Source organism: Canis aureus, chromosome 9 (assembly GCF_053574225.1).
Source record: "Canis aureus isolate CA01 chromosome 9, VMU_Caureus_v.1.0, whole genome shotgun sequence".
NCBI lineage: Eukaryota > Metazoa > Chordata > Mammalia > Carnivora > Canidae > Canis > Canis aureus.
Window position 1 is genome coordinate 67,420,832 of NC_135619.1, and position 140,718 is coordinate 67,561,549.

The 140,718-nt window shown below is 51.6% G+C and overlaps 1 protein-coding gene across 8 annotated transcripts; it reads right to left on the reverse strand.

Annotated features, from left to right (window-relative positions):
- Positions 1-15,465: 15,465 nt before the first annotated feature.
- On the reverse strand, positions 15,466-121,654 carry CLMN (calmin). 8 transcript variants are annotated; one of them, XR_013386802.1, is made up of 14 exons: positions 121,520-121,651; positions 47,592-47,653; positions 42,511-42,606; positions 39,878-39,961; positions 34,859-34,951; positions 32,912-33,102; positions 30,536-30,729; positions 29,056-29,138; positions 26,173-27,837; positions 22,333-22,529; positions 18,471-18,531; positions 17,763-17,833; positions 16,989-17,098; positions 15,466-15,687 (listed from the first exon to the last, which is right to left on the reverse strand). XR_013386802.1 is itself a non-coding variant. In XM_077910468.1 (14 exons), the coding sequence occupies exons 1-14, from the start codon at positions 121,599-121,601 to the stop codon at positions 15,519-15,521; spliced, it is 3,141 nt and encodes a 1,046-aa protein (XP_077766594.1). In that variant the 5' UTR covers positions 121,602-121,652; the 3' UTR covers positions 15,466-15,518. The 8 variants fall into 8 exon arrangements, 6 of the variants coding, with proteins under 6 accessions (XP_077766594.1, XP_077766597.1, XP_077766596.1 ...); XR_013386803.1 differs by having other exon boundaries at positions 15,466-15,683; positions 16,888-17,098; XM_077910468.1 differs by lacking the exon at positions 16,989-17,098 and adding an exon at positions 17,305-17,401 and having other exon boundaries at positions 15,466-15,683; positions 121,520-121,652.
- Positions 121,655-140,718: the final 19,064 nt, after the last annotated feature.

Here is a 140,718-nt window from a genome sequence, read left to right on the forward strand (position 1 = left end):
TGTAGGCTGACTGAAGCCAGGTACTCACCTGTGCCCACATGATCACAGCTGGACAAGACCCACCCCTGGCAGCCATAGGCCCTGGGCAGTGTCTTGCCTTGGCAAGTATTCTTCTAGCGGCAGGTGGACCTACCTGCCAGGGCTGTGCTCAGTGAAGGAGGCTTGAAGCTAAACTGGTCAAGGCCACTTGCAAGAAAGTGCTTACAATTTTGTGGGGGGAGGAGAAATTTCTTTCTACCTTTCAAGGTTCTTGCATGAAACAGATTAAAAGGAGAAAAAAAAAAACAGTGTATAATTACTTGCACATAGAGGCCCAATAGTGAAATCGGGACCTAAAGAAATGACCCATTTCTAGTTTTTATACTTTTAGACAAAGAGAACATGTTTGCGAGGAATTGATGGGACAAAGAAAACTTAACTTTGGGAGGTTCCATTAGTATGCAATTCTAAACAGACTTTGGGCTGGTGTAGTAAATTAGTAAAAAGTGACTCAGGTTGTCTACACAGCCTTCCTGGCTCTAAATTTCCCACTTCTGGTGATAAAGCTGTCTCTTTACCTGCTGGTACAGGGAGGGTATCTTTCACATGCAACATTTATTTCTTGCTTTCAAGAGGAAAGAGGTAATTCTGAGTGTCCTCCTTGCGCTGGCTGTCTCTTAAGTGACTTTTATTGAAAATAACCGAAAGGCACATTTTTGTGCAGCCTGCAATTCTTTCACCAGCCACTTTCCAGGGCACTTGGGCAGCCCTGCATGGCGGGGATGGGCCTGATGGGTGCAACCCCTTCCGATGTGAGCTGTAGTGCGGCTGCTTCTTCCCCTTCTCCTCATCACCAAATCACCTTTGTCAATCCAGTTAGACCCTCAGTAACAAAAGGAGTAGCACGTGCCTTTAGGAAACATAGAAGAATAGCATGAAGATGAAACTAGACCACATACTGGCAAGTGCCTTGTACTCTCACAAGCAAACTGAAAATTTCTAGAAATAGACCAAGACACTGTGATGTGGCAGTTTAGGTAAGTGGTATTTATTTAGTTAATAATTGCTGTGGTTGCATAAGACAAAGACAAAGGTTATCATTTCCCTTTGGAAGGCGGAAGGTACAGTTGGTTTACGGCGATGCTACTCAAAGTGTGAGCCCTGGCTTCCTGCATGTCCTTGGGCCTCTGTGAGGGGAGTTCAGAAACTGAGAACATTGAGATACTTTTGGGGGATGTGATAGCATCACCGTATGTCCACTGAATCTAATAACAAAAAATCAGGGCTTCTTTTTTTTTTTTAATGTCCTTTTAAAATTTCAGTTTTTGCTTATTAATTTATACCATATGGTACAAAAGTTGTTGTATGACAGATTGGAAATACATTTTTTAAAAAATGTCCTTTTCCCAAGTAGTTTGGGAAGACCTTGCTGAGAGTTTCTCTCTGTGGACTTTGACTTTAGGGAACCCTGTCCCCAGGTGGGCAAGGCTCCAGTGCACGATCCTAGGCAAGCTCTGTCTTTGGATGCACATTCCTATAAAGAGTGCCAAGTGGGATCCTCTGAGGGTCTCTGGGGACTGAGCTAATGCTTCTTAGCAAGTAATTTTGCCTAAAATGGCACCTATGTGATTTGAAATCTAACTTTATCTAAACCCCAACTCCAAATAGACTATCATAAGGGGGAGATTTAAAACTATGTTCAGCCTCTAGTTCTTCCTGTGGTCACTACACACAGGCCGGTCTTTCCCCCAGTAAGGCTGGATGACTTCCCCCAGGGATTCTCCGTCTGTTGGCAGAGGTGGAGCACCCTCTGTGAATTACTTCTGCCCTTTTACACCAATTTCAGTAGCTGGGGCATTGCTGCCCAGGCCAGACAGACTCATAGTGTGGAAATGCTGCCGTCTGTCTAGAACATTCACAGCTGTCTAGACATCCCAAGGGTTATTGCGATGATAACCAAAGTCTGCAAGTGATAAATATTGGCTGGGTGGGGGTTGAGTTCTAAGAAAATATCATTGGAGCTTTGACTCTTTTTTTAAGAGGGACAGACATAAGGACGCTATTCTCATAACACGACCATCTGTCCTTGGGTCATTTCTTGGGGCTTTTCACAGACAGTAACTCATTTCAATCCTCACAGTGGGACTGTTACGATTTCCATTTCACATCTGAAAGATCTGAGACCCCGGGGATGTTAGAGACCTCCCTGAGGTCTCTAGGAGAACTGACCCCCGGCACAGGGTAGCAGGAGAAGCTCTCCTATCCAGTTTTCTTGCCTGTGGCAGGATGTGGGCCTCAGACCAGAATCTGGGTGGCTGTTGTTTCCCTGTGAGCCTTGTCGGGGAGCAGCCATGGATCCCAGGCCCCAGGCCCGCTCTTGTTGGGGGCCTACAGTTAGGGGCACTAATACAGTGGATGAAGTCTGGTGGCCTAACTTCTTATTCGAACTCCACTGGGCAGCATGTGAGTGAATTTATTTTATCCAACCTCAACCTTCACATGGGCAGGACAGGGCCCCCCGCCTCCTGGGATATTGTGTTTGATGATGGTGTAGAGAGTCTCTACGGCCCTGGATGAGCTCAAGGAATGGTAGCTAATGGTAGCTGTATACACCGCTTTGCTCCTCAGCTATTCGCTGGCTCCTTCAGGGGCTGGACTTGACACTATTCCTGTCCTTATCACCAACACTGCACCCGTGTACCCAGGACGCCTTCCACGCAAGAGCATTTAATAGAGAAGCTGTACACACGCGGCCCAACTGGACAGCCAGGCCTCAGGCAAGCGTCACCAAGGCTACTAGCTGCCTGTCCCCTCCTACATGCCCCCTCCTGTTAGAAGTCTCTTTAGTTGAGTGTTCAGCCAAAGGACACCCCTCCGGACTCCCTAGCAGCCGTGCTCGTGACTGAGCGTGGTGATGGGAGGCGAGGGGGTGTGTTGTGTGGCTGTCCCGTGGAGTCTTAGCAGCAGGGGTGTCTGGCCTCTGCTCCTTCTGACCTCCTACGGCACAGAACATGCATGGGCTGTGTGGAGGCTGCTGGGGGCACGGACAGCATTCTGGCTCCTGAGGACAACGATGGCAGTCTAGGGACGATGCCACTAGAACGCTGGGGGCGGCGAGGACGGGGAAGCCACCCAGCCAACCCTGGATTGATGGTCTCTCTCCTAAAAGAGACATTAGAACTTGGATCGTGTCCGAGCCAGCACTTGTGTGCCTCTTCCGTCAGAGGCAACTCAAATTAATCCTAAATGTTATAACAATTCATGGGAAGGAAAATGTCACCCCATCTTTACATTTGACCTTTTTTTTTTTTTTTAAAGATTTTATTTATTCATGAGAGAGAAAGAGAGAGAGAGGCAGAGGGAGAAGCAGGCTCCATGCAAGGAGCCTGATGTGGGACTCGATCCCAGGGCCCCAGGATCAGGCCCTGGGCTGAAGGCAGCACTAAACCGCTGAGCCACCCAGGCTGCCCACATTTGATCTTTTTTATGGCTGAGTCACACTGTTCAAAATAAGGTAGGACGGTCAAGTTGAAACATGACTATGCGCAGCTGGTTATAGGCCTCGGCAAGCCAAGTGCAGGATGTGCCTTCCTGGCACGTCCCCCACCCCACACACCGAGCTTCTCAATGGGGCCAGTCTGATGTGAGTCGAGTCTGCATTTTCTCCTTGCCTCCGTTCAAGCAGGGAGCAGGCTCCTCTTGATGCCAAGGAGTTCAGAGATTAAAAATGCAAAGACAGCAAGGTGAGAGGAGGGAGGGCCCACGTGGGGGGCAGGGGGCGCAGAGGTGGGGGCTCCCCGGGATGCTGCTGGCAGTGGCTGGATGGTGCCCTGGGGACCTGGGATCCAAACCCCACTGGAGATTCCCCAGCCTCAAGGAGGGACAGCAGCAGAGCAGCCAAGGGGCGGTCGGGGCTGGGCCACATCCAGAGTTGACATGAGGGACGAGGGACGCACACACCGAGGGACGAGGACCTTTGGGCAGAGAGAGAGAGAAGGGGCACATCTAACAGGCATCCTAACTCAGCATGCTCCAAATTCAGACTTAAGCCTGCCCCTTCCATATCCCCCTACCTGGGTGCACAGCACCCCTGCTGTTCCAGCCACTCAGGCCGAACCTTGGAGTCTTTCTTGAGCCTCTTCTTCTCTCACACGCCGCACCCAATGTGTTAGCAACTCCAGAGGGTCTGCTTCCAAAATGCAATTGAATTTGGGCACAGAGCAGCCTGGGTGGCACAGCGGTTTAGCGCCGCCTTCCGCCCAGGGCCTCATCCTGGAGACCCGGGATCGAGTCCCACGTCGGGCTCCCTGCATGGAGCCTGCTTCTGCCTCTGCCTGTGTCTCTGCCTCTCTCTCTCTCTCTCTGTCTCTCATGAATAAATAAAATTAAAAGGAAAAAAAAAAAGAATTTGGGCACAGCTCATCACCTCGGTCCATAGCAGTTTCCTCTCTTCCCTCCCCTGTCACGAAGGCCTCCCAGCAGACTCTGTGTGCTCTCCGTGTCCCCCCAGTTTATTCTCATGGTGGTACATGTAAGTCACATGTGCTCCAACCTTCCAGTGGGGCCCTAGCTCACTTGGAGCAAAAGCCAAAGTCCTTACGACATCCTACAAGGCCCTGCGTGACCTGATCCAGTGAGCTGCTACCTCTCCGCCTACCCTCAACCCACTGCTTTAACCGCACAGGACTCTCGGGTCCTGTGAACATGGACATGACCCTTAAGAACACGGGCCAAGGCCCCATCTCAGTTCCTTTGTAACTACTGCTCCCTCTGCTTGGGGAGCTCTCCCCAGACATTCAAGGGACTGTGCCTGTATCACCTTTGGGTCTTTAGTCAAATGTCCCTCAAAGAGGACTTCCTGACTATTCATACCGCCCACCTCCCCACCTTCTCCCCCCCTTCCTGACCTTTCTTCTAGACCTCCTCGATACATATGTGACATGCTGTAGATTTTACTTATTTTGTTCAGGTCTCTCTCCCCTGACTTAGAATGTAAGCTCCAGGGGCATCTGCGTGGCTCAGTCGGTTAAGCGGCTGACTCTTGATTTCGGCTCAGGTCCCTATCTCAGGGTCCTGGGATCAAGCCCGATGTCTGGTTTTGCACTCAGCAGGGAGTCTGCTTCCGGAGTCTCTCTCTCTCTCTTTCCTTCGGGCCCTCCCCCTGCTTGCTCACTTGCTCTAAATACATCTTAAAAAAAAAAAATCATGTAAGCTCCATGAGTACAAGGACTTTGTTTCACTTACAACTGGATTCTCAGCAACCAGAATAGCACCCGATACCTAGTTGGTGTGCAATAAATATGTTGCACTACCTTAATTTGGTCTCTTTTTGCCTCACTCTTGCGGCCCTGGGATGCACTTACCCCAAAATGATGTATTAGCATATAAGCTTTACTCCGGCTCTGCTTTCTGGGGAGCCTGTGCTACTAGAGTCTCTTGCCATGGCCCAGGTGGTTGGTAAGAGATAGATCCAGGTTCAGACAGTGTAATGACACAGCCACGTGGCTATGCCACATGCTACTGATCTCCTAGGAGGTTCATGTGCAAAGACTCAAGGCGAGTGAAGAGTCATAAAGGGCACATTCCCAACAATCCCTACAACTCAAAAGCCAACTGGCTTCATTTTCACCCTGGCCACAGAGTCCTCTTGGTTGGGACACGGGAAACATGGTGCAATTTTTGACCAGCAAAGACAGCGAAACACAGGGAAATAAAAGTCATCAAGGAAACAGACAGTTCATGAAATTTATACTTAAAAATTTTAAGAATACATGTGATTTTCCAAGACCATTCATCATAGCACCGAGCCTACTATTCCTTAATAGAAAACGGTCAAATAGCAAATACTCCAGTTAATTTCCCACAGGTATAAATTATGCAAATAGTCATTTATGTCTTCATTTACAATAATCAATAAATAAGAGTGCACATTCGTACAATTTTTTTTACAAAGATCCCTTTTTACAAAGCTACGGCTATATATATATACTAAATAGACAAAATAATCCTTGTTCTACAAAATAACATTTTACTTTTTTTTTCCCAGTAGTTCTCTTAGAGCTCTCAGTATCAATAAAAATGTTCTGACATTGTCCGTGAAGCTTAAAAGAAACTATAGCACTGAATCTGTTAAACATATCACAGAGCTTGGAACAAACTCGTATCACCATCCAACAGAACAGGCTCTGAAGAAACCGTTTCCAGGCTTAGTCATCTGTCCGGATGACATTCGGCAGGGAACAACCATTTCTCCTATTTGTCTTTGGCTGCGATGCAAGTGATGTGGGCACTAGGTTATGGTGCAATTTCAGGCACAAAAGGCAGGCCTCCTCCTCGGGGCACCTGCCCAGCAGGTGCTGTGCCCACTCAGGGCCACTCTCCGCAAACGTGCCAGCCTTTGGCTAACAGGATCCAATGTTAGCAAATAGCCCAACTTGAGTGGGATTTCTGTACCTGTTAACTGGGGGAGTCTAGAGGAAAGGGGGAAAAGATGGGAAGGGTGGGAAGATCCAGTCCACAGCTCTTTGTTTCTACGGCTGAACTTTGGCACATGGGATGGGCTTCCTTGGCAAACTGCCTCCGACACAGACTTAATTTAAGGGGATCAGTTTAGGTCCAGGAGCCCTGGGAAGCAGATCTCCCCCATCCCACTCTTTCGTTTCCCACCCCTAACGGACTATACTTTTACCAAACCCTTTCCGAAGGCACCTTTATCAAACAATAAAGCCGAAAGCAACGTTCTGAGCTTGGGGTTTCACTTCCAAATACAGAGAGATGCACTTATTTTAAGCAAAGAGGTCAATTACTGAGATTAAAAAAAAAAAAAAAACTACTTTGCTAACCCTTGGGTTTTTAAAGCTAGGAAGGACTTTTACAAAGATTTTCCGACTTCTGACCCAGAGAGGTAAATGAATTATTCAAGGTGTCCCAGCAGGTGAACCAGAGCCGGGATGTGGGCCAGTGTTGTCCTACTTTGGAACAATGTCAATTCTCTAGGTTACAGAAACTCCTAGAGTTTCCTTTAAAGGAATGGTTCAATCCTTGCAGGACGTTTAGGAACAGAGGCCTTTGTGGCTGTTCTTCCTCATAGCACAGCCCTGCAGAGGATCCGCTCTTACCGACTCTGCATGGGGCTAAACGAAGTGGTAGCGGCTACAAATGGAATAAACCAATCAAAATATATTTCCGTTTTTGGAACAATGCAAAATCACAACTTTTAAAATTAACACAAAGGAAAAATAAACATTCCTATCTCACAGCCCAACCAATTATGGCTTCATCCAAGAATCCAAATCCCCCATCCCTATTTTATTTATTTATTTATTTATTTATTTATTTATTTATTTATTTATTTATTTATTTATTTATTTAAAGATTTTATTTCTTTACATAGAGAGAGAGAGAGAGAGAACACAAGCAGAGGAAGCAGCAGGTAGAGGGAGAGGGAGCAGCAGACTCTGCAGGGAGCCTGACTCAGGACTCAGTCCCAGGGCTTTGGATCATGACCCGAGCCGAGCCGAAGGATGATGCTTAACCAAATGAGCCACCCAGGCACCCTCTCCATTCCTATTTTAATTATGCTCGGCCCGGCCCAATGAAATGCGTTTGTGTTTTGAAGGACAGTGAGCCTAATTTCCTGCTCTGAAAAAAAAAGTATGTTGGAGGGCACCTGGGTCAGTGGGTTGAGCATCTGCTTCTGGTTTTTGGTTGAGGTCAGGATCTCAAGGTCATGAGATGGGAGCTCCACCTCAGGCTCTAAGCCCAGTGGAGAATTTGCTTGAGATTCTCTCTCCGGCTCCCTCTGCCCCTCCCACCACCTGCACCTGCTCTCTCTCTCAAATAAATGAATATACATATTTTTTAAAAGTGTGTGTTGGGAGTGGAGAGGTGATTAGCGGGGACGGGGGGAAGGATGGGTAGTTAATCGGTGGCTGAAATTTTTGAGGTTAGATGCTGAGATCTTACTGCTACAGTTTCTTTAGAGGCATTCATTGTAGTTGTGAATCTGCAACCATAGGCTAAAACAGGAATCGGGGGCATCTTCAGTCATTTTTACACGAACACGAAGGAGACATTTAAGCAGTTTTGATAAAGAGTTGGGAGTGGTGTGCAGAAATTTAGGAGTGGGGAGGATGCATGATGGGGCCACCAGACCAACCAAGTCCACCACCTTCCCAGCTCTGGGAATCTCCACCCTCAGTTGCAAACTTGGCCAAAGTCTCAAGAATCAGAAACTTATTTTAGGGCATAACTTTATCTTCTAAGCAGTGACGTCCAGGGTGAAACTGAGCATTTGAAAACTAGCGTCCTCTATGTTCTGGGCTCTGGCACTCTCCGGCTCTGTTGTGATCTCATTTTTCCTCCCTGGGCTTTAGCTTTGTCTCTGCAATAACCTCCCAAGGTGGTCCTGAGGGTCCAATGAATAATGGGTACAAAGTGGCTTCAGCTTCCTAATTATTTACTTATTTTTAAGGAGGCTCCACACTCAGGGTGGAGCCCAATGCAGGGTCTGAACTCACGACCCTGAGATCAAGACCTAAGTTCAGACCAAGAGCCAGATGTTCAACTTCCTCTTTAAAAGCCTAGGATTAGATTTGAGACAGAGAAGCTGGTGGGGATGAAAGGGGGCTGGAGAGGCTGCAAGAAGCTCTGGTCAATGGAACATAAGGAGAGGAGGCGACTGCAAAGCTTGGAGAGGAGGGGAATTCAGAGCAAGGAGCCACTTACTGGACACTTACAGCTTTGTGGCCAACTTGCAAGGAAGCCTGATTCATTCCACAAGTATGTACGGAAGGTCTGCTCTGTACAGAAGACACTTAAGAGACCTACGTGATCATCCGGATACCAGGTGACAGAGCAGGGCCTCAAACCTAGGTCTAACGATTCCCAAACTTGCACTTTTTGGATCCCACAACACCTCCGGGAGGAGGAGGAAAGGAATCCTGATGGGTTCAGTGAGGCAGGCCCCTGCAGGATGAAAGATAGACCTGGCTGCTGGGTGCCAGGAATTTCAAAAGCCAGCAGTGGGACCAGCCCCCGGATGGTCGAGTAGTGTTGTGTTTAAAGAACAACGTGGTCAAACAGGACAAAATCCTGGTTGTCTCTTCCCCATACACGAGAACGTCTTCTGGCTTGTTGATAAGACAGCCCTGGGCCGACGAGAACTCTTGCCTGATGCATTTTCATCAAGCTTCTCAGAACCAAGTATAAACACACATCAGTCGTCTCCCCGGCTCTGTGGGGCCTGCTGATTCCAGGCCAGGCCAGGGCGCCCAGGAACTCAGATGGTCCTCCGGCGACTCTCGGAGAAGCAGGAGCTCCAGGTCTCTAAGCCTTGGCCCGATTACTCCCTCACCCAAGCTCACCCCAAGCCCAAGTGGGAGAAATGACAAGGCCTGCCGGCCAGTGGGAGACTCTGAAAAATTAGAGCAGGGAGGGCTGAGCCTCACACGGAGCCTGAAGCCACAGTGCCTGCACTCGACAGAAATGGAAGATCTGGGGGCAAAATGCACCCCAAGCCCATGTTCCCAGGCACCTGACTCCTTTCCCCCAAGCTGTTGTCCTTCTGCAATGAAATGCCTGACAAAAGTAGAGTCGAAAGATGCGTAGACTCAATGTCCAGCAAAGCAGCCAGGTCTCCTTTCTTGGCTCCCTCCCTTGGCTAAGGGTGAAGGCAACCTCAGCACCAATTTTCAGCAAATAAGCATGATGTCACCCCTGCCGGCTCCCAGCCTTCAGCGTTGCGCCCTGGCACCTGGACTGTGTCACCGGAGCCACCCTGCTCACCAGCTGGGAGGGCCAGACCAAGAACCTACTATTGGGTGGCAGCTTCCCACGGCGGCTGCAGGCCCAGGATGTTCAATCTTCCCCTGGTGGTTTCAGCAGTGATTAGGCAATGTCAGGGAAAGAGAAAGAGCCCAGCTGGACCTTGGAGAGCTTTATGTGCTGGCTTCCTGGCAAGAGCATTGCTGAGAAGGTTCTGGCTTGAAACTCCAACGCAACTCACTTTGGGGACTCCAGGATGTGAAGCTGAGTACAGGTGGGTAATTCGGCAGAGATCCCTGAGGAGGATCTCTAAGTGGGATGGTGGGGGCACATCTCCAAACTCCAGCAGGCGTTCCAAAGATTGAAAAACTGAGCTTGCCGGGAAAAGCATCATGTCACGTGACTGCATTCTAGTGCCCTAACCATGGAAAGGGACTAGTTCTCACCAAAGCAGCTCCGGTGGTTTCTGATACTCAGTAAGATACATTCTTCACGTGTTTACTCTGATTCGTGTTTGAGAGGTTAGCTTCCTGACATTGGGAGTCCTGGGAAAAGAGGGAGGAGCAGGGTAGCTTCAGGATGCAGTTGTGTAGAGAATGTGATTGGGAATCAAGAGGACCATATTGGGGTCACTAACTAGCAGTGTGACTAGTCACATCCCCTTCCTGCCCTTCAGTTGTTCTTGCTGCTTGGATGATGTGCTAGACCCTCTCACGAGATCCCTGAAGCTATAGAAAACTCTAGGACTTATAAAGACAGACCAAAGAAGGGGCCTCTAAATGCTTCTGCCTCCTAAAATGCTCACCCCTTCCAAGGAGCAGGCATGCACTGTGTGGGGGAGAGGGCTGGTGGCACTTCGCTGCATCCCAGAAAGGGAGAAGTGGCATCCAGGTGGCTGTCCTGGGCCGTGAAGGTGTACTGCCTGGCTCCAAGTCCTGGTGGGAACCCGTCTTCCCACGGAGGCCACGTCTGGCCAGGACAGGACGCTGTGCTCACCAGGTTCCGCACAGCTGACCAACAGAGAGGGAAGACCCTGTTTGCTGGCAAACATGAGTGGGGACTGCTTGTTTCCTAAATGTTTCCACAGGACACCTCAGACTAGAGCTCGTGGAGAGTGGGAGATCTGTCTGGGGGCAGGGGATGAATGAAGAAGGAGGGAGGGAAGGAAGGAAGGAAGGAAGGAAGGAAGGAAGGAAGGAAGGATCACTTCTTACTTGGGGGGCTCAAGTAGAGCTTTCAAGGGCCATTCCTCCCTCTCTGCCAGCTGGTATGCAATTATGCGGAGGCACCTGGCTGGCCACAGCTCAGCAGGATGGCCACTGCCACTGCCACAGCCCCAGCCGGGCTCAGGGTGGGCTCACAGACACATGCACCGAACAGCGAGCCACCCAGCAAAGCGGCAAGAAGGCTCAAGTGGGATCTGTGGTTCAAGATGGTGTGCTCTCATGCCTCATGAAAGCCCATGAAAATAATAGCAAAGGAATGAAGATAATGGGATGGAGAGGGGCTGACAGTAGGCGAGAGATGCCAACCAATGAGTAGCGGGGCACAGGACTTGACCACCACACACCGGCAGAGGCATGCCATGGAGCAGCCTCAGCTGCAGTCCTACTCCACAGCGGAATCAGGGGGACTCCAACTCGGGAACATCAGGCATAGCAAGGCAGGAGCAAATTAACGAGTCCAAGTACTGACTGTGAGGAGACCGCCTGCTTGGGTCAGGACACAAGCACTCAGGTGTATGCTAGATCTCCAGGTACAGCTCTACAGTCTGTGCACTGCACAAAGGTGCTTGGCTAAGGGAACAGCTGGGAGTTAAAATCTAGTCCCTGATCTGCTCCTCAAGCCTTGTCCTAGCTCAGGTCTACATCTTGCTGGAGAAAGAGGCAAAAAATGCCATCTGCCAGTAAGCCAAGTGCCTATGGGTGGCATCTGCTCAAAGGGGCATCTTTCTCTAAGTCATCCACCCAGAGGGAATGCCTTTTATTGAAACTGCATGAGGACACTACATAGGCCAGTAGAAGCTCTATGTATGTCCCTCTTTCTCAGGCAGGAGAGAAGTGAAAATATCTTGAAAGAAACACAATAAGCCCTAGAGAAAAGACCTGAAATTGATATGTAGGGTACTCCCATGAAGGGTCCAGGTGCTAACTTGGTGACCATACCGAAAAGCCCACCGGTTGATACACAGAGCTTCCAATTTGTTTTCTGATGTGTCACTCTTTAATATGAACAGATCCAAAGAACCATCAGGTATTTGAAAAAGCCTGTAATATGAGCAACAGAGCCTGAGACTAACCAGGAGAAAGGGAACTTAGAGTAAACATAGATAGCACAGAGGAGCAGAAAAGAATTTCCCCAAACCCCCTGTCAGGAACATCCACAGAGAGAGAAGAGCTGCATCCATGAAACAAGAACATGACACGATAAAACAGGAACAAGAGAATAGCAACAAAACATTCTGGAAATAAAGCATTAAATATTCAACCAGTACACGAGAAGATAAAGCTGAATGCCTCTCCCTGAAATCAGATCCTGACAAGAAGACTATAACTAGAAAAGATAAAAAATATTAAAGGATTATAGCCTGGAAGGTCCAACATTGGAATAACAGGTGCTTCAGAAAGAAAGGATGTGAACCATCGTAAAAAAAAAAAAAAATCCACGAAGTTTCCCACGAGAACCCAGCATGACATCACACCACCTCTGGTGAGGACATGCCACCACCAGAACAGCTCAGAGCACTAAGAAAGGGATCTTGAATGCTTCTTTGGAGGTAGGGAGAAACCCAAGTCACATCTAGAGGCTTGGGGATGTGGATGGTGCCAGAAGTCCTAACAACTATGCTGGGTGGGGGGCAGTAGGAGGGAGTTATTCTTACGAGCAATCCTATACCCAGCTACCCTTGGGTATGGGCAGAATCAAGACATTTTAAGGTATGCAAGATCTTAAAATATTTACGATATTTACTTCCCATGTTACTTTCCTCAGGAAGTCACTAAAAAATGTGCCATGCCAAAAAAAAAAATAAATAAATAAATAACCCAAAAAACAAAACAAAAGATTATCAAACCAAGGGGGAAAATTTTGGCAAGAAAGGGCGTGTTACCACAGTGCACTGCTTGGCTCAGGCATGAAGGGTCCTTATGCACGCACGCTGAACAGACATGCATGGAATGATGTGACGTAACCACATCAGGAAAACAAAGTGGGGGATGGAGAGGGGCGAGACCCCCATCCACTGTAAGAGTAAGTTGGAGAAAAAAAAAAAAAGAGTAAGTTGGAGACATTTCTAATTTAAAAAAGCAAAACAAGTATAAGCATGTTATGTAGAAAAGCAAAAGCAAATAATAAGAAACAGCTAAAAGGGTTGAAAGTGTTGCTTCCAGGGAACCAGACTTAGGGGACTGCTAGTTTTCATTAAAGGTCATATAGTATTTGTTTCTTTATATACTGTGAATAAATATTACTTGGATAAGAATTAAAAATCAATTCTTAAGAAAAAATTAAAAACCATGGGTTGGTCTTCCCTGTAGGCTTCTCTATCCACCTTTTATATCCAACTTCTTCTTCCATATAAGCCTATACTCAAATGAGAATTTTTTTTTTTTTTTTTTGCCTTTAAAGAAGAAATTTGTTTACAGCCAACTGGAACCAAATGATTTTTAGGCATCTTGCCACTGGGTGGTTTTAAATAATATTACATGTTGTAATGGGTGAGAGAAGCAGCCTAAAGAGATTTTTCTGAGCAAGGTCTAGACTTGCAAAATGAAACGATTTGTGTTTGGGTCGGCTCCTCCCTGGTCTTCTAGAGTCTGGTTTAGGCAAGGGCTGCGTGGTGGCAAGGGTTCTGAAACATCACGCACGTGCTCTCTACTACCTGTACCTTTGGGTTTTCAGGGATGCCAGGGAGCTCATTAATTAGCCCATTCTCCATGGGATGCTTGGCCTTCAAGATGGAACTGCTCCAAGCTCCCGGCGGCTTTCGGCTTGGAAGGCTCAGATTTGTTCTAAGAACTAAGAAGGAGAGAGGCAGGCTAAACCCAGAATGGGATTTTGGCTGTCATCGATTAAAACGTGCTACGTAACTTCCGTGGGCCATGCTGGGACTCGGTTAAACTTGAAACGCGCTGCCTGAAATAAGCAAGCATCTTGGCTTGCTAAGAGAGAGCTGGGATTTCTGGAGGAGGAACAACTGGCGGCATGGCAGCCGACAAGCTGTCCCTACCATCAAGGGCACTCCAAAAGTCACGGGGGACGAGCGTGAAAGCGCATGCAGCTTCCTCATGGGGAAAATAGGAGTACAAAGCAAAGGTTGTCGCTGGCCCCAGTTTTTGGTTTTGTTTAAATGAGGACATTTTAATCTCATCATTTAGTTTTTTGTTTTTTTTTTTTTTCTGGGACCTTCATGGGCCCAACACGAGTTTCCTCAAAGAGGTGACAGCTCATGGTGGCACGGGTGCCCTTGCAAGTCTGTTCCTGGTTGGCTGCGTGGCCTTGGTCAACCTGCTTTGCCTCTCTGGGTTTGGCAGACAAGAGGCTGTCTGAGGGCCTCTCCTGACCTAATGGTTTGTGATCATTTGAGTACCACTTGCAGGGGCAGGAAAGATGGGAGGAGGGTCACCATGGCCCTGCATCTTGGAGGGAAGTGGGAGCTGGGGGGTGCAGGGCAGAAGGAAGATGGGAGGGTGGGGAGACCTCACAAACTGCCTGTTCTGGTCTACTTCTCGGGGTACCTTCCAGAAAGTCTTTTCAAGAATCCCATCATGACCGACCACAAAGGATGCCCACGCTGTCGCAGGTGTACGTAAAAGGCAGGTGGCGGCTGGGCCACTCCCAGCTTGAACAGCAGCCCGGACTTATTCTGAGCCCAGCCACTCCTGCGCTCCTCCTCTGGGCTTTTAAGGAGCTTTTGGCAGACCCTGTGGGGCCTTGGAGACTGGCGCAGAGGTCTCGGGAGCCATCAGTAGAAGCTGGGGGTGCTGGTGAGGCAAAGTGGGAGGGATCCCAGGCCCTGGCCTGTGTCTGCTGAGCTGAGAATCTAAATTCTCCCCTACTAAGAAGTCATTTGAAAGGAGGGTTCCGTTGGTGGCAAATATTTGAAAATCACAGCTTTAACCTCAATTCAGCCGATGCAAAAAATTTACATCCTACCCTTCCCAGCTTCCCCCCAAAAGTAGGCTGAGAGAGAGTGCACCACAGCTCACTACACAGCCCCCACGCTTCCCTCGGGCCTCCCGTTCCTGGACACGTGTTCCTGGAGCTTGCAGCTTTGTGCTGCTCGGATACAACCAACAGCCAGATGAGAGCAGGTGCACAGACCCCCAGTGCCTTCACTCAAACCCCGCTCTGGGAGGAGCTCGGGGCAGTTTCCTTCCCAGGGGATGTCTCCCCGTCTTCCCCATCAGGAGGACCCTCCTCCAACCTGCCCTTAGAAACCTGCGTGGGGGGACGAGCCACGACCCAGATTATGGCTAAATATGCAAAGATGCTTCATACCTGACAAAGCAAGGGACTCAAAAGCAAACCCCATCTAACGATCCAGCCAAACACACACCTGAGTTTCGAGGACGAAGCCGAAGAGGAGAGCATGCTTGGGACTTACAGGACACAAAGGACACCGTGGAGAAGCGGGGGGGGCGGGGGCTGCTTCCCTGAGGCCCTCAGCTGTCTGCAGAAGTGCCCCTTCCGAACACCCGAATAAAGTGAAGTAAAAAGAGCTCCCTCCTGCCCCTGGTCAGGGGCCTGTGGTTTTTATTATGCAGACGCGCGCATCAGAGTCTGTTGACGTCCAGCTGTGGGAACAGCAGCAGGCAGTACACCAGAAGCCAGAGGAAGAGAATAAAATACATCAAATCCGGCTGCTGGACAAACTGCGTCAGAGAGTCGCTCTGTGGGCTCTGGCTCTCCGGCAACGTGGCTTCACCCGAGTTATTGGCCTTCCTGCAGGAGGAAGACACAGGCAGGGCAGTTATGAGCAGGTCCTTACAGCTGGATGGCCGCCCCCCTGCCTCCCCAGAGGGCTGAGGGCTTCCCAGGGGGCCACCCAGCGCTCTGCGCTCTGGTACAAGCTCAGTCCAACTGCACCACCCTAGCAGGGAAAAGCCGTCAGCCCCATGCCGCAGATGGGCATACTGAGGATTGTGGGGTGCAGTGGCTTTGCTTGCTCAAGGCCACACGATGACTAAGCCCCCCATCCAGGACACCTTCCTTTATGCCACAGTGTCCTGAAGGCAGAGCTGCATACTGACAGCACTCTGCTATCCTTAGTGACAGAGGGGGACGCGGTAAGTCATCTAAAGAAATAGAGTTCCCTGATTACAGATCATTTAAAAACAGCCATTGGAGACAGAGGCATGCTCTACCCCCCACCACCAAGTTTTTTTTTTTTTTTTTTTTTTTTTGGCTTTGGGATAGAACCTTGAAGATAATGATCAGTTTGACTTTAGCTTGGTTGGATAAGGCCCAGAAGGATGCGGTGGTGACCGACCACAGCTCCCAATTCCCACAACGGAGAGGGATGGGGCCATAATCTGATTGGAAAGGGGTTGGGGGGGGTGCGCCTGGGTGGCTCAGTTGGCTATAGGCATCTGCCTTCAGCTCAAGTCAAGATCTCAGGGTCCTGGGATCGAGCCCCATGTCGGGCTCCCTGCTCAGCAGTGAGTCTGCTTCTCCCTTTGCCTCTGTGATCTCTCTCTCTTTCTCTCAATTAAATAAATAAAACCTTAATAAAGAAAAAAAAAAAAGGAAAGGGTTTGGGAACCTCTGCTTAGAGCTGCATTTATAGAAGCCAAGAATGTAAGCTTCTTAGGGTCATTTGGGACGTGCGGTGGAGATTATGACAGAGAGAACCACCTCATCCCTGAACTATCTCCTGATGCAGACAGAGGTAAGGCCAACGGGGGATTAAACGTTTGCCTTTTGGTCTGGAAACGGATTCACAATGGACAATGGAAAGACTTTTTCTTTCTTCAAACCTTTTTAAAAAAATGTAAACTATATTTTTTATTACCAAGCTAGTCAACGCTCAAAAACATGGAAAGCAGGACTGCATTTCTCAACCTTCTAGTTTCTTTTTTTTTTTTTTTAACTTTCTAGTTTCAATTTTCAAAATCTCTATCTCCTAAAAGTGAAAAGCACTACTTTCCTAGGGAGGATGTCATGTCGGGTGGACAATGTGAATTAATATTTCCATTTTATGGTAGGTGAGGGAAATAGGTCTTGCCGAGGGAAATAGGTCTTGCCTCTTTCTTAAAAGCCAGATGGGTAGGCTTCTAGGGATTTTACACTCAGAGATGCTGGGCGATATTCAGAGAGGCTTTCCATTCCAATAATCTAAGTCCTTCCAAGCCAACTGAAATCCGGGGCAAATAGTTAAAAAAAAAAAAAAAAAAAGTCAGTAAAATTAAGTGATTCGGTCACTTTAACGGGGTTGGGGGCATCTCAGGATTGTCAAGAGTTAGTGAGATTTCTCTGGTCTCCTGTGTTCTAAATGGGCAGTTTTACAGCATTTCAGCAATATCAGACTGGGCCATCTAGTTCTCCAACAGCAAGAAATACTTTCATAGACATCCTGGCATGTTTGCACTCCCTCTTCATGTCTGCTCTGATGCCATAAAACTGTAAAATCAGCTCAGTGAGCTTCTGAGTATTGTACCTGCAGTGGCGACACAGAATGAACACGTTGTCAGGTGCTGCAACACGGGAGAGCACGCACCGCAGCACGTCACTACTGCCCGGCTCCACCCCGCATGGAGTAAATGCACCTGCAGCCTCGGGCCCAAGAGCACTTTCTGCACCGTGTCCTGCCCACCGGGGTCCAGCAATTTCCACTCTCCCTCCTGCTTTTATAGCTCATGCATTTGCCCTGGAGCGGGGCTCTTCTGCATTACCTCGGACTATTACTATTGCCATCAACAAAGGAGAGCTGGAGGGGAGCCACCCCCACCAGGTAGGCTGCATAGTTAAAAAAGAAAAAAAAAATTAAACCCCACAAAGCTGGCAGTGGAGCCACCAACCTGGTTAACATTCGGTTTCTTCGGTCATCCAGATCTGCTGCGTTCCTCAATTGAACATAGCTAAAATGATCCTACAGTGAAATTTATAAACAAAACCCCGCAACCCAATTAGTAAAGATGAAATCTCTGAAACAGAAAATAAAATGATTTTAAACACACAAAGCCGAGCACGCCTTGCTTCTCTCAACATTGCAAACATTTTAGTTCCAAAATCAAACTGCTAACTGATGATCTACAGAGTTCTACTCTCTCCCCCCACCCCTGCCTAAGTGAACCAGAGGGGTCCCGCCACCCACCACCCGAACCGGGGTGCAGACCACGGTGCTTTGGGACCCAACACACCCAGCACTAAGGAGCTGCTACTGTAAAGTGGATCCTCCACCTCTGTTCCGCTTCTGTCTTTGAGGGCGATCTTCCTGGGTGTGTGCGCGGGGGTTGGGTTGGGGGTCTTGGATGCATTTTTTTTTACGACAAAGAGGCCTTCGGGCTTTATGATCATCACTTTATTTATTTACATCCCCTATTTGCCCAAATTGGACATCCAACTGGACTACGCTTAACGACAAGGTTTGAATTTGCTTGTCTTCTATCCAAAAGTATATTTGTTGCACATCAGTAATTTCAAAGCTCTGGGCTGAGGAGGAGGAAGGATGGAAATGAATTGATTAGCAGGGGCCACGCAGAAGAAGAAGAAATTCACATACTAACCGATTCCAAAGACCTGTTAGTATGTCGTCGAACGTAAATGCTGGAGTCACTGTGACTAGTCCTGAAAAACAAACACACATGTTGAATTGGTTGCCACCAGGAGCTCCTCACGGCTCAGTCGTACGGTCACCCCCATCCTAAGTCTCCCACAGGTGGATTTAGGCAAGCTAGGAATTCAGACCCAGCAACGGAAAGGAGAAATTTTATCCAGTATGCCCAGTTGGGGTGGGGTGCGCTCACAAATAATGGGATGGATATTAAAGATACACTGTGGCCTCATCTACAAGAGAAAAAAAAAAAAACAGTGAGAAAGAATTTTAAATAGAAAACAGACCACGATTTTTTTTTTTTAAGTGCCAGGGCTTCAGGGAGGGAAGGGAGGTCTTTCTCCAAGCATCCTGAGATCTGGGAATTGCTGAGGGTCCTCTGCATGCTAATGGCAGATCGGGGCTGAGACCCGCTACCTGGACTCCTTCTCTAGGTGCTCCTTCCATGCAGGATGCTGCTCTCTGCTTGTCTAGCTCTTGGGTGCGCCATCTCTTTTCCTTTCCTGCGCAAGGAGACTACTTTTCTGACTGTATCGTTGAGGCTGATGGGCAACGTGTCCCTGATGATCTACTAAAGCTGGTTCACCCAGGGCTGAGGCAAAAGACACCCAGCCAGTGGCCTGGGCTCCTGATTCACTGGCAACCTTAGCCACACATTTTACATCTGTGATCAGTTTTCCTTATCTGCAAAATGGGTCATTGTTCCCACCTCCACCACGTCATGGAGCTGCAGTGCTGGTGCTGAGAACAGAATACTCCAGGTACCAGCGGCCCTGTCTGGTGCTCAACAGGAGAACTGGGTGTTGGGTGTCAGACATAGTCATCTCAGCTTCCTTAAGGTAAAGCTACCATGTGGCATCCGGGGATCCAAGAAAAAGGCATGTGACCCAAGAGTTTATTTCCAGGGAATCATCATTGGCAGCCTTGCTATTCCTGCCCACTGCACTGCCCTCCTGAAACTTCACCGACCTCTTCCCCTGCCTTGGGCATGTTTCCAGCTAACAGGTACTGAGTACCTATTATGTGCCAGGCGCTGGGTGAGGTCCAGGGAAATTTTAGTCCTGTCCTCAAACCAAAGCCTGTGCTAGTTTTCCCCAGCAGGTACCATAGCATAGAAACAAAACAAAATGCACTGCAAAGGAAAAAGAACCTCGAGTGCCTGGGACCCAGCACTGTCCCATGAGCATCGATCAGTTCATGGAAGTACCTGGAGATGCAGGTGAGCCCCACCTGCTTAATACCCACTAGTATTTTCTAGTAAAAAAGCACATCTGCATCAGGAAGGGCTCCTGCTCTTCCCCCGCCCTCTCTCGGCACACTTTCCCATAGGTGGTTTCTGAGTTCTAGTACCATCCAGAGGAGGCTCATCCAGGTATGCCTCCTCAACTTCATCCTCTCAGCAAGCATCATCAAGAGCCCTACTGTGTGCCGGCACGGGGCTCGGCACTGAGGGCCCGGCTCCTTGGGAGCCCAGCCACTGCAGGCTGAGAGGGCAATTCATCCATTTATTCATCCACCTGAAGAAGAGTTTTTACTAAAGGGCAGCTGCAAGCCAGGGGTGGTGCTAAATGCCAGGGCTGTGCTGCAGGCCCTCCCTGCCCCCAGAGAGCTGCCTCGCCGTCTAGGGTGAGAGCAGATGATAAATACGGCCTTACACAAATGATCAGAGAAATGACTATTTTGATAAATGTCATGAAGATAAAGAGTAGGAATCTTTATATGTTCTGAGAACACATAAAGGGGGATTAAAAATAGCCCAGAGGAATCTAAGAAGGCTGCCTGGAGGAAGTAGTAGTCGAGCCGAAACACAGCGAAGTAAGACAGGGAACAGGCAGGGGACAGAGGGTCCTCAAAGGCAAAGGAGCTTGGGAGGCATTCAAAGATTTCAATGAGGGACACCTGGGTGGCTCAGTGGTTGAGCATCTGCCTTCGGCTCAAGTCATGATCCTGGGGTCCTGGGTTCGGGCTCCCTGCATGGAGCCTGCTTCTCCTTCTGCTTGTGTCTCTGCCTCTCTCTGTGTCTCTCATGAATAAATAAATAACATTAAAAAAAAAAATCTCCACGAAGGCCAAGGTGCTTGGCAGGTAAGGCAGGTGACCAAGAGTAGATCCAGATGCGTCTGGAGAGACAGGTGTGGGAGGTCCTGCACGCTCTGAACAAGACCAGCGGGAAGCCCCAGGGGTGACCGGGTCAGGGTACGGCCAGGAAAACATGCTCTGTCCGGCGGGGAGGTGCCCAGGGCTCAGCCTTGTTCAACAGCATTGGGCCAGGCAACGACTTCTCTGAACTCACTTTCTCGGCCATCAAAGGGGTGGTGGCACCTGCTATGGCACAGGAGAGGGGCTCCAGGGGTCCTCGCTCCTTCCCTCCAAGGAGCACACCTCTGCGCCACCTGCTTGCAGAGGGCATGTGGCTTTTCCCGCAGCGAAGACGCTCTGTCCTCTGTAGAGCTGTGCCCGGGGTGGCCGGGAGGCCGCGGGAGGGGGCCCGCTGCTTGCTCTGGGCACATCTGCCTGCAGAGCCGTCAGGCCGCTGCCGGGAAAAGCCAACCGGGCCTCCGTCCCACACCCACCCAGAGGACCTATCCTTTTCCACATTTACCCGCTTGTCTCATCTTCACTGGGACTGGTTTCGCGGGCGCATCTGCTGCAGCCAGTACGCACGATGCTCCAGCCAGTGCTCCCCCTGCTGCCCCCAGACCCCCCCACATCTGCCCAACACGTCCAGAGGTGCCTGCTGTTTGCTCAGGCTGTTTCTTCCACCCGGAATGCCTTCTCTCCTGCTCCCAAATCCCAGTCCCGCGCTATCCCTCGTGCTGAGCTCCAAGGCCATCGCAGCCCCCAGGCGGCCCGACCCTCTCCACCCGCCTCTGAGGGCCTCTGAGGGCCTCTGAGGTCCGAAACCTGCGCTTGCCTCTTGAACCCAAGGAGCAGCCCTCACGCCCAGCACAGCAGAGGGGGCACGCCTGCATGTCATCTCTTCCCCAGGGGACCGCCCCAGGAGCACTGCCAACGACCTGCTCGGGGAGGAGACGGGAGCCTGGACCACCTGCCTGCTAAGCCACGGATGTCTGCCGGACGGTCCCCTCCAGGTCTCTGCAGGGACAGGGACTCGGGGAGTCCCGGGCGAAGCGGGCGGTGGTGTTTCACTGTGCCTCGCCCCTCACCTGGGCCCCCATCGAGGCTCCTTTTGTCCCCTGCAGCGCAGGTGCAGAAGCAGAGCGCAGGGCAGGTGGAAAGCAGGGCCTCCGTGCCCACCGTGGTGATGTGCAGTCCCTCCCACCTGCCTAAGGCCCCGCTGTGAGAATTCATGGGGGGACTAAGGGAAATGCTGGAAGCATTCAGGCATTAAATTCAAGGTTCAATAATGACCTTGGTGGCCCTGAATGATAAGGGGGAGAAAGCAGGATCTGCCCTTCGGCAGCTCAGTGATCTCCCCGGGGCGACTCCAGCTCCCCCGGCGCCCTCAGGAGCGACAGAGCAGATGTGCACTAGAAGCTTCCTGCACGTAGTTAAAGCCCATGATTCTCTTGCTTCCTCCTCCTCTGAGGCCAGTCAACCCTCCTCACTTCCCTGGACCCCCATTAATGTCCAGCTTCTGTGTGACATTCGTGAGGATGAATCTGCTTCTGGTCCCGGCACAGGACCCCTCGGCCAGATGAATTCTGTACGAACTATGAAGCCGTGTTTCCCTTGCTGTCTGCTCCCACCCCTGGGCCCCCCCTCACCCCCCGAATCAGAAACCAAGAATGGAACGAGTTCAGGGACTAACTCTCTAGCTGGGTCCCCAGGGTAAGAAGATAGCAACACAATACCTGGAGAGGACTTTGTGATCACCAGTGTCTTCTTCTAGGTCATCTGAGGATCGGACGGTGCCGGGTGCTATAAATACTGAACTTTCTACGTGGTCCACATGCTTCCTTTTTTCCTTTTTTTTACTGCTGATTGATTCTCCCATTACCTTCTCTTCTAAAGAGTTTGCTAAGGTTCCAGAGTTTCCGAATTCCTGGGCCTTAAGGACAAGACAACCGGAATACAAGTCAGCCTTTCTCGCAGTGAGGTCGCGTGCCTGACGCCCCACCGCAGCGCTCCGCTCCACCTGGAGTCCAGGAAACTAGGGTGTCCCCTCCAGTCCTGCCCGACCTGGGGTGTCCTTGCAGCACAGCTTGCCGTGGCAGAGAAGCCCACCCGCACTCGGGCTCCCTGGGCAGAGGGCAAAGGCCACAGATTATAAAAACAGCATGGATTTCAGAGTCACTACGATCTGGTTTCAAATCCTGAGTTAGTCACCTTATGCAACCGACTTTATTTCTCTCACCCTCAGTCTCATCTGTCAAATGGGTATAATAATTATCGACCTTCTGGGGCACTTGGGTGGCTCAGTTGGTGAAGCATCTGCCTTTGGCTCAGGTCATGAGGTCCTGGGATCAAGTCCTGCGTCGGGCTCCCTGCTTCTCCTGCTGCCCCCTGCTTGTGCTCTCTCTCTCAAATAAGTAAAATCTTTAAAAAATAATCATCAACCTTTTTCTCACTATACCACGGGGTTTCCCATAATGGATGTCCTGTACAGTGGGCAATGCAACCATCACCCACTTAAACAGAGGAGCGGATCCTGGAAGCCCGGTGGGCCAACAGGTGCAAAGGTGGCCCCTGAGCTGGGAGAGGTACACACACAGGCAGACCTGTAGCTTGTGGGGTGACAGCTTCACTGTGCCTTTGGTGGCACAGAGCAACATCTCTAGCATTTATTTGACAAGGAAGATTCTTTGACCAATGTCCACACCCAGCATTCGGAAGCCCATTGGCAATGCTCCCGAGTGAAATTAAGAAGCCGAGGAGCACGGGAGTTGTTGGAGCCACCTCCCAAGAGTCCGTTAAGGGGCTGGAAGAGTCTGCTCAACAGGTGTCAGAATACGAGTAGAGTGGCCAGCTGGTCACACCCCAGGAGAACAAGGCTCCGAGCAGGAATTAAAAATGCTCCTGAAATGCTGGTCCTTCCCCTGTCACCCACGGGCCAATGCTACCTTTTCTGCAAGGTGAAATGAGAAGAGGACCTTTTTTAAAAAAAAAAAAAAAAAAAAAAAAAAAAGAAAACGAAGACTAGGGATCCCTGGGTGGCGCAGCGGTTTGGCGCCTGCCTTTGGCCCAGGGCGCGATCCTGGAGACCTGGGATCGAATCCCACATCAGGCTCCCGGTGCATGGAGCCTGCTTCTCCCTCTGCCTGTGTCTCTGCCTCTCTCTCTCTCTCTGTGACTATCATAAATAAATAAAAAAAAAAAAAAAAAAAGAAAACGAAGACTAAGAGAACAAACTTTCCATTTTCTGGTGCTGTTGGAAGATTTCTTTTTCTTTTTCCTTTTGTTATGTTTCAAAGAAGAGCCAAGTATCAGAGAAATGCTCCCATGTCATCTTATCTGCCTGGAGGCAAGACTCACAGGCCCCGCCTGTCATCCTGGGCCACAGGCCATCCCTCTGCTCACCCATAAGACTTCTAGGGGTGCTTGGGAGCAGTGGGTGCCTGCCCATTGGATGGGCGAGAGCCAGAGGGGGCAGGCCAGAGCCCAGAGACGCAAACGGTGGCTCGCTGGTCCTGAGATCCAGGAATGAAGTTCTCCCCAAAAGCTCATGCTCAGCTCAGGGAAAGATAGATTCAAACCTACATCTCCCAATCTCATTCCCAGCCCAAGACTCGTTCAGCCACACCCCAAATCACCTGCCCACAGGCACACATACCCACACCACCTGCTTTTGGCAAATGACTTCTCTCTTTGCAAAGCAGAAGAGAATAAAGTGACGTCTGCATTTCTGAGGCCGCATTCCGTCTGCCCAGGGAGAGGAAGTGAGCGGCTAATAAGCCACATTAAATAGCAGAGATGCAACTAAGGCTTCCTTCCTGCCACCCACCCAGTTCCCTTTCTTTTGTCCTAAGAGATCTTCTGTCCCTTAACAGTCCGGCGAATTGCTGTAGCTATTGTCATGATCCGCCAACCTGGGGATCCCAAGACCTGATCTCACTGCAGGACATTTCTACCCCACTGGATCATGGGGTCTCCTGCTGGAAAAGCCTGCTCGGCTGGGCTGGCTTCCAACGTCACAGACAGTGGGTGGGTGGTGGTGGGCGCCCGGGACCGGGTTCCTCTCCCTGGCGGCAGGAGGAGCAGATGGCAGGTGGGTCCTGGCACCTGCAGGACTACCCTCACTTCTCTTCTCTGTCCGAAGACGGACATAATAGGGGTGATCCCAAAGGGCCAATGGCTCCTGCGATGCTTGCTTCTAGGCTGTCACTGTCCGAGAATTCTGCTCCACCCAGTGCATTTTCTGGGGTTGGCAAACTGGTAAGAGCAAACTTCCACTTCTAGCCTATCTAAATCCTAAACGTTGGGGTGCCTGGGTGGCTCAGTGGTTGAGCATCTGCCTTCAGCTCAGGGCATGATCCCTGGGTTCTGGGATCGAGTCCCGTATCGGGCTCCCCGCAGGCACCTGCTTCTCCCTCAACCTATGTCTCTGCCTCTATGTCTTTCATGGATAAATAAAAATAAAATCTTAAAAAATAATCCTAAATGTTTTAAGGCTACTGATAATGCCCCTTTCTCTTGCAGCCCTCCAGATGCAAGGATTTCTCATTCCCCTGAGCACCTTTCAGCCCCTCACTCAGCCTTGACTCTCCCCTGCCATGAGCCAGAGCATTGTCTTTATCTTGGGGTTCACTTTACCCTACATCCACCTTACACCCCCACACCACCATGCAATCCACCTTTGTCTCCCGCACTGCAAGCCCTGCCAGGCTGCTCTCCAGAATTTGAAGCCAATACACAGATGCTCATTCTCTCCTGGGAGAGAAAAATCACAACCACCAAACCAGGGTAGCAGAAGAGTAGAGCGCTGTCACGTGTCCCTGACTATGGAGGAGAAAGCAACTGTTCTGCCTGAGGAGAAGCTGGGCAGGCTCCTGGGAGGAGGTATTGTTGGCATTGGGATTTGAAGGGGCACAAGTGCTGGCCAAGTGGTGCCGGAGTGGGGCAGAGCAGAGTGTGGAGTGCCTGAGAGTTGGGCAGCGGGGTGGGGGAGGGAAGCCAGTTTGGCTGGAGGGGAGGGGAGGGAGAAGACGGCAGGGGCCCCTGCACCCTCTCGCTGCCCACTCCCGTGGCCCCTCGAGCTGCTGAGCTCAGTGAACTGGGAGCACCAAGCGGTGGCAAAGCATGTGCCCAGCTGCGAGAACTCAGAAGTGCCTGTCCCCCACTTCCAAGCACAGGAGCTAGATAATTATACCAATGGGCCACCTTCAAAAATCAAGGCTGGGGTCAAAGGTGAGCTCACGTGGTTTTCTCAGGCCATCGCAGGAGGCGGGGGCTAGGGTTCACGGAGCACACGCTAGGTGTGGCTGCCAGTACCCCCGACAATGACCACGGCTGCTACCTCTCCCGGCCGTCAAACATGACCCCCTTCCATCCTCTTGGCTGCCCGGGAGGCCCCGAGGTACTAAATCTCAGGAGTGCTCCTCTGGGGTGCTAGCCCTGGCCTTCCCGAGCCGGAGTGAGGGCCTCCTTAAAGTCTGGCCCGGGCCACCGGGCTGCTTCTGCTTCCCTGTTCCATGGAGGGGGACGAGTAGAGTCCTGGGGCAGGACTTAGGGTTCCCGAACCCGCCATCGAGTACCTGATGGCTCTCCACTGGGGCACAGTCGTCGGCCTCCCCTCGCTGGCGGTCGTCTGGCGGGGACAGGGTGGCGGGTTCTGCGGCCAGTGTGGCGTCCTCCACACCCCCGTCGGGACAAGGCGCTGCGGGGATGCTGGCCTCGGGGACATCCTCCTCCGGCCCTGAGAAGCTGCAGCTACTCCGAGAGGCCTCAGCCTCCGCGGCCTCCTGGGCCTCGTCCCTGGCCCCCACGGCACACGGATAGCCCTCCGGCTCCTCGAGCTCCAGGTCTTCATTTTTCAAGTCCTCCACGCCCTCCGCATAGGCCTCTAAAACCGCAGCCAGGGGCACCTCGTAGTGCGGGTAGTAGAACAGGTCGTGGGGGATGACGGAGATCTTGGACAGGGGTGGAGAGGGCTTGAAGTCCAGGCCCTCCTCGCTGCGGCTGCACAGGGTCTCCAGGCTGTCGCTGCCTCTCAGGGGGTCAGGGGACAGCTCCCCCTCTGGCTCCTGCAGCCCCGGGGCCTCCCCGTTGTCCTCGCCCCGACGGCGCCGTGGGGACTTGCGCTTGGGCTTCTCGTACACCTCTGGCTTTTTATCCACCGGCGCCTCCCCTGGGGCTGGAGAGGAGCCCTGGTCTTCCTGCCCTGTGTCCCTGTGAGGTTCAAGGCCATCGGGCCTCTCTGGGGACTCGTCCGAATCTTTCCTCTGGTGCACAGACTTACTCCTCCTCTTCTCCGGTTTCTCAGCGTGATCCTCCAAAACCTCGTCCTCTGCTGGTTTTTTCTCATGAGGAGAAGGGACCTCATTGAAAGCCTGGCTGGTCGAGGCGACATCTATGAGGTCGCTGCTAAATTTAGAGGTTTTGAAGGGTATGCCCTCAAAATAGTCTTCCCCACCCATAGCTTCTACGGTCAGCAGCTTGACCTTGAACTCCAAGGAATTGGCCATGATGGTGTTGTCCTCAAGGGGTGAGAGGGGACAGCTCTCCTCCCCTGGGCTGCCCGCACCCTCTGGCTCCCCGTTCCAGGATGGAGAACTCTGGGAAGTCTGCGAATGATTGCTCTTGCCGTCCGCCAAAGAGACGTCACCCGGGGACTCATCAGAGGCTGCTTCCGCAATCTTGGGGGCCTCCTGTTGCGACTTTTCCTCAGCAATCTCAACTGCCAGGAGGTACCCATCCTGCTTCAATGAGTCCTTTGTCCCTCTCGGGCTCCCTTCAAAGCGAAAGTCATGACTGTAGAAAGGATCCTTACTGCAGGAAGCGTCCTTGAAGGTGTCGGCCTCAAAGTGCACGGTTTTCTTGATCGGCAATGAGTTGGACCTCCGGCTGTCCTTTCTCGATGATAAAATGGAAGATTCTGGAGATGGGTCGTTGGTGCTGCTGGCCTTACCTGGGTCCCCTTGCAGGGCCTGGTCGATGATCTGGTGCATGAACTCGGGGGCGCTGTCTGACAGCGCACAGCTGGACACGCCATCCTGGAAGCTTTCTTTCATGCTCTCGGGCTTGTCACAGACGAAGACTTTGGAGGGTGGTGGTTGGCTGGCTTCGTGGTTAATGGTGTAGGCCCGGTCCCCATTTTCGGTCAGAAGGAAGACCGTGCTCTCCTGTTCAGAAGGAGTCTCTTTGATGCGGACAAAAGTGGATTCAATTGGAGCTTCTTTATCCAAATCCGAGAAATCCTCCTGCAAAAACACACGGGGCATATCGAAATCAGGGGAGTATTGACAAACAGTGTGCATCCCCCTCTCCTAAAACAAAAACCGACGTGGAAAAGCCACTTCAGAACTCAGGCGAAGTGTTCTAATTAAGAGACGCAGATGGCTGCTCTTGCTGAGATGTGGAGACACCAGATAAGTTAAAAAGAATATGTTTTTAAAAGCTATGGATACGAAGAAATGCTTACTTTGCTTCTGTCTAGTACCTACCACTACCTGAACTTAGAGAATGTATTTGCTCACTTGATAACTGTCTTGTCTCTCAGAACGAGGCTGTGCGAGGTCAGGGACCTCATGCATTCAGCTTACTGCTGAGCCCCCCTCTCCCACCCCCGAGGAAGCAGCGGGTGTTCAGTAAACTTTCTTTTTAATTATTATTTTTTATTTTTTTTTGGTGTTCAGTAAATCACTAGTGAATTCAATAAAGATCTACTGTTACATTGTTGCTGTCACTAATATCATCTCAAGGTTGGGGACAGCATGGGTTGCAGGCTCAGTGGAGCTGTGGCAACTTCTGAAAGGTCTGATTCCCCTCCAAGTGTAGTCTGGGATTCTGAAAATAAGAGGGCGTGCTTCTGCACGATCACTGTCTTGTATCCTTTTTCACATTCTGATAAAACGCAGTAAACTGCTAACATGTTCCGGCCGACATCTAGAAGATCGTGTAGCCAATCCGTGTGCCAAGCAGGCATCTTTAACCATCTCAGTGAAGTTTGGTTTCGGGGAAGATGTTTGCAAGAGGTATGGCTGTCCAACTTGCTATCTGCTTATAAATGGAAAGCGCCTTATCTAGGATCCTGAAATTAAAATGTGCCAAGGGGGGGATCCCTGGGTGGCTCAAGGGATCCCGGGGTGGCTCAGTGGTTTAGCACCTGCCTTTGGCCCAGGGTGTGATCCTGGAGTCCTGGGATCGGGTCCCACATCAGGCTCCCTGCATGGAGCCTGCTTCTCCCTCTGCCTGTGTCTCTGCCTCTCTCTCTCTCTCTGTGTCTCCATGAATAAATAAAATCTTTTTTAAAAAAATAAATAAAACGTGCCAAGGCAACGCTCAAGGGAACTTGAGATCCAGTTTTGATCACTACTGCTCACTGCACAGAACCACACAGCCCGAACCCCAGCTTTGTGTGATGGCCAACAGATGGACACGTACGCTTTCCGCATCGAAGTAAAGGGAAACAAACCTACCGCTTCCAACTCCGGGAAATGTTCCAGAAACTGTGCCACGTAAGTCACAATAGACTGCTCGTCTGGCGTGTCAACCATGATGTCTGTCAAGAGAGACACAAGAGTTGGAAGGACGGTGAATATGCGATTTTTTAAACAGAATCAAGGGATGCTTGATGGAGAAGAGTCCCACAGATCTTTGAGGTTTTCTCTTTATTTTTTACTTGAGGAGATTTAAACCCAGGGGGGATGAATCACTTGACTACAGTCTCACATCTGTCTGATGAAGAGCGGAGCTGGGATGCAGAATCCAGAGTTCCTCGTTCCCAAGACCGTCCGTTACTCCCTGCTGTCCGAATCCCCCCACGGGGAGCAGTCAGCTCCCTGCCGACCCCATCAGCGAGTCTGCTGAGCCAGGCCCTCCGTCACTGCTGGAGGGAGTCCCAAACCAGCTCAAGCCACGCAGAAAGCGATCTGACAGAGCCAAGCGCCTTAAAAAGGTGCGTACTTCCCGACTCTGGTGTTCCACCCGTGGCGTCCGGTCCCGAGGGGCATGATGTGGGATGCACACTGGGCTCTACGCAGCAAGATGTTCGCTGCATGTTGTATGTAAACGTGACTACACCCAAAACAACCTCATGTCCACCAGGGGTAGGAGACCTAAGTCAATTTTGGTATGCCCACCGGATGGGCCATTGTGCAGCCATTAAAAATACATAACAATGACATGACAGCAACAGGTAAGGTGCTGCTGCCATAATTACAACAGTAAGTAAAAAAAAGCAAAATATAGACACAGGTGATGGGGATGAAGAGCACTGAGCAATGGTCAGAATTGTGGAATCACTGGATTGTACACCTGAAACGAATACAATGCTCTATGCTAAGTATATTGGAACCAAAATGAAAAACTTAATAAAAAAAAAAGTAAAATACAGAACCACAATTGATCCTTGAGCGACACGGTTTGAATTGTACAGGTCCCCTCATAGGCAGAATTTTTTTTTTTTCAGTAAATACTATATAGTCCTGTAAATGTATTTTCTCTTCCTTAGGTTTTTCTGGATAACGTTTTCTTTTCTCTAGATTACTTTATTGTAAAGAACACAGTGTCTGATACCTATAACATACAGAGTTAAGTGTCCATGTTGTGGGGAAGGCTTCCAGTCACCAGCAGGCTATTGATGGTTAAGTCTCTAGGGGGTCAGAAGTTATACGTGGATTTCCAGCTGTGCGGGGGGGGGGGGGGAGTCAGCAACCCCAACCTCTGCACTGCTCAAGGGTCAACTATGTAGACAGTTGATCTCAATTATGTAAAAAAAAAAAAATTGGCATGAGACGCATTGAAAAATACTAAGGGGTAGGAATATAGGAAATAGCAACATGACTTCATTAGATTTTTCTGTATTTTCCAAATTTTCCTACATGCGCATGCATGTATTACACACGTCACAAAAATAATTAACAGGGAAGAAAGAGAAAGAGAGAGAACCAGCACTACCTTCTGGCTCCAGGAGCCTGGGAATGTGAAGAGCCTCGTGTGCGATGCTAAAAGCCTTCTCTAGGTTTTCCCGCATGGAATCTTCCAGAGCCTGCTTCATGTCAACCAGGCTGGGGTCGATGGCCTTGATCACGGCCAGGAAAGCCATCCCGCTCCTCCAGCTGCCTGCAAAGTCCTGCACCGCCACGCCATACCTGCAGCAAAGCAGCCACGGTGCTTTGAGTGATGCAGGTCAGCCAACGGCCTGGACTCCCCTCCACAGTGAGCGAGTGGTGCGGGGCAGCCTGCTGGCCTCTGAGCGGGGCCCGGAGCTGCCGACTCGAGAGGCACTGAGTCCTGGGAGGGCTGGACCAGACCACCATGTCTCCATTTCCAGAGAAACAGAATAACATTAGAATAATCTAGAATAATAGAATAGAGGGACACCTAGGTGGCTCAGTGGTTGAGCGTCTGCCTTTGGCTCAGGGCGTGATCCCAGGGTTCTGGGATCGAGTCCCACATCGGGTTCCCACGGGGAGCCTGCTTCTCTCTCTGCCTGTGTCTCTGCCTCTCTCTCTGTGTGTCTCATGAATAAATAAATAAAATCTTTAAAAAGATAGAATAATAGAATAGAAAGGTGAATGCTGCACCCAAAGGCAGATGAGGAGCTTATGTTCCCAGATTCCCAGGCATGTAAAGGAGCAACTCTCCAAACTGGGCACTTTTCAGTGATGGTCAAAATAGCAAATCAGGGGATGGAGCCAGAAAGATCCAAGCTCACATCCCGGCCTCCCTCTGTGCTTCCCCAGTGCTGTGGCCTTGGGCAGGTCCCGTATCCTCTCGGGCCCTCAAGCTCCGCAGGTGTAAAATGAGGACCACCTCACTACCACCTCTCTGCGGCTGTTGTGGGGAAGCGTTAGGTTCTGCCCACAAGAACGGCCACGGTGTGAGATCAGCCTAACGTGTGGCACACGTCGCCCACAGAAGCCACCAACTAAGCGGCAACTAATGTTACTATTCACATAAATAGCATTAAATTTTTTATTTTTATTTTTTAATTTATTTTTATTTTATTTTTTTTAGCATTAAAATTTTTAAAGCGAAGGACAAAGATAACCCTGCCTGGCACCCTGTGCTTTAGAATCCATCCCCTGCGATGCTGCCGATCTTCCAACTGTGGTCACTGACCTCTCTTAAAAAATAGTTTTATTTAGAAATCACTTGAGATTCCCAAGAAGCTATAAAAGTACGGAGAGCGTCTCTCAGTGTATCTTATGTCACGCAAGTGGATCGCCAGAAGCAGGGCTCCTGAACCCAGTCCACTGGGATCTCTCCAGTGGCATTCCCGTGGGGTGGGGGGCACATCCCACCAAGCTGCTCCGTCAAGTGCAGACGCCGCAGCCACCGCCACGACGGGATGGAGATCCCGAATCGTCTCACCATCTCAGGAACGCACGTTCTCCTTGACCGTCACCCTCCCTCCTGACTGTGCTCTCTCTTTCGGTTGATTTCTTTTTAAACCACATCTAAGGGTTGTCTACACTGATCAACTCTGTCATGATCAAAACCCCAAAGATCCAACTCTCTCCTATCTTCTTTTTTTCTTTTATCTTTTATTTCCATATACCGGGGAGAAGGGATCCGATGAGTAAGTGTTTTAAGGGCTGGTACCTCGCAAGGCGCTTTCACGAGCTTGCTTCACTTAATCTTAACTGTCCTGGAAGGCTGCCATTGGTTAAGTTTACCGTCTTGCAGATGCGGCCGTGACACACCAGGAAGGCCCCCAGTGTGTGCGTGGCAGGGCTGGGTGGCCTCACAGCGGAATGGCTCTCATTACACGTGGCCTAGCTTTCCAGACATCCCTGCCCACGGCCCAGGCCCCAGGGGCTGTCAGCTGGCTGCCAGTACAAGACCTGATATAAAATTGCAGAGACCCCAATTGCTGGCACGGGGTCACAGAGCAGCCCAGGACCTTTGCTCCAGCTCACCTGTCTGGGTTTTGGAAAGGCCAGCCCTAACCAAGCACGACACCGCCTTTATCATTACTGGTGATTATTTAAGTAGGTACAGACTCTGAAAGATGCCCTGATGTGCATGTGTTGAGGATCCAAGAGCCTTTCTCACTCTGGCATTTAATGGGGTGAAGCCCCTTTGATTTGTACTCAGATCTTCCTATCCGTTTCCTGCAAACCAAACGGTGTGCAGATATAGCTTTGTGTGTCCAGAAAATAAACCGTATGGTGCTCTCTGCTCTCGGAGCCCATATGAAGCGACAGGCACATAATATATGCTGGTGACCCCTTCCCCTGCCACCGCCTCCCACCCAGGGAAGCCCCCCACCCTCTGCCCGACAACAGCATGTAGTTGAGGGGAGGGGGAGCGGACGGGATGGCTTACTTCCTCGTTTTCCTCTGCACCCACGCCAGCAGAGTCCTGATGGCCTTCCTCTGATCTTTCACTGATACCGCCATGCTCCTCTCTGCGGTGGGCGTGGGTGGGAAGGAAGAGTCTGAGTCTGTACCCCCTGAGCCAGGTGACAGGCTGGAAGATGGAGAGTTTCTGCTGAGATTGCCCGTGAGCTCCTTAATCTGGAAGGAAAATGGTATTTCAGGCCCTGGAGACAATCCCAGTGCCAACCCTTCTCTGACCCATGGCCACAGGGAGTCTGGCTGGAGGGACCAGCTCACACCCAGCTGCTTCTCCACACAAGGACAAGGAAGCACCTGTGATGGTCGGGCTGTTTTATGTGGCTTGTGGTCCATGCAGACATTCACAGGAAGCTCCTCTCTTCCTGGAGTCTCTCACTTTTGGCGCTTTGGCCACGCACACACAGTCTTCCTTCCACAGACCCGCTTCTGCATACCCCTTTCCTCTCATGGCCTATGGGCTCCAGAATGCATGATGCTGTTTCAAGCCCCATGCCTGTGTTCATCCTGGTCCTGCTGCCCAGATGTTCCTTTGCTCCATCACCCAATTCCTGGCAACTCGAAATGTGGCTCCTATCGTGTGGCTCTTGCAAGAAATGCAGAAGCCCAGGCCCTGCCCCAGACTTACAGAATCAGAACCTGCATTTCAACACCACCCACGGACAACCTATATGGCACAGGGTAGTTTGAGAATTGGCCTAACGCACTCCTGCTCATCCTTCAAAACCCAGCTCTGGTGTCACTTCCTCCGGGAAGTTTCCTCACTCACATAGTTGCTCCTCCTCAGTATTCTAGCAACACTCCGCTCATACCTTGATCAGAACCTGCACCACACAGTCCTATAACTCGGGCCTGCCTTGTCCGTGGTCCCAGAGAGTCACAAGAGGAAGAGTGTGTGTGTGCAGAGCCTGGCACATAGGAGAAACTCAACAGACATTTACTGAATGAATGAATGAATGAATGAATGAGTGAAGAGCTGGGGGGGGGACTTAAGGCCTTCACTTTTTACACATTTTCAGAGTGTTTCCAGCATCCATCGGAGAGTTTAATAAGACACATTAGTACCTGAAGCCTGTATATAACAAGGGGCTTTCCTACATAGCTGACCACTGCTCCCATTTCGCAGATGTGGAAACAGAGGCTCAGGGAGCCAGCCTTTGGTTTTTTTAAGTCCAAGGCTCACACAGAACTGGATCTGTTGTCTCTAAACCTTGCTTGTACACGCTCCTCTCAGCAACACAAGCACTGGGACAAAAGCCACAGCAAGTCACCTCTCTGCAGGTCACTGTTCCTCTCGGCAGGGCCGTTAAATAATAAGCCATGACTTTCTGTTTCAGAAAAGGAGACTTTAGAAGACGAAATGTCAGCTTACTCCCTCCTACTCAGGGGCAAGAACTCGAGCTGGTTTTAAATGCCACCCTCAGACTCCAGCCACAGATCCTGTCCTTCCCTATAAAACCCACGTTTCCAAACCCAGGCTGACGTTGCCAAGGCTGGAGAGCACGGTCTCAACCTATCACGTATGCCTCTTCCCGCAACCCTCTTTCATTCCGTCTGTGCTGTGCATGAGTCACTTTAGGATAAGTAACTCCAAGCTCAGTGTTTGGGCAGAAGTGTTTCCCTGGTTCTTGTGATACTTTATAACAAAATTATTTTCTGCAACAAATATTTAACTCTCTAAGTCCCAAGGGGATGGCTCGACTCCTCTGGAGAACCGAGCTCGTGTCACTATATTAAAATCACAGGGACCCAGATCAGTGGCAACCAGATGGCCTCTGGTGTTTTTGCAAGCAACAGAAAAGTCAAAATCTGTCGGAAACAAGATCTCACGGGGTCCCTGGACGCGGCCCCACGCTGTTCCGCGGGCACTAACCAGGCTCAAGGAGATCGTTACTGTGTGTCATGGAAATCACTTTACCTGGAAGAAGAGGATTATGTTCCATATCAGCCCAAGAACCAAAGAGGGGTTGCCATCTGCTATTTCTGCTGCGTCGATGCTAACCAGTTTTACCTGGAGAGAAGCAATTTATGAGCTTAACACGGGGAGGTCAAGTAGGTGCTGGTTTTCCGATGCCCTCGCAGGCCTCTTGCTCTTTCTCATCTGTATCGTTTGGGGCTGCCCAGGGCCCCTCAGGGACCCCAGCATGCAAAACGTATGCAGATGAGTTTCATAAACAGGTACATAGTACTTACCAGGGGCAGACACTACCCTAGGCTCCTTGTACGGATTGACTCAGTTCAACCTCACAACAACCCCACAACGTAGGTACTTCTATCATCTCTGTTTCAGGTGAGGAAATTTCACCGAGGCCAAATGTCACGCACCCGGGACACACAGCCAGGAAAGGGCTCAGTCATTCTTTTCAAGGGGAGATGGTAAGTGCCCACTGGGTCTGTCTGTATGCTACACTAATGCCACCAAACCTCCAGATTTTTTTTTAAAGATTCTGTTTATTTATTCATGAGAGACACAGAGAGAGGCAGAGACACAGGCAGAGGGACAAGCAGGCTCCCTGCTAGGAGCCCGGTGCAGGACTCGATCCCAGGACCCCGGGGTCATGACCTGACCCAAAGACAGATGCTCCACCACTGAGCCACCCACGTGCCCCCAAACCTCGAGATTTAACACATTTTTGGACAAACACAGAGCACTAACACAGGCAGTCAGGAAGCACAGATGGATAAGACCGTTACCATTGCTGGTTAGAAACAGCATGTTGGGGAGGCGCCCAGGTGGCTCAGCTGGTTGAACACACAACTCTTCATTTTGGCTCAGGTCAGGAGATTGAGCCCTGTGTGGGGCTCTGCTCTGGGCATGGAGTCTGCTCAAGATTTCCTTTCTCTCTCTGCCCCTTGCTGCCTCCCTCCCTCATCTCCCTCTGTCTCTTTCTGGGCGGGGGGGGGGGGAGAAGAAATAGTGTGTGGGGATAAGGCTTACACCCTGAGTTTCTGCATCATTACAAAATATCCTGCTTAAATTGCATCTATTATAGAAACCTTTAGGGGATTAACGTATTTATTGAACTATGTTCTGACCACAGGATGATGCTTTCAGTGAATCCCTAAGGCACTGGTTTTCTTTTCTTTTTTTCAGTTGTTTTTATTTTTAACTGTTTTAAAAATATTTCATTTAAATTCAATTTACCAACATGTAGCATAACACCCAGTGTTCATCCCATCAAGAGGCACTGGTTTTCAAAGTGTGCTCTCTGGGCCAAGGGCAACAGCATGGCCCGTGATTTGGTTAGAATGCAAATTCTCTCCTAGTCCCCCTGAATCAGGAAGGCCGAGAGTAGGGCCCGGCCACCTGCATTTGAACCAGCGCTCCAGGTGGTTGTCTGATGTGCACTCAGGTTTGAGGCCCACAGGCCCACTGGCTCAAACAGAGTCTGAGCACACAGATCGGGCACCTGCGTACTTCTGTCAAGGGTTGGAGATAAACTCAAGAGTTTGGGAGCCACACTGGCCTCTGGCACATTTGCTTCTTCCTTTATAATTCCTTTACAAAAGTAAAAACCATACTTCGGGGGCAGAGGAGAAATAAAGGCGGTCAAGGTCTCCTCTCAAATCCACCCTGCAAAGTCCTGCCAGGAGACTGGCAAGCAAGCACGAGGAGGGCATCTCGCACAAATGCCCCTTTCTCCCTTTCCCTCGGGTCTTCTGCAACTGTTCCACCCTCATCTCAGATCCTATCAGTTTGTCAGGGGTTTCTGACAACCCCACCCGTAGGGCCCGGCTCTCCTAACCGGGGGAGAGGCTCCCGAGCTCCCTGGCTCAGGTCGCCCTTGCAGAGGGTATGACTCGCTCCTCGCCGGCAGGCTGGAGCCAGGAAGGAAGCTGTCGATGTTGTGAATAACACGGCAGATCAAATTCAGGCCCAGGGTTCCCTCCACACCTGTCCCCCGGGATGGATCACCTGCCATCGGCGGCCTGCTGTCTCCCGAGCCCCTGCACTGACAGCCCCCTCCGTCCTGGAGGCTCATGCACTCGTCCGGGTGTGGGGAGATTAAAGCGGTCAAGGTGACCATCTCTGCCTTCACTCCCACCTGGAGGAAGCCGAGCGTGGCTCTTGGAGCTGAGCTTTACGGGAAACCTTCCAAAGCCAGAAAATGATAGGGCTGCCTTGTCGGGAGACACTGGTCCACACTGGTGACCGGCCCCGGAGGGTGACCGAGGCCAGGCCTTCCTGCCTTAGCTGTGGCTTCCCCAGTGCCACACCTGTGCGGGGCTGGTCCTACCTGCACGGCCCACCAGCCTGGCTGCCCACTCCTGGCCACTGCTGTTCGCCCCTAAGGGATCGTGACCACCCAATCCCGCCTCCCGTTTGCCCCTGGCATGACATGCACCTTGCTGTCCACCTGAGGCCTCTTCCATCAGACCCTAAGCTCCTTGAAGGCGCCGACATGCTTCTAATGCAGCTGTGTGTCCCCAACGATGAGCACAACCCCAGGCCCATGGAAGACACTTGGTCAAGATGCCCCCAAGGGCTGCTGGAAGCAAACCCACTATCTACGGTGCCTATATTCCAGGCCCATCAACGCGGGGCAGCTGACGCAGCAGGAAAGTGGTTAGGGGTCAACCAGCAGGGAGGAAGAGCGATGAATATTCCAGGTATCTGTTCTAAGGTTCTATGTTATCAGAGGAACAATGGCCCCTTTGAGATGAGAGGGGACACTGCTCGGTGCTCCCTTCCAGGAGCAGAGATGCAGGGGGCAGGGAAGTGGTCAGAGCAGGTGTTCACAGAGCCCTCGCCCAGGGCCGGGGCACTTGGTTAAACTCCACCGGGCTGGGCACACTTGATCCTCAAGACTCTGAGCTATGGCGTGGTGCTTTTATTATTTCCATTTTATAGATGAGGGAACTGAGGCCCCGAGAGTCGGCCTAATTTTCCCAGGTTGGAAGCCTGACACGTGTGCGCCAGGACCTGTGCTCTGAACCGCACAGAGGCACAGAGGCCAAGGTGAGGCCAACGCTGGGGACAGGCCAGCCATTTTCATGAGTATGTGATGTACTTTTTGAAAAAACAGCCTGGGGAGCCTAGGTGGTTAGGCTGGTTGAGTGTCCGACTAGGGATTTCAGCTCAGGTCATGATCTCAGGGTCGTGGGATCAAGCCCCATGTTGGGCTCCGTGCTCAGTGGGGAGCCTGCTTGAGATTCTCACCCTCACCCTCTGCCCTTCCCCGCCCCAAGCGTGTGTGCCCTTGCTCTCTCTCTAAAACAAATAAATCTTTAAAAAAAATCCCGGCTTTATTGAAACATAACTCACATTGCATTCCATTCACTCGCGTATGGTATATCAGTCAACGGTTCTGGCTTACTCTTGGATGCATGCACCACCCGTCACCACAATTTGAGAATATATTCATCACCTCAAAAAGAGAACCCATGCTCTTTAACTATCACCATGTCCCCCACAAACTTAAGCAGCTATGAATCTATTTTCTGACTTGAAGTTCCCCAGTGTTGGACTTTTCATAGTAACGGAATCAAAGAATAAGTGCTCCTCTGTATCTGACTTCCTTCACGTGGCATCATGTTGCACCCCATTCTTTTTTTCATGGCTGAATAATATTCCATTGTGTGGATAGACCCTATTTTGTTCATCCATTCACTGGCTGATGGATACTTGAGTTGCCTTCACTTAAAAAAAAAAAAAAAGATTTATTTATTTGAGAGAGAGAGAAAGAGAGAGAGAGAGAGAAGGGGGCGGGGCGGAGGGAGAGAAAGAATCCTAAGCACATTCCACACTGAATGTGGATCCCAACACGGGGCTCGATTCTAGGACCCCAAGCTCATGACCTGAGCTGAAATCAAGAGTCAGCCGCTTAACCCACTGAGCCACCCAAGGCGCCCAAGTTGCCTCCACCTTTTGGCTGTTGTGAATGATGCTGCTGTAAACTGCCCTATGCCTTTTGGCTGCCACCATCTGAACTTCCTCCTGTGTCTGGAGCTTTCCCCACAGTATGGCAGGCGGAGCCTACCTCTTTCAGAAGCCAAACGTGCTTTCCCTCCTTCGTGGCAGTGGAGACATGGGTGGGATCCAGGCATGGGAGCCCAGGCCTTCGACTCTCAATGTGTAACACTGAGAGTTCAGGCGAGGGGCTGTGACGGGGGCAGGAATGTCCTTCTCCCAGGGGCAGTGGCAGCCCTGTGCACACGGGTCCCTGTCTTCTGGGGAGGCGGGCTCTGCAGTGGTCCTGGCACCTCGCATCCCTGGATTCCCTCCCCGACTCCTCAGTCTAGCGAGACATTCTGTGCGCTACTCGGCATCCCTTCAACACTTTCCTTTCCTGCGTACGGCAGCCCAGGTCAGCCTCTGTTGCTTACCATTAAGAAGCCCGGGTGAGTCACACTTGATGAAGTTCTACCGCACGCGCCAACACACCGGGCAAGCCGAGGGCTTTTTACCTCTGGTGAAACTTAATGGAAGAGGAGCTCTGGAAATTTCATCCCTCCAAGACCATCTCATCCCACTTTTGTTTTTTTTTTTTTTTTTTTTTTGTTTGTTTGTTTTCATCCCACTTTTGAAGGACATGAAGCAGAGCTCAAAACACAGAGCTAACAAATCTAGAACGTTACTTGCTAAGAGAAAGCCCCCCAGTGCAGCACGCTCTCTGCACTACGATTCAAAGGGATAAAGAAGAAAACGTGAACTGCTGATGGCCGGGGGTCTGGCCTGCTGGTCTGCCCTTCCCATAGCTGGGTGCCCCCCAGAGTTGGCGGCCAGATGGGACAGGGAGCGGCGGGCAGGGAGTCAGGGACCATCCCTCCAGCCCAAGGATCACCGGAGTGAGTCCCACTACATTTAAATTTAAATTTGACCAATTTAGCAGGGTCCCCCTTGGCACGCTTCTCCTGTGACTGGCACTCAACTTCAAACGCTGCCCCCCTCCTCGCAAGGAAAGCGGTGTTACCACGATGTGTTCCAAATACTTACGTTGCTATCTTCCAAAAACTTAAGTGCTTTCGCTATGTTGTTCAACCGGAAAATACGATGGGATGAGGATTTGTATTCGTGCAGCTGGAACACAGAACAGAGCAAACCCGAAGTGAATCCGACGGAGGCGCTCAATGCCCGGCAGTGCGGTGGGGTGTGCCTCTGTCTTTACCTTTTTCTCATTAGTCTCAGGAGAAAGTTAGGGGCTTGCAGCTGAACCCCACCCCTTCCTTCTGGTCCTTAGGACTTAATTCACTGGAGTTGGTGAGTGGGGGAAGGGCGCCCTGGCAGGTTAAACAGGGGACAGATTTGTCCGATTTTTCTCTCTGACCCGGCTCCTGGCCTAGGTGTTCTTCATCCTCCAGAGATCTCCAGGGACGTGTTCTCCTGGCCACGCTGACAGTTTTGTCAGGCAGGGAGCATCAGCTGGGGTGTCCCCACAGCTGCTAAATCATCCGACAAGTCCCTCCTGCCAACAGCAGATGTTTCTGTTTTCTGCCAGGAGCCTCGTGGACAGTTGTCCCAGGTTGGAGAGAGAGGCAGACAGACAGACAGGCAGAGGGAGAGAGAGAGACAGACTGAGACAGAGAGAGGGAGACACAGAGACAGAGATGGAGAGAGAGAGAAAGAGAGAGAGAGAGATGCTTGCAGGAGCTAGAACTCTGCCAACGGTAGCGGAGTATCCCGAGGAAGCTCCTCCTGACCCGGAGCTACTCCAGATGACGGTTTACATTACAAGGCAAACCAGTGGTGTCAGCTCCGCCAGCTGGGAACTCCAGCCAAGCCAGTGGGTAAGCAGAGGCCTGCTCTTGTCTGGGCTCCAAAATCAAAGACCACCCCCAACAGAGGCCCAGCACGGCCATGGTATCTATCAACCAGGGGCCTGGACGCCAAGTAGGAGCTGGTGTTGCTGGGAGCACAGAACAAGGAACCAGGATATACTTTTTCAGGACGCCTGTTGGGGACTGTGCTGCTGGCTCGTTGTCAGATCCACTAAGGAGCCAAATGCTATTTTTGCTGCCACAGGTCCACCCTTTGTGAGAGTTCATTATGTGACTTGGTTCAGTCCACTCAACACCCCCCCCCCCGCCCCCCACAAAAGTAGCTAACGGAAATTCCCATTTTGCTTTTGGGAAGGGTCAAGGGGCATGACAAGGTTCCAGCTACATTAGATCTGAAAGTAGGACGGGCTCTTGACTTTAAACCTACAATCAAAAATCGATCTGGAGAGGTCCACACTGGCTGAGCTCTGGGCCAGTAGACCTGTGATCCGCGGCTGCACCTTTGCCTTCGCCACAATGGGGCATGGAGGCCACATCAAACACTAGACTGTAGTGTGTGGTTTTGAGACATCACCACCACTGGCATTTTGGCCAGGTCACTGTGCCCCCTCAGTGGACATCTGGCCACGTCAAGTGACATTTTTGGCTATCACACCTAGGGGTGCTACTGGCATCCAGTGCATAGAGACCAAGGATGCTGTTACCTATTCTGCAATGCCTAGGACAGCCCCCATGACAGAGCTGTTAGACCCAAAATGTCAACAGCGTTGAGAACCCCTGCTCTGGGAAGGAGAGAGAGAGAAGGACAGACCTGTGCACAGCAGACCCACACAACATGGACAGGTATGGTGGAGATCCAAAGTGGAATGAACCTCGAGCTCAGCTGGTTCAGTTCAATGTGTCCTATCGTGGTCGCCCCTTAGATGAGGTCTCACTTTCCAAGACCACAGTCAACTGTGGTCTAAAGCAGATGATCCTCCTTCTGACGTGCGGTCAGAGGGTTAGTGGTGGCCTCACACTAGGTCACATGCCTACGTCATTCCCCTCGCTTCCTCTCATCACGTGGACATGATATCGTCTCACATCGTCCCAAGAAGAAGGGTGAGGAGAGGACAATAAGGTATTTGGAGAGAGGGAGAGTCCATATTCACATAATTTATTCTTAATTTAATATATTTTTTGACATCCACATAATTTTTATAATAGTATGTGGTTATATAATTGTTCCATTTTATTATTAGATACCCTTGTGAATCTCTTACTGTGAATCTTTAATTTCTGAATTAAACTTCATCATAGGGATGTGTGTATGGGAAAGCACATAGCATAGATGGGGTTCGGTACTGTCTGCAGTTTCAGGCAACTGCTGGGGGTCTTGGCATGTATCCTCTGCAGGTAAGGGGGAATGACTATACTTATGAGAAAGTTCTAGAAGCCAGCAGTTGTTTTAGCCTCAGGTGGATAATAGAATTTAGTTAGTAAGATGCCTTTCTCCTCCATCTTCCTGATTCTTGGCTATTGTTCTAGTTCATGTAACAGCTGGAGAGCTAAAGTTTAATGATCTAGTTTCAATCTTTACCCTTTACAGACTCCCAGAAGACACCGAGCATTTATTTATTTACATACTAAAGTATATTTACTTATTTTAAAAAAGAGGACACTGCTTAGTTATACCTGATTCTATCAGTCTTGGGTCACTGAGAAAGGAATGTCACCCCTCCACGTTTCTGGTCACAGGATCACGCATGGCCAGGTACGTGTACCTATATCCAAGGGTGTACTGAGTGCAAACCTCCAGCAGTGTTTTCCTTTGCATTTTATGCCTGCCTGACCTTTCCGTGACATACGTACCAGATTTCGCCCAGACAGGACTTCTAACAAAGCCATTAGGATTTTGCCATCTTGTATATCAACGAATAAATCTTTCACTTCTAGAGGAGGGTTGCACTGTGGAAGAAGGAGAGGAAAGAAGCCCATGAGTGGTCTGTGTAATCCACCAAACTGTGCCCGAGCTGCAGGTCTCCCCCAAGAGACGACTTGCACGCACCTAGATCTGTCTACAGGCAGCCCCTGGGGCAGCCCCTGGGATGGAGGGTGGGCTGGCAAGCCATGGAGGAGACTCGGCACCAGACGGCCCATCACTCAAGTGGCCCTGAAGACCCTTGGGACCCTGAGATCTGAGGACCCTTCCCCCAATCACATTACATCCACACTTCCCCCTAAGGGGAGGAAGAAAGGGCATGTCTTGATTATAGCCCTCCATAGAAGAAAATAATTCCAGCAGGACTCCCATGAAATTACCCTAGTATAAGCCCTTCACTTCAAGTCCTCAAAGAGGCTAGGTGACATGCCCCGCATTTGGTCAGATCAGCTCTTTAGTACAGTCAGTCCTGGTTTTTTTTTTTTTTTCTTTCTTTTTTTTTCTTTCTTTTTTAAGATGTTATTTATTCATTCATGAGAGACACACAGAGAGAGGCAGAGACACAGGCAGAGGGAGAAGCAGGCTCCCTCTGGGGAGCCCAACATGGGATTCTGGGACCCCGGGATCTCGCCCTCAGCCCGAATGCAGATGCTCAACTGCCGAGCCACCCGGATGCCCCAGTCCTGTTTCTTCATCAGGACTCACTGGCTGCCCACAGGGGTTATGCAGACCTGTGCCACGATGGCAGGACCCTGGGCTGATTACCCTCTGGGCCTCAGTGCTGGGAGTTAGCAGGACTCCCTCGCCTCCAACACGGCTCCATCTCTCTATGCGACCTTCCTGAGGTGCCAGTTGACACTTCGTCAATATTCAGTCCAATTGTGGAGACTTGGGCAGATGTGGGACCTTTGGTAGAGGAAGCTGGGAAGGTGGCTAGCGTGTGTGACTCAGCTGTGGGGCACAGGAGCCAGCCAGACAGGCCGCTGGCCCATAGAGTGGCTGGATGGCTGGGTGAGGAGGAGAATCTATTCCTCCCCACCGGGTTTGTAGGCCTGGTAGGGACTCACAGGTTGGGAGGCTGAGTTACCTGTGTATGTTCATGTTTGTTTATATGTTTAGCCACAAAAGTCACACGTGCCCATTATTACAAATCAAACTCATGACAATTTGATAAAAAAGCCAATGAGCATTCTGAGTATCACTCCCGCTGTTCCTGCACAAAATCCAGGCTACTTGAGGTGAACCAACGTTTTCTCAAGACGCGCTTTTTACCTGTTCTGCTAAGAATCAAGGGAGTTAGATGTACCTGAGTTCAAATCCAGGCTCTACCCTCAACAGGGACGGGGCCTTGGGTATTTTCTTTAATCTTCCAGGGCCTGAGTGTCCTGGTCGGCAAGGTCTCAGAGTACAGGGGCTAAAATGAAGTCATATTGTGCAGGGAAGGTACCCGGCACTGCACCTGCCTTCCCAGATCAGTGCTTCCGTAAAACCAACTCATTAAGTGGCTTCTTTCCTACAGCGTCTTGGGGTTCCCCCTGTAGGTAGGCATTTCAGCCTGGGGGGTGTACGTTTCCCGGCCATAAGTGGTACAAAGGACATGCCCTTAGCACAGGTAATGGCCCTGAACTATTCTCTCTGCCCTATTTGCTTCTCTTTCTGGGTTTCCGGGGTCGGCTCCAGTTCACTTAAGCTCCTGCCTCTCCCTGAGGGGAAGAGGCAAGTCTGCTCACATGACCAGGGTGTGAAGGAGGCCTGCAGGGGAAGAGCTGGAGGCTGCCCTGGCTTTCCTCTCTGGGCCTAGACCCGGAGAGATCCAGTGTCTAGGTGAACTGGCACCACGCTGTGTCCACCAAGAGTCTGGCTGGACGTGTGGCCTGGCACTCCCAGGGCTGCCTGGAACTTGTCAGTTGGATGCTCCTGCAGGGGTTTTCCAAACTGTGTTTCCTGGAACCCTAGACTGGAATGGGAGCAGCTTCACGGTACCCTGTGGGGACCCAGGGGTGTTGAGGAGTCAGATCCACTGCACCCCTCCCCCCCTGCTTGGATCAGAGAGGCTCAGCTCTCCCTGGCCTTACTTTAGGCCAGCTTGATAATAGCTCTTTCAACACACTATGATTAGAATTTATACTGTACAGAATCTCGGGGAAAGGGCTCCAGAAACGTGCATTTTAAATTAGCCCTCCCCCCAGCATGAATTCTTGGTTGACCTTTGGTAGTGGGGCTTTCGGCAACATTAGAACAGGTGGGCAGGGTGCTCTCTGTGCTCCTGGGTACGATGAATGAGGTGTTCACATAGGAGACAGGACTTGGGGCGCAGGTGGCAGCTGTAAACCAGCCAGAGGCCCGGGGACGTGGAAAGTCTGAGAAACACAGAGGAGTTGTGGTCTGGGCACCTTTTCCCTCTGGGAAGGCCTCCTTCCCACGATAGCTCTGGAGGGTCCGCGTGTTCTTTTTTATTTTTTATTTTTATTAAGGAAGGTGGCATTTCCTTACCCCTTATACGAGCCCCCTGACCCCCAGTTAGTCCGAACGCAGACCAATTCCTCCCACAGGTGCACAGACAAGAGATCTGCTTCAGGGGCTGCAGACTTTGAACTGAAAGGCCAATTATTTTCTTTGCAAACTCCCACAGCTCCTTGGGCACATTCCGCTCGGAACAGGATGGCATCGGGTTACCGAGGCTCTCGCGGAACTGTTATTCCTGCTAAAGCGAGGCAGAAAAACGTGACGCCCCAACAGAACACCCCCTGATCGATGGACTAACAGGTTTCCAGTCACCAGCCCTGGCCGCCAAGCCTCGCTCGCGAGCCGAGCCCCGAGAGTAATTTCCACCGACGGTGTCTGCAGGAGCCTCGGCGGCAGCAGCGCAAACGGGGCCTTGGCCCGCGTCCACGCGGCCCGATGGCAGCAGGAGACATTGAACCCGCTCCAGCGAAAACACGGCGCGGGCCCCAAACGTTCCGCGGGCTTCATGGGATCGGTATGGCCGGGTAAACAGCACCCCCAGGGCTTTCTTCATGATCTAACTCCTTCGGTAAATGAAGGAATTATTCCAGAAGCCCGAGACTCCGTAAATATCTCTGACAGCCTTCAAATTGTAGTTAAGCCCAAGTCCCCGAGGGGTTCCTGGGTTTCCTTGACATGAAAGGTTGGTCTTGAAAGTCTCAAGGTTGGAAACAGGGCTGTTAATTTTGCCCTGTTTATTAGGCATCGGTTTCAGGTGCTATCTGATTTATCCCCCGAGCGGGGCTCCCCACCTGCCCCGAAGACGGGACGGGAGCACGGCCAAGGGGACCATCCCTGATCCAACAGGCGCGGACCCAGGCCCGGAGGAGGCCGGCGAGCCAGGACGCGGGCATCTGCTGCGTTACCCTCTGTCCTTGCCTCTATTTATTTTTCAATTAAAAAGCAAGCAAGCAAGCTGCCATGGCGACAGGAGGAATTTCCAGCTACCCTGACACACATCAGGCATTAATTTAGGAGTTCCGCGAACTCAGATTGGGGGAACGGGTTTTCCTTTTTTTCCCCCCCCCCAAAAAATAACACTTGGCTTTATGAGCCTTGTCGAAAATGCACCAACAGTCAAAACAACTGGCAAGTGATTTATAACGCTTTATCCCGGGCAGCTCGGGAGCCCTCCTGGGTCCGGGGGACCCCACTGCGCAGGTGTGGAACCGAGGTGTGGGTGGTCAGGGCCTGCTCGGGGGAAATCGTGCAGGCCCAAAGGTAAACTGCACGAATTGGAATTTTGGTCAAGAGCTGCACTTCCGAAAACCACAATTATTTTCTTGGCCATATCATGATTTCCTCCATGAACCTTTCTTCTGGGTTAACCCTACAGGCAGGCAGTAGTTGCTCTTGTACCTTCTAGGAGTACAGGAGAGAAGAAACCCCACAAACCCGGCCTCCCCGAAGTGGAGGGCTTGAACACTACCAGCTTTACCCGGAAATGTGGCCGGCCACATCTAGCGGGGGATCCACATAGCGGAATTTAAGAAGAAATGATGGGAGGGAAAGGAATCCTGATGAATCAGCTGGAGAGATTCATCTCATTCAAGAAAGAGATTTTCTTGGAGAGAAAACTCATCTCTCCTCCCCCAGTCCAGGGCAATGTTCCCTATTTTGGGGGCTAACTGGTGTGAGTGGAGGGCTCGGAGGGCTCAGATTTCCGCACCGGGCTATTCATCCACTCTACGACCCCCCCTCTCCTCTGGTGCTCATCCTTGTCTGTTTTTCTGGAGCGCGTTCAGCCTTCACGGTGAGTGTGCACGAAAAGCTGGCAGACAAAAATGCAATTCCAAACTGCCTGGCCCCAGAATGTCAGAAAGAAAGAAAACGGGGAAAAGAAGTTGAATGCCAAGTTGAATATTCCGGAAGAGCTTCCCTCGTGGTTGCAGGAAAACCATTTCGGCCTCAAAGCTTCTCTCCTCGTTGGTAATGGGAGGGGTAACGAGGGTTGTCCCGGGGACGGAAGCGGACGTGTGACGTGCTAAAGCAGGGTGCCTGATGTGCCCAAAGGGGGCAGGTCATATCTTGGTAGGTAGCACCATTATGCGATTAACAAGGGAATCTGGCTTTGCTAAAAGGTGTTGAGTTCTTGCATAAATCAATCCCAAATACCTACAGATGATGGCTCTCATGCCGAGAGTCCCCTACTATCCCCCCAGGACTGGAAGCCCAGCTCTATCCCCACCCCAGTCCCTGCGTCCAGGGAAGCCTTTGGGGTGCTCGACGACGAATGTCTCCTCATGTTTGCTCATTGATTCCTATTTAAAGATAGATCCTCTCCTTCCCCACTGGACTGATCGCCCCATGAAGGCAGAGCCATGTCGTACTTATGTCTGGGTTCCTGACACAGAGCCGGACACTTGGCAGTGAAATATGCCAAGTGCAAGTGCAAGTGAATGCACGACTAAACACAGAGCCATCACTTCCCCCTCGCCGCACTCCCGAATTGCACCCCGAGACAGACCAATCTCTCACTTAACAAGAACCCAAGCGCCCTGCTTACCTTCTCTAGATGTAGATTTACCCATCGCGTAAAGGTCCTCTTCTGCACATTTTCTCTCTCAACTGAAAACAAAGAAATGCTGTTAGCTGGATGAACTGAAATCCGTGCAAAATGCTGCCCTACTCTTCCCCAAGGGGGATCCAGGTGGGCGGCAGGCGGACCCGGGGGATCCCCCGTGGAAGTGAAGCCCATCCCAGAAGGGGGTCCACAATGACTTGCATGGTGCCTAGAATCCATTTCTTTCCAGCCCAACTCCATAACCTCTTAGCGAGAATAAATAACCATGAATTCAGACACACACGTGTTCTTTCAGATAGGAAAACAGGGAGCACCTGCCCAACGTCATATGACCAGCAAGGTCATTCCCATTTCACAGATGAAGAAACAGAGGGACAAGCAGCTAATACGCAGCCAAGCTGGGACTTGGAGCTGGATCCCGTGTGTTTCCCACTTGCTGCTGAGCTCTGTGGCCTTAGCGGGCTTGGTGCCCTAGGACCTGGACCACGGGTGGAGATGCCAGCGCCTAGGTCTGGGTGCTCGCTGGCCTGTGGCAGCAGTGTCCCCCCCCCCCCCCCGCCACACCGCAAAGCTCAGGCTGCTACACCCCGCAGGAAGCTTCCTTGAAATGTCTGAGCCAGATGACTCCTGAATTACTAAGTCCTGGATTTCAACATATTGGAAGAACGTATCACATATGCTTAAAATCACTCCACGTTTCTTTAGCCATAAGTAAATGGGAGGCAATTTATCTCTTGGGGGAGCAGAGGGGCTACGGTTTTCTGTAACGACTGTGGTTCTTTTTCCCTCTCAGTCTCATTATTAGGTAGATAGTGGTGCCCATAAATCAAATTTTAATATTGTGGCTTTCAATCTTTTTAATTGAAGAGCCAGCAGACAGTAATTATGCACATAACTGCTTTTTTTTTTTTTTTTTTTTACTCATTTTCCTCCTCTTCTGAAAGGAAAGGTCACTTAGCAAGCAGGCGTAGGAATTAAAGATCTAATTCCAGTAAACTGTGTTTTGTGGGCAGAAGAGAAGGAAAGGAAAAGAACTTGAAAGAAATGAGGGAGGGAGGGGGCATCTGCTGAGGGCCATGAGCTAGAGTCTCGGAGCTTTCCAGAAGACTGGAGAGCACGCTGCCCCCAGGCCCCACTTGGGACCTTTCTGCCAGAATATAGGTGTTGCAATAGCTCAGCGGCCGTCCCTCTGTGGACGGCATTTGGCAGTTGACGGTTTTTCACTGTGACAAGCAGTGTGGCAGCGAACATCCTTGCACAAGTGCCCTGCTGAGTGGTTCTTTGTGCACAAGCGTATGAATATACGTCTCATGCCTGACAACTAAAAGTGGAACTGCAGGGTCTTAGTGGTAGGCACATTTAAAATTTTAATAGCTACTTCCAAATTGCCCTCCCAAAAGGCCGCCCCGGTTTATACTTTCACCCCCACCTGTCTTTAAACAAGTTTATGGGATTGTAAAGTATTTACACACACATTCAAACACTCAGGCTGGTTTCTCCATATGGCTTCAGAGAGAGAGCAAAGTACGTCCCCTGAAACAGAAGTGCATTCAGTGAAAGCCTGAGAGAACCTGGTTTGGACTGTTGGCTTAACGATGCGGAAGGGTATAAAAGAGGAAGTGGGTGTCTGTGAGTCTATATATGCCTCATGTATCCATCCCCGCATCCATCTGTCCATCCATCTATCCTTCCATTCATCCAACCAACCAGCCAACCAACCATCCATCCATCCATCCATCCTCCCCCCATGCATCCATCCTTCCATTCATCCATCCAAACAACCATGTATCCATCCATCCTTCCACCCATGCATGCATTCATCCTTCCATCCTTCTGTCCATCCATACAACCATGCATCTATCCATCCATGCATCCATCCTTCCATCCAACCATGTATCCATCCATCCATCCATCCATCCATCCATCCATCCATCCATCCTTCCATCTTCCCAGCTGATATTGTCAGTGCTCATCATAGAATAGGAACTATGCCAGACCCTGTGGGTAAAATCAAAGATAAAGAACACATTCATGGAATCTGCACTCCATGAATTCACAGCCAAGAAGGAGAGAAGGCGTGGATGCTACAGAGCACATCGGCAAGGAGAAATAAATCAGAAATTTCCAGGGCTGGGATCCCTGGGTGGCGCAGCGGTTTAGTGCCTGCCTTTGGCCCAGGGCGCGATCCTGGAGACCCGGGATCGAATCCCACGTCGGGCTCCCGGTGCGTGGAGCCTGCTTCTCCCTCTGCCTGTGTCTCTGCCTCTCTCTCTCTCTCTCTCATAAATAAATAAAAAATTTTAAAAAAACTTAGAAATTTCCAGGGCTGATGGGGATGAGCGGAGGTAATTTAAGACCCCAGGGGATACCCCTCCAGGGGCCCTGAGAAGATCCCATAGTAGAAGTGGGACATGGAGGGGCTCCTGCAGGCAAGGGCAGTCAGTGTCCCAGCCCTGCCCTGATCCACAGCCGACCTCTGGGAGGCTTCATTTCCATTCCAGCCACAGTCTGTGGGAGAATCTGAGCACAGATTAGCTTTGACAGCAAAGCTGACCCACGGGAGGGCAACGCGATGACTGAAGACAGCAGGGGACCGTGAGACTAAATCACAAATAACAGATGAGTCCCAAACTGAAATAGGGTATGGAGACCATAATTTCTGGACCTGAAACTGGGACACATTGCTCAATACACAGGAGAGAAAGAGAGAGGCTGTGAGAATTTAGCCTGCCCCAGAACATCCACCCGAGAGCCACACACCACTAGCTGTGCGACCTTGGGCAAGTTCACGGCTGTCACTGTGCCTTCGCCTCAGTCTCCCCTCTCGAGGAGGAGGATAACTGTGCCTTCCTCACAGGCATGCAGGGAAGATTCGAAGGCATCACCCCCGAAGGCTTCCCCGACAGCTGATCCATGAGGGCCACTTACCTGGCCTCACAGCGCACCCTGGACCTGCAGTATTTTGTCTGGTGTCTCGACACAAGGGTCTGATGTTCTTTCATGACCTTCTCCATTTCCAAATACCCACCCCCATCCTGCAGGCTCTTTCTACTTCTGGCCTGCCAAGACTCCATAAACTTTATATAGTTTCCATAAATCCAGTGCCCCCTTTTTTCCTCGGCATCTATCACGTTGTAAAGGTGTAGGGAACTATTTCTCTGGAAGGGTCTGGCCTTTTCACGGAGTGTTTGTGGGGCCCGGTATGGGTTTGCTGGGCAACAGTAGAGCAATAACAGTGCTGTAAAAGCACCATCCCCGGGTCTGCCTGGCTGGCCGGGGTGCCCAAGCGCTGGGGCAGGGTGGAGGACGAGGAGGGGGAGGAGCAGATCACCAGGCCTGGGACCGAAGGGACAGAGAGAGAGAGAGGACGGCTCAAACTTCGGGCACAATGCCACCATCCTGAATCCCCACCTCCCCACCCCCGACCTGACTCTGGCCCCTGCCTTGCCAAGAACTGAGAATTTCAGGGGCACCTGGGTGGCTCAGTGGGTTAAGTGTCTGACTCTTGATTTTGGCTCAGGTCATGATCTCAGGGTCATGAGACTGAGCCCCACATCAGGCTCTGAGCTGACGCAGAGGCTGCTTGAGAGTGTCTCTCTCCCTCTGCAACCACCCCACCCACCCCTGGCTCATGCGTGCTCTGTCTCAGAAAAAAAAAAAAAAAGATAATTTCAAAATGCGACCTTCCTCCCTTCTCAGGAGTCAGGAGCCACAGAGAGACGGATGCTGGCTCGGGATGAAAAAAAAAAAAAGAAAAAAAAAAAAGCAGGTTGATGTACACTAAGGCCTCCCTTCCCTATATCCACACTTCCCTTAAACCTACTTCCTATATAACATTTCCTCTTCCACACTTCCGCTCTTCCCCACCCATGAGAAAGGCTTGATGGCTTATCTATTTATAAGCATATGCTCGTTATTAAAAAAAAAAAAAACCATAAACTACAGGAAAGCATAGTGAGATCTCAGTACACCCGGAGATCACCACTACTGATAATTTACGGATTGTCCTTCTAGAACCACACGAGCACACGCGCGTGTGCATGCACACACACACAGCTAAAGCACAAAGATACTCACGTAAACAATTTAAATAGGGCCAGCGAATGCCTTGATGTTTCTCAAAGTATGGCCCACAGGTCACTTGCTCTAGGAGCTTCTGGGGTGAGCGTTAACACGCAAATTCCTGGACCCCATCCTACGCCTACGGACTCACTCTTTTTGGGGTCGAGGCCTGGGAACCTGCATTTAAACAGCTTGGTGCGCGCCAGTGCTGCACACTTTGAGGGCCCGGGTCTCACTGGGAAGAGACAGCTCCTGGCTATCTCCAGGCGGAGTGTAGAGGGCAATGGGCACGTCGGCTGGTGGAGAAGGAGCAGGCCACGTCCACAGGCTTCACCACAGACCGAAGACGGGGACACATGGACGGTTCCCGGGCTTGCCTACTGGCCACGGGCAAGGAAAACGTCCTTTCTTTTTCCTTCATCGTCCAAAGGGCTCTTCCTGCCACTGCTCTTCCAGTGGCTTTAGTCCCTGAATTCATACCTATCTCTGACTCCCCAGAGAGATGAGCTGGAATTTACTAGAAGGACCGCAGACCAGAATTCCCACAGGGGGCCTGCATTCAGAGGCAGCGTTTCCTCCCAGCTTCGGAGGCAGTGCCTGGTGAGAGGAGGGAGGCAGCCGGGTGGGCTGTTCCACCTCCACCTCCGGGAAGTCCTCCAGCTTTCTGGCTGCCCTTGCCTCAGACCCCTTGCACAGGCTGGAGTCCCCCAAGGCCGAGCTCTCAGCCTGTGGTGCTCAAGCAGGGGCGCCTCTGCCCCCGCGGGACACCTGGTAGCACCTGGGGAAGTTTGGGTTTTCATCCTGGAGCAGAGGGTTCGACTGGCATCTAGTGGCTCGAGGCCAGGCATGCGGCTCCGCATCCTAGTGTGCATGGGGTGAGCAGCCCTTGTGTGCGTGTCGGGGGCTCTGGGCCACCCAGGCGGCTCCCCCCACTGCTACCAACTACACAGAAAAGCTACAGCAAGTGAGAGACCTGCCGATACCCTCCCTGAGGGCCTCTGTCTACCCATCCGTACAATGGGGATCACAGTACCCACGTCACGGGGTTGGGAGGGTCAGACGCATTCAAACTGGCCTCACCCATCACAGAAGGGCTTCCGCGCGCGAGGGGAGTGGGTGATGCACTGTGGGTACCCCCCGGGTCACCAGGCAGCTGGGGAGAGCGTGTAGGCAGGTGACAGATCGGGGGCAGGGGCGGTGACGAAGGGCCTTCCAGGGGCTCAGCACAGGGCAGGGCCCACGGGGCTGCGGAAACGCAGCTGTCACCATTCCCCGTACCCACCACCGGCGGCCGAACGTTTCTGAGGCTGGCAGGGAACCCTTCCTGTGAAATAGGAGAGGAGCCGGTGGTGCCCGTCCATGCAGGTGTGTGACGGAGCGTAGTGACCGGACCTACCCGTCCTCGCTGTGCACGGCCCCTCGTGGGCACACGCGTGGCCCTACGTCCTTTAGTCCTTTAGCAAACCCTCCCGAAGACAAGCTCCTTTCTACCAGTCGACCTGGCCGTCGTGGAGGCTGGCTCCTTGCGGCCGGGCCAGTGCGCAGGAGGGGACACCAAGTGGCCGCAGGGAAGCGGGGAGTGTCACATACCCAGGCCTGGGAAGGCAAGATCACCCGGGGCAGAGTCCTGGCTATGGCTGTCCCCAGTGGGAGAGTCACCCTCCCCTCTCTGTCCGGGAGGGAGGGGAGGGCAGGGGGTGAGAGGGGGCCACACTGTTCCACCTTCACTTCTGCTTTCTGCAGGGGCAGGATCCCATGTGCCCCGCGCTGTTTCCCGGCCACAGCCACAGCCCCCACTGGTGACAATCGCTAGGGGCTCCTCTGATAATAACCCGGTCCAGAAAGCCTCTGCCCACCCTTCCAGCGGCAGCAGCCTGAGATGCTTACACATACCCCCCCATTCTTGCCAAATAGTTTTTCTTTTTCTCCGCAGCCCAGACTGGCTCTCCTCCGAAGTGGCCTCCTGGGCTCACTTTGGCTGTGCCACCCTCCTCCGTCGCTCGGGCGGCCACGGGGACCTTTCAACAGAGATGGACACACAGCTCCCCCTCTCTGGTCACCAGGTGGCCTGCCGCCAGCCCGTGCTAGGGCCCCTCGTGCCCACCCCACCCCGTACAGCACCCAGAAAAGCCAGCACTCGGCAGCCCCCGCCCGCCCCTCTAGTCCTGGGGCCGCTGGACCCCCGGCAACCCTCGGCCACCCCGTCTGGACGTGGTTTTGCTCCTTTCCCGTCTTTCAACACCTCCCAGCACCGCAAGCTCATTACTTGGCCCCATGCTGGTTCACTTGAGAAATAAAACTCAGAAACAAATTAAACGGCAATTTCTTTTTAAACAGGAGAGGGGCCAGGCTTCGGGAATACCAGGCCAACGTTCCCTGGTTCCGACTCCTGGGGGCCACTTCCCCCCGCCGGCTCTGGTGGTATTAAAGCCAAGGCCTCCGTGTGGTTTGTCCCAGCAGTGATTTCGCATTTAATTTCCTTTGTTTTTCCTCCCCGAATGTTTGCTCTGACCTGCATCCCTTTTATCAAGACTTTGGTAATAAAATGCAAAACCCTCCTTGGGACCACAGGCCAAGCAGCTCGCCCACTCGCTGCAAATAAGGGTGCAGAGAAGAGCTGGTCACCCTCTCTCCGGGTCCCCTGCCCCCTGCTCTCCTGTGTCCCTCCTGCAGCCTGGGGACGCACTGGGGACATCGGGGACGGAGACTGGGTAACCTGGCCCAGCCGGTGCAAACTGGTGGTCTCCCCAATATGTACCCGTAGAGACTCCAATAAAACTGCCAAGCTCACTCTAACTGGGGACTCCAATCCAATTCTCTCACAGGTCCCAGAGGCCACCAATTAACATACCACGTCCTGCCCTGCCGTGGCCCCGCTCCTCCGCCGCTCCAAAGAGCTAGTCCCAATTACACACCAAATTAAGTTTTAAGCTATATATATATATTTAGGCTGGTGCCTGTAACAGAAATAAAAAATAAACCCGCTCTAGTTTTTTCTGTTGAGTGATTCTGTATAACCTCAGCGCTAAACCTCAGTCCACTTTTATGATGACGGGTGACGCCAGCCAGCCATAAAAACCCAAGCCTAGGAAAAGGGATTTTTAACGTCCACCCCGATGGGCAGGCCAGGGTGACTCGATCAGTGCAGGCGGACTGCCCTGCCGCGTCCGGCCGAAGCGAGATGGGGCCGTACGCGGCCCCGCACAGATCATGCACGTCCCCATGCAGGTGGCAGAGGGCGAGGACTGCACTCAGCCACGGACGATAAGACGTCGACCGCGTCCAAACAGGTTCTGGAAGGACGGGTGGAGAGAGGGAGAGGAGGGGGGGAGGAAGAGAAAACAAGAAAAAAAGGAGGAAAGGCAGAAAAATGATCTCTTCACACAGCACCGCGAGGCTCAGCTCTTCTCCATAAATTTTGATTTTTTTTACACAAGTGTTTTCGTGAAAGTATTCTGTTTTCTGAATACCGAGCAACTCCTAAAGCAGTGTTTTCTGAACCACATTCTGTAGATTATTAGTTCTCACGGGCCTCTCAAAAGAGGAGCCCAAGAAGTCTGGGAAATAGCAGTATAATAAAGACTCTGATAAGTCCTGCAATAAAAAAAATTTTTTTTTTCCTTTAACTTGGTGTGAACCAAGCTCATTTGAAGGCAGACCCCTCTTCTGGGTAAAACTGATCACAATTTCCTTGTAGGAGCCTGCTCTGGAGACACAGATGTTCGTTAATGGGGACGCCTCCACTGGGTCTTCACAGCCAATGAATTGGGCAGCCTCACATCCTGTGACAGAGACTACCATGGGTTTGCCAAACTCTGTTTCCTTTTCCTCGTGGGCGCTCAGCCAAACTACACTTCTCAGCAGTCCCCCTCCCCTTGCAGGTGGTGGGGGCCTCACGACTGAGTTCCAGCCAACAGCACGTCGGTAGGTCCAAGGTACGCCACTTTCGGACAAGACCCATACAATTATACGGGGGCGATCCCAAGGACACAGAGGATGCCACAGCCACAAGGGGGAAGGAGTCTGGACTCCCGAGCCTCCCATGGACAAGGGTCACCCGGCAGCGCCCCTGGATGAGGACTATCACTCTTGGGCCCCTGATTGAGTCAGAAACACGTCGTCGCAGGCATTGTGGGGTTGTGGCTGAGAGCTGCCCACCCTAGCTAACACCTGTCGTGAGCAAGACGCGGGCTCCCCGGGAGGAAGGGAGGAGGCCAACATTACCATGTCTCCCCCGGCATAGTGAGAATCACCCGACACCTGCCATTTACTGTCCCAGCTACCCACCCCCCAGGGGAGCGACATCGTTTCCTGCGTGGATCGGGACACCGTGTCTCAGACAGGGGATGGGACTTGCCCCAGCCTTGGCGGTAGAGCCAGGAGAAGACTCTGGTGTGGTCACCGCAAGCCCACATTCTCCCTGAGGCTGGCGCCGGGCTGCTCAAAGCCCCTTCAAAACTAACATTTTACCGAAGATCCTTCATGAAGAACCTGCTTCGGGATCCCTGGGTGGCTCAGCGGTTTAGCACCTGCCTTTGGCCCAGGGCGTGACCCTGGGGTCCTGGGATCAAGTCCCGCATCGGGCTCCCTGGATGGAGCCTGCTTCTCCCTCTGCCTGTGTCTCTGCCTCTCTCTCTCTCTCATGAATAAATAAATAAAATCTTAAAAAAAAAAAAAAAAGAACCTGTTTCGTGCCCATGTTAGCTCAACTGCGGAATAACGGCTGACCTGGTGTTTTATCCCCAAACAGATCTTAACAGGCCTACTAAGAATTAGCTCGACTGCTTGGGTTCAGCTATATACATATATACATATATACATATATACATATTTTTTTTTTAAAGGAGATTGATTAAAAACATTCCACTTCATACAAATGACCCTGATTTGCATTTTGGAGCACATCTGTCTTTAATAAACCCCACACCTGCCCTCACATACCGATATTTTCAGCCAACGAGAATCTCGGTTGAGTATTAGGGTCACCCATTGTCCCGGCTCGCCCAGGACTGACGGGACCCCAGGACTCGGGAGGTGTTAGTGCTAGAACTGGGAAGGTCCCCGGCAGGCCGGGATGAGCTGGTCGGTCTGGCCGGTAGACACGGTGGGAGCAGGTTCCCCGGGGGACAGTGGAAGGCACGGGGACACCCCCCGCGGGAGACACAGACAGCGAGAGGCAAGGTGGTTAATATTTGCTTTAAATGCCAGGACTAAAGCAAACTGTGAAACCTCCATTTACAGCTTTCGCCTGCCAACAAAAAGTGACACCAGCGTGACTTTGAATTCCTACTCGGAGCAGGAGAGGCAGGGCTGGAACCTGCGGTGGGGGGAAGGCCAGAGGTGTGGGATCCTCCCCCAGATGGAAGCATTACCAATGCTTCGCGTTAACTGGCAGGAGAGAGGACAGGCTGCCTGCGCTGGGGGCCAGGGACTGAGCCGTGCCAACGCGACACAGGCACTTCCCACAGCACCGGGTCCTTTTAGACACACATTTGCTTGAAAGCAGACGAAAGTCATCTACTGATGTGAGCCACCCCAATGGACACACTTGCGCACATCCGTGTGCGCGTGCAGGCATGGCCCTCCCCGTGACGAGGTCCACCTCCAACCCTCTTTGGGCACCTGCAGTCCCCAGGGTCACCGTGGGGATTTCATCAGGACGAGGTCTCCCGTGTGGCACGGACACGCAGTTCAGACCTACGGGCTGCACTCTGACACTGAGGTCAAGGCTGCATCACTGTCACTGGGTACAAATCCTACAGAATGGCAAATTCCAGTTCTATAATCTTAAAAAAAAAAAAAAGAAAGAAAAAAAGAAAGAAACCCACTGAGATGAGACACGTGATTCTCAACCTTGGCCGCACACGACAGTCACTTGGGGAAACTCTAAAATAAAGGGATGCCTGGGCTCCACTCCAGGCTAATTGAATCCAAATCCCTGGGGGTGGGGCCCAGGCATCTGCATTTTTAAAGCTCCCCAGGTGATTCTGACACTGAGCCTGGGCTGAGAGCCACTGCTCTAGGCCAGGAGTTGGCAATTTTTCCTGTCAAGGGCCAGACAGTAAATGTTTCAGACTTCGCAGGCCATATGGTCTCCAGCGACTAGTCAACTCTGCGGTCCTGGTGGGAAAGCCGCCAGGGCGGCACATAAACGGGCACGGCCGTGTTCCAATAAAACTTTATTTATATGAACAGGCAGCGGGCTGCAGCGTGCCAAGCCCTGCGCTGGACTCCGCAGGCCCCACCGCCGGACGTAAGCAGCCATCCCAGGTCTCACTGGGGAACCGACCTCACAGCCCAACTTTTAAAATTCACTTTGGGGCTTCAAAAGCAGGGGTTTGTTTGCATTCTATTTACTGTCATAGGAAAACAAAACAGCAGGGGCAGGGTGGCTCGGGTGGGTGGAGTGGCAGGCACGTGGGAAATGAAAGTCGAAAAGCTGGGGCGCCTGGGTGGCTCAGTCCGCTGAGCCATCCAACTCTTGGGTTTCAGCTCAGGTCATGATCTTGGGGGAGGTCGTGGGATCGAGCCCCTGTGTGGGGTTCCATGCTCGGGGGCGGGGGGGAGCCTGCTTCGGATTCCCTTCTCCCTCTGCCCCTCCTCTCTCTCTGTTTCTCAAATAAGTAAAATCTTGGAAAAAAAGAAGAAGAAGAAGAAGAAGAAGAAGAAGAAGAAGAAGAAGAAGCAGCAGCAGAAAGGCTGAGTGTTTGGTGCCTGCAGATCAGAAAATGCCTTCTCTCGGGCAGCCCGGGTGGCTCAGCGGTTTAGCGCCGCCTTCAGCCCAGGGCACGATCCTGGAGACCCAGGATCGAGTCCCACGTCGGGCTCCCTGCATGGAGCCTGCTTCTCTCTCTACGTCTCTTTCTCTCTGTGTCTCTCATGAAAAAATAAGTAAAAAATTAAAAAAAAAAAAAAAGAAAATGCCTTCTCTCCTCCCATCACCAAAAACAGTAAAAAAATAACATCTGGGCAACCAGACTTTGACGTGATTCTTCCCTTTGCTTTCCTTCCTCAGCAACCGGCCTTTCTCAAGACAAGTTGATCATACTCCTCTTCCCTCACCTCACCCCTACTAAATGTCCCCTTTGTCTGAGGAACCCAAAAGAGCAAGAGGAAAAACCACCCCAGACCATCATCATTGATTTTTTTTCTTTTTTTCTATAAAGTTTAAATGGAAACAAGCTAAAAATAAATCAAATAGGCTACCTCCTCCTTGTAGGCAAAAATTCTGAGTAGATTAAATTTTGTTCAAGGGCAGTAATCTCCATTTTCTTCTGCTTCACGAGGAATCCAGAATCACTCTGCTCATCAGCCATTCAGGAATCTGGTACTCAGGCTGGAGATTCTTTTTTTTTTTTTTAAGATTTTTTTTTTAAGATTTTATTTATTTATTCATGAGAGACACACACAGAGAGAGAGAGAGGCAGAGACACAGGCAGAGGGAGAAGACTCCACACAGGGAGTCCGATGTGGGACCCAATCCCAGGTCTCCAGGATCACGCCCTGGGCCAAAGGCAGGTGCTAAACCACTGCGCCACCCAGGGATCCCCTCTTTTAAGATTTTATTTATTTATTCATGAGAGTCACAGACAGAGGCAGAAACACAGGCAGAGGGGAAAGTTGGCTCCCTGTGCAGAGCCCGATGCGGAACTCGATCCTGGGACTCCGGGATCACGACCTGAGCCAAAGGCGGATGCTCAACCACTGAGCCACCCAGGTGCCCCTCTAGCTGGAGATTCTTAAATAGGATTATTGAAGGAAGCTTCCCAGCCAGCATCAGCATGAAGGCAGTCATCCGGAGTCCACCTGAATGCTTCTCAGGATGAGAGGCTCAGCACTTCTGCAAAATCAGTCTTCCATGATCTTACCGCTGTTTTTTGGGGGAGAAAGGGCAAAGCCAGTAGGGGTACAACAGTTAGGAAAGTGACAGGAAATAATCAGGCTTCAGTGTGACAACAGGAAGGCAGGCCATCAGTGTCCCAAAGACACAGCACGCTACCTGGAGAGGCCAAATGTTTCCAGTCTTTCAGATCTCAGCATTTAGAAAGAAACTAAAAGCACACAGGTATGCTATAGCAGCTGATTCTCATAGAAAGCCGGGTAAATGGTTTTCAGGCTGCTGGAAAACCTGGTGAACTGGAAGGTTCTGTTACTGCTCTTAAAAACCATTATAAGTCCTCCATCCGGATAGGCTCTGACATCCCTCCTGGTCACAGATTTCTTCGGGGTGGAATCTGTATTTGAAAATGAATCTGCGTGTTTATGCGGGAGGTGAAAACACAGGAGTCCACCAAGAGAAGGGACAGATCCTATCCCTAGCAGATTCCTGAACAGCTTCTTACATGAAGGGCAGGGGCCGCTGCAAATCCTCAGGTTTTCCTCGTTGGGGACAACCAAAATCTCATAGCCAGCGGAATTTCCTTTGTTGCTCTGCTGTCAGGAAGTTCTTTATTAAACCCCAATGCCAAGTTTCGCAGAGGAACGGAACCACGGCCCAGGTAATCTGGATACTAACTTCCACCCAATTTTTACAAAGATATCATGTGATACAGACCCTTTTGTTGATTTTCTTTTTTTAGCTGTTTCATGAATCAGGTGAGCCACCTTAAATGTTTTTGTTCAACGAGGCAGGGTATATACTCAGGGAATGAATGAACAGGTGAATGGGGATCTCCGTTGGTAGAAAGGGTCTTGTACGTCACTGTTGCCGCTGCTGTGCACTGCACCACCCCCAAGTGCCTTGCACATGAGTACAGATGCTCGTTGAATGAGTGGGAAACCCCCCTACCATCTGCTCCTTGCACCTGGCCCCCACTACGCCCATTCTGATGCAGCCTGGATCACTCACCTTCCAACTGCCACCTGCACCACTAACCTGTCTGTCTAACCTCCCCAAGTGTGGCTCTAGGAAAAAAAAAATCTAGGATATCTCCCTTTGTGTGTACCTGCCCTCTGAGACTCCCGCAGTCCCTGCTCACAGGTTTGCTGGGGCTGCTCCTGTGAGCCACAACCTCAGGTAGATCCAACAGGACAGGAACCCAGAAAGCCCAGGCGAGGATTCCCAGGAACTGGCGTGGGGACCAGCTCCGCGGAGCGCTGGGTTCTATCGGAGGGAGTCTGACCTGGAGTCCGAGTCCACGGGGTTGTTCGGGGGCACTGAGCTGCCACAAGGGGATCTCTCCCAGGATGGCATTTTTCAGGCCCATGTTCAGGAACGAGGAGGGCAAGCCTGACCGCGTGACGCCCACCACCTGTGCACAGCGGCCGAGGGCCACGTCTGGCCTGTGTTACCATGTGGCACTTGGCTTAAACGAACGGTCTAAGCTCTAGTTAAGGAGCTAGGGGGGGCAGTACAGGCTCCATCTGGTTGGTCCCTGAATGGAGGGGGTGGCGTGGTGGCCACCTGCTGCGGGGGAGGCTCAGGGGCGGACGAGTATAATCAGGAGAAGGATGGAGCGGGGCAAAGTGTGCAAAGGACAGTTCTGTTCTGGCCTTTTCCAGAGGCCCTGCTGTACCCAGGCCTTTGGATTCAGTGGGACTGATGTATTTCTCTCAAAGTAAATACAAGTTTTTAGCTTCATCATGCTCTCGTGGGTTTCTGAGGGTTACAGTTAAGAGCATCCTCACTAATTTCTTCAACAAAGTACAAAGAAAGAGATGAAGGAAAACCTATGGATGAAGGAAGGTTTAAAGGCTTAGGAGACCCCAGGTGATTGCAATGGAGGGCCCTTGGCGGGATCCCAATCCAAACTTTTATTTTTATTTTTTTTAAGATTTATTTATTTATTCATGAGAGACAGAGAGGGAGAGGCAGAGACCCAGGCAGAGGGAGAAGCAGGCTCTTTGCAGGAGCCTGATGCGAGACGCGACCCCAGGGTCCCGGGATCACGACCCAAGCCAAAGGCAGCCGCCCAACCACTGAGCCACCCAGGCATCCCTCCAAACAAACTTTTAAAGACCACATCATTGTGTTCTGAAAGTTTAAAACCACAGCTAAACGAAATTCTCGGAAAACCGTAGAATGCCGAAACGAGAGCAGGAAGAAATAGAGAATTTAAATAAATCAACAGATGTTAAAAACCAACAACAAAGAGTCCTTAACGCGAACATCCCTGATTCCTATTTTAGAGACGCACTGACCAAGCCAGGGACAGGTCAGGTCACCCTGTCTGGTAAGATCCGGAGCTGGGGTTCACACCCAGGCCTGACTCCAATGCCAGTGACCTAACCATGACCTCGCCCCTGACCGACTCAGACTCCCCAGTAAACCAGGACGGAAATCATTAGTTAGATATTCTAAGTCGCTCCAATTTAGGTCACCGCCTCCTGCCACGCTGCCTGCCACCTTGGCGGGTCCCTCTGCAGATGGACGCATATTTCATAAATTTTACTGAGCTCTTCCGCCACCGAACCACAACTCGGGCGAGGGAAGAGCCCTAGGTTAATAAGTCTAAGAGCTGTCAAAGGACTTCCCTGTGGGGACAGGCCAGCAGGTGGAGAAACCTGCAGGAGAAGGCTACAGCAGCTTTCCCTAGAAGCTTGTCTGTGTATTTTATCTTCCTAACCATGTGCATATATTTGGGAGAAGTGTTAAGTTTTACTTAAAAAAAAAAATTGCTATGTACGCAACCCCGTGCACAGTGCAACGTTTCTGATCTTCTGTCTTTCGGACCATTGGGGGAAATATTTCCAAATGTAATATTCGACAAAAGGATTTTCTGTTCATAAAATAGATAACCTGTAACGGAAAAAGTTGGAAAAGTCAATAGGAAAAAATGCTTCCAAGACAGCTTCTTTCCTTTCATCTTTCCTTCTGCATGGGTTTGAATTTTGCTCGCTGGTTTTAACAGGCTTTTGACCATATTATGTGTGCAGGACAGTATTCTGTGTGGCGGGCACTGCCGGGTGCCGAGCCGGGATCCTTCCTCACTTTTCCTAAATGGTGGTTATTGCTGCCATTCTTTTTTTTTTTTTTAAGATTTATTTATTTATTTATGATAGACAGAGAGAGAGAGAGAGAGAGAGGCAGAGACACAGGAGGAGGGAGAAGCAGGCTCCATGCCGGGAGCGTGACGCAGGACTCGATCCTGGGACTCCAGGATCAGGCCCTGGGCCAAAGGCAGGCGCCAAACCGTTGAGCCACCCAGGGATCCCTTATTGTTGCCATTCTTATTATCTTGCTCCTCTTCTCCATCCCTGCACACTGGCTGGGCGGGGGGAGGTGGGCAGACAACCTGTCTTTTCACGTACAGGGACAAGGAACCAGACACATTCAAACCGGCGGGGAACCTGGCACAGGCCTTCACAATCCCGGATTCCGAGCCCTGGCTGCACCAACAGGATGAAACCTTGTAGCTCTCTCCTTGGAAGAAGGTGCGTATGGATGCTGGGCAGCTTTGGGTAGGCTGCAGCAGACAGTTCGATGCCTCCCCTATAACCGTTTTGCTCTTCTCAACTATTAGGACCCTTAATCTTGAGTGAGCAATCTGCCTAGTTTAAAAATGGTCATTTCCCAGCCTCCTGGGCTGTTAGGAGTAGTCCTGGGACAAAGCCTGGCCAATGAAGTTGGGGGTTTGGGGGTGGACGATAGGGTTGGGGCTTCCAGGAATGTTCTGCAGAGGCGTGCAGAGAACGCTGGGATGTGCCCCCTTTGCCTCCTTCCTAACCCTCTGTCTTCCTGTAATGGAGCCATGAGGCTAGAAACACAAGAGCCAGTGCTAAAGATGGTTGGACCATGGAAGGAAATAGATGGTTCCATGGTGGCCCTGCCGGGTCCCTAACCGGCCATAGGCTGCCTATCTCTGGGCTTCCTGTTGCAGGAGATAGATGAATCCTCTTGGATGAAGTCCTATAAGTTGGGTTTTTGTTACTTGCAGCTAAACACAATCCTAAGTGGTACCGTACATGTCCTCTTGTTTTTATGAACCCATCAGAACCCCGGCGGTGCTGCCTCAACCACATCCCCACTGTTGGCAGTCAGGCTAGCTGCAATGTTTCTGGCTGCTAAAAACACTTTAGTAATGAAAATCCTTTTGTTTATTATGCATAAACACCCACGGGTTCTTACATCTCTACAGCACTTTACAACCTGCAAACCTGTTTTGCACACACCCCGTCCCCAGCGCAGCCAGAGGAAAACGATTCGAGACAGAACAGCTCAGCAGCCACACAATAGGTAATGGGGCTCTCCATCCATGATGTCTTTGCTCTGTGTCTGTCCCCCCTACTCCTACATCTGAGTTATGCTCAAAAAGCCATCCAACTCCAGTGAATCGTGGCTGCTGAGTCTACACAAGAAATGAGAAACAATTACAAAAGGCGAAGAGCTAAGGGATGTGTTGTCCAGGTTCAAAACCCCGCAGCTGAGCCCTATGGGAGGGCACGATACCAAGTCAGGAAGCCTTCCTCTCACCGCAGGGTGCAAAGAATGAATGAATGCAAGAGTCTGAGGCATGGGGAAGGATGTGTCAAGACTGTATATCGCCCGGGAGCCTCTGAACAACATGGATGGGGGTAGTGGACTAGAGTCTCAGAGATGATGAGCCAAATGTTTTTGTGTTGGGGGATAAGTTGGTGGAGTGTGGGGGGGAATTGGGAAGGACGGGTATTAGGAAAGGGGGCAAAGACTGTGAGATCTTGAAAAGGCATTAGGCTTTTAACGACAATACAGGAAATCTGCTCGGGGGACCACCTGGAACCAAACATCACCCCCTCTAACCTCTGGGTTTCCTGCGCACACTTTTTATTTCCCATGTGGTAAGTGCACTCGGCATCTGCAAGAAGTGATCCCATGTGTGTGTGTTGGGGGGGGGAAGGGGTGTGGAAGAGCCAAAGGCAATGTCCGTCTTCCTGGTTCTTAGATAGTGGTGATAGGACCACCACCTGGCACCTTGCATGCTGTAAAAGCTTTGCGCCTCCGCACCCGATGGTCATTCTGCGAATGGGATCCAATCATCCTGGCTGCAAAAGGAGTCTCAGTCCTCACTGACTGACCCTATAAACTAAGAGGCTCATCTCCCAGTCAAGTGGTCTTTGCTATCTTCCGTAACACACTGGATCCCCACCTGTGCCATGCTGAACGTCTTCAAGTTTATAAATTGATCCTGTGCTCAGGATCGCACAGGAAGAAAGAGAAATGCTAAATGTAGGGAGCAGGATGCCTGGGTGGCTCAGTGGTAGAGCGTCTGCCTTTGGCTCAGGGCCTGATCCCGGGTCCCAGGATCGAGTCCTGCATCGGGCTCCTGCATGGGGCCTACTTCTCCCTCTGCCTGTGTCTCTGCCTCTCTGTGTGTCTCTCATGAATTAATAAATGAAATCTTTAAATGTAGGGAGCAAATTCACTCTGACCCCAGAATAGGAGAATGGCAGAGAAATCGCTGGGTCTTTGGTGGGAGCCCCTCCTCCCACATTCAATCTTCTCCTTCAGAAGGAGCAGCTGGAACCCTTCAGGACGTGTGGGTTTCTGAGCCACATTCCTTGACGTTTGCTGTTCTCAGAGCTGCAGGCCCCGGTTCTCCACCCGGGTCCGAGGGCCAGAGCCAGGCCTGGGGGCCCTTCACGCAGAGAAGCGTTTTCTGCCCTTGGCCCCTGCAGAAGGGAAGGATTAGCGAGGCAAAGCCCAACTTGATTGAAAAATAACTTCCCTACAGGCTGCTTTATGGCTTTGCACCTCTTCCAGCTCTCGCTGAGTCTGGCCCCGAGACCGGCGGACTCGGGGTGGTCTTTCCTCCTCCAAGGAGCCGGAAATTAGCAAAGGAACGCCAGGGGGTGCTGGACAGGCCATCTGAAGTAGGGCAGCAACTTATTAATGTTTTTTAAAAGTTTAAAAACGAGTAGCCAACTATAAGGGGGCAAGGCAGTCTGGCTCCACTGCTTACTAGCTCTGTGACGGGGCAAGGGGCCGCCCCTCGCCGTCCCCATCTATAATGTGCGTGTGTACGTGTGTGTGTGTGTGTGGGGGGGAGTTGTCTACACCACCATGTGGTTGGCATGGGGATGAAATGAGAGCTGGTGTTTATAAAGTGCTTACAACTGACACATGGTCGTGCCTGCACATGGGACGGCCCCAGGCCTGCGCCAGAATGAGCACGTTTATATCCACCAGACCAGCCAAAGCCATGAGTTCCAAGCAGGGTAGACTCTGGCCTTGACCAAAGAGAGGCCTGGCCTTCATGCTGGGCTTCTGGGAGGTGATCTTCATATGCAGTAGGAGTGTGCCTGGAGAGGGCAGGGCTGAGCACAGCGGATCTCAGTGCAGGGCTGGCCATGGTCCGGGAAGGCCAACCGTGTGATTGATTTATTTACTTATTATTTTTAAAAAGATTTTATTTATTTATTCACGAGAGACACGGAGAGAGAGGCAGAGACACAGGCAGAGGGAGAAGCAGGCTCTCCGTGGGGAGCCCGATACAGGACTCGATCCCAGGATCCCGGGATCACGATCTGAGCCCAAGGCAGATGCTCAACCACTGAGCCACACAGGTGCCCCCCAACCGTGTAATTTAGGGTGGTCACGCGGTATCAGCTGGGCTGGAGACTGAGTTCAACAATGAGAGTAATCAGTCAATCAATTTTGCCTCAATTGTGCATCAGCTTCTCTGATGGTGATGCTCTGTGTGTACCTCACACATCGGTGCCAGGAGAGTAACGTGAGTGTAAGAGCTCTCAGTGGGGATTGGGTCTTTCTAAGGAGTTATCAAACCAGAGGGTGAACGTGCAATTGGTGTCGGAAATGTGGCCTGTTCCCCTCAACCTCTGCAGTCTGGTGACCCCGGGCAATTTCTACAACAGGAACCCTCCTGAGCTTCATGCCCACTGTCGCCCCCAACCACCCAAACTGGAAAGGGTGAGGGGACAACGGGAGCTTGTGTGGGGCACTAAGTGAAGCGCTTTCCAGAGGCCAGCTCATGGGTGCCTCAGTCTACATGTCTGTCGTCATAGCCAGTTCTGGCTGGACTATTCTAAGCACTTCACCTAAATTAACACTTTTAATCTTAATCCTTCTACCCCTGGTGACCAGCACAGAGAGGTCAGGTAATTTGGCTACAGTCGCACTCCCTGGACGTGGGGATGCTGTGGTCTGAGCCCAGGTGGTCAGGCTCTGGCGCCCAGGGTGCTGAGCCCCCACCACCAACTCCTCTGTGGTCAGGGAAGGACTGCACGATGCTCCCTATGTCATTTTACACTCGTGCTGTATTGTAAGACCATGACTCTCGCCCAAGGAAATTGTAACCAGTCGCTTTGTGATCTACGAGATAATTGCAGTGCTTGCTGCTGAGAACGTGCTGTCTTTATGAACACGGTTTTGCTCCCTGAGAAGATGCTGGCTTGGAGGCATAGTCCACCTGCTGTGCCCAGGGGAGGGCGTTTGCTCTGTGCTGGCCGAGCACTCCCTGTGCCCCCAACACCTCTCTTCTCGCCCATCTCTCAATCATTCAAGACACTTAAATGGCCAGAGCACACCATGTAGCTCGGGGCTCAATGTCCCTTATTCAGTACAGATGAAAATGAACAATGCACTGGACACAACATGTGTCTTTGCTGGTCTGCGAGAAAAACTGCCAAATACAGAGTCCCGGTCCACAGCCTGCTGGATGGCAGGACAAGGACTCTGCTGGGGGACCGGGTCACCAGCCTCAGCAATGTCCCCCGGTGGGAAATGAAGCTGTAGCAGGGACTTGCAGGTCCTGGGAGACCCCACCAGGCAGGGAAGTGGGATAACAGTAATGATCATAATAACGAATGGTGGGTTCTGAGACAGGCTAAGCCCAGCTCCACGGCGGGGGGGGGGGGAGGGGGGGGGAGCGGCGCTCGGTGAGAGCCCTGAATGCCACCCAAGGGCTTCCTTTGGACCAAATATACAATGAGGCCGTTCTTCACATGGGCTCCTTAAATTAGAACGTGCGATCTTTCATTCTGGGGTGCAGTCTACACTGGTTAGAATTTGAGAAGTACACCAAAGGCAAAGGCAAGAGTAAAAGAGATGATTTATACTTTGTTCATCCAATTAAACAATTGTCCAGAACCCGCTGCCAGTTGCGTCTAGACAAGGAACCATTCGCTACTGTTTTTATTCATTTTCTGTCTTCGTTCTCTATAAGGAATGGATTTTAAGTCATTCTCTTGGATGTGAAGGACGCCAACCCTAAATGAAGGTGTCTATTCATCGACAAAGACCCAGCACCGGCCATTTAAAATATTTGGTTAATAGAATAACTATGTGCTTAAATGTTAAGACATACTTTAACCTGCACCCCATTAATTCAAATTAATCTCCTTTAATTCACTTGAATTACATAAGGGGTGGATAGGGAGAAGGGAACTCACATTTCCAGAGGCAAGCAGTCAGCTCAGAAGGCTCATGAGCACCATCTTGTTTAATTGTCAGGGTGGGGAGCTCCCTATTTTCGACGCTGCCTCCTTGCTCCCCTGACACTGCCAGTGGCTCTGAGGGGTATGGAGCTACCCTGTCCTATGGGACCTCAGATCCTAGGCCATGACCCTACCACACATCAGAACCCAGCCCCTCTCAGTCACAGATTGCCTTGGAGGACGCGGGACCCCAGCTGAGCCAATGAGCGTCTTCCCTGGGAGCTTAGGACTTGGGTCTACAGAGACCACCAGGGAGATCTCTCTCTCAGGACTGGAGCTGTGATTTGAACATAAGGGTTCATGGTGGTCATATTTCCCACTCAGTGGTGGAAGTTGATCCAGAGAATAAGGAGGGAATTTTTTTTTTAAGATTTAATTAATTTATTTATTAGAGAGAGAGCAAGTGAGCAGGGGGAGGGGCCAAGGGAGGGGGACAAGCAGATTCTGCACAGAGCCCGGCACAGGGCTCAGCCCCATGACTCCAAGATCATGATCTGAGTGGAAATAAAGAATCAGACACTTAACCAATGGAGTCACCCAGGCTTATTCCCAAGAATGCAGAGAGTGAAATCATGGTTGATGCCTGAGTCCTGGTTTCCTTTACTCCTGGGCCCCGGCTACATCCCTGCCTGGTCAGTGGTCTGACCAGTATCTCCTCCTTGAAATTCATAAGCAAATTTACTCCCGTTATCACTTAGGTGAGTTCCAGTTAGGTTTCTGTCACCTGTCACCAAGAGTCCCAATAGGCAGGCAGCATCTCACCAATGTCTTCATTGCTTGGGATGCATGCCCAAGGCCATGCTGCTAAAAAGTTTCCCAACTAGAATCTGACCCACAAATTTCTTCATATTTTCAACATAACCTTGGATACGTGCAACAGAAAGAACAGTCTCCGTGACTAACGTTACGGGTCATTCTGGTTGGAGAGTGGGGTGTCCTCAGAGTCAAGCACATAAAGGCATCTGCAGGGATGGGCGGGCTCAGCTCTCCATCCTTTCCCATCAAGTCCCCACAACCCCAACCACCCCTCAAAGCCCTCTCCAAGATGGCTGCTGTTGGGTGGTCTTTGGAGTCTGGCAAAAGTCGGTTCTTCTCCTAGCACCACCTCCCAGCTATATGGTCAAGGGTAAATGCTCTACGATGGGCTGAATTAAGTTCCCTCAAAAATTCATATGTTGAAGTCCTAACCGCCAGTACCTCAGAACTGACCCTACTGGAGATGGGGTCTTGACAGAGGTAGTCAGTCATGTTAAAATGAGGTCATGGTAGGGGGCAGTAATCCAATATGACTGGTATCCTTGAACACACACAGGGAAGACTCAGTGAAGACACAGGAGAACACAGCTGTCTACAATCCAAGGAGAGAGGCCTGGAACAGATTCAGACCTCATGACCTCAGAAGGAACCAACCCTGACGGCACGCTGACCCTGGATTCTGGCCTCCAGACCTGTGAGAAAATGAATGTCTATTGTTAAAGCACCGGTCTGTGGCACTTTGTTACAGCAGCTCTAGAGAACTATTAGACTCTTGGAGATTCATCCTTTCCATCTGTGGAATCATTAAAACAATACCTGTGGCCCCGCAGTGTCTGGGGGCGGGGGTGATGAGAATTAAAAAGTAGACATCACGGCAACAGCAGTATCACATGCCTTCAGGGGTGGCTACCTATGTTCTAATAATGCTCCCCCAAGAACTCCAGGAGGTTCTCTTTCCTTTGCCAGTTCTTCAAGGAATCCCATTGTTTCCTTGACAACCATGTTCTAAGGAGCTGACACATGTCCATCTTTCCTGAAAAGACTGCTCGAATCTGAAGGGCCTGCAGTAAAGCCAACTGGGTCTCTTTGCACCAGGGACAAAAACTTCCAGGTATTGGCTCATCCCAAGAGAAGAGGGAACGAGGGGTGCATGGTTCACTGGATACGCCCAAAGAGCCCAAGGTGGAGGGAAGGATGACCTCAAGCACCAGTGGGTGTCCATGTGGCTGACATTAACAGGTACTGGCCAGAACCCTTAGGCCGCCCCATAAACACAGTGAGCCTCGGAAAAGAAAGTCCTGATAGGAAATATCTCTGAGGAGAAGGGAGCATGTGGGGGCTGGTACTCACAGGGAATAGAATGCATCTCGTGTGTGTGTGTGTGTGTGTGTGTAGTATATGGAGGGTATGTGGGGTGTGTGGGGAGGTGTGTAGTACTTGTGGGGTGTAGGGGGTGTGTGTGGGCTGTGATGTGTGTGTTCAGGGGCTGTGGGGGGGGCCAGAGGCCGGAGGAGCCAGGAGGGCGAGCTGTAAAGGAGAGGGAGCCACACTCAGGGAGCACCTCCTGCAGGCAGCAGGGGGAGAGATGAGGAGGGTGTGTGTGTGTGTGTGTCTGGCTGGGAGCCGGAGAGCTCAAGTGCAGGCTGGACCCTGGCCATCCACCGGCTCCCCTGCCCAGGCCTGACCTCAGGCCCGGGGCAGGGAGGAAACGCTGCATGGAAAAGCCTGGCAGGTGCCAGAAACGAACTCCACAAGGACAGGGAAGGACACCCCGCCCCCACCTCGGCCCCGGCCCCCCTGGGGTTTCAAGAAACATTTCAGAGGAAGCGAGATGGCTGTGGTTCCCACGGAGCCGCTGGGAGCGGGCCAGAAAACCAAGATCTTGATCTGTTTGGGGATCCTGTTTGTAATGCCTCACTGGAGGGGCTGGGAAAGAGGTGTGCGTCTCGCCCCCCTCCTGGGTGAGAGCCCCCCCAGGTGAGAGCCCCCCAGGCTGCCTTATGCCTCTGAGCCCTCCCACCTGTCTGCACAGCACAGGTAACCCGGCTCGGTACCCACATGTGCTGTCAAGCTAATTAAGGACAAAGGAATCATGTCTGACTGCAAACCACTGAGGACCTAAACCCCTCAAAGGCTTCTTGTCACTCAGGGCCACCCCTGTGCAAATACATGGCCCCCGGCCCTGGCCCCGCTGCTTGTTCAGCTGCACCCATCCTTTTGGCTCCCCACTCCCACCCTGGACCGTGTCCCCTTCGCTGCTGCACATCCTTGCAGCTCCTAACACATCTGCTTGCCATGGCTCTGGACCCTTGCAGGTGCTTGTTCCTGCTGCCTGGAACACCCTCCCTGCACTCCTCCACTCAGCTGTCCAATCTCCCTGGATGCCCACCCTGCAGGCGCCTCCTTTCTGCTCCCCACTACTGCAGCACCCAAAATTCTGTCACTAACGGTTTCCTCATCCCATGGGTACCTGGCACTTGGCCTCCCTCCCTCTTTCCTTCCTTCCTTCCTTCCTTCCTTCCTTCCTTCCTTCCTTCCTTCCTTCCTTCCTTCCTTCCCTCAGTCCTGCATGTAGTCATTCATTAAAAGAAGGAATCGAACAGAGAAATCAAATGAATGACTCAAATATTTGTGGAAAGAATCAAACACTCATCATATTGCCTCCTACGAGTCCGGTCCAAAGATTTATAAAGAACACATTCCCAGCCTTCAGGGAGCTCATGCTATTGTCACACAGTAAGATAAACGTGTGGGGATAATGACTAGTATCTTGCAGTCGGTCATGTGCTAAATCAATGATACGCATATTGGGGGCGAAAGAAGCTAGGGGAAAGATCTTGAGGCTAGAGGCTAGAGAGACCATGGGAGGCTTCCTGGAGGAGGTGGCTTTGCATCGGTCTTGAGTGATTGATTACATGATCCAGTTTATCCCTACTGACCAAAGAAAATACAGTTGGTTCTCATTATTCAGGGCCGTTATGCTCTAGAAAGTCACCACGAACACTGACTTAGCAACTATTAACTATTATTAATAGTTATATATGAACTATTATTGCTGCAGGAGAAATGCAGGATTAGTTTCCTGCAAACACCGGGCCGCGACATTTTTGTTGAGCAATCAATCCATACCTGGTTTCAGGTGTATTTCTGTCTGAAGACACCTTAGTTAGCATAGAGTGGACTCTTGAACAACACGGGTTTGAACTGTAGGAATCTATTTATGCGCAGATTTTTTTTTCCCAGTAAATCCAGTACAGTACTGAAAGGGTATTTTCTCTTCCTTATAATTTGCTGAACGACATTTTTCTTCTCTCCAGCTTATTTTATTATAAGATAATAGCATCGGATACATATAACATACAATATACGTGTTAATCAACTGTTTAGGTTGCTGATAAGGCTTCCCATTAGCGGCAGGCTATTAGTAATTAAGTTGCAGGGGCAGGGAGGAGGAGCCCAAAGTTACACTGGGATTTTGACTGCAGGAGGCATGAGCCCCCCAACTCCTGTGTTGCTCAAGGGTCAACTGGATATTGGTGACTCATTAACACTGAACTCCTGACCAACAGCACCATAACTCTGGCCGAGACAAAGCTTATGTAATGCAAGCATTTTTTTCCGTAAGGTAGGTCACAGCCTTCTTGCGCTTTAGCAAGGGGGGGGGGGGCGCATTTTAAACAGCCAGATCACCAACAGAAAGCACAAAAATGCTGAAAATGTGGCATTGACTGGACCCCGAAAAGGACACTTGTTTACGGGATGAGAGCTGAAACAAGAAGACACACTGTCACTTTGCTCTGACTCAACTGGGGCCACGTGCCACTGGTTGCGTATCTGCAAGGGACCAGGAAAGCGCCACAACTATTGATTTTAGGGTTACAAATAATTGTAGTGAGTGTGTGAACTGCAAAGATGAGACAAGTGGCTAAGGAGTGTCGACTAGAATTAACAGCATCCCATTTTTACGTTCTCAAAAGTTTGAGTCACCAAGGTCCCCAAGCCCCGTGTCTCTGCAGAGGGACCAGGCAAAGCACACGGTGGCTGTTGGGCAGGGTGGCTCTTCCAACTCTGGGCATCCGTGGCTGCCTACAGGTGTGCTCCCCCATGAAGGTCTGTGAGGATCCCCACTGCCCCCCCCCCACCTGCAGCAAGGACCCGGAAGCCATCACTGCCCTGGCCTCAGAGGGCACCCATCAACATCATTCAAAGAAGGAATGAATCCTGACAACCTGCTTCCTCTCCCAGATGACTTTTCTGGGAGTTTCTCCTCTGAGTATTATGTTCAGCTTATGGCTCAGGAGAACCAGCATCAAAAGCCTAGATGGGGACACCTGGGTAGCTCACTGGTTGAGCATCTGCCTTCAGCTCAGGTCGTGATTTTCGGGTCCTGGGATTGAGTCCTGCATCAGGCTCCCCACAGGGAGCCTGCTTCTCCCTCTGCCTGTGTCTCTGCCTCTCTCTGTGTGTCTCTCATGAATAAATAAATAACATCTTAAAAAAAAAATAGATACTGGCTGGGCCAGTCTGTGTCCCCAGACACCCCAGGAAGTCAATATGCACTCTGCACGTGTCTCCCTGAGTCGCGTGGGGTGCCTGCAATCAAGAGTCATCACCTGTTCAAAGGCATGAAAGCCATTCTCAGTCAGGTTCTGGGGGCCTCTCTGGAAGATGACTTTTCTCAGGGCCCTGAACGTGCCCCGTGCTTAACCCAGTTTTTGGCCTGGCTACTGAACACGGAGCTCTTCTCTAGCTGTTCTGCTCAACGGAAAGCCAACCCCACCTCCCTCCATAAAAGACAAATACATTTCAGTGACCAGAGGACAGCTCAGCAAGCTATGGTCTGAAAAATAATCTAGAACGAGCAGCGTGTCAGCCAAGAGATATCCACTTGGTATTTATTAAATGCCTAATAAAAATAGATACCAGGGACGCCTGGGTGCCTCAGTGATTGAACGTCTGCCTTTGGCTCAGGTTGTGATCCCGGGTCTTGGGATCAAGTCCCGCATTGGGCTCCCTGCATGGAGCCTGCTTCTCCCTCTGCCTGCGTCTCGGCCTCTCTCTGTGTGTGTCTCATGGATAAGTAAATAAAATCTTTTAAAAAGATAGATACCATTTCTTGAGCTATTGCTGTGCGCCAGGCAGGCACTGTGATAGTACTTTATCCAATCTTGCTAAGTTCGAGGTGGGTGCTACTCTTTAGCCTCTTTATCCAGATGAGATCGGGCCTAGGAAGTCTGGGAATAGGCCCTGGGACACACAGTTGGCCCTTCTGGGAGGTGGAAAGCAAACCCGGCCCTTAATCACCATGCAGTGGGTGCCATCCCGGGCTCCGCTGCTGGCAGTGGACATGTGGCTCCTTGGGACTAGGTACCTGGCAGGACTGCATGACCCAGATACGGATGGGAGGATGGTGCTGCCACACATATCCAGAGAAAGGGCTGTGGTGCGACCCAGAAAGAGGAGGCCGGGAGATCTGCTCTCTTCACCCCAAAGTCAGAATTCAGCATCGAAGCCACAGCATGTATTTGCAATGGGATCACAGATCCCATAGAGTAACTGCATATCCTCGTTGGGTGGCTGGGTGGGGGGTGGTACCAGTGTTAGGAACCAATGTTTGTATCTCCCCAGAATTCATATATTGAAACCTAACCCCTAAAGTGATGGTTTTAGGAGGTGAGGCCTTGGGGGATGATTAGGTCATAAGTGTGGACTCCTCATGAATGGGATCAATGCCCTTAGAGAAAGGGGCCCCAGAGGGGCACCTGGGTGGCTCTGCAGCTGAGTGTCTGCGTTTGGCTCAAGTTGTGATTCCAACTTGGTTCCAGGATCGAGTCCTGCACCAGGCTCCTCGCAGGAAGCCTGCTTCTCCCTCGCCTGGGTCTCTGCCTCTCTCTCTGTGTCTCTCGTGAGTAAATAAATAAAATCTTAAAAATGGGGCGCCCAGAGAGCTTCCTCATGAAGACACAGCGAGAAGGCACCGTCTATGAACCAGGAGCGAGCCCTCACCAGACACTGTGATCATAGCCTTCCGGCATCCGGCACCAGGGGAAATGGATTTCTGTTGTTCACCAGCCAGTCCGTAGGAGTGCGTCGGAGCAGCCCGAGTTGATGGAGCCCGATGGGCGGTGAGGTGGCTGTGCGGGTGAAGGAGGAGACTCGAAGCAGACACCTAAGCTGAGCCTTGATCTCCTGGAAAATGGGGGGAATCGCTGTGCCCACCTCATGGGGCTGCTGTGACAACTAAGTGAGCTCATGTCATGAAGGGCTCAGGCAAATGCCTGGCGAAGGTGGGTTGTCACTGTCCTTGTCACCATCATCACCTGGCCCTAGATGGCAAGTCCACCATTCCTAATGGGGCCCTTTGGCAAAGAAACCTGTTAATGACTGAGCTGGGCAGATGCCAGTCTTGTGTTTGGTGGTCTACGCATGCGCCTGCATCATACTTAACCAATCCTCACCCAGGTTGATGCGTGGTGGTGGGAGGTCTGGGACCCCTGGGCCAGAGCTGGCCTCCACACCCCACTCTTCCACTCCAAGCAGTCTGGCATTAGGACAGTTCCCTTCAAATGCCCTGTCTTTATTTTTTTTTTAAAGACTTCGTTTATTTATTCATGAGACATACACAGACAAAGAGACAGAGAGAGAGGCAGAGACACAGGCAGAGGGGGAAGCAGGCTCCATGCAGGGAGCCCCATGTGGGACTCGATCCTGGAACCCTGGGATCACACCCTGAGCCACCCAGGCATCCCCAAATGCCCTGTCTTTAAACTTGGGAAGAATCACGAATCCACCACGCTCAGGCCCCATAAATGGCCGGTACTTTTACAGAGGCTTAGAGAGGTTCAAGTCACATCCCTAGAAAATTCGGCTGGAAAGATTCACACCCTGGCTTCCCAGCACCCATGCATTCTGCAGGTCAACCTGCCGCTTCTGTGTGCATGTCTGGATTAAACACAGCGTGATGGGTAATTTTATTGCTGAGTTGATTAGGCCATGCACCCTAGTCACAGGTTATTCTGGATTGTTTTCTGTGAAAGTAGTTTTCTGGATGAGATTAATATTTAAATTAATAGACTGAGGGAAGCAGATTACTTTTCATGGTGTGTTTGGGCCTCACTCGATCAGTTGAAGGCCTTACTAGAATAAGAAGTGAGCTCCTCTGAGCAGGAAGGGATTGGGCCAGCAGACGGCCTCAGGACTTGACCTGCAGCTCTTTCCTGGTGTCTGGCCTGCCAGGCTATGCTGCAAATTTGGACTGACCTGTCTCCATAATCGTGTTAGTCAATTCTTTAAAATAAATCTGTCTCTCTATACATGCCCTGTTGGTTCTTTTTGCTCTGGAAAACCCTGACTAAGACACACAGGTATGAATAGGGGAGGAGATACACTACCTGTGTATCAGACCTCCAATCTGCAATAATTTGCAATCACCGCATCTCATTTTCACCTCTCAGTGAATCATACTTCAAGCTGCTGGCTGGGATCACAAAAGAACAAGGCATTCTTTTCCTGCTCAGACACACACTATTGAACATACACCTTCCAATAGCCTGGGGTAGGCAGAAGGAGGAAGGGCCTCCCTGTGACATCCTCTAGCCTAGAGGAAAAAGAACATTCTGGTTTAATGACTTTGATTTTGAATATAATCAGATTTTCTCTATAGCAACCACCTCACAACACGAGCCTCTTGGCAGCTCCAAGGGGCGAGCAGCCAACTCCCTGTGGAACGCATCTCACACGCAGGCCATGGGCGAAGCTGCCGCTGGCACATGAAACACCAGAGTCCTGCATGGGACAGTCACATCTAGGCCTCAGCTGTAGACCAGAGTGAAGGGGGAGCCCGTCAGCTGCTCCAGGCCTGTGGTTCGGCACTCTATAGGTGTTCTTGTAAAAACATGCTTCCCCTCTGATTGGTAGATCTGAAAGGGGGTCAGATGGTCTGACCCTCAGGACCCAGAAGGCTTTATCCCAGCTCATGACACATGATTAAGGCTAGAGTGCTTTGTGTTCATTTCTTGATTTCCAATTCACCAAAGGGCTTCTTCTCATGGTCCAACTGAATAATAATATGGCCTCTTGACTGGTCAAAAGGTCCCATCAACCTGAGCCTCTGCCAGGCTCCCCTCCTGGATCCATGAGCCCAGCCGCCTGCCCAAGAAGGTTCATGCTTCCCTCCAAAGTGTGGAGACATTCCCAGGGGGCAACTGTATCTCCAGGCCCCTATATCAAGATAGGGTCAATGTCATAGAGTTCCGGTCAATGGGATGGGGTGGAAGGATGTGTGTCGCTTCCAGCTTGGCCATAACACCCTCCCCTGTTCTCTCTCATCCCATGCACGGTTATAAGGTGGACTGTGCATGAGTAAGAAATTAACTTCTGCAATGGCAGCCCAGTGAACAAGAGGAGATATCTGCAAGTGATATACCTGACAAGGGATTAGTAGCCAAAATATATAAAGAACTTCTACAACTGCACACCAGACAAAATAAACTATCTGATTAAAAATGGGCAGAAGATCTGAACATTTTCCCAAAGACATGCAGACAGCAAACAGACTCATGAAAAGATGTTCCACATCACTAATCAGAGAAATGCAAATCAAAACCACAATGATACATCGCACCTGTCAGAATGGCTAGCATCAAAAAGACAAGGAATAATAAGCACTGGCGGGGATGTGGGAAAAAAGGAACTCTCTTGCACTGTTGGCGGGAATGCAAATTGGTACAGCTACTGTGGAAAACAGTATGGAGGCTTCTCAAAAAAATTAAAAATAGGAATACCATACGATCTAGTAATTCCACTACTGAGTATTGGAAAGAAAACAAAAACACTAATTTAAAAAGATATATGCAGGACACCTGTGTGGCTCAGTGGTTGAGCGTCTGCCTTCAGCTCAGGGCGTGGTCCCAGGGTCCTGGGATCGAGTCCCACATCAGATTCCCTGTGAGGAGCCTGTTTCTCCCTCTGCCTGTGTCTCTGCCTCTCTCTGTGTCTCTCATGAATAAATAAATAAAATCTTTAAAAAAAAAACCCAAAAGATCTATGCACCCTCATGTTTACTGAGCATTATTTATGATAGCCAAGATATGGAAGCAGCCCAATTGTCCACAAAGAGGAATGGATAAAGAAGATGTGGGCTATTCATACGATGGAATATTATACCATAAAAAAGAATGCAATCTTACCGTTTGTGACATGAGTGAACCTAGAGGGTATTACACTAAGTGAAATCAGACAAAGACAAATACCTTATGATTTCACCTATTTATGGGATCTAAAAAACAAAATGAATAAAACCAAACAGACTCTTAATTACAGCAAATAAAACGGTGGTTGCCAGAGGGGAGGTGGTTGGGGGGATGGGAGAAATAGATAAAAGGGATTTAGAAGGACAAGTTTCCAGTTATAAAATAAGTAAGTCACGGGGATGTACAGCATAGGGAATATGGTCAATAACGTAATAAGGTTGCATGGTGACAGATGGCAGCTACATTTATAGTGCTGAGCCCTACAGAATGCACAGGACTGTCAAATCAGTAGGTTGTACACCTGAAACTAATTTCACACTGAACGTTGATTATACTTCAGAAATAAAAATAATCAACTTTTAGCTTTTGCTATGTTAAACCACTGCAGTGTGTAGGTTTAACTGTTACAGCAGTTAACACAGCTTTCCATTTAATGTAAGTAAACAAAACCCAAAAATGTAGGATGACTTGGACAGGGTCACACATCCAGCACAGGGAGGGCTGAGCCCAGGAGGCAGGTCATCCCTGGGACCCTCCCCAATGTGACATGCCACATCTCTTTGCCAAGCCACAGTCCAGACGTCACTATCTTTACTGACCATCTTCCCACCATCATCATCTAATTCAATGTTTTTAATAAAAAAATTAATTCCTCATATCTGCTAAGTGCCTTACTCATTTTTTAAAAATATAATTCCTATGCCATTATCTATTTAAAGTAGAGGTCAGTGGTTTTTAGTGTGCACATGGAGTCCTGCAAACATCACAATCTAATTTTAGAATATGCAACAAAAGAAATTCTACACTCATTAGCAATCACCCCTCAACCCCCACCTCCCCAGCCAGCCCCAGGCAGACACTAATATACTCTCTCTCTTGATTTAGGACATCTCCTATCAATGGAGTCTTAACAGGTGGCCTTTTGTGATTTGCTTCTTTCATTCAACATAGTGTTTTCAAGGCTCATCCATGCTGTACCTTGAACCATGCTTCATTCCCTTTCGGCACTGAGTAATATCCCATGGACACCATGTTGTTTACCCACCGGTCAGCTGATGGACATCTGGGTTGTTTTTATGTCTTGAGTAATTCTGCTAAGCTGCTGTGAACATGCATGTGCAAGTTTCGTGCAGATGTATGCTTTCACGTCTTTTGGGTAGATGCCGAGGAGTGGAACTGCTGGATTTTTATGGTAACTGAAATTTTGAGGAGCTGCCAGATTGTTTTCTAAAGCAGCTGCACCATTCTACATTCCCACCGGCAGTGTATGAGGGCTCCAATCTCTCCACATTCTTGCCGACACTTGCTACTGTCTTTTTTTTTTTTTTTAATTTTAGCCATCTAGTGGGTGTGATGTGGTATTTCACTGTGGTTTCTCAACCGTTTCCCTAATAACTAATGATACTGAGCATCTTTCCATGTGCTTATTGACCATTTGTACATCTTCTTTGGAGAACTGGCTATTTAAATCCTTTGCCCATTTTTAAAACCGGGTTGTTTGTGTTTTTATTGTTGAGTTAGAGGAGTTCTTTATAAATTCTGGATACACGTCCTTTATCAGATATATGATTTGCAAATATCTTCTCTATTCCCTGGGTTGTCTTTTTGCTCTCCTGATGGTGTCCTTTGGAGCACAAAATTTTTTCATTTTGATGACACCTGTTGCATTTTTATGTGATTCCTGATGAGCTAAATTACTCTGAACATTGAATCCCAGCACAATAGCCGTGTTCTCCTGTCCTGTCTGCAGAGACCACATCCCTGAGAAGCACAAGGACAATACCACAGATATCGGGCACCCCCTCCCTTCTCTTACATCATTTCAAAAGGATATTCTACTTGGGAACAAAGCTGGTCTGAAGATACAAATGACACCCACGCAACGGAATGCTATGCAGCCACTAAAATCATGCTGCAGATCTACAGCACAGCGGACTGTTTCAAAAGCTGAGAGCAAGTATCAGGGAACAGAACAGGAACAGGACACAAACCTCTTCTTAATTTCTGCCAACTGAGGCATAATTTGGCATAATAAAACATGCAAAAGCTAAGTGTATAGAGAGCCTCACGAATTTTAACACATGTATATATCTGTATAACCACCACCCAGACCAAGAATACAGAATATTTCTATGACCCAGAGAGCTCTCCTGTGTCCCTTCTCCGTCCATATCCACCTAGCCCTGGCCACAAAGGTAGGTATGATTGTGACATTCATCACCATAGATTAAATTTGCTTGTTCTGGAACTTCATATACATGAAATCACATAATACATCATCTCTGTGTCTTTTTTTTTATTGCTCCATTAATGTTTTTTATATTCATCCATGTTATTGTGTGTATCAATACTGTGGTCTTTCTTTTTTTTTTAAGATTTTATTTATTCATGAGAGACACACAGAGAAGCAAGGACACAGGCAGAGGGAGAAGCAGGCTCCATGTAGGGAGCCCGATGCGGGACTCGATCCCAGGACCCTGGGGTCACGACCTGAGCTGAAGGCAGACACTTAACCACTGAGCCACCCAGGAGTCCCAATACTGTGGTCTTTTAAAAAATTATTACCGTGTATTATTTCAACTAAAGCATGATTTTTTTTATCTCTTCTCTTGCTGATAAGCACTAACCCTGTCTTCTTTTAAAGAAAAACATAAATATTTGAATGGAAAAAGGCATGGGAAGGAAAATGCCACAATGTCAAACAGGGATCATCCTTGGGTAGAGTGAGGTACTCAGCCCACTGGTAGTGAAGCGGCAGGAGGGAGGAGGAGGCCACTCTAGGGAAATGGGGAGGTGTTAACGTAACGCCAGCTGCTGGAACACATAACCCCCAACCTCAGTGGGGGTCTAGGAACAACAATCAGCCATCCATGCATCATTCAACAGAGCTGTCCTGCCCACCTACTATGTGCCAGGCCCTGTGCTAGGGGGCCAGGAAACTCAGGCATTTCAGCACTAAACTCATCAGATGTCTGTGTGACCTTGATGCTCCTTGATGTCTGGGGCAGCATTCAAAGAGTCTGGTGGATACAGATTCAAGTTCACTGCTACAATCACCAGCCATACGTCCTGCATCAGTTCATTCTTCCTCAATTTACCAAACGGCTCCATCAGGCTGCGTGCCCAGCCCTGACCCCGATTCTGAAGAACCAGGCAGACACAGCCCTGCCCGTGCGGGGTTCATATTCTAGAGGGAGAGATGAAAACCCAAACTCAAACTAACTAATCAATAAAATAACTGTACATTGTTCATAGGGCTCCAGGGATAAAACCCTAGGGCCAAAGTATTGAAAACCTTCCATTATTTTAATGTAAATTTGAATACACATTCACTTGGCTCAAAATTCAAAATGTATAACAAAAGTGAATAATAAAATAATAAATAATAATAAGATCATAAAAGGTGAGCTCCCAAAAAATATAAATAAATAAATAAATAAATAAATAAATAAATAAATAAATAAATAAAAGGTGAGCTCCCTCTCTCCAGCCAGTCAATTGCCTTTCCCCAAAGCAAATAATTTAGTCGTGCCATGTGTGATTTCTTCCGGAAATATTTTAGACTTTTATAAACAAATGCATATATACCCATGCCACCTGCCCCCAATTTAGCATACTCCAATGGACTGGACCCTGAAGGGTGGGGAGAAGTCAGCCTTGCAGAGGGTAGTGAGAAGAACATTCCAGAGAGAGGGACCAGCCTGTGGAAAGCCCCAGAGGACGTTCAGACCCTGTGGACATCTGGGCGGGCTCATCCATTACTCACCCCTACGTGGGAGGATCCCTCATCTGGTGTCAGGCCATGTGCTTATCAGCGAGGGGGAGGCGGCGGCATTTATGAGACTACAGTTCACCTGTAACTAGGAGCTGCCCGTGGCCGGCTTTGTCATCTGATGGGGGCCTGACACCCCGATCTGAGGTTGGCTCACCCCTAAATAAGGGTGAGTTGCATTGGGTTGAGGTTGGCTCACCCCAATGCAATGAGGGGTGGTCAGAGGGAACAGCCCCAAGAGGCTCAGGGGTCTCTATGACAGGTCGGTGACAATCACCCTTGTCCTGTGCGCCCTACGCCCATGGGAGCATCTGGGGAGGGTCATGGCCTTGAATGTCTCAGCCTGCCACAGGGGGGTGGGGAAGCAGGGCAGGGAAAGTGCCCGTGTATTTGACCTGTGGTCCTACACATCCTGCCTCCGCCCTCACCTACCCCATCTCCCCCTCCGACTACACACCTTAGGTCAATAGCAATAAAACAGCTAACAATCTCTCAAATCCTCACTGTTTGCCAGAGCCGGTCCTACAATCGGCCACTATAGGATCCTCCCGAAACCTCATAGATGACGCTGGCTCCCTCGGATCTGAGCTGTCCAACCAGGAACCCTCCACCCGCTGTAGCTGTGTTACCCCTTCTCTGTGTGTTTGTGGCAGACCAAGGCGAGGAAGAGCCTTGCCCCCTGTCTCTGGGTGTCATCATTTGGGCTCTGGCTTGCCCACCATTTATCCTTCATTACGATTCTTCTATTTCCAAACTACTATCATTTTTCGTTCCCTGCACACCCAGAGCTCTCCCTCCCTCCTCTGGCCTTTCTTGCCTCTGATCTGCTTGGCAATGTCTGTTTTCTTTCTTTTGCCCCATCAGGCCCCATGCTGCACCAACTGTACCTCACAAACTTCCCAGAACTACGTGGCATGCCCAGAACCATGAAGTCAGCTGGTATTTTAATTGCCACCTCCACCCACACCTTGCACTCATGGCCTCGTGATTAGCGGTCACTGTGTCATCACGTGGTGGCAGCACACTCACCCCTGCCCAGCACTTCCAGGGCTCCTCAGGCACATAGTCCTGGCCACTGCCTGGGAGGGAAGCGTGTCCTGAGCCGCCAAGGAGCTGGGCACACTCAGCATGCTGCCTCAGAAGGAAGGCTCCAGCCTCGTGTGGCTCCTCGGAGGGGACACTCTGACTGCCTGCTTCCTTCTGTGTGTGTCCTGCAGGATCACTGAACAGTCCCTTGTTGGTTCAACATTTACGATCCCTCTTACGGGCCAGACAGTGGTCCAGGAGACCATAAAGATGGGTAACTAACTTACAGACGAGATAGACAAAAATCCCAGACGCATGACACGTCAAGCCTGGTATGGAGAAGCCAACAATCCATAGCATAAATATGTAAAATGTCTACTCTGTTAGGAGGGAATAAGGTTGCTAAAGAGAAAATATTTTTTAAATCGGGAAGGGGGATGGAGATTATGGGTGGAGGAAGGGCAAGGGGTGCCAATGGGTGATTTTTATTTTCCCCAATTTATATTTAAATGAGTTCTTGTGAGTGGGTGATGGGCACTGAGGGGGGCACTTGATGGGATGAGCACTGGGTGTTATGCCATATGTTGGCAAATTGAACTCCAATTAAAAAAAAATATGTAAAAAATAAATAAATAAATTAGTTCTCAATCTGAGCCGATATTGCTCCCAGGGGATATTTGGGAATTCCTAGACGTGTTTTTGATGGTCACAATTGAGGGGAGGGTGCTACTGGCATCCAGAGGGCACAAGCCAGGAAGGCTGCTCAGCATCCTACAGATGCATGGGGCAGCCCCCACAATGACACGGAATCCCCCAGCCATCACGTCCACAGCACTGAAGTCGAGAAACCCTGGTTTTTAAAAAAGATTTTACTTATTTATTCATGAGAGATACAGAGACACAGGCAGAGACACAGGCAGAGGGAGAAGCAGGCTCTCTGCAGGGAGCCCCACATCGGGCTCCCCATGGGGAACCTGCTTCTCTGTCTCTCGTGAATAAATGGGTAAAATCTTTAAAAATACATACAAACGTACACTGTCTAGGGAGGGCCTTACTAAGAAGGTAACATTCGGGTAAAGACCCGAGGGAAACAAGGAACACCAGATTTGTGTGATCACACACACCCCTGAACAGACTCTGACAGATACCAGGCTCCTCATATAGGTTTTTTTGGTGAGACTCACCTCTACATCCTTGTGATTAGCTCAGACCACAAGCACTGAGGGGACGTTTAGGACACAATAAAATAAATAGAGGAATAAGGAACTGTTTGTCAAGAAAGGTGGAAGTACAGACAGAAAGGAGAAGCTCCAGGAGTTTGGGCGAGACAGGGAAGTGACCCCATCCCCAGAGACCCTTCGAGAATTTCCAAGCCCTCCTCCCCCCACCACAAAGCACCTCTAACTTAAAAAGATCTTGAAGACAGAGCAACCAAATACAACGTGCAGCCCTTGTCTGAAGCCCCATGTGAACAAGTGGCAAAAAGCATAGGAGCTCTAAGAAAAGTTCTGGGGGGTCAATTTTACCATCCCGTCCTGGCAGGTGGAAGTTGGTGGGGGAACCTACACCAGGGTCCTGAACAGGTTCTTCTGGTGCCAGGAATATGGGAACACAGGAGGGAGCGGCTTGTCACAGCGCCAAGGCCCCTGCTACTGGGACCCTTTGTTCCCTTCCTGGCAGAGCAAGCCCCTATAACCACGGGCTGGCTATCTGGGCAGGCATCCAAGGTGGCCTCAGAATAAAATGGACTGTGCCAAGAAGCCTTTGCCAAATGCCCAGAAGCCTCTCCCCGTCCCATGCCACCGTGAACATCTTACAGACAGGGACCGAGGCCAGGCCAAAGAAGAATAACCAAGTGGAGCTATCAGGCTCCTGATTAATTTACATTCTGGCAACGCAAACACATCAGGAGGAAAGATTTAGATGCAAGCTCACGGCCCATCTGCGACCCCCTTTGAATCATCTCAAGGAATGGCACTTCATTGAAGCGGTCACTGGGACAGAGAAGGTTCTAGATAACGAAAGCTTATCTCTTAATGATTCAAACAAACTCCTCTTGATGGAAACCTTCGTAGACACGCTTATTTCCCTTCTGATGTTTCAAATACAAAGCAGCAGACCCTGTGGAACAGCTGTTCAGGCCGGGCCTAGAGAAGGTCAGGCTAATCAAGAGAAGAGAAACAAAGGAAAGACCGAAATACGGAAATGAGGGCAAAATCCAGAGAAGCAGGTTGGCAGAGGAGAGTCAGATGGGGTGGGGGACTCAGATGGCAGAGGACCCAGATGGGTCTCCCCCAAATCCAGAAGGATCAGTGAGTGACCATTCACTCATTCATTCAACAAACCCTGAGTACTACCTCTGTGCCCAGCACTGTGTTACACACAGGAAATAATAGGATGAAAACGCACCATCCTTGCCCTCTAGGAGCTCGTGGTCTAGAGGCGAAGAAGCCCAGCTACAAGCTCTGGTGGTGGTAAGCTCCTAACCCCCTTGACTGGGGGAATCAAGGAAGGCTCCCTGAGGAGATGATGCCTGGTGGCACTATGGATATGTAGGTACTTCCCTGGACAAAGTTCTGGGGCAGCGTGGCACTGCCAGCATCAGTAGGACACCTCTGTATGCAGGGATCCCTTGGGCTTGCAAAAGCAAAGTGGTCTCTGCTCAGAGGTGCTCCATCAGGCCTGGAGGGAAATAAGGTGCCAGGTGCTTCATGCTTCCACAGGTGTGATCTACTAGTCCACAGAGCCAGAATCAAGTCGATCACTGGGAAGCAGTTCTGACATTTCTTGTAATCTGCTACGACAACACTCCTTGGCTTGAGATTCAGATGGTCCCATTCAATGCCATCTACGTAGGGAAAGTTGGAAGCAAGTTTTAGAAAACCTGCCTTGCAATCTCCCATGATCCTTTGTGACAACGTGCTATTCTGGCACAGAGACGGGCCACCCAACACTGGCAGATGAAGGGAGACAGAGAAGCGGTAGGCACCTGCTCCACCATCCCCAATTTGCCAAAGAATGGCTCCATTCTCACCTGCTGTGGGCCACGCCTTTTGGACTTGGCTGTGTGTCCCTCCCCGATCATGCATGGTTAGGAACTTTCCTCAGAGCACCAGCTGTATGGGAGGTGACAATATGTGAACTGGGTTCTGAAGGATGAATAGGAGTTCACCAGGCACAGCTGCTGGAGAAGAGAATCTCCAGGAAACAGTATGTGCAAAAAAAGCACAAACCAGTTTGGTTCTGCAGGAGCAGAGGAGGGGTAGAAGGCAAAAATCAGATCTTGAATGGTTTTCCTTGTACTGAGATTTGGACTTTTTAGAGAACCATGGGAAATGGCCAGATTCAGACTTAATGCTTACGAACGTCACCCTGGCAGCAGCATATGGAGAGGAGACAGGAACGGGGGCTATTTAGGAAGTACGATGAATCCAGACACGAGTGTTGGGGGCTTGAGCAAGGTCAGGAGCTAGGAGTGAGGCAGGAGGGGTCAGATCTGAGGAAAGAGCTGATGATTTGTTCAGAGTTGACTGCAAGGCAGCAGGGAGTAAGGGGGGGCAGGCTCCAATGGGCAGCTGAGTCCAGTATGCTGGCACCAGGCAAGATCCCACCCCAGGGGCAGAGTCAAGGCCCCGACTTCCAAGGCATTTCCCACCTGGGCACTGGCAGCTTTACAGTCCTGAGTAGGGGCGGCCAGACGTACGGGAGGCCAGAACAGCGCCCTGAGGGCCGCAACCGGGGCAACTTCCAACAACCTCTCCGCTTCCTCTCTGCTTAAAGCCCTCTCCTCAGCAGGTCTAGCCTGTTCTTTGCTGGAGCAGGAGTGGAGTGGTCACAGGCAGGGCTGGCCGAGGGATCACCCACCACGGAGCCCACAGCCTTTGTGTACACAGGATGACACCAGGACCAGGGGAGGAAGAATGACCCCCCACCCCACCCCAAGATCACAGAGCGGAGCTGAGCCAGAGCAAATCTTGAGGCTTCAACTCCGGGGCTGTCTTCTATTGCAGGATGCCATGGCTTTCGGAGTTTTGTGCTGGGTGGAATATTAAACCCTAAAACTCCCCATCCTTAGTGGGTGCCTGAAATTATACCCATGAGAATCACTCCTTCAGGGACACGTGGGTGGCTCAGTGGTTGAGCGTCATCCTTGGGCTCAGGTCATGATCCTGGAGTCCCCGGATCGAGTCCCGCATTGGGCTCCCCGCAAGGAGCCTGCTTCTCCTCTGCCTGTGTCTCTATCTCTCTCTGTCTCTCATGAATAAATAAATAAAATCTAAAAAAAAAAAAAGAATCACTCCTTCAGGTCACTGAATCCTCTCAAGAAGTTTCTCAGGAAATGAGAGGATGAAATTCAACTGTGTGTGTGGAGGGGAGGGGGTGGAGAATTAATCAGCCCGGGAAGGCAGGACCCACATCTGAATGCTGGGGTTTCGGGGAAACAGTACCGCTTCTTCTGTGCTGTTGACACAGGGCCTGGTAACCACTGAGTGAACAGGGGAACATGCCTTTCCCCCTCTGGAGACATAAGACAGGACCCATGAAGTCCAACGGAGGAAAAGGTTAACAATGACTGGATGAACTGAGAAGGTCTTTCAGAGGAGCATACGTTGGAGCCTGGTATTAAACAGGACAAGATGTGGGGTGCGGGCCTGGGGGCAGGTGGATTGTCAGAGAGGGCGCATGGGTGACTGGGTCCCTGGGTAAATGGGAGACAATCTCCGGGATCTGTGGCTAAGGCATAGGCTCTATCCACGCCCAAGGCAGGCACCGCTAATGAACCACGGCACGCTTTTCCCACTGATCCCGGATTTGACCTCAAAACCCTCTTGTGCTGCACACTCCAGACAGCCGCTAGCAATCGATCCACATGGGACCACGTGATGAAGTCTTCTCGAGATCTCTGATCCGTGGGAGGAGGAGGAGAGAAGACGAGGCAGGCCTGGGGGCCAAGGGCCAGGCTGAAAAGCTTCTTCCTCTGTCTGTTTGGTGATATGCAGACACTGTCATTCATCAATTTAAGTCATCCATGGTGTCGTGGCCACGCTTTTTCAAGAGTCCTTATCTCTTTAAGAAACATACTAAAATATTTATGGATGAACTGGTGCAAGGTCTGCAATTCACTCTGAAATACTAAGTCCCAGACAGTGAGGCGGAAGGATCCAGAGGGGAAAGGTGATAGCCACGTCACAGAACGTCATCTGTCCATAAAAAAGGAATGAAGTGCTGACCCATATGACAACATGGACAAAAACCAGACAGTATCATGCAAAATGAAAAAAGCCAGACACAAAGGCCACATATTGTATGATTCCATCTATATGAAGTATCCAGAACAGATAGAAAATATGAATGGTTACTGGGATTGGGGTTGGGGCAGGCATGGGTAGAAACTACTATTGGGCAAGGGGATCTTCTTTGAGGGTGATGAGAATGTTTTGGAACATGAGAGAGGTGATATAGATGGACAACAATGTAAACATGCTAAATGCCACTGGTTTGTGTACTTTAAAGATTCATTTATTTGAGAAAGAGAGAGAGAAAGCATGAGCAGGGGGAGAGGCAGCGAGAGAGAGAGAGAGAGAGAGAGATAAAGAGAATATCCAAGCAGACTCCACGCTGAGCACAGAACCCAACATGGGGGCTCGATCCCAGGACCCTGAGATCACGGCCTGAGTCAAAACCAAGAGTTGGACGCTCAACTGACTGAGCCACCCAGGTGCCCCTGACTGGTACAGTTTAACATGGTGAATTTTATGCACTTCACTAAAAAAGGGTTTTGCTCCCAAATAAACATGTTGCTTTTCCAAATTAAAAAAAAAATCATAATAAAATAAAACATGCAGGAGCTAATAAACGCGTGAAGATGGGAGAGTCTGCGGTGGGAGGAGCCCCTTCTCCCCCCAGGCCCAGGAGCAGGGTGCCGAGAAACAAGGCGGGAGGGCTGCCTGGGTGGCTCAGCGGTTGAGCGTCTGCCTTTGACCCAGGATGTGATTCCGGAGTTCTGGGATCGAGTCCCGCATCACGATCTCTGCAAGGAGCCTGCCTATGTCTCTACCTTCTCTCTGTGTCTCTCATGAATGAATAAATAAAATCTTAAAAAAAAAAAAAAAAAAAAGAAACAAGGCGGGAGCCTCCCTGGATGCAGCCCAAGTCACATGAGTCCGTGCCTGGCAAGAGCGTGGCTCTCTGAACTACCAGCTACGGACGCTGCGGATAGCATCCTCAGTATTAACACCCTCCTAGGCACCTGCTAGACTCTGAGCTGGAGTCGAATTCCGAATTTCTTCCTCCCCAAAAGAACGAGGACAAGAGAGAGAGCGCCGTGGAGAAGGCTTTAGCTGACCGCAGCAGAACAGGAGGGGCGGAGGTGTCCCTGGTTACTGACCAAACGTCCCCAAGCTGAGCGGGAGGTGTGGCGCTTTCCTGTCCGTCTGGGGCGTGGCTCGCCGTCCAGGAAACCACCTGCTACAGGACCGTGTTAAATGGGGGCCCAGCAGCCTAGCGATGGCTCCGTAAACAGATTCCTCCTCCCGCCCACACCGATCTGCATGCTACAGCTCCTGCCCTTCTCAGAGCTGCCTGACAACCGGGACTGCGGGCTGCCTACGCCAAAAACACAAAACCCGGCCACCCACATCCTCCCTGGAAATGTCACTGGCCAGAGTAGCCGCCTCTCGCCCCCAGAGGCTCCTGGTGACAGGCATGGCCAGGACCGATGGCTTTTGCAAATAAACATCAACCGGGATCCCTGGGTGGCGCAGGGGTTTGGCGCCTGCCTTTGGCCCAGGGCGCGATCCTGGAGACCCGGGATCGAATCCCACGTCGGGCTCCCAGTGCATGGAGCCTGCTTCTCCCTCTGCCTGTGTCTCTGCCTCTCTCTCTTTCTCTCTCTGTGACTATCATAAATAAATAAATATTTAAAAAAAAAAAAAAAAAAAAAAAAAACATCAACCCAACCAGAATGCCGGGCGAGGGAGGGGAAGGGAGGCCCCAACAAATCAGGCGGGGGTGGGGGGGACACGGAGTGCTATCACCCTTCTGAAAAGCAATCTGATCTCTGTCTGGGGCCCCAGAAATCAATTCTCATAGCCTGTGACCCAGTATGTCTACATCTCCGTGTCTGTCCTAAAAGATCATCAGAAATGGGGGTGAGAACCAGCGTGCAAGGAGATTCACCATCACAGGACGCATAGGAAGGAGTGAAAAAGCAGAGAACCGAATTGCAAACGGTGGCTAAAGACATCATGATTCTACTGTAGCCACAGAATAATGTTCACCCGACATTTCAGACCCGGGAAAACTCTAAGAGCATAATACAGAATAAAAAAGAAGCGTCCAAAATTATATGTACAATTGGCTGAAATCGCTACGGGTGGCTAGGAGCATTTATCTCGAGGTCACTGAGTCCCCACGGCTGGACGTGTAGTCACAGGACTTCGCTGAGCCCTGCCGCCAGCCTGTGAGGAAGGACCAAACACAGGCCCATTTCACAGGTGAAGCGGTGGAGGCACAGAGAGCAAACAACATTAGTTCAACACCACTAGGCCCTACGATCACTAAGCAGTGACTTTGGCACCAGACTGCAGGTCCAGAACGCAGCGTGTAATGACATTTAATTTAAATTAAATTAAAAAAATTTAAATGGCATTTAAATTAAAGCCATCAATGCATTTTACAGAAAAGAAAGCCCGAAGAGCAAATATATCAAAACACTAATGGTAGCCATCTCTGCGTGGTGCCATTTGGGATGATATTTGTTTTCAAAGATCTTTATATTTTGGGTATTTTTCCATATTTTATCCAGGGTACAAGGACTACTTTTAAAACCGGAAAGCATGCTATTTTTACAAGGCTCCAGAGATTTCATAACCTTCCCCAGAATGGTTTAAATAACAACAACACAAACAAAGACCAGTAATGCGAGGAGGCCTGCCTTCCCAGGACCCCGCCCACCCCGACCCCTGGGCAGTAGGGGCCATAGCCCTACACATTGATTTTCCTTCCTGGGAGCCTGTGCCCTTGACTTTAAATAGCTTCAGGTCAAGAGCGTGAGAACAGCTCCCTGCTTCTGCCCTCTCGAGGGGTAGGGAGGACCCTCTGCACCTGCTCCCTGGATTCTCAGGCTGGTGGCAGGGCAGGGCATGTGTGGTCACCGAGTTCGTGCCCCCCACTGAAAACACCAGCTCTCCCAGGAGCCAGGATCTGCTGGGAGCTGGCGAGACATCGTCAAGGATTATTAACACAAGCAAGCTTGGGAGGGCGAGATAAGGCTGGGAAAGGACAGGCCTGTGGGAGCACAGGACACCAGCAGGGGCGTGCGGACAGGAGGCCCGGAGTCCCTGTGTAGTCCGTGCGTCTCCAAGGGCTTGGCTAATTCAACCCCATCGCCCCCAACCAGCCATCGAACTGATCCGACAGGAGCAAGCACGGAGCAGGAAAATGGGGTAGGTGAGTGACACAGAGCAGAACGCAGTTTTGCACGTAGCCTTTCGTGGCTGTGAGGACAAAAATAAATGTATTTGAGAGACGATTCAAATAAATACATAAAACGACAATAATGATGTCACAGAGAAAGGGCTGGAAGATAGCTTGCTTTCCTTGCCTACCCCCACCCTATACTCCCGCGATGTCTCTAATTTGTTTTTAAATCAAATCAAATAAGCATATACGTTTCTAAGCCCTCCTGGGAAGCCTACCAGGCTCCAGTCTTCACCGGCCTCTTTGCACCCAAGGCCAGGAGCAGTTTCCAGGGGGTTCTGGGTGCCTGACCTTGAGGGCCGGAGGAAGCCATAGAAACCCCAGCGCCAGCGCACAAGGGCAGAGCCAAGCTGGTGCACTGCCTCCAACGTGGCCTCGTCTGGTTTGTGAAATGAATAAATAAATCCGTGGCAACAACAAATCCCCTGGCTGAGCTTTTCCCTGAGAGGCTGAGCGGGCTCCAGGCCGCTCCCTCCCTCCCTAGGGCCATGAGACAAACCTACGGTCTCGAGAAACCTGGTGTTGGAAATGGTGAGAAAGGAGACAGTGGAAAAGAAAAAAAAAGGGGGGGGGGGGAAGCCCCTTTCCCTCTTTAGTCTCTCCCCTAATGCTGCAGCGAAAGCTTGCAGAAAGCCAACAGGGAAGGAGCCAGTCCCAGCCCTGCTGGGGAGGGGGGTCAGCCACAGACGGAGGAAGCAGGTGCTGTCCACACCTGCCCTAAGAATAGAGGGGGTGGGTGCTGAAGGGGAGGAGGGGACGCACCCCTCCTAGCAACCCCCTCCCCAAACAGCCAGGAGAGTGGTCAGCCTCCCGGCTGAAGAACCAAAAGTCAACCGAAAGTGAATTCTAGAGGGATCTGCTAAGCACTTACTATGCTCCAGGCCCTGGATGAGGCTACAATGATAAGCAAGGTGCGTGGCCCCTGTTTGCCACGGGGAAGTGGGTATTAATCAAAAAACTCAATCAGAGAGGGGCACCTGGGTGGCTCAGGGGCTGAACTTCTGCCTTCGGCCCAGGGTGTGATCCTGGGGTCCCGGGATCAAGTCCCACATCAGGCTCCCTGCATGGCGCCTGCTTCTCCCTCTGCCTGTGTCTCTGCCCCTCTCTCTGTTTCTTGCATGAATAAATAAATAAAATCTTAAAAAAAAAAAAAAAAAAAAAACACAGGATGTTTCTGGAAGAGCCAGGTGCTTGTCTGGCCTGCATGGCCTAGGACGCGCACACAGCCAGCGCTTAGGGACCTATGGGAAGTTGACACAAGCTGACCAGATGGAAGGAGAGACCCTGGAGGCCGACCCGCGTCCCCATCCCAGCTCTCCCTCGCCTGTCCCTTCTGAGCAGTATGACCTTGTTAAGTTACCCCACGGTCTATAAACACACGCAGAAAGACACTTACGTTCAAGTGCCCGTGGAGGAGGAGAACGTATAAGTCCCCGTACGGCTCGGTCTCCACTTGCACGTTGCCTCCCACCCACTCATCCCCCATCCGGGAGGCTGATTCTTCCACAGGCTGCTTCCCGGGTCACCCTGGTCCTCTGGCCGCCCGCCTGCCGGGTGCCGCCAGTGGGCGATGCTGGCAGGACAGCTGGGCAGGGCGGGGGCAGACGACTGATCCCACGGCCGCCACCCTCACCTCCCCAGCTGTGCTTCTGGCCTGGGCTCCACTCATCCACCTCGGCCCATAGTTCCTGCTGGGGGGCCCTCGCTGAGCTGTGGCTTTCTGGGGTTCCTCAGGTTCCAACCCTCTCCGTGCCCTCAACAGCTCCCCGCTGCTGTGAGTCCCCCACCCCCAGGTGCTTGCACGTTCCCCACAGGGGCCCTCCTCCTGCCCCCGCCTCTGAAACAGCCCTTCTTCCAACGCTGGACTCACTTCTATGAGTCTCCCTGCTGGGCTCCCGACTGATCTAAAGGCCTGTGACAAGCTCAATCCATTTGGTCCCCACAGAAGGGTGGAGGACACGACACGGTGGGGGTGGGAAGTATGCTCAGGCCGCAAGGCTCACAAGCCGGTTAGCTCAGTCTAACGTAGGAGGCTGTGGCTGGAGACGCCGGGCAGGAGGCTACGATCCCTTCTGGGGTCAGAGCGATCTCAGCGAACGCCGCACCTCCGTCAGGTGCTGAAGACGGGTGGGGGACTAAGAGCTTTTACCCCCCAGAAACAGCCCAGCGGAGGTGACCCACAAACAAGTGCAAACAAGTGACCGGGGGACCCTGGGCAGAGCCGGGAACCACCGGGGGAGGAATCGTGGGTTCTATCAGGAGAGGCTTCTCGGAAGCGACACCGGGCTGGGCCTCTTTGAATGTGTAGGAGTTTGCTGGGCTGAAGGAGCACTCAGGGAAGAGGGGAAGACGCGAGCAAAGACAAAGAGAGGAGAGGCCTGGCGGGGCAAAGGTCAGCTTCTCGTGTGGCCCAAAGGACCAGGTCACTGAAAGTGACAGCTGGCCATGACAGAGGAGTGACCCGCAAACAAATCCTTGCCCTAGGATGTTTGCACTTGCTCGTTCCTCTCTCCAAGGTCCTTTTCACTAAAAAGCTTTGTGTAGCTGCTACGTCTCATTGTTCATCTCTTCAGAGGCTCCCTCTGAGCATAAAGAGATGAAACTGTAGAAGTTTCCCGTTGCTGCTATAACAAAGCGCTGAATGCAACACAAGTTCTCTTACAGTTCCAGCGGTCAGAAGTCTGAAATGAGTCCTATGGGGCCAAAACCAAGGCTCTATTCTTTTGGGATGTACTGGGGCAAAGCCATTTTCTATTTCCAGCTTTTAGGGGGCCACCCACACCCCTTGGCTCGCGGGCTCCTTCCATCTGTAAAGCCAGCGACAGTCAGTCAAGCCTTTCTCGAGCTATGTCACTAGCTCCGGCCTCTTGCCGCCCTCTTTCACTTGCAAGGACCCTTGGGGCCTCATGGGGCCACTCAGATAATGCAGGATCATCCCCTCATTTAAGATCCTTAACCACATCCGTGGAGGCTCTTGTTCCAGGTAAAGCCACATGTTTGCAGGTCCCGGGGATGAGAATGTGGACACCCGTGGAAGGCCCACTATCTGACTCCCACACTCCCCTCTCCCCTCACCCAACACTTTCTCTTCCCTTTGCCCCTCTTGATTTTCCTCCAAGCACCTCAAACATCCAGATTTGGATTACCTGTGCGCTTGTTTATGGCCTATCTCCCGCACCAGGATGTGGGGCATTCAGGGCCCTGAGGTCTTATCCGCCCTGCCCACCTGGTGTTCTGGCACCTAGAACAGCATCTGGCATATAGTACATGCCCACTAAAGATGAGCTGGAAGGACCAGAGGGCAGGCAAAGGAGGCCCACCTGACAGTCCAGCCTTGGCAGCTCCCCACACCCATGCCACCCCCCCCCCCCCCCCCCCCGTTGGAAGGGAGCAGTTTTGAAAAGCCTGAATCTCACCTGCGTTTTTGCCTCAGGTGGGCCACTGTCACTGAATCCAACCTCCTCCTGGAGCCACCCAAGATGGTGTCCTAGACCGCCATGCTCTGGGCTGAGGGAGGAGGGTTCATAGTCCGGGATCACGGACAGAGAGAGGAGCCAGCCCAGCTGAGGGCCGGTTTGAGAAGGAGCCAGCTGGGTGAACGAAAACAGCTGGACTCATGCATAGCAAGCAGGTGCCAAGGACAAGATGGCACTGGGCCCAACAGCAGAGGGAGAATGGGGCAGGAGGGCATCACAAGTCTGGGGCCCAGGCGTCTGCAGGCACAGAAGGAGTGGCCTTAAGCAAGCAGGAGGCCAGGCCCGGTCCCACCCTGGGCTCAAGGGAGCTCCTGAGGAGGACAGACAGACTTCCCCAACCCCGGCTAGGGCCTGATTCTCATTCTGCGCTGGGCTCCACCAGTTAGGTGGCCAGCCCCGGGTACAGGTCATAGACCCGCCGACTGTCACAGAGATTTCTGAGATAATCTAGTCCTGGGACAGTAAATCCTCACCCTGTGCAAAATCCTCCCAACCCAGCACCACGGCAAACATTGCTCCTCAAATCCCACAAGCCATCCCACCGAGCCCAGACCTGGCCCCAGCCCTGATCCAGGTGATCGTGACCAATGGGAACAGGCAGCAAGGGCCAACCCTCCATTCCCCAGGTGAGGAAACAGGCCCAGGAGAGAAGGCCCAGGCCCAGGCCGGCAGCTCCACCCTCTGGCTGGCCAGCTTTTTAGGCTTCGTTAGACAGCCTCGGTCAACCGACGAGAGCTCCAAAATGAGACTGCTGTCAAGCCAACGCTCCTTTCATTATGTGAATTATTCATGAGTTTTGAGAAGTTCCATTTCCATCGAGTAGGTTGAGATGGAGACAAAGGAAGCGCCCATGGGGTGGATGTGTCTGCGGGGAAGGCAGGGCTGGGAAGAACGGAGGAGGGCTGGAAGCTCGTTCTTTAAACATGAGTTTTCTTGTTGGCAAAGACTCAACATATTGTTTGTAGAATGATCAGCGGCTACTCCGGGACTAGGTGAAGTGCAGGGAGGGAGAGCAGGGCCCGGGGTGGACAGCTGCCCTCGGCGGCCTGGGGTCCAGCCAGGGGTTTATGCACAGGCCACCTGCCCCCTCCCCTCTGCTGAGCGAGTGCAGGAGTGGCAGAGAAGAGGCACCCGGCGGTGGATGCGATGCTGAGGGGCTGGGGCACCATCTCCCACTGGGAACCCCTGCTGCAACCCCCCACCCCTAAAGGAGGGCAGCCTTGTTCAGAGGCAGGACAGTGAGCTCCCTCCTCCCCCAAGGAAGAGGGCACGGTGGGTCCTGACATGGAAGGGGACTGGTCCGCAGGGCAGGCGGGGTAAGGGGAGGCCACGGCCATGGTCAGGACAGGTCAGGGGGAGAACAAGCCGCTGCTGACAGAAGCATCAGGCCCTTCCCGAGTGGATGCGTTCAGTGTCCTCAAGCAGGCCTGGCACTAGGCCGATGACGGAGCAAAAAACAACGCAGAAGCCCAGAGAGGTCACGCAGCTGGCAGCTGGCAGGATTGGGGTTCACAGCACCCCGTAAACTCGGTGTCAATGACAGCCCCCCCCAACACGTGCAGTAGACCGACCGTTCAAATGGAAACATCGCCGTGACCTCACCTCGATCGTTCCCAATGGGCACAGCCCACTCCCCGACCTGCACCAGCATCCCCCTCCGCCTGGCATGCCCCCGCCAGCCCCTCTCGCTACTGGGCTGCTGTGCCTTCAAGGAGGCCCCAATCTAGGGGGTCCCCCTGAGCCCCCGTAACGGGTCTGCCCACCCTGGCCTGCTGTCCTGCCCTGCTGTGCACACCGTCTGTCCCTGCACAAAGCTGCGGGCATCCGGGGTACAGCGAGGGAGCCCTGCCCCTCGCTGCCCGGGCTCAGATCTCAGCCCGCCTCTCACTGACCATGCGACCCAAACGGGAATGACAACCGGGTCACTCCAGCGCACAGAAAGGCATGGAGCTCGGGCCACTATAGAGGAAAGCTCGGGGGGACACCAGAAAGCTGGGGGCTTGGTCCTGCGGGCCCATCAGACTTAACTGCTGGGAAAATAGGTCCGGGTGGCTGGATCTTGGGCATCTGCAAAGCGTATGCTCTCCGAATGGTATTCCCTGGGGTGTCCCCTCCATGGCCAGAGGCCATTTAGGGAAAACACAGCAGGAATAATAAATACGGTTACCATGGGGAAACTGAGTGCCCGGGGGAGTATACACACATCATCGTGTTTAAGTCTCACAACAAGCAAGAGCTGAAGGACTTGTGCTCACTTCACAGACAGGAAAACTTAGACCTAAAGAGCTCAGACCCTGGTCCAGGGCCCCACAGCCAAAACATGACAGAGCTGGGAGCTGCGGTGGAGAGCAGGGGTTGCCTCTTCCACTCCAAACATCCATTCTCTCTTCCCTGTGTGGACCTAGAACCCCGTTCTTAGGTGAGCACCACACACTCTGCTTCCCGGCCTGCCTCAAAGTTCACTGCAACTGTGTGAGCACGTGCTGGCCAATGAGATGTCAGCAGAAATGCCAAGAAACTTCCGTTAACGAGATCTAGCATTCACCCCTGCTTGACCTTTATTGTCCTTTCTGCTACCCCGCTGCCTGAAACACTAAGGGCAATGGCTGGAGCTCCAGCAGCCGTGCTGGAAGGGGAGGCCAAGAGCTAGACAGCGAGATGGCCGTGCAATGAGCTAGAGGAAGCCTGGGTCCCTCAGATTTCAGGATGCACACTTGCCACACAGCTTTGGATCGCCCATGCAGAAACGCACACCAGTTTATGACCCTGGTATTGGGGGTTCTCTGTAACTCACAGCCAAAACCAATCTAGACTGATCCAGAAGCACCCCTAAGTCTGTCTCTCTCGGAAGTGGAGAAGGCAAAGGCAGGCCAGTTAGCGGGCTCCCAGGGAGGGCTCTGGGCTTGGTGCCTGCTGGGGGCCAGAGTGAAAGGGTGGCTGCCAGACTCCTACCTGTGGTTCTCCCTGCAGGTCTCACTTTACTAGGCTTGAAAGAAGTCTGTAAAGTCTCATTTACAAGGTAAATCTATGCCCAGGGCTCAGTGGGGTTCCTGTGGCTTTTATGAGGAAGAGATTTCAAAGATCAGTTTAGAAAGTTCTTATTTACATCAACGGTCACAGAACCAAGAAAGGCCACTTTTGTGCAATGTCCCATTTCAACGGACATGCCAGCATCACGAAAACAACCGTGATAAAGTGACCGTCAGCTCCTTAGCAGTCCCTCTCTCTCTCCCTCCCTCCCTCCACCTACCTTTAAAGCCAGATTTATTGAGGCATGACTTACATATAGCAAAACTCACCCTTTCTCGTGTACAGTTCTACAAGTTCTGATGAATAAAGTTGAAGAGCCCTCACATTCAAGATACAGAATGAATCACCCCAAAAAGTTCCTTTGTGCTCCACGGTAGTCAACCCTCTTCCCCACTCCTCAGCCTCTGACGACCACAGGTCCATGTTTGTTGTTGTTCTATACTTCTGGCTTCTCCAGAATGTCGTATAAATGGAATCACATGTAGAGCCTTAGGAACCCGCCTTCCCTCACTTGGCACGTCTGTGCAATCCACCGGAGTCATGTGCACACGCGGTTCTTCCTTTCGCATGGCTGAGCAGGGCTCCCCTGTAGGAGGCACCATGGTCTGGGTATCCATTCACCAGCTCAGGGACATGTGGATTGTTTGCTTTTTTTTTTTATTTTAAATATTTTATTTATTCATGAGAGATACACAGAGGGAGAAAAAGAGAGAGAGAGAGAGAGGCAGAGACACAGGCAAGGGGAGACACAGGCTCCCTGCAGGGAGCCCAATGTGGGACTCGATCCTGGGTCTCCAGGATCACACCCTGGGCGGAAGGCAGGTGCTCAACCACTGAGCCGCCCAGGGATCCCGACATGTGGATCGTCTCCACTTTTTGGCTCCTGTGGATAGAGCACACGCACCTATGGGGGAATATACATATATATAAAGAGTGAGAGAGAGAGAGCTGTGAGCTTGAGCATGTTTCTGCTTCTCCTGGGAAATACCCAGGAGGGGAATTACTGAAGCGGATGGCAGTGTATGTGTCGCTTTATAAGAAACCACCAAACTTTTCCAAAGCAGCGGCACCATCCTGCATCCCTGCCAGCGGTGAGAGCATCGCGGGTGCTCCCGGCCTTGCCAGCCCTTGCTGAGAACCACCGTAAGGTCACAGCGTTGTAGACATCAGTGATCATCCCCGCCCCGCCCATCGGACCACCACAGCCACCGTGTCCAGCTCCCGACCGGTACCTGCCTGCGGCTCTCTCCTCTCCTCTCCCGCCGCCCCTCCCAACAGGTTTGGCCCCCCAGCTAACCACAGAGCACGAGGAGGAGCCTGCTTCTCTCTGGTTATGGACAGGAAGATGTGGCTGAGGGAGAATGGATGGATTCTGTTCAGCCTGTACCAAGCAGCCCCCCGGTTTCACAGGGGCTCCCTCTGGCCACCACGATCTTCTCCCGCCGTCTTGTCTGCCACCCTGGAGTCTGGCTGTGTCACACTGCTGCCGCCCAGGGACCCCAGACAGGGGAGGGTCAGTCGTGCAAAGGAGATGGAAACCTCAGTGAAAGCAGTGTGACTCCCCCACCTGTCAGCCCCCTCCCCGAAAACACACGATCTGTATGACGGAGAAAGCAGCTTTCCACCCAGGCTAAGGTGATCTTGGGCCTAAACACTGGGGCAAGTGTAAACCAGGAGGCTCCATTACAAGTGAGCAGACACTGTTTTGCTCAAAAAAGGTCCATTAGGGCAGCCCGGGTGGCTCAGCGGTTTAGCGCCATCTTCGGCCCACGGCCTCATCCTAGAGACTCGGGATCGAGTCCCACGTCAGGCTCCCTGCACGGAGCCTGCTTCTCCCTCTGCCTGTGTCTCTGCCTCTCTCTCTCTGTGTCTCTCGTGGATAAATAAAATATTTGATGAAAAAAAAGGTCCATCAAAGGGGCAACTGGGTGGCTCAGTCGGTTAAGCATCCAACTCTTGATTTCAGGTCATATCATGATCTCAGGGTCCTGAGATCGAGTCCCATGTCCGGCTCTGGGCTCAGCAGGGAGTCTGCTTGAGATTCTCTCTCCCTTTTCCTCTGTTCCTCCCCCTGCTTGCTCTCTCCCTCTCTAAAATAAATAAATCTTTTTTTTTTTTAAAGGTACATGTATACCTGCAGGGAGGGGCAGCCGACTTGGCACCAGCAAACCTAAATAGGCATATTCAGCCTAAGCCCCGTGACTTGGGTGTCATCATCCTCACTTTGCAGAAGAGGAAAGAGAGCCCAGAGACGCACACAATCACCTACTTGGGTTTGCAGCTGAAATGGCCAATTTGTGAGTCCATCTGGATTTCCCAAATCCAACATATCTTTGGAAGGAAACTTGTTTTATTTTATTTATTTGTTTTTAAAGACTTTATTTATTTATTTATGAGACAGAGAGAGAGAGAGGCAGAGACGCAAGCAGAGAGAGAAGCAGGCTCCATGCAGGGAGCCCAATGCGGGATTTGATCCCAGGATCCCGGGATCACGCCCAGAGCCAAAACTGCTGAGCCATCCAGGCGTCCCGGGAGGAAACTTATTATAAAAGCTCCTATGATACCACCAGGTTTCAGGCATTTTAATGCCTCATAAAAAGCCTTCCAGCACCTTCTAGAATTCATTCATTCATTCACGCAAATGTTTACTGAGTGCCCTCTATGCATCAGACACTATTCCAGACATTTGGGACACATGCACGAAAGCAGCAGACCAAATCCTGCCTTGGCAGAAGTTATGGCCTAAAGAGCCACTGGGTGGAGCCGGGAGACAGTGGGCTCCCGAGGGTCTTCCCCGTGGTTCCCCCAGGCCCTCTCCCAACCCCAAGAGACTTGCCCAAATCGGGAGTGAGCAGCCAGGGAAACTCAGAGCCCAGAGAGAATATTCTGAGTTCCTTGGTGCCCAGCACCCAGTGAGATCCACATCAGAGAGGAGGTGCTCGGAAGCTGGAGCAAGAGTGCACCCTGAGCACACAGCCATGCTGTGGATTCATTCTGGTGTTTGCTGAGCACTCTCTGCACTAGGCACTGGGGACAGAGGGGACCACAGCAGGGCCCATGCCCGGGGCGGGGGTGGGGATGGTGGACAGCCTCACACCTCCTAGAGGAGAACTGTCAACGCTCACTAGGGGGCAGAGGGCTCCGTGCTGGGGTGCCAGAAATAGCAGGTGGAGAACCACGGAAGGCTGCCTGGAGGTGGTGAGCGGCAAAGGTAGACAGATGGGGCCTGGAGGGAGGGGCATTCCTCACCCAGGCTTCATCGGATCGTCCCTGCCCCTGTGAGGAAGACGGCGCAACCATTTCAAACCTCCTTCTCAGGCGAGGAGACCGGGACCTGGAGGCTGGTCAGGGTCCCATGCGTCCTCGGCCACCCAAGACCCACAGCTGCTGGTTTGGGAAGGGCTGCTGTGTTGGGTCTGTGTCACACACATGGTGGGCATCGGCTAGTCTGCACCACAGTTCTGGGAATCCTGAGGGACCCTTCCCTCCTGCCCCGTGAAGCCGATGAGCACAACCTGGACTGGGAAGGGGAAGGGGGCAGGAGCACCGCACCTCGCGGGCTGACCTCACGGGCCGGCAGCTGCTGGAGCAGGAGGTGCCGCTGGGCTGGCCTGAGCCCTTCTGGAGGGAGCGCTCATCCCTCCGAGCTCACCCCTCCGTGGGGGGTGGGGGTGCAGCCAGGCACTTAGTGTGAATCGCTCCCATGAGAATCAGCTTCACAACTGGTTTTTCTAGGAAGTGCCCAGGGAAGTGAGTTTGAGAGGGACCCAGAGCCCCACTCCCCTAAAAGAAGGGCAGTGGCAGCCCCAAGTTCAAAACTCACCACAGATGTTGACTGAGAGTCACAGAATGTTGGACCTGGTCATCATTTTCCAGGGAACCCATCCTGGGAAAAGATCACCCCAAAGTTGAGGTGGCCGTCCGGAGCGGGATGCTCGTGGAGGCGCTCTGTGGACAGCAACTGCACCTCTCTCAGGAGGGCGTTGGTTAAGAAAAATCCAGCCGGGGTGCTCAGTGGGGCATGGCATGGCCCTGCTCTGGGCACTGCCGGGCTGGCTCCAGGCCAGGCCCTCAGAGGTAGCTCGGGCCCCCCAGCAAAGGCCTCCCGTCACAAGTCACAGCAGTGTGACAACGAAGTGACAAGAGCTGAGACGCAGTGTCAAGGGCAGAGGGAGGCTTCATCCCACACGGGGTGCCGGGGGGGTGGGGGTCTCCCCAGCAGCCCTGGATGAGACATGGCAAAGAAGAGTTAAAAACCAAGTCTCAAAGGGGTGACAAATGCAAGTGTGGAGATAGGAATTCATGAAAAAGACCAGAGGGATAAGAAATGGGTGGGAAATATCAGAAAGGGAGGCAGAACATGGAAGACTCCTAACTCTGGGAAACGAACCAGGGGTGGTGGAAGGGGGGGAGGGCAGGGGGTGGGGGTGACTGGGTGACGGGCACTGAGGGGGGCACTTGACGGGATGAGCACTGGGTATTATTCTGTATGTTGGCAAATTGAACACCAATAAAAAATAAATTTATTATTTTAAAAAATGAAAAAAAAAAAAAAAAGAAAAAGACCAGAGGGATGACCCAGAAGTCACAGTGGCAGAAGTGTGAGGGCGGGGACCCCACAAAGTGGTTAGATGACTTCTATAACCACATGAAAACAAACCCAGCAACTGCCACAGAGGAGTACCCCGGGGACAGCCGTGCCAACCGCCCCACCCTGTCATGCCAAGTGCTCCCCCCGCATTATCAGTAAGGCAGGCACTGCTGTCGTCCCCGCCCAGATGAGGGCACAGGCCAGGGAGGTCCGGGTGCTCACCCTGGAATCCACGGCTTCCACGGCCTACCAGGGCTCTGTTTTCAGGCAGAACTCTCTGAGGGCAGAGCTGAGCCCTCCCTCCCTCCTGCCCTGCTGTCTGTTCTACACCTGGCCCCTCATCACCACCACCAGCCAGCATGGCCCCACCAGTGTCGTGAATCACCAGTTTAATCCTCTGACCCCAGGGTCTCTAGATCTGAGCCCATGGAAGGGAAGAGACGGACCAGTGAGGGAGCCAAGGCCATTAGAGACTGGGTTACAGGTGGGTACTTAACCCATCTGCTCAGAGGCCTCTCTCTGACTTCTCGGGCGCCACGTACACAAAGTCAAATCTTTGCCTCCAACCTGCATCCCACGCCTGCGGGACACAGGACAGGTCAGGACCACCCTACCTGACCTGAGTGCACGGGCCGCTCAGCTGCCTCTGAACACTCGTCACCCACCGTCCATCATGAGGATGACACATGTCAGCTACAGAAGGCCCCTACCAAGTGTGGGGGCTTGCCCGATATCCTCTTATCTGAACTACCCCACGAGGAGGGCAAGATTCACTTCTATCTTATAGACGAGGCGTTCGAGACTGAATGGTGAGGGATGACTCGTCCAGGGTGGCAGGTGATGCTGAAACAGCATTTTGGTGATGGGGTCAGAGGTCAGGCAGGAGAGGAGGTCGCCCGGGGGAGTCTCAGGGACAATTCAGAAGGGGGCTTGGGACCCAAAGATACGGCACAGGAAGAGGAGAAACTCAGGCCCCAAGTTTGTAAATCAAAGCCCTAACAGGTCCTTAGAAGTCCTAGTCCAACCGACATCCGCTAAGTCAGAATAGGACACGAGCCACACAGGTTAGGTTGCAATTTCTAGGAGCCACGTTATAAAAAGGCGACACGGGTGAAATGCACTTTAACAAGGTACCTTATTTAACCGACTCTATCCCAAGTGTTCCTCATTCTGACACATAAGCAAAATTTAAAGACCATTAAGGAGATGTTTCACATCCTTTTTTTCCTCTCCGATCTTCAAATTTTGTGCACTCTTCACACTCCCAGCACATCTCCATCTGGACTAGACACAAGTGACCCAGAGCCACAGGGGCGTGGTGGCGACCACAGAGGACAGCACCCATCCAGGCGGTTGGTGTACAGTGCAGATACTGAGGCCAAAGGGGGGGACAGAATGAAGCCAGAGCCATGTGCTTGTAAACCGCATTGTAAACCGGTTTGGGTCAGGGGATTGGTGTGGCTCAGTGGAAAGAGCACAGGTTTTTGGAGCAAGAACTATCCAAAGCTGAATTCTGAACTATAACTAGCTGTATGACCGTGAACTTTGTACTGGACCTCCCTGGGCGGCAATACCCTATATAAAAAATGAGCACTTCCCCTACTCATACAGTTCACATGTAAATGGAACAGAAATACCCAACAGAGTTGTTTTTATTTTTTTTAAGATTTTTTTTTTTATTTATTCATGGGAGACACACAGAGAGGCAGAGACATAGGCAGAGGGAGAAGCAGGATCCCTGCAGAGAGCCCGATGTGGGACTCGATCCCAAGTCCCCGGGATCATGATCTGAGCCGAAGGCAGATGTTCAACCACTGAGCCACCCAGGCGTCCCCACCCAACAGAGTTCTTGGCATGTAGGTAATCAATATGGAGACATAATGGTGATCTAGGTGGTGAATATACTGCCATCAGCATCTACATTTTAATCCTCCCCAACAAAGAAAATGGCACTTGAACAGAGCAGCCCCTCCTGGCTAGGGGTGGAGGGTGCAGATCTGCCTGGGCTGGGACAAGGGCAAAAGAGGAAATGAGATGACATGGGAAGAGGAGAGGACACACACCCCTGGGGACTAGAACCTCAGTGCTTGCTGCACCCCAAAGCTCATAGAGGAATAAGACAAAGGCCACCCAGCTCTGTGGCCCAGCACCAATTAGTGTATTCTCAGTGGTGGGGGGCATGTCTTCGGAGCTGAGCCGATTTGAAAGGAAGTGAATCACAGACCTTTTGATCCCTCTGATAATGGCCCAAAGCCCCACTGGCCTCGCTGCATGGAAAAATCAGAGGCTCTACCTTCAACTCCAAAGATATGCCCATCTTCCCCTTTTCCATCTGGCCAATTCCCATTTATTCTTCTCATTTCATTTGAAAATGTCACCCAAAAGTCTTTCATGGCACCTATGGGGGGGCTCACTTGCTAGACACTCACACTAGCTCCCCATCACATCATTATCCTATCCCAATGGGACCATGCATGGGGACTAACTCCCTGGCACGGAACAGAGATAGGTCTGTATCTCCCTGGTGCCTGGGAAGGTCCTTGACCCCAAGGAGACACTCAGCATGTATCTGCTGGATGTCGTCCTTGCAGGAAGTTCACTCAGGAACCAGAAGGGCTCTGGTTGGTCTGACATGGAGAGAAAACAGGGAATATTCTAGAAAACAGAAATATAAGCTCCAGCTTCTGCATCTGATGCAATCATGTTCCATGGAATAATCCAAAAGGGTCATGCATTGTTGCGTCACCTTGCTGGATGCTTCCAACAGCTGGAGAGTACTTGGTTATAATGGACACAATTCACAGAATGACTATTACATCAACTATTGATTTTCCAAGAGCGGCAGAGCTGGAGCTTCATATCAAAGAGTCTTTTGAGTGAGGGGCACATGTAGTTACCACGACTCTTCTGTGTACACAAGAGGCGATGGCTCTGGAGGAGCATGGCTTCCCCCTTCATTTGCATACATGTCACCCTATTAGTCTCAAATGGATGGTTACCACTCCCAGGGAGAAATGTGGAGGGAGATTTTGATTGTCACCTGATTAGCATTTTGTGGGCTCACTCAAGGATGCTAAACCACCTGCAACATATGGAACGGCCCATCCAAGGAAGATCATCTTCCTCCAAAGACCAACAGCACCTCCCTACTACTCACTAGAGAAGGGGGGGGAAGGAGTTAGAAAGATCACTAGATTATTAACAAACACTCACAGACACTGCCCCACTCTGGGCCCCTTTCTCACCCAGGCTGCACCAGTCAGTCACCTTCCGAGCACTCCAGCACATTCCTGCCTCTGCACCTTGGCTCACGCCAACCTCCTCACTCACCTAGAAGGTCATCCCAGCTCATCTCCACCCACCCGTCCTAAATCCCCTCTCAATACAAGGTCCTACTACCTACACCTTTCTGGATGGCTCAACCCCAATCATCTCTCCCATCCCCAAAGGATGCCAGGCCTCCAACGAGACCACTCGCTTAATGTTTGTCTGTCAACTAGTGCCCTGAGGTCCTCGCAACATGATCCCAAGTACAGACACCAGATATGACCTTCAAAAATGGACTAAGTGATCGATCCATTCCCATCATTCAGTTGAATGCCTATCAAAATCTCCACCACCACACCAAAATAATAATAATGATGATGATGATGATGATGATGATAAAGATAATAATTCCTTGTTTAAAGAAACAAACACTTATTTAAAAGGACCTGATGAGCATTGGGCACTCGGCATTCATGACTTCACAGAATCCTCCAAACAACCCTTAGAGGGTGACACTATTATGAAAGTCACATTACAGATAGAAAGGATCAAAATTCCATAGGGACTCATAACCTGGCTAAAGTTCCACAGCCACAAAGCGAAGGAGCTAAAATTCAGGGTCATGCCTGGCTTCAAACATCTCTTCCCACTGTAGACCAGGCAGGCTCTGCTTTCTCTGGTCTTGTTCTTATTCATCAACTGTGTTTACTCAATCGGGGCTGCAGGATAGGAAAGCATCATTTCAGGGGGTCTGGAGGGTCATGTATTGATTCCACCTTTACTGGTTATCTCTGAGTTGCTTCCACAGTGCTCCTCCTCCTGGGTAATCCAACCCACTCAAAAATCTAGAAGATCAAGTACAGTCGGCCAGGCAGTGTCTGATGGGGAGGCTCAGGCAGGATAATCTTTAATCTTGCCGTGAAGAATAGCTTAACTTTCAAAACTTGGCACCAGCCAATTCTCCCCCAGGTAGCCTGTGGCTTTGGGCTTGGGATGTTTTTATGAAAGCAGGCAGGGCTCCAACATCAAACAATGTAGAGACCAAACAACCGTTCTTCCTTCACTGGTTGGTTTTCTCTCTTGAGGAGCCATTGTGCCCCGTGGGCAGCACAGGTGACAGCTTTGCATAACGCCCAACAGCAAGTGTATGATGACTAGCACGGGGTAGGAGAGCAGACAGTGAAAACCCCACCTGCCCAGCCGAGAGGAGCTTTTAGCCTGCCAGGTGGGGATTTGAGACCTGGGAACATCAGTGGCAAGTTCATCAGAGGTGGTCACTCTGTCCCTAGAGCTGCTCTCTAGAGCTTAAATATTCCAGACCCCCAAGCCTCAAGACTCCAGGTAACCAGAGTGTGCGGCCGAGAAAACAGCTACCAGGTGTGACCAAACCTCTCTTGCAATTTCCCTGATCTCCCTTGGTAACCAGGACTCAGCAGCAGTCTCTGGAAAACAGTCAAAATGGAAGGGAATGTAGCCAAGCAAGTGTCCTCACACTTTGAACATTCAAGGCCAGGTGAATGTGGCTCCTGCTGGCTTCCTCTCTGGCTGTTTGGAAGACCCTTTTGAGAGGCAAAGGATGGACTTCCTGCAAAAGAGGACTCGGGCTCCCACTCATGGCCTTCTAATTTCAGTCCATCTCAAAGTCCTACTAAAACCCAGAGTAAAGGAGTCTTGTTTGTGGTGTGCACTATGTATTTATTTAAAATATTAATCCACAAGGTTGGAGAGAACAGAAGGAGGGAAGACAGCAGCAAAATCCCAAAGGGTGGAGAGAGGAGAGACCTGTGGTCACCGATTGGCATCTCAAGAAATCCACCCCTTAATGTGGCAGTGAGGAAGGACAAAAACAGCTCAATTTACAACCCAGAAGTCCCAAAGGTTCAGGAATTAGTGGTGACAGGTATCTCTGGAAATGGGGTTGTGGTGGAGGATCGCAATGAGATAATGAGCCCCCTTAATCCCCTGCCCCATGTCTCCTTGCAGGTGATGGTCCCATCCTCCATCAGGCCTAAGACCAGAAGTTTGTTCTCTAAAAAGGATAAAACAGAATGTCTGAGTATGAATTGAGCTGACAATGGCACAGTAAGTGATTTTACACACTGGACACAGAGCCACTCCTTGTCTCTAGCCCCTCTTTCTTCTTCCAGCTTCCAGGGCCCCACCTTTCATCCCCAGCACCCTGGCCTGGATCCCCCAGACAAAAGACCGTAAGGCTGTCTCAGTCTGACCAGCCAGGAGGAAAGACCTAATGATCCTGACATAGGGGTTCTGTGATACAACCCAGCAGGGCACCCAGCAGAGAGGCACCCGGCCAAGAAGCCCTGCCCCCTGTGCTCCAAGCTTACAGTACACTTTTCAGTTCCCAACTCTTAAATATGAGAAAACAATCAAGGACTATGAGCCAGCTAAACAAAGAAGCCTCTAATGTGAAAGCTCCAGGCCAAACCAATCCACATACATAAAGAGAACGGCTGATGTAACACACACACACACACACACACACACACACACACACAGCACATCCAATGGCTCTACGCCCTTTGCTCCAGCAGCTCATGCCATCATCACAACTCTTGAGGCAGATCTCAATATTATTACTTTCATTTTACAGATGAGGTGTTTGAAGAACAACAAGGCTAAGTAACTTGCCCAAGCTCACAAAGCAAGTGAGTGGCAGAGCTGGGATTTGAACCAGGCCATTTGGCTCTGTGCTCTCAGCTACTGCCTTTCAAAGCACCACCTCAGCTGTCACTGTGCATCATTAATATGCCCAGTGTGTAAAAGGTACCACAGCCCTGAAATAAGACTTCTCCAAAGAATAAGAGCTCCTGCAAATAAAAAATGTAGTAGATTAAAATATACAATATAAAATAGATGAAATCGCCCAGAAAGTAGAACAAAAAGCAATGAGGATGGAAAATAGAAAATTAGAGAATTAGAGGATTAGTCAAAAAGAACCAATATCCAAGTAAAAGGAGTTCTAGAAGATTAGAGAAAACCATTAGCAGAAATCATGATTAAAAAAAAGAGAGAGAAAAAAAAAAGAGAGAGAGAGAGAGGATCCATGGATGGTTCAGCAATTTGGTGCCTGGTGCCTGCCTTCAGCCCAGGGCATGGTCCTGGGGTCCCAGGATCAAGTCCCGCATTGGGCTCCCTACATGGACCCTGCTTCTCCCTCTGCCTATGTCTCTGCCTCTGTGTGTGTGTGTGTCATGAATAAATAAATAAAATCTTTAAAAAAAAAAAAAGAAAATTTCTCAGAACAGGACATAGTTCCAGAAGGAAACGTCTTAATAAACGACCAGCATGGAGAGACCAGCAACCAGGCAGGCCACTCTGAAGTCTCAGGGCACTGGGAACAAAAATAGGATCCTATAAGTTTCCAGAGAGTATAAAACAGGTCATACAATACATAAAGAATGACTTCACACTTCTCAACTACAACCCTGAAAGCTAGAAGACAATGGAACAAGGCTTCCCATACTCCAAAGGAAAATGACTTCCAACCTTAAATTTGATACCCAGCTATCATAGCAATCAAGAATCAGAAGAGAACAAATTCATTTTCCCAAGGGCAAGTTCTCAGAAAATTGATCACTTAGGCAAGATGTACTCCTGGATTCAGGCGACTAAGCCAGAAGAATAAGACAGGAAATGGGAGATCAAGCTCAGGAGAGAGGTGAGAGAGGTCACAGGGGACAGTAACAGAGGGCCCAGGTGACAGCCAGGTCCCAGGTATGGAGAGTAATGAGTCCAGACTGGAGTAGACCTAAGGACCCTGATGTGCTCAAGAGGAGGAAACTGAGAAAATTTATCTGATGCAACCAAACAACTTGAAGGGCTATCCAGAACATGAGCAGAGTTTGGGGATGAATTAATAAGCCAATATGTCAATGACAGACACCTTCTAACTCCAAGGAAACCAAAAGTAGACCAGGAAGGGAAGAGTGATCGTAAGTTACCACAGGACTCAGCTCTGAATAGTGCTGACCTAGTCATAATGACGCAAACCTCAATTACTAACCTTACCAAAAATATGATGAAAACATATCAGGTAGTTGGAAGGATGGGAAAGAGCTGAAGTTAGAAGAAGAGGAGACTTATAGCCTTATCTTCCACAGTCAGAAATCAGACCCTTGAACCAAAACATCAAGACAAAGGAATATGCATGTTACTCAGAGACATGAAGGAAAAATACCAAAACCATCTGCTAAAAAAAATCAATAAGAGATTGGCCCTGGGAAAGGAGGCATTAAGGGAGAACCACTGTTTTTCATACAAGCCTTGGAAATCCATAGTTATGTATGATTCAGAAAAGGCAAAGGAAAAGGAAACATGTTGAAGAATGTGATGTCACTGAATATTCTAACAACCAAAAGAAGGTGGGATTTTCACTAAAAAGATGTTGCAAGGCTCAGAGATCTACATCTAGTCGACACTAAAGAGACTAAAACTAAAAACCCAGGTCTGCCAGAGCCTGGAATCTATACTTTTGAGTCTACATTCACATATCCAACAAACATACACTGAACACACCCTTAGCCTAGAACAAGAAGCAAGGCCCTGGGACACGGTGGTGGACAGGACAGGCCCCAGTGCCCAGCCCATTGAGCCTTCTGGTCCACCAGGCCAAACCAGCAGTCAACAAGCCATCACTGATAACAAATCCCAGTACAGCAGTGCTCCCCCAGGGAAAACGGTCTATCCGAAGGGTAGCTCTTGACTGATTCTGGCCACCTCCTCTGCTCGTCCATCACCAGTCCTGTGACATCATGGCATCTAGTTCCCCACATCCTCCTACAGGTAAGCCATTTCGTGGCACCCACCCACAATTCCGGGAACTTGACAGACCATCATCCAGGCCTGCCAACACTCTGCCACTGGTGCTGAAGGCCCTCAGCTTTGATTTGGAAGATATCACTTTTTGTTTTGTTTCTGATCAGTGTCAAGTTCAAAGGCCAGACCAGTTCTCCAAGGGAGAGTTCCACACAGTCCCTTGTGTACATAAAAGGAAAGTGAATACCTCGTACAGCCTGGCTCCCAACAAGTGCTGGGGGTCTGCAGGGCCAGGTAAGTCTCAGATGCCACAGTAGGACATGAAAGCTCATGCCTTAGTTCTGCTGACCTCCCCTGGGCCTCAATGTCTGCGTCTGTAGAGGGGATACAATGCTAACCTCAGGGGTTTACAGTAGAATTAAAGAATACAGTGAAGGTGACTGTGCCTTATAATCTGCCACTGCCCTTATCACAACCCATGATGAGAATGATAGGATGGTTTCCCACGGTTGCCTCCGGTCAGTTCCGCCATAAGGTTACAGGGATTTCATTTTGTCAACCTCTTAGAATGGGATCCCTGTCCCTACTCTTCTCAGCTCTGCCCCTGGGAATCACCAGTCGGGAATCATCTGTTAGGGATCTAGAATTGATCTTGTCGCAGTGCGAAGAACCTGGTAAGTACGTGACCATAAACAACTGAGTTGCTGAGTCCCCCTCCAATAAGGCTCACTACCCAAGGCTGGCTGGCTTCTTGTCCAACATCCTTCAGCCTGGTCCAGCTTTCTTCCTGGGTTACAAGTCAACTGCCTCCTCCGTAGCCAACTGGGCCTTGAGCCAGTGTTCACCAAGTCTCTTCCCTCCCCCAAACCTAAGTTTAATCAGTGCCTGCTCTTAACACCCCCTCCCCCCAACTTACTTCTGATTCCTGATTCTACCACTTGTTAGCTCATAGCTTGGCATCCTTGCTCAGCCCTAGCGTCTGGGGGACAGACAATAACACCCACATGGGGGTTGTTTGGAAGACATGTACAGTGTCTTCCAGCAAGTGGCCACCTCCCTTACATTTCCCATAATCACATCAATGCCCTTTAATCAATTAAGACAATCCTTGACTTGGGGGATCCCTGGGTGGCTCAGCAGTTTAGTGACTGCCTTCGGCCCAGGGCATGATCCTGGAGTCCTGGGATCGAGTGCCACATCAGGCTCCCTGCATGGAGCCTGCTTCTCCCTCTGCCTGTGTCTCGGCCTCTCTCTCTCTCTCTGTGTCTCTCATGAATAAATAAATAAAATCTTTAAAAAAAGAAAAGACAACCTTTGACTTAGTTGATTCTTACACAACCTGTACTCTCTGCTACACTCTTCACAGCAATGACACTCCAAGGTATCCTCTGTTACTCAAGTCAGGGCTTCACGAAGTCAGCCAGACAATGAAGGGGCCACCTTCAGCTACACTGCCTCCTTGGTTGTACCATGTTTCAGAAGTTACTGAAGCATCTGATTGCGTTTCATCTTTGTCTTATAAAAATAAGTAGAAACAGAAAAAAAAAGTCATTACCAGTGATTACTACTGGTTTCATAGACTTAATACCACGAAGATGATGGAGCCAGAGCATCTTAAGTCGGGAGGTGCCCTTCAACTAAGGAAGGAAGGGGGAAATTGCCAAAATAGTAGAAAACAATATGGCGGCCTTCAACCATGCTTCAACTGTGAGGCTTGATTAGAATTTTCTCTGGGAATTTAAGTTCCTCATAACTTATATGTCTAGCCTTGGACTTTTAACATTACAAAAAGTTGAGAATTGCCCATAAGGCAAGATCCTAAGGATGTTCTCTTGTTTTCTAAACAGACTTGAATATTTCATAAGAAGTAAAAGACTGTTTCAAGTGCCCGGGACTAGACCTGTTCTCGGTTAACAGCATTTCTAAAAAGGACACGAGGATTAGAAGGGAGGTGTTACAGCTGCCAGAACGTGTTAAATCCCAGGGTTTACCCAACAGGATTTGTACCTGGAGGCTGCTATGATGTCACCCTCTTCATGCCACAGCCCTCCCCACTGCCCAGGCCCCGGCACAGAGACAGGGCCCCGTGACATCGTCCCTGGGGTCATTCACAGCCCTGCCGGGATCTCAGATCACACCTGTGGCCTGTGGACTCCTGGGTGGAGCCCCTTCTCCTGTCTCCTGCTCTCTCGCCCTCTGCCAGGTAGCCTCCCCAAGCTCCACAGCCAAGTGGTGGCGGCCCTGTGCCCAGAGCCCTGGTCTCTGCACTCCTAGCCTGGCTCGATGCCACCATCTGGATGTCCACCAGGCTTGACAGGTGCTTGCAATTCGTGTGTTAGTCTTCTGTTATTGCTGTGACAAGTTACCACATATTTGGAGGCTTAAAACAACACAAATTTATTATCTTTCATTTCTGGGGGTCAGAAACCCTCGATGCATTTGACAGGTTTATAACTGAAGTTATCAGCAGGACTGTGTTCCTTCTAGAGACTCTCCCGGGAGAATCCATGACCTTCTCTTCTCCAGCTTCCAGAAGCCAACCGCACCTTTGAGCTCATGGTCCCTTCCAGCAAGGGCATCACTATGACCTCTGCTCCCAGTCACCTCTCCTCTCTCTCCCTCTCTCTCTGAGCCTCCTGCCTCCCTAAGGATGCTTGGGATGAACTGTACCCAGCTGGATAATCCGAGATAATCTCCCCATCTCAACACCTTTCACTTATTCACACCTGCAAAGTCCCTTTACCGAGTGAGGTAACATAACCCCAGGTCCTGGACATTAGGACATGGCCCTCTTTGAGGGTCCAGGGCTCATCCTCCAATAATTCAGCAAACAGTTCTGAAGACCTAGTCCATACGAGGGGCTCACAGGACAAAGATACATGCACTCCTCTCAGGGATCTGCACATGGGGGCTCCCGGAGTTCAGAGGAGATGGCTGGGATTTCTACCCAGGCAGGTGCAGGTAGGGCTCGGGAGGCTGCTCTAGGCGGGGTCGTGGTCATCCTCTGCAGGAGTCCTGCACACAAAGGCACAGGGTGAAGGGAGGAGGGGCCTGTGGTGCTGCAGTTGGGTCGGGTTCATTCCAGGAAGGACAGGAGAAATGAGGGAGCCAGAGCACACAGCACAGCTTCATCCTGAGGGCAGAGAGGCGTCTTGCTAGAAGATCAATACAGAGAAAGATCTCTGGGGTTGCAGGCATGAAACAGGATCAGAGGTGCTGGAGGCAAGAAAAGACTGGTCCCGGCAACCAAGGGGGAGGATGTTGGCCATAGCAGGCAAGAATGGAAAGGCGAAAGGAGAGAGCAGACCAGGACTGACGTGGAGGTGAGGGAGGGCGACCAGAGGGTGCCCCGGAAGGGCCACGCTCCTGCACCACCAAACTGGCAGGTTATCTCCATGCCCCCACCCCACCCGCCGCCCCAGTTCCCAGCTAGAAGGCCTCAGAACCCTGCTTTTTAAGTATGTCATACCATAGAGGATTAAAAATAGTTTAAAAGAGGAGAGGGATATAAATATCGCAAAGGTTCCTGCCTACATGGAGAGCCCCCCAGGAGAGGGAAGCAGGAGTGGGGCACGGCGTCACTGGAGCCCTTCCAATGAGACCTCCAGTCCTGCAAGACTGGACAAGTGACTCCAGGGCCTCTGCAAATTCCCTAGGTCCTCCCAGGCTTCTCCCCATCCTGGTCCTGGGGGGTCTGGGGTATCATCTCCTGAAAGCAGTGGATCTCAGTGCTCCAGAAGGCCAAGAAGGAAAATTATCAGATGCACAGGCCATTCCTGGGGCCCACTTTCCCGTACACCCCACACCCCAACCCTGGTCAGTGTGCGACCCAAGAGCCCATACCCTGCCTGCCACCATACACTCCCCTACTCCCTGGCTTCACACCACAGATACAGATTTGCCATTACAGCCTATTTCCTGTCCCCCCAGGACCCTCACCCTTAGTGATGGATTGGGCCTCCCCTCACTCCCAGACTCCTGCAGTGCCCACCCTGAGCACCCTTGATCCTAACATGCTTATCTCAGCCTCCCCATACTCATGTGTCTGCATCCTGGGGCCTCCTGGAGTGGCCCCTTCACCCCGTCATGCCGGCTCCCAGGATTTCAGGACGCAGCACCTGCAGTTTGGCTGGATGGCCAGGCTTCCCGGGGGCGAGTGTTTTTCTAAGGCAGGGCCAGAACCCACCATAGGTGTGCATCACCCCTCTGGAAACAAGGCTGGGCCTGTTACACGTGCAACAAGTGTCCCCTGCGAATGTCATCACGAGCATCTCCTCCTTGTCACGTGCTGAGTCTAGATTCAGAAGGAAGGCCCCCGCCACCCTACAGGAAGCCCTCTGGGTTCCCACATTCCACAGAGTAAATAACCAAATAGTAAATACTTTTGGCCTTGTGGGTACTTCTTTGTCACAACTACTCAACTGCCATCTTAGTACCAAAGCAGCTGAGGACAACATGCAAAAAATGAGCCCCACTGTGTTCTAATAAAACTTTATTCGCGACAACAGGCAGTGGGCCAGCTCTGGCCCGCAAACCGGAGTCGGCCAACCCCTGCTCTGACGGAAAACAATTCATGGAAGAAAAGGAGACAGACCAGTTGGGGGGCGGGGAGCCCCACCAAAGATTCTTTAAAGCCACGCTCATGATTTTTGGTGCTGCCTCTAATTCCTTCTATGACTGATGCAATCTACCACCGTAAAAAAGAAAAGAAAAGAAAAGAAAAAGAAAAAGACGCAAGGGAGGGGGTGGGAGAAATCAGAAGAGGTTTCTATGGGAACAGGGAGTTCACTTTTCATGGTTCAATCACTAAAAAGACAATTACTTTATTTCTCTCACTTCCCCTCTGAAGCAGGGCAGGCGTGACCTCCGGCTGCCTGGGCAGGACTGTGCCCAGTGGCTCAGCTGTTCTAGTCACAAATTAAATGCCAGAGTGTTCCACGGGTCAGGGAGGGCAGTTAATGTAATCTAGGCCTCCTCGGCAAAGGGCCGCTTCCTCAGAGCTCGGTCCGGTCAGGAGTTCGGCCTCTCCCACGATGCTGCGCGGCCGCAGGTGGCTCTGGGCTGCTGGGTCGGAGTCAAGGCCAACTGGGACCGTGGCTGCTAATAAGTAACCCTGCGGTGACACCTCTTCCTAGGTCAGCTGCCAGCTGACCAAGGGCCCCTCTCGGCCCTGACAAACCTGTTCGCTAGGACTCTCGTTGTACCTGGGCTCTGACCCCTCTGGTTGTACAAACTTGCACCGGGGGAGGCAGGATGCCCTAGTTTGCCCTGACTGTGGATGACGGGTCACTACACCCACCTGGGCACCTTCAACTCCACCCAGCTGGTCCAGAGCCGGTGTCCCCGGACCTCCTTGGGCTTTTCATCGAGACTGTACTTGATCAGCCACCAACAGCTCAGCCAGGAAGGTGCACCACTTACTGCGGTGTGCTCCTACAGCAGACTTATCAACTGCAACCTTTTCTACAGGGGACCCTTAATGGGGCAGTGGGGAGTCTCTAGTGCTTGACAGAAGAATCCAGGAGCATGACCAGCTGTGCTCAGTGCTGCCCAAGGCTGCATGCCGGCTGCCCAAGTGGCCAGGGACTGACACTTAGGTGCCTCCACGTGGGCACATGCCATCCAGGCCATGCCACTCTTCACGCTACCTTCCAAGGGGCCCATCTGAGCCTGAGCGTCCAGCGCTCTGATTTTGCTGTGACAATACTAAGGCACAGCCAGGGAAAGAGATGTCCCAGGAGCCCACAGCAAGTTAGCAACAAAGCCAGGACCCAGGCCCAGGGCGTCAGCCTCCAGGTCCTGGCTATGGCTCCCCCAGATGCACAAAAGGCTCCAACCAGAAAGGCCCCTGGAGAAGAATCCATGCCCCAGGTTATGGGTGGAGCCGGGACTGGAACATGGTCGTTGGGGGGCAAAATCCAGAGCTAACTCAAAGCCTGTAGCCTAACTCCGGCAGAGAGCCCAGAAAAAAATGCTCTACGTAAGGATTTATCCTTTAGAACCAAGTATACAGACCTGGGCTGTGGCCCTCAAGGACAGCAAGTTCCTACAGGACAGGAAGCCTCTGCGTTCGATTTTCTTTGACTTCATTCAGAAACCTCCAGCACACAGGCTGTGCCCTCTGGGAGCTGGGGGAGGTGGAAGCAGGAATGGTTCCTCCTTGATGCTGGGTAACCCGGGGCCATCTGTGATCCCTCTGTTGTATCCCCAGGTGGTCTATAGGTATGGGGATGAGAGCCAGGAGGGGAGGGTGCTGGAGGCTGGGAGCAAGTAGGTAGGTGTCAGAGAGAAGGCTGGCTGGCATCTCAACCCAGACCACAGAGGATCTCACAGGCCGGGCTAAGGGGCTTGGCCTTGATCCCGTGAGCCGGTGCAGCCCAGCATTTTTCACATGGCGACGTCCATGGTCTATGATACTATTATCCTGGGATGGACCCGGTTGCCGCCCTCCACCCAGAGCTGGGTCAGGGAGCCCTCCTGAAGGGATTAGCAAGGGCATGTGTGGGGTGACTGAGTGATGGGGAGATTGGAAGAAGTGACGTAAGACCCAGAGCCATAAAGAGGTCACCAGAGAGTCCAGGCAAGCATGGGGAGGGCCTGCTCCGGACCTGAGCCAATGGAATCAGGGGAGGTGGGGGTGGACAACACCGTGAGGGCTGATCTTTTTAACCACACACGCACTGCCCTGGCCGGAGCCTGCCATTAGGATTTCAGTGCAGTCACATTTTTCTGCTCAGCCCTCAAGGCCTGACTCCGACACCCCTCCTCTGACCAGCCTGCTCTGCCCCCAGCCAGGCGGCTTACCGGCTCCTCCCTGGGCACCCATCACATGTGATTCCCAGAGCTAGTGCCACAGGACACGTGGGCTCGGCCTGACCCGGGTTCACATCCCAGATCCGCTGGGAAGCCCATGACCTCAAGTCACCTGACCTCTCCACTTCCGAAGCCAGCACCCACCTCAAAGGCTGGTGGAAAACCTCAGGGGGGCAGTTAGAGCCGTGCCTGGTGCACAGGCTTCTCGGTCAGGTGAAGCGCTTCCACCTCTATCTGGCAGTTGATTCCAAGCACCCCAAATCACAGTTCCCGTTCTGCCAACCCCAGGCGCTGTGGCTTCGCAGCTCCTTCTGGCTGAGGCAGGGGTGTGGACACAGCTCAGGGAGTAGCAGCCAGCAGGGCCATGCTGGCCCCCCCAGAACAGCAGAGGGGACCGCCTCCCGTCTGCCAGGGCCTACCCAACTCCATCCATCCACCTCCGGCTCTGGGTATCGGGTCTTAGCTGCGCTGCTCTGAAGCAGTGAGGTCAAGGTGCACGACATCAGATGGAAGAGGTGCCAGAGCAACAGGGGACCCCCAGGAGCCGAACATCTGAGCCCCTGTCTGGCTGCACACTCCTTTAAGGCAGGAATCAGAACCAACTGCCCTCCTTGTTGTCTGCATATGTTTGTTAAACAGAACAGGAAAGTACCACAAGGGACGCCTGGGTGGCTCAGTGGTTGAGCATCTGCCTTCAGCTCAGATCATGACCCCGGGGTCCTGGGATTGAGTCCTGCATCAGCTCTCCGCAGGAAGCCTGCTTCTCCCTCTGCCTGTGTCTCTGCCTCTCTCTGTGTGTCTCTCAGGAATAAATAAATAAATAGTCTTTTTAAAAGGGGCGGGGGGGAGAAAGCAGACATGATAGCCTCATCATGGGAAGGGCACCAGAGCCCTTGGGACCCACAGTCGGGCCGAGAACCACGGCACAGAACCGTTAACCGACTGCTGCTAGGCTCAGTTCTACCCCACAAAGCTCCAAGGAAGTAGGGCCCCCAGGGGGAGGCTGCCAACATCCGGCAACTCTGTTGTCTCCTCTCCGAAAAGGTCAACAGCTTGGGTGGATCACCTCCATTTCCTTGGAAGGGACCCCATGAGGGACCCCGTGCTCTCCAGCAGCGAGCCTTTCATTTGCAAACGCTTCTATGAGCCAGCAAAGTGAATGTATCACTGAGGGCTTCATCTGCCCACGTGTCAAGCTGAGTGACAGGCCTCCTGGGAGAGACCATGCTTTCTGCCGAGCTCGCCCCAGTCTCCAAAGACAGGCCAGGAAGTCTTCGTCCCAGCGTTCCGTGGGGGATGACCTGGTGACATCACAAGCATACCTGCCTGGACTCCGGAACCCCCACAGTTCAGGGCCATGAATAAAGGCTTCGATGAGCAAATGAGCAGAGGCCAACATACCTCCAAGTCAACTTGGAAACCGAGGTAGGGAGAAAGATGTAAGCGTGCAGGTATGCTACTGAACCGTTCTTCCTGGAAATGCAGTGTCCTCAAGACTGACATTGTGGGGCAAGCACCTGGTCCCAGGACCACAAGAGTGAAAGGTGTGTGAAAAGAATAGGACTGCCTGACTGTAGTAACAGCAGCCACCACCTGCAGATGGACGCTGGGCATCCTCCTTGGCCCCTGTGATTGCAGATTCAGGAAATCCCACCATACCCAACCTCCCATCACCACGACAACTGTTGACCACCTGTGCTCTAAGCAAGCACACGTCTTAATTAAAAAAAACAACCCTTCTTCCTGGACTCCTCCTGCCTCCCTTGACTACCACCCACTCAGGAGTTTGGAGGAACAAGACTCCCGCCCCGCCTGTGGCCCCAGCAATACCAACCAGCTGGTTTGGGCAGATGCTCAAAGCACAGCGAGCGGCGCCTTCTGGACTCAGTCCTTTGGTTGGGACTTCCTGAGTAGCACGGAGATATGGAGGGAAGAGTAAGCACCCAGGCAAAAGACAGGGAAGCCAAAGGAAAGCGGAGAGAAGACGGATTCCTGCCCCTACCTCCTCCCCCTCTCCTAGTTTCTCCTCAGCAAAGCTGGGCATGGCAGCAAAGCCACAGGCTGGCACCTACACGGTGCAAATGCTCCCCTACACTGCAGGGACGAACAGCCTCACAAGAGCCCCGAACTGCAAACAACCCAACTGTCCCCCACCAATGAGCAGACCAACAGAGAGGGTTGCACCCGTAGGCAGAACTGTCTTCGCAGCAACAAGGAACCGCGTGTCGCCTGGGTCCAGGGCTGCGAGATGCACATGCTGACCACCAGGGAGCTGTTTCAAGTAGTGAAAACGCTCCAAAAGTGGATTGTTGGGATTTTTGTCCAACTCTGTGGACGGGCTAAAAATTACTGAACTGTGACCTTAAATCAGGTGAATTCTATGACATCTAGATCATACCTTAATGAAGCCATCTACAAAGGTACATGCTCAAATGGTAACTGGCATCGCCTAAAAGCGAGGCCAGTTCACTGGGAGCTGAGAGGAGAGCCCATTCAGTGAACACCCTACCCAGCCTTCAGGACCCATCCCAAACTGTCCCCATTTAGTGAAGCCTTCTCTCAGAGTTCCAGCTGCAACTGCTCATATGGCTGAGCCTCCCTTCAGAGAAGTCAATCCCCTCTACACTGGGAGCGGAGCTTAGAGGAATGCAGGGAGTTGATGCACTAAGAATTGGTTAGCATGTGTTTATTAACCACCCACTGATTGCCACACACACACACACACACACACACCCAGGACAGCCCAAACCGCATGCCATCTCAGCAAGGGATACTAATTCCCACCCCCAAATAGGATGTCAATTCTGGGGCAGCAGGATCCGGACAGGAGGCTTACTATCAAAAGGGATCATCTGCCACATCTCCAGCCTGATCCTCCTCCTTTGACACAAATCACAGCCAAAGGAGATCAGGGGAGCCCAGAGCAAATGCAGTTTCCAGCGTCCACTGCACTGGGCCCCCCCCCCACCCCCACTTCAGGTCACCTCTGTTTGCAACTGTCCTAGCAGAGCTCAGGGGTGGGAGCAGGTCCATAGGACTCCCAGGAAACATTCTATCAGGTATAATGTTTAAAGCTGATTGCCTGGCCACCCCCCCCCACCCACACACACTGCCCCACTCCACCCTGCAGGCTGGGGATCCCCACCCTCCAGCAGTAAAGGCAGGCACCCAGGAGGGGGGCACCCACAGCCCCTTCTCCTCTCTGCCCGGGTCTCCCAGCATCCTGTGCAGCGCCCCCAACCTTGGAATCTCTAGAAACCCAAGCCTGCCCAGGAAACCGCGAAAGAAACTTCTCCCGCCGGGCCAGCCAGGTCCGAGCGCCTGCAGACAGGCCGGAAGTGGAAGTCCGTCAAGTTCTACAAAGCCCACGTCTGAGAAAGGCAGAGGCTGGAAATACACCTCGGGGAGAGGCGGCTGGCTTTGGGGCGGCGGGCTGGGTGGATCCGAGGGCGACCCGGGTGACTCTCTCCCTTTAAACGCGGCTGTGCTTTCCAAGTTTCCACAAAGAATAAACTCTTGAAAGGTCAGCACGCCCCGCGTGTGGCGGGAGCCACCCCAGCCCTTGTTTCTCTTTCTCCCTTTCTTTCACCTTTGGGTCCAGGTGGCCGCGCCCCCCCCCCCGGGGCCCCCCGTGGAGCCGCAGGCCCGGGCAGGGGTCGCTCCCTGCAGCCTGGTTGGCCCCGGGCTGGGAGCCCAGCACCCCCCGCCCCCCGATGCGCGCCCCCGGGTCGCCCCAGGTCGCAGCCCACCCCAGCAGGCGCCGCCCCCTGCGTCCACTCCCCCAGCCTCAGGGGTCCTTGGGAGGTGTGCAAGCTCACGCGCGCACACACACACACACACACACACGCGCGCGCGCACGCAGTGGCACTTTCTCCTCCGTCCCCGACCTGGGCCACTGGTCCCCAAGAGCCCACACGTTCAAACTTGGCCAAACTCGCAGCAGCGGCTGCAGGGGAGTCGCGACGTCCCCCCACGCACCCCAAGAAAACGGGCCCCCACCCCGCACTCGCACGTGCGCCGGCCCCCCCCGGGCGACCTCCGGGCGGCAGTGTCAGCCCCCCCAGGCCCCCAGGCCCCCAGGCCCCCCCGCCCCGAGGGCGAGCCAGCCGGGTCAGGCCGGGCCGGGAGCTCGGGTCGGGGTCGGGGTCGGGGTCGGGGTCGGGGTCGGGGTGGGGGGTCGGGGCTCCGGGGCCCCCAGCCGGCGGCCCTCCCCGGGGCGGGGGCGCGGGGGCGCGTACCTTGCAGGTTCTGGACGCGGATGTCGCTGATCTGGCCGATGAGCTCCTCGCGCTGGAACCAGTCCCACTCGTGCGCAGCCATGAAGCGCGGCGGCGGCCCGGGGCGGGCGGCGGGCGGCGGGCGGCGGGCGGAGAGCCGGGCGGGCGAGGGCGCGGGCGCGGGCGCGGGCGAGGGCGCCGCGGAGCCGGAGCGGCGGGCGGGCGGGCGGGCGGGGCGCGCGGGGCGGGGCGGGGCGGGCGGCGGTGCGGGGCGCCCGGCTGGCGCTCACTCCCCCATCCGGGGGCGGGGGCGGGGGCGGGGGCGGGGGCCCCGGGGGGCGAGGGGCGGGGCGGGGCCGGCGGGGGACGGAGGCCGGGCTCCCGCAGGTTTCTTTTTTTTTTTTTATTCCCCCCCCCCGGGGTGTTTGTTGGGTCGCCACCGGGCGCTGATGATGCGCGGGGTCCCGGCCCCCCCAGATTGTGATCTCAGGGGGCGGTGGGCGGGGCGGCGCGCACCCCTGGCCGGGACCACCCCCCCTGCTGTCTGGCCTCGGGTCCCCTCCCTCCGCACGATCCCGAGGGGAGCGAGGCCAGGCGCCCCCGCGGGCACCCGGGGAGTAGGGGCGAGCGATGGCAGAGATGGACGTAGGGGGAGTCCCCCTCGTCCACCTCCAGACTGGGGACAGCCGTCGTGAGAAGGACTTCCTTCCTGAGTCTGAATATTGGGAACCTTTTCCCTGGGGATCCCGTGGGGAGATGACCCCCCCAGATTCTGGGAAGGAAGGAAGGAAGGAAGGAGGGAGGGAGGGAGGGAGGGAGGAAGGGAGGAGCCCGCGCCCCTACCTCCACCCGGTTCAGTCCCCTGAAGCTCCCAGGTGACCCTCTCTGAGGCTTTACTGAAAAGGAGTAGGGGCCTTCCCGGGAGGGGTTTCTTCACTGTTTCTATTAACTCTTGAGAGTTCCAGGGTCTTGTCTTGTTTGGGGCTTGTGAGTCCTACTGAAGGCAAACTTTTTTTTTTTTTAAGATTTATTTATTCATTTATGATAGACATAGAGAGAGAGAGAGAGGCAGAGACACAGGCAGAGGGAGAAGCAGGCTCCATGCCAGGAACCCGACACGAGACTCGATCCCGGGACTCCAGGATCGCGCCCTGGGCCAAAGGCAGGCGCTAAACCTCTGAGCCACCCAGGGATCCCCAGCAGGCAAACTTCTTAACTGGTTTCACAAACACTGGAAAAAAAAAAGTGAGGTCCTGGAATCTTGGAATTTACTTTACCCAAGGCTGAAGAGTGAGTTAGGGGCATGAGGTCCAAGCCCCTAGCTCAGGGCTTTGAGCCTTTCCTAAGTGCTGGGACAGGGGTACGTGCACACACACACACACACACACAGAAGGCCTTATATATGGGGTGTTCCAAGAGGGAAAAAAATGGTGGGCAGGGCTTCCTGAGCATTTAAAGATAGATTGTGGGGGATCCCTGGGTGGCTCAGCAGTTTAGCGCCTGCCTTTGGCCCAGGGCCCAATCCCGGAGACCCGGGATCGAGTCCCACATTAGGCTCCCGGCATGGAGCCTGCTTCTCCCTCTGCCTGTGTCTCTGCCTCTCTCTCTCTGTGTGTGTCTATCATGAATAAATAAATAAATCTTTAAAAAAATAATAAAAATAAATATAGGTTGTGTTCATCCCTGTTCATGCTACTGAACTACTAGAAACCCAGATGGATGGGCTACTTCCTCATACCTATGCAGCCCCCGCAGGTAAACAGACCCTGTGGTCTGGAGGCAGGGCCATCAGGTGAGCGAACCTACCCTCAGACACTACCCAAGAAACAAAATCATACAGAAGTGACTTCCAGAACAGAGAAAATCCACTGGGGTAGGTAGCTGGGATGGGGAAGGGGGTCTAGGGAGTCTTCCCTGGAAGACTGACCTTGGAGCTGAACCCAGAGGATGAAGGGAGCCACCACTGGCCAAGCAACCGGAGCCGGGGCAGTGGACACAGGCCCCCCCCAGTGGCTTCCTGTGTGCTGCCCATTTCTAGGTGCTGGGACACCATCAGGGACAGGACCTCACAGCCCAGTGAGTTGACCATATCTGTGGGGCAGTTTAACCAGAGGATGAACAGGAATATAACGTCAAGGTGCGAAGCTCTGGATTGCTTTTTCTTTCTTCATGTTCTGTTTGTCGTGTTTCTCACCAGGAGCATAGATTTTTCTAATCAAGCAGAAAACCAATAAGCTCTCCTTGAACCTCTCAAGACCCGTTCCAACCTCTCCTCATCTATGGGTCTAGACACCCAGTGGAGGCCAGTGGAGCCAGTGGGTAGCTCAGAGGTGCCTGGGCCCATGCCCCGGGGCTGGAGGCAGCAGCTGCCTTCTCCTTCACTGGGTCTTCATTTCACACTCCAGGGAGCAGAGTCTGCTTCTGTGTCCTACAGAGCTGGGTGCTAGTAGCCAGGCATCACTTAATTTTGCCCCATCTGCTAGCCATCTCCTGTTTTTACACTTCAATTTATTTTCCATAATTGCTATGGAGAGGGGAGTGAGGCTGAAAATCATTTTCTTTACGAAGCAAAGAGTCAAGAGAATCAGCCTTCCTGTCCATCAAGAGTCGGGGCTCAGGGAGCAGGAGGCTTTAAACAATGAGGTGCCGGTGTCAGCTGCAGGGATGGCCTCTTTTTCACGATACAAAGATGACTGTCCTGTGCATGGAAGGCTGCATGGTTTGAGGAGCATTGTGTAGGCAGTAACAACTCCCTGGCAGAGAGGGGCCACGATCACCACTAATTGAGCATCAGCTGTGTACTGGATGCTGCTGCAGAGAAATTCTTTGTACCAGCGGATAGAGAATTTTAGGGGATTTTCAGGATGGAGTAGGACCCCGAGCTGACCCTAAACACAAGGCTGGCCCCTACCAGGTACTCGAATATTCAGAGCTAATGTGCATCACCCCTCTTTCCTTCATTCTCTCTGGACTCTGGCCCTCCCTGACTGGTCCCTGTGCCACCGCCTTGCCCATTAATCCTGGTTTTATGCTCTTCTACCCAGGATGTGGAGTTATAGGTTCTGGCCACACCCCAGTCACCTCGAGGCCTTTGCTCACTCTGTTCCCTTTGAAATGCCCTTCCCCTTCCCTATTCTCTGCACTTCCCCTTTACCTAGCACACCACTGCTAACTCTTGTTCACCTCAAGAGAACCTCCTCCAAAGCCCCTAAGCCCAGCTGAGTGCCCATCTTATACGATTCAGTACAGGCTTATGATATCCCATGAACCCCTATCTTAACACATTACATTATAATTATGTTTACTTGATGGTTTCTGCACACAAGCAGAAGTACTCGAGAACAAGGATGTCTCATTAATTTCTCTCCCTGAGCACTTAGCACAGTGCCTGGCACAGAAAGAGGTTTCGATATTGAGCGGATGGAGGAATGAAAGGCTCATTATACACCTGAACTCACAAAGCAAGGACCAAATGACAAATAGCTGATCCCAGGTCACCGGGCCTGGGAAAACTTCTGGAAAGGCAGACCAAAAAATGTTTGCATACCGGCAACGGGCAAAGCAGATGCTGCTGGGCCCCAGGCAAGTACCACACTGTGCCTTCCTTGGGTGGATACAGCCTCCTGGGTCTGGAAGTCCAGCTGGGAGGGAAGGGCATGTGACTTCCATGGGGGTTTAGGCTATTTGCCTTCTTGCCTGAATTAACAGTACTACTTTTCTTTCGCACTTTTATTTTTTGGGAAGGAAAAGTACTCTGCCTGAAGGCTTGGCTTCCCGGGAGTTTCCAGAAATGAATTTTCTAGAAATTGCCCAATTCCACTAGAATCTGTGCCATTGTTTAAAACTGACTTCTGCCAAGGGAAAGGACATGGAGTCAGAGAATCTCAAAAAAAAAAAATCCCTGGATAAGACCTCAGAGATCAAGTCCAACATCTCTCCTATGTAAGGATTTCTAAAACATCTGGCCCAGTGATCTTCCTGCCTCTGTTTATGGGGATGAATGACTTCAGGCAGATGATCTGGACAGAAGGTTTCCATGTCCACATCATCCCAGGCCCACTTTGGGAAAGGATAAGAACTAAGATAGCCTCAGTGTACCTCCCACCCCTTGCAGGAGAAGGGAATGATGAGGGCTCCAGCCAGGAGGAGGCTGTCTTCTCTGGTCATTGTCACGATCCCTTATATGTCCATGGCACTTGAGGTCTGGCCAGCTTATCTTCGGCCAGTGCTCAGTTGGACTTCACAATAACCTCATGAGGCCAATAAAGCAGGGTGATTTTTAGGTGGGGCTTAATGCTCAGGTACCTGTCCAAGGTCAAAGAGTAAGGCAAAAGTAGACTTTGAACTGTACTTCTCACTGCCTGCCCACATCCATCCCAAGCACGCCTGGACTTACACTATGGACCAAACACTGAGCAACTTGGTATCAGACGTATGTACCTGTGTATTGTCATGTTCACACGATATTTTTTAAAAGACTTAATCATCAGTGTATACAAACTGTTGGGGGGGGGGGTGCCTGGATGGTTCAGTGGTTGAGCATCTGCCTTTGGTTCAGGTCATGATCCTGGGGTCCCGGGATCAAGTCCTGCACTGAGCTTCCCGCAGGGAGCCTCCTTCTCCCTCTGCCTGCGTCTCTGCCTCTCTCTCTGTCTCTCATGAATAAGTAAATAAAATCTTAAAAAAAAAAAAAAAAGTTGGGGATTTCAATTAAGTCCAACTAAGAGGCTGTAGTGGATCCTAGCTAAATTCACCAATGACAATTCTTCAAAAGGACCAAGAATACTTCCTAGGCAAGGGGTCTGCATTATGATGTCACAAGATGCACTGTAGCGTGAACACCCCCAGGCTCGTGTATTCACTTAACTAGCATTGGTTGAGTATCCTACCCGTGGCCTGGCCCTGCGCTGGGACCCAACGGTGGGCAAAAGCCAGAATCTGCCTACGAGGAGGGGGTCCCTGCTCAGGGCTTTGGGTATTGTCATAAGAGGATCCTTTGGAGGAGTAAAATGGGTCAGACTGTCCCTTTCATCGTGGTGTAGAGAGGGTCAGAGGTGTCAGTCTCAGACAGGTGTGAGGTGGTGGCGGACCACACCAGCTGTTTGGATGGTGAAAATGACAGCACCTGTGACTGGCACAGACTATTGCAGTGCCTGTCCGTGCGCTGGACATGTAGGAGGTGCTCAGGAAGGGGTAGTGGGTTGTGGGTTGTGTAAATAAACAAATTATACTGAAAACTTCACCAAGCAGTAGTTCCTAAAACTTTCTGAGCCCTTGGCTCCCCAAAAGAGGGTCTCCTCTGGGTCTTAGGAATGCCAGATGTTTACCTGTCTGCCGATTTTTTTTCCTGATAAGTATTTCCCCCTGATTGCTACCTGCCCCCAGGAATCCTGCAGGACATGATGCAAAGGCTGGTAGCAGAGAGAGATGCTGAGACACGGAAGGAATCGGGCTCAAGCAAAAAGGAGGGAAGATACATGGGGCAGTGGACAGTGGGTAGACAGTAATGGTCTGAGCTGTGTGACTTCAGGCAAGTTCTTAACCTCTCTGGGCCTCTCTGCTTTCATCTGTGAGATGGGGCCCAGAGTCCCTACCTGGCAGGCTTGCTGTGAGATCCAACATAGGCATATAGAAAAGAGATGCTTCAGTTAAGATTCTTCAGTAAGATTCAGATTCATTGCTAAATAAAATGAACCACACTCAGAAGAAAAATTACCCCTAGAACTTGGGAGATTACCTATAATGTAAAATATTAATGTGTTCTCTGGGATTTTATTAGTTTTCTTGGTATGTGTAGGTGTTGATGGGTGGTTAAAAAAAAAAATCTGCTTCCCTAAGTAGATAGCACCGGATGTCCCAATTTCCACAAATAAAACCCTTCATTTCTTCCAGGTTTGAATAGTCAAAGGCTGCTTCCCTGGAGACAGTGCTGCTAATTTTTTTTTCAGGCATTAGAACACTAAGGACAGTAGATTTTTCAGTTAAGCAAATGGAACTTGTGAGATGTTAGCAAAGTAAAGATGTGGGGTTATGGACAGAGCCAAAACACCCTATATTGTTGTTGCAATAACCCTCCAGAAATATATATAATTTTTTAACATTTTGGAATCAAAAGCAAACTTTGTTGATGATAATAACAAAGAAGGGGGATTTAAAAGCCAAAACTTGGGGATCCCTGGGTGGCTCAGCGGTTTCGCGCCTGCCTTTGGCCCCAGGCGCGATCCTGGAGTCCTGGGATCGAGTCTCACGTCGGGCTCCTGGCATGGAGCCTGCTTCTCCCTCTGCCTGTGTCTCTGCCTCTCTCTCTCTCTCTCTCTCTATGTCTATCATAAATAAATAAAAATAAATCTTTAAAAAAATTAAAAAAAAACAAAAGCCAAAACTTGGTGCAAATAAAATCCCTGGGCCAGCCCCTCAAGCCTATGTTCTCAGACCAGCTAGTGGATCTCAACAAAGTTATTGTGCATCTCTTCTCTGCCCTGCAGTTAACAGCTGTGGAGAGCTGGCTACCTGCCAACGGTTGTGTCAAGTGCTCTGCATCATCTCATTTAATCCAACTACCTTTTTAAGGAGGTACTATTATCCTCTTTATGGTTGGAAACTGAGGATAAAAGAAATTCAGTAATATCTCCAAGGCCACACAGCTCGCAGGTTAACAGAGAAGGGACTTGACCCCAAATATTTTGCAGAAACCAAGTCTGACCTTTCTGCTCCATGTCAGCAACCACCGACCTTTTGGAACTAACCCAGGCCACCAAGTGGAACCGTTCATCTTAGAGATTCACAGGTATTTCCACTGCCAAGCCCTGTGCATCTCAAATGGTGACTCATCTTGTAAAGAACCCTCAGAGTGGCTTGGCTGGAACAGTACATATTTCATACTATACAAATGGATTTGAGCATGCAGATTCCAAAGGAGAAAGGGCAAACGTCTTTATCCATGCCAGCAACAAGTCCTGTCCGGTTTAGGTGATCTCCCCGAATTCATGCTTGTAGTTAGTGTCAGATGTTGACTTTCCTGTCTACAGTGCTCTGCAGGGTCTCACTTCTCCCTAGAACACCCTCTGCCCCGTGCTATCCACCTGTTCCTTTCACTTCCTCAAAAGAATTGCTCTATATGCAAGTTTCGTGGCCCAGCAATTCCATTGCTGGTCTATACTGAGCACAAATGCTCTCAGATTCCTTCAAAATACATGTTAAAAAGCATTCATAGCGGCTTTACTCTTAGTAGCTAAAATAACCCAAGTGCTGACCAGGAGGAGAGCGGATAAATCATAAAATTCATCAAGGAAGATGAAAGAACAACACGGTTGGGTCTCAGAACCATGGTGTGGAGCAGAAGAAGCCAGGCATTGCAGGATGTATCCTATGGGATTCCACGGTAAAAAGTTCAAGAACAATCTATGGAGTTCCAAACAACTCCTCTCTGTGGTGATAGAAGGTCAGGGTAGTGGTCAGCCTGGGAGGGAGGTGGTCCTGGGAAAGGGCATAGGAGGTCCTCCGGGGTCCTGGTCATGGTTTGCTTCTTATATGGGTCTGATGACATCATGTTTATTCATTACATGACAGTTCACCAATTTGTACATTTTTCTGGGGATGTTTAATAAAGCTTAAAAAAAAAAAATACAAGCACAGTCCTGCCTCCTGCCAAAGAGCACATGCTCCTTGCTCCATCTGGAATTCAGCTTCTCTTACCCTTACCCCGGTGGATTTCTGCCTGTTGTTCAGATCTAGCTCCGCTCTTCCTTCGTTGGGGAAGCCTTTTCCTGCTGTATCCATCAGTGTTGGCTGCGTAACAAACCATCCGGAAATGTACTGACTTACAGCAATAATCATTAACTAACTGGTGACTCTATGGTTGCCAGCTTGGGTGTGTCCTGTGCGAGCCTCACCTGGGCTTGGTCACGTACCTGCACCCTGGCTGGGCCAGACGGTTCTGGGATGGGCTCACATGTGGGGCAGCTGGCACAGTGTTGGTGGGGGCACCTCAATCCTCCTCCATGTGACCGACCTCTCCAGCTGGCTAGGTGGGCTTGTCACATCACGGGCTCAGGACTCCGAGGGCCACCAAAGAGGGCCAGCCTCAGTGCATAAGCTCTTCTTAAGCCTCTGCTTGTGGCGCATTTGCTAGTGTCCACTGGCCAAAGCGAGTATGGAGCCAAGTCCAGATTCAAGAGCTCAAAAAATAAATTCCGTCTCTGAACAGGAGGAATTATTCAGGCTAGGTCTTTGTAACATTCCACCACTGCTGCCCTTCCCAACTCCTTCCAGAGAAGAACCTCCCTGTTACCGATCCCTGCGATTTCCCTCCATGGCACTCACCCCCCTGTAATTGACTATTTATAGAGCGGGGTTGTTCATCATTGTCCTCCCTCACTTCCCTACAAGTCTGTACACAAGGGCTGGTGTGTGCAACTCATGCCCAGAACAGTGGCTGGGACACGATGGGTACTAATAAATATTTGATGAAGGAAGTTGAAAGAAGAGAAGGGGGAAGAAAAAGAGAGAGAGAGAGAGAGGGAGGGAGGAAATGAAGGAAGGTGGTTGAAGTCCTAGAAGAAATGGAGGGACTCCTTTGGCAGAGGACACCCGGGGCCACCTCTGAGAGGCTAGGTACCCACATATCATCCACCCCCCAAATTCACTATTCTTAACTTTTGCATCTTCACTCACCCTGTCCCTCCCACTGGGCTGCCCTCCCACCCCCTCCTTCTGCTTGCCCAGCCCTTGGATTATTCAGGGGGCAGCTCAAAGTCTGCCCATCACCCCAGCAAACTTCCCCTCCATCCCCTCCACCCGGATATCTGCATGCCTGGCATCCAATGCCCACAGTGTCATGAAGGCATCTTACTTCACAATTTCGATCGAACATCCTGCCAGCCCCATGGGCAATCTAGGGTGGCTATACCGATGTTTCCATGAAACGGATGAGAACTTTGTCTTGAGGGGAAGGCTCTGGGGCAGGTAGGAGGTAATGGGATTTGAAAGAGGCCCTGGAGCTGGGGGGTTGGGTTACTAGCCGTTTGCCCTCACAGATGCCAAAGCTGGAGAATCCGGAGTTCTGACCTCTGGGCAATAGCAGACAGAGGGTAGCCAAGGGGACAGGGAGGAACCTGCCTTCTCCTGGTTAGCAAGGGGCTGTCCTGGGATGATGGGGCCCTATGGCAGACCTGCAGCGGCCAGGGCAAGGCTCCTATGGGCAGCGCACAGCCACGTATTCCAAGGAAGGTCAGGGCAAGCCCAGCCTATTTGCTCAGAGAAGAGATGAGCCTGACTCTCAAGAGGCGAAGGGACTTCCAATGCTACACAGCAAACTAGGGCAGCCCGGGGCTGCCGATCGAGGCCAGCGTCCTTTCTGTCGCAGCCTGTCCCTCCTTACTGCCTTCCCAGCCCCCCACCCCCTTCCCACCTCCACACCCAGCTTCCAGCCCTGTCTGTGACCAGCCCAGGGAACTGAGACTGGTTACTGAGAAGGCCCCCAGGGAAGGGGCCTGGCTGAGGGAGCAGGCGGGCTAGGCATGGGGTGCAACCCATAATCAGCCTTTGTCGCACATCTGTGACCATCTTTAGAACCACGCTTCAATAGAAACTGCAGGGTGAGTGTGGGTGCACTAGCTAACTTTAACCTACACCCTAGGGGCTGGTGTTTGAAGTCACACAATCATGAATCCACAGAACAGAGAGCTTCGAATATGGCTTTGCTAAATTGGCACCAAAGGGTTTGGCTAATTAGCATAGGAGATGTTGCAGATGCTTTCTCATTGGTAAAATGAGCTGTGTGCAGGAACTGTGGTCTGCGACCAAGGCCACGCGAGGCCTTCCTCTCTCTGTGAACCAAATTCAAGGATCCTGTGAGTCCAGGGGGTCTCCCAGGGGAGGCCACAGCTCCGACTGGGCCCTTGTCACCACTGAATGGGGATCCTGAGACCAGTAGAAACCTGGGGACCCTGTCTTCACTTGGGGTCCTGCCTTCATTAGGGGTCCTGCTTTTGGAAGAGGGTTGCCCTTGCCTTAGAGCATCCTGGGCCTTCAGGGTGCTTATCAGATGCCTTGAAGGATAGAGCTTGCTCCTCTTTGCATGCTTACTATGTGCCAGGGACAGTTCTTGACACCGTTCATGTATCACCTTGTTGAAAACTCACCACGGCAAGTGGGTAAACTGTGGTATACCCACACAGTGGAATAGTATTCAGCGGGAAAAAGGAAAGGGAAGGATAGTGTTTCGAGCCATTAAAAAGCCATGGGGGACACTTAAATGTGTAGTACTGAGCCCATCTGGAAAGACTGCTTACTATAGGTTTCCACTGCGTAACATTCTGGAAAAGGTAAAACTATGTGGCAGTGGAAAGATGAGCTGTTGGCAAGGGTTACTGGTGGGGAGAGCACAGAGGATGGTCAGGACAGAACGATTTCATTCTGTTGGCCACCATGATGGTGCACACGCGTCATTACACATTTGTCAAAACACGGAATGTAACACCAAGAGTGACCCCGAATGTGAAGTATGGACTTCGGATGACAGTGAGGTGTCAGTGCGGTCTCACCGAGTATGACTAACACACCTCTCTGGTCAGGGGTGATTTTGGGGAAGGCTGTGTGTCTGGAGGGACAGGGGGCATGTGGGAAATCTCTGCTTCCTGCTTAATTTTGCTTTGAACCTAAAACTTCTCTAAGAAATTAAGTCTGTTCTTAAAAAAAAAAAAAACAAACAACTCACCGGGACCCTAGGGCCCCCATTTCACAAGGGAGGGCGCAGAGTGGGTAAGTCCTTTCACCGAGGCTTCACAGGAGCTGGGATTCGAACCCAAGCTGTGCTGTCTGATTGCAGAGTGGTTGAGATGGTCGGAAGGAGCCTACGAATGTCCCTCCCTTGCTTTGTGGCCTCCATGGCTCCTGCTCTGGACCAGGAAGACCAGGCTGGACCCTCCAGCCTCACCTCCTCGTTCCCCTGCCCTCTGAGCTCCTGCTCCCGGGCACACCGGGTGGCGCTTCGCTCAGCATCCTGGACCACTCGGGTCACACTCTGCTGCCCTTCCGTCCCCTCGGCCACCACCGTCCAGGTAACCCCTTCCTTCTCTCTCAAGACCCCACTCAGAGGGGACTCCTGGGTGGTATAGTTGGTTAAAAGTCCGACTCTTGGTTTCGGCTCAGGTTGTAACCTCCGGGTGGTGCTCTCAGGGTCCTGAGATCGAGTCCCACGTCAGGCTCGGCGCTGAGCACAGAGTATGCTCTGCCTCTCTTGCTCGTGCTCTCTCTCTCTCCCTCTCTCAGAATAAATAATTAAATCTTCAAAAACCAAAAAACTTCACTCAGACCTCACCACCTCTACAAAGACAGTGAGACTGGACAACCTATACCCTTTGAGACAGACCAGCCTGGGGTCCATCCTCACCCTGCCTCACTTTGCTGTGTGACCTTGCACAAGTGACTGGACTTCTCTGAAACCTCAGTTTTCCTCATCGACACAGTAGGACAATCAGGTTTCCTTCCTGGATGCTGTAGGGGCCCACATACAGGCACCTGCCGTCTAACAAGAGTGCGAAAACACACACCAGGCGCCTGCCATCTAATAGGAGTTCGAAAAATGGTCCTCACCTCCAGGGAGCTCTTCGTGCCCATTTCCGCAGCAGCACTGGATCCCGTACGCACCTACTTCTGTACTGGTGACATCCATCTGCGTTTATCTGCAATTTTAAGAAGCCCCAGATACTGTCCCGCAGTCCTTGGCCTTTTCCTCTGAGCACTTCTCATAAGCTGGCATTGCTGATGTGCTTCTGTTCATTCTCCTTCCTCCCTGTCCCTGTTGCTGCACCCCAGAGGTACAGCCCCCTAGGGACGGGGATCTGGTCCGTCCTGCTCATTGCTGGATTTCAGCACTTAGAATGCCGCCCGGCACTGGGGAGGCCCCCACTTAAAACCGGCTGGGGAAACGAGTGAACAGTTGAATCCAGGAGCATCTCCTGCATTAGCGTCAATTTTCAATCTCCCACCAGCCTGGCCCCATGGCCCGCATGGGTGTTCGTCCAGCTGTAGAACGATCTTATCGATAACTTGTTTTTTGCTTTATTTGATTTCTTTTAAAGATTTTATTTATTCACGAGACACAGAGAGAGAGGCAGAGACACAGGCAGAGGGAGAAGCAGGCTCCATGCAGGGAGCCCGATGCGGGACTCAATCCCCGGAACGGAGATCACGCCCTGAGCCAAAAGCAGATACTCAATCGCGGAGCCACCCGGGCGTCCCTGTGTTTTGCTTTATAAGATACAAGAGTATAACCAGTGCATGGGGTAGTGTGCGTGATGCTCTCCGTGGAACTTAGGCAAGACTGATGAGCCATGTATAACCTTTGTCCTTCTCTATTCCGTGCTTGCTGGAAGCCCATCCAATCTCCCCGCTCCCCACCGCCCCCCACCAGCCTCAGGGAGTCCCTGAGCCCTGCAACCCAAGGGAACTGGGTCTCCATTCAAATGTCCAACTTCTCTGCTTTTACAAGTTGCAATTTGTGTGCACCTAATTTGCTGGGTTGCTGGAAATGCACACGGGCGTGAAACAGCACACAGGAGAAGATGGCTCGGGGAGGGATTATCATGTTTCCCAGGGTTTCGAGGTGAGGCCTCACTACGAGAAAAATCTGTAACCCCTCTCCTGACCCACAACCCTGTATAAACAAGTGGGCTCTACTTGCCACCCGATACCTTTGTCAGGAGGATCCTGGGTCCTGGGAGGTGAGAGAGGCCAGCCACTGCCACACCCCCGTGTCTAATTTGGGAAGAAAAGGAGCACAGACGCCCTGAGAAAAGTGACCTTTCCAGTTGGGGCATATGGCCAGGCTTGCTAACACCTCGCCATTACAATTGATGTTCCTCTTAATCAGCAGTGATGGGGGGATTGTTTCTTAAAAGCTGCTAAATACAGTGACGGGTCCCAGGTGAGAAGGGAAAACTCTTGCTAATTCTCTCTCTGGATGTTCCGAAGCCGGAAAGGGTTTCTGGCAGCCCCTACCTGTGAGGAGGACCTGTTTCCTGACGTTGGTTGACGTGCATCTGGAAACTAAGAATTGTCTGCACGTTGCCTGTAATTTCCTATTCATTTTATGTGTCCTCCTGCCCCCACAACTATTATTTTTTAAGAAAAGCAAAAATTAAAGCTTCATACCTCTCAGGAAGAGTGAGGGGGCGGCTGTATGCCAGCATCTGGTGCCTTGTTCACCCCAAAAATGACTTCAGGTGAATCCACGTAATACTCCTTCAGAGGCAAAGCAGAACCATCTGCAGAGCTCAAGGGGCCTAAGACTCATTGAGGGATTCCACATGAGGCCCTCCCGGAGGGATGCAGCATCTCCGCTGGGTGACAATGCATCAGGCTGTTCACTCTGGATGTGTGTCACCGCCCCCAAACTGTGACCACCATCATGAGTTCAGAGCCACATAGACCTGAGCCGGATTCAGCGGGGCTCACCACCAGCAAGCTCTCTCTCTAGCTTCTCTGAGGCTCAGCTCCCGTCTGGAAAATGGGCTGGCTGTGGGATTAAGAGAAGCTGGAGGCCTGCATGGCCTACCCCTTTTCCTGGCGGAGGAATCACTTCCTGGACTCACAGGAGCAGCCACGAACATCTAGTCCTCCATCAGTTCTAACTGCACCACCATGCATGACCCAAGGGGTGGTCTGGATCGCATGGGATGCCCACGGGCTGTAAGAAGAACAGAAGCTGGGTGCCCCCGGGCCAGGCCCACACAGCAGCATGGAATCAATACCGCCTTCCCTTCAGATGAATATCAGTATTTCCATTTTATGGACGGGGAAGCTGAGCCCCTGAAGGAGGAATGTAGTAGAATCGTGTTCATTTTCCCCGTCCAACATTGATTCCCCTCCTGCTGATAAGAGTGCCCTGACTTCCTTGAGGGGACTCCCCTCCTCCTCCTGATGGGCTGGAGGTGGGATTCCCAATCAAGGTGCCCACATCCTCAGCCCATCAGAAGCTCTGTCTCTCAGTCCCTGCAGTTCCCATCTCATGCACAGAGATGAAAGCACTAAGGATGGCTAAGGCTAACTTGTCCTAGGGAAGAGGGTTGGGGGGGAGGTGTGAGGAGATCCCATCCATCCCTCATTGGTTATTGCCCTCTGGCCGCCTCCTTTGCCCCATTGTCACCCCCAGGCAGTCTTATTCTACCTCCAGAATCTGGTCTTTCACTTTCCTTCCAATTCGAGGTCCTCCTGAGCCTGGCCTCTTTTGTGCACATGAGCCAGATTGGTTTCTGTTGGTCGTGTCCCCCAAACGCCAGCCTCCACGAGAAGTGACACTTCCAGGCACACAGCTGATGAGCGGCGGCGTCAGGTCGAGGACCCCCATCAGCCGGCTGCTGGGCCAGTGCTCTTCCCACCCCTCCACCAGGCTGGCCTGGGGGGTCCTGCCACGGGGAGAGCCTTCTGATTTTGGAGAACGGCATCGGCACAGGCTGGCGACAGGAACCCATGTGGCCTCGTTGCTGTGGAGCCGGCTGGGAGACCAGGGTGCTGGAGCCGAGCTCCGAGGGCGTCCCTCACCCTCTTTAGTCGTATTCAATGGGATGTCTTTCCCGCTCTTGCCAAGCAATACCACCATGGATTTTCACAAGCAAGAGTAGAGACCTTCCTTAAGCAGGTCTCCTCATTTTCCTTAGTAACGGTGTGAAATGGACTTAGTCGTGACCTTCTAGGAGAGAACCACTCGCTTGCAGCCCACCTTTCAGGGCCCGAGGCGGTCTAGAGCACGGCAAACACCAGCCTGGTTTGCAATCCTGCCCCCTAGGGCAGGTCACCCCCATGCCCTCCTCTGCAGTGGGCACTGGGCCAGACCAGGGCTGGGACAGAACGTCAGAGTTAGGGACGTTCAGATTCACCTTCTCACCCTTTCACTCAACGCACTTCCCGTGTGACACAGGACAACATACTGGAAACTGTGACTGTCAGTTCCCTAATCTGCACAAGGTGGAATTAATACCTCCTTCCCGTAGGCCGGGGTGGGAAGGGGATGCTCTGTGCCCAGCAGCCTGTTTGCTTGGCCCCCATGCCCGTCCCTTTGCAGGTGGATGGATCTGAACTCCTGACAGCTGGTCATCCAGCAGCCCAGAGTGGCTCGAGGTAGATTGTCTGCAGCAGCGACAGCCAGCCTCTTTCTTCCTTGCCCATTTCCTCCTACAGAAACTCTAAGCTGTAGATACTTTCCCAGACTCCCCTGTGGCCACATGCCCAGCCCTGACCAGTGAGATGACCATAGAAGGGTCTCTTTTGGAATGCCTGGGTGGCTCAGCGGTTGAGCCTTCAGCTCAGGGTGTGATCCTGGGTCCAGGGATCGAGTCCCACATGAGGCTCCCTACAAGGAGCCTGCTTCTCCCTCTGTCTATGCCTCTGCCTTCCTCTCTGTGTCTCTCATGAATAAATAAAACCTTAAAAAAAAAGTGTCTCTTTCATCTCGTAGGCCCATAGGGGTCTCCAGGGAAATATTTATTTCCCGAAAGAAAGGTGAGCTGCTGTGGGTAAGGCCTCTTTCTTCCTAGCCATAGATGTCACCACTGTGACCATGCCACGTGCAGAGAAGAAGCAGAGGCTGGCTTTGTGGGTATGGAGTCAGTGTAGTTATTCCACAGCGCCCCACATTTGGGATCTAATGCCCTGGATCTAATCTTAAAATACTGAGTTATTTTATCTTTGAATTTGTATTTTGTAAGTGAAGTCCGATGAGACAATGGAGCATGCTTTGGAGGCATGAAGCCTTCGTTCACCACTGGTCCTGCCTCCTGCTGCCTCCTCACGTCTCAGGAGGGGTCTTGGCTGCCCCCTGCCCACCTCCTGCTGCTCTAGGCCACCCCCCCCCCCGCCCCGGGCCACCACATGTCAGTCCCATGATTGGCAAGGAGAGGAGCCCAGCAGCCAGCGTGCCCAGTTGGGGCAGGATGCCCCTGGCCACCTGGGTCTCATTAAATAGCAAATAAAAACACCTTGACGGGTCAAGAAAGAGACAAGAGAAAAAAAGAAAATGTTTTATATTTTAGTACTTTCTATAGCACTTTTATCCTGCTTTTTTAAATAACTGGCCCTTCGTTCTCATTACAGCTGGGCCTTGCTGATTATGTAGCTGCCCCTGGCTGAGATGACGGGTTGGCGGTGACAGACACAAAGGATAGAAAGAAACTGGATTCTCCATTGGTTGAGCTGTTAAACCAATTCTGGAAGAGCCCCCTGCAGCTGTTGGCCGAGAGAATTCTCTTTATTGTTTGAGGCACTGTCAGGAGGACATCTTGTTACTTGCAGCCAAAAGCATCCTGACACAGAGTCATTTTATTTTCTACTCTCAGGATGATGCATGAGGGCCCCCACAGAGCAGCTGAGTGACAGTGCATGAGATAACCGCGTGCACAGACGTGTTGATGCTGAAAAGTGAGGACCCACTCATACCGTCGCCAAGCAGCCGTTAGCCTGGACTTCTTAACAGCAACCATAACTTCACGGCTCATTTTTATTTTATTTTATTTTATTTTATTTTATTTTATTTTATTTTATTTTATTTTATTTTATTTTATTTTTATTTTATTTTTATTTTATTTTATTTTATTTTATTTTATTTTATTTTATTTTATTTTATTTTATTTTATTTTATTTTAGTTCAATTTGCCAGCATATAGCGTAACACCCAGTGCTCATGCCGCACGATTCACTTTTAAAGTGCCGTCTTACAGGATCCTGCTGTCAGTATTACTTTCCTCACTTTTCAGATGTGCAGTGTGAGGCTCAGAGACGTTAAGTCATTTGTCTAAGGCCACACAGCTCCTAAGTGTTGGCGGCAGAGATCAGATCCATTATTTCACGGCTAGAAAGACCGTGGCCTTTGCACTACACCTTGGTCTCTCTTGTTCCTTCACCACTTCCTCCTCTCGTCCCTGCTACCTGCTGGGATGCCTCTGTGTGCCCCGTGCTGCTCCGGGGGTCACTCTCTGGCTGCCCATCTTCCCCAGGACTCTTTCCCTGAAGTTGCTGCTGGGACAAGACGGCAGTGTGAGCATCAGACACCAGCAGGCCCTGTAGTTTGGCTCAGGGCCCTGCATCCCACCAGGGTTCCCTCTGCTTCGTTCTCACGCCCAAGGAGGCCTTCCGCTGGCACGTCACTGACGGCCGTGCCCTGTGGTCAGGACCCGGAGGGCAGAGGCCTGATGCCCACCTCTCTGCCAGGTACAGCTGCAGCAGGTGCGAGAGAGCCCGGAGCCCACGGGTCCTTTCCTTACCGGGCTCTGGAGCTCGCTCTCTCTCCCCCACTTACTTCCCCAGGCCCCCCACTTCCTCTTCGCCCAGACATTCCAAGAGTCCCCTCTGGCCTGTCTCCTGGCCGCGATGCACACTGGAGCCCGAGCCCTGGTCAGTGGAAACCCTTGGAATTGTATCTGCCGTCCCGTGGCCCCATGGGACGCTCTCACCCCTGCCATCAGGAATGCGTCTCTGGGGCGGTTTGGGGGAAGCCAGGCGGCCCTTAATGGTAATAGTCCTAACTGCGGCCAATTTTCGGTAATTGGTGGCATTTGCCGGGGCATTCCTGCCTGTCGCAGCCGCTCCTTTATGCCCGCTTTGATCTCTACCAGTCTCCAGGAGAGACAAAATGCTGTTGTCATCTCCAATTACCGCAAGGGGCAGCGCGGCCTTGACCTTGCCACCGCGTCCCCAGCCTGCACAAGGCGGCAGCTGCGGAGGAGGGAGGATGGGTGGCAGGTGAGGGGAGTCCCCAGCTCCCTTCCTGGGGGCTGGGGCCTCTGGAAACCCAGCTGACATTATGTGTGACGGTGGGACTCCAGAGCAGAGAGCCTGGGGGAGCAGGGGGGCAGTGGGGAGGGATGTGCTAGCAGATAATAGAGAGCGCAGACCCCAAGCACCTCTGTGCCAAGCACATCCCTTCCCTCTAAAGCCCTGAGCATGTCCTCTGCCGGGATGTATACTTATCCCCATTTTACAGAGAAGGATGCTGAGGCTCAGAGAAAAGCCATGGCTGGTGGGTGGGGAGTGGTGGGAGGTGCAGGGGGTCCGGCCCAGGTCCACCTGGCTCTGCTCAGAGATCTTTCCACCTTGCCCAGCTCCTGGGACCTGCGGGCGACGCCAGGCTCCATCTCCCCCACCAGGCTCGGAGCTCCTCGAGGACAGGAATCAGGTCCCATTTGAATCTGTGCCTCCCGCAGCTCCTAGTGCAGCACCGGCCATGGTGCAAACCCAGCCTAGTGGAGTCGAGCGTGGGGACGAGTCCCTTGTCTTCTTTTTTCTCTCACACTGACTTGTCAGGGATGTCATCCAAGCTACTGGCTCTAAGACATCGTGTGTAGCCTGACACCTCCCACTTTTCTGTCGCATGGATCCACCTGCCTATGTGATGTCTCCACCGGATGTCTAACAGACACGTCCAGTTCACTCGGTCCCAAACTGATCTCCTCGGGTTCCTCCCCAGCAGGCTCCCCCTGCAGTCTTGAAGATCTTCATTTTTGGGTTCTCAGGGACATCCTGTCAGTATGACTTAAAAAAAAAAATCCACAATCCAACAGTTTCACCCCACCTTCACTGCCACCACCACCTCTCACTGAGATTATTGAAATTGCGTCCTCACTAATCTCCCACCATCTGTCCCTTGCTCCCCCCCCCCGCTGCACCGCAGGCCAGCCCAGCAGCTGGATGGATCCTGCAAATACTTAATTCAGATATTGTTGCTTTTCTGCTCCAACCGTCCAGCTGCCCCTCGCTCCCCCATGGGGAGATTCACTGGGGTCATTGACGTAGTGCCCGGCATCCCTGTAAAGGGACTACAGCCAAGAGTGGAATGGTTAAGGCCCATAGCGTGGGCCATGGAAGCACCGGGTAGGGGGATTGATTCTGATGGGTAGAGGAAGGCTTCCAGGAGGAGGTGTCATTGGTTGCTAAGCTTTGAACCCTGAATCATGGTTGACTTGGGAGCACCCTGGTGAGTGTCCCCTGAAGCCTGACCCCACCGAAGGATCTAACCCAGCTTCTGGGTGAGCACAGGTTCACATCACCACATCTCTCCGCTCCTTCGGTGTGCTGACACTGGGCAGGTCCTGAGGGCTCGACATCCTTGCTCCCTTTACGAAACATATTCCAGTCGGGTCGACAGACAATTGTCAAGTATACAAATGAGAAGGCTCTTTGGGAGCAGCACAAGCGGTATTATTATTTACTGTGCAAAAATAAATACC

What these genes read in the sequence shown, in the direction of transcription:
- CLMN (XM_077910468.1), bottom strand. Translation starts at nt 121,601, where the DNA reads ATGGCTGCGCACGAGTGGGACTGGTTCCAGCGCGAGGAGCTCATCGGC. An exon ending in TAAATCTACATCTAGAGAAG is followed by an intron (nt 42,607 to 47,591) that starts GTAAGCAGGGCG and finishes CTTCTTCCACAG; the next exon opens with TGCAACCCTCCTCTAGAAGT. An exon ending in ATTTCCCGGAGTTGGAAGCG is followed by an intron (nt 27,838 to 29,055) that starts GTAGGTTTGTTT and finishes GTGTTTTTGCAG; the next exon opens with GAGGATTTCTCGGATTTGGA.